Source organism: Gorilla gorilla, chromosome 11, assembly GCF_029281585.2.
Source record: "Gorilla gorilla gorilla isolate KB3781 chromosome 11, NHGRI_mGorGor1-v2.1_pri, whole genome shotgun sequence".
Lineage (NCBI taxonomy): Eukaryota > Metazoa > Chordata > Mammalia > Primates > Hominidae > Gorilla > Gorilla gorilla.
The window spans coordinates 7,226,587-7,370,765 of record NC_073235.2 but is presented as its reverse complement, the minus strand read 5'-3'; positions in this window follow the sequence as shown (position 1 = coordinate 7,370,765).

Genomic DNA, 144,179 nt, shown 5'->3' with positions numbered 1-144,179 from the left:
CGTTGATATATAGATAGCTGTGTAGATATTTCCAAGTTCATACAGATAACGGTGTAGATATTTCCATGTTCATACAGATAGCCTTGTAGATATTTCCATGTTCATACAGTTAGCGGTGTAGCTATTTCCATGTTCATACAGATGGCGGTGTAGATATTTACATGTTCATACAGATGGCGGTGTAGATATTTCCATGTTCGTACAGAAGGCGTTGTAGATATTTCCATGTTCATAGAGATGGCGGTGTAGATATTTCCATGTTTCTGCAGATAGCGGTATAGGTATTTCCATGTTTATACATATGGTGGTGTAGATATTTTCATGTTTACAGAGATGGCGGTCTAGATATTTCCATGTTTATAGAGATAGTAGTGTAGTTATTTCCAAGTTTAAAGAGACAGCGTTGTAGATATTTACATGTTTATAAAGATAGCGGTGAAGATATTTCCATGTTTATACAGATAGCGGTGTAGATATTTCCATGTTTATACAGATAGCGGTGTAGATATTTCCATGTTTATACAGATAGCAGTGTAGATATTTCCATGTTTATAGAGATAGTGGTGTAGATAATTTCAATTTTATACAGATAGCAGTGTAGATATTTCCAAGTTCATACAGATAGCGGTGTAGATATTTCCGCGTTTATAGAGATGGCGGTGTAGATATTTCCATGTTCATACAGATGGCGGTGTAGATATTTCCATGTTTACACAGATGGCGGGAGAGATATTTCCATGTTTACACAGATAGCGGTGTAGACATTTCCATGATTACACAGATAGCGGTGTGGATATTTCCATGTTTATGCAGATAGCGGTGTGGATATTTCCATGTTTATACAGATAGCGGTGCGGATATTTCCATGTTTATACAGATAGTTGGGCAGATATTTCCATGTTTATACAGGTAGCGTTGTAGATATTTCCATCTTAATACAGATGGCGGTGTAGATATGTCCATGTTCGTACTGATGGTGGTGTAGATATTTCCATGTTCATACAGATGGCTGTGTAGATATTTCGAAGTTTATAGAGATAGCGCTGTAGTTATTTCCATATTTTTAGGGAAATCTCCGTAGATATTTCCATGTATATGCAGATAGCTGTGTAGGTATTTCCATGATCATGCAGATAGCGGTGTAGATATTTCCATGTTCATCCAGATGCCGGTGTAGATATATCCATGTTCATACAGATGGCGGTGAAGATATTTCCATGTTCATACAGATGGCAGTGTAGATATTTCCATGTTCATACACATGGCGGTGTAGATATTTCCATGTTCGTAGAGATGGCTGTGTAGATATTTCCATGTTCATACAAATGGTGGTGTAGATATTTCCATGTTCATATAGATGGCGTTGTAGATATTTCCATGTTTGTACAGATAGCAGTGTAGTTATTTCCATGTTCATAGAGATAGCAGTGTAGATATTTCCATTGATATACAGATAGCTGTGTAGATATTTGCATGTTCATACAGATAGCGGTGTAGATATTTCCATGCTCATACAGATAGCGGTGTAGATATTTCCAGGGTCATACAGATAGCGGTGCAGATATTTCCATGTTCATAGAGATAGCGGTGTAGATATTTCCATGTTCATACAGATAGCGGTGTAGATATTTCCATGTTCATACAGATGGCGGTGTAGATATTTCCATGTTCATACAGATGGTGGTGTAGACATTTACATGTTCATACAGATGGCGGTGTAGATATTTCCATGTTCGTACGGATGGCAGTGTAGATATTTCCATGTACATACATGTGGCGGTGTAGTTATTTCCATGTTTATACAGATAGCAGTGTAGTTATTTCCATGTTTATAGAGATAGCAGTGTAGATATTTCCACTTATATACAGATAGCTGTGTAGATATTTGCAAGTTCATGCAGATAGCGGTGTAGATATTTCCATGTTCGTACAGATAGCGGTGTAGATATTTCCATGTTCATACAGATAGCAGTGTAGATATTTCCATGTTCATAGGGATAACGGTGTAGATATTTCCATGTTCATACACATAGCCTTGTAGATATTTCCATGTTCATACAGATAGCGGTGTAGATATTTCCATGTTCATAGAGATGGCGGTGTAGATATTTCCATGTTCATAGAGATGGCGGTGTAGATATTTCCATGTTCATAGAGATGGCGGTGTAGATATTTCATTGTTTGTACAGATAGCAGTGTAGTTATTTCCATTATTATAGAGATAGCAGTGTAGATATTTCCATTGATATACAGATAGCTGTGTAGATATTTGCATGTTCATACAGATAGCGGTGTAGATATTTCCATGCTCATACATATAGCTGTGTAGATATTTCCATGTTCATACAGATAGCGGTGCAGATATTTGCATGTTCATACAGATAGCGGTGTAGATATTTCCATGTTCATACATATAGCGGTGTAAATATTTCCATGTTCATACAGTTAGTGGTGTAGATATTTCCATGTTCATACAGATGGCGGTGTAGATATCTACATGTTCATACAGATGGCGGTGTAGATATTCAAATGTTCGCACGGATGGCAGTGTAGATATTTCCATGTTCATACAGGTGGCAGTGTAGATATTTCCATGTTTATACAGATAGCAACGTAGTTATTTCCATGTTTATAGAGATAGCAGTGCAGATATTTCCGTTGATATATAGATAGCTGTGTAGATATTTCCAAGTTCATACAGATAACGGTGTAGATATTTCCATGTTCATACAGATAGCCTTGTAGATGTTTCCATGTTCATACAGTTAGCGGTGTAGCTATTTCCATGTTCATACAGATGGCGGTGTAGATATTTACATGTTCATACAGATGGCGGTGTAGATATTTCCATGTTCGTACAGAAGGCGTTGTAGATATTTCCATGTTCATAGAGATGGCGGTGTAGATATTTCCATGTTTCTGCAGATAGCGGTATAGGTATTTCCATGTTTATACATATGGTGGTGTAGATATTTCCATGTTTACAGAGATGGCGGTCTAGATATTTCCATGTTTATAGAGATAGTAGTGTAGTTATTTCCAAGTTTAAAGAGACAGCGTTGTAGATATTTACATGTTTATAAAGATAGCGGTGAAGATATTTCCATGTTTATACAGATAGCGGTGTAGATATTTCCATGTTTATACAGATAGCAGTGTAGATATTTCCATGTTTATAGAGATAGTGGTGTAGATAATTTCAATTTTATACAGATAGCAGTGTAGATATTTCCAAGTTCATACAGATAGCGGTGTAGATATTTCCGCGTTTATAGAGATGGCGGTGTAGATATTTCCATGTTCATACAGATGGCGGTGTAGATATTTCCATGTTTACACAGATGGCGGGAGAGATATTTCCATGTTTACACAGATAGCGGTGTAGACATTTCCATGATTACACAGATAGCGGTGTGGATATTTCCATGTTTATGCAGATAGCGGTGTGGATATTTCCATGTTTATACAGATAGCGGTGCGGATATTTCCATGTTTATACAGATAGTTGGGCAGATATTTCCATGTTTATACAGGTAGCGTTGTAGATATTTCCATCTTAATACAGATGGCGGTGTAGATATGTCCATGTTCGTACTGATGGTGGTGTAGATATTTCCATGTTCATACAGATGGCTGTGTAGATATTTCGAAGTTTATAGAGATAGCGCTGTAGTTATTTCCATATTTTTAGGGAAATCTCCGTAGATATTTCCATGTATATGCAGATAGCTGTGTAGATATTTCCATGATCATGCAGATAGCGGTGTAGATATTTCCATGTTCATCCAGATGCCGGTGTAGATATATCCATCTTCATACAGATGGCGGTGAAGATATTTCCATGTTCATACAGATGGCGGTGTAGATATTTCCATGTTCATACACATGGCGGTGTAGATATTTCCATGTTCGTAGAGATGGCTGTGTAGATATTTCCATGTTCATACAAATGGTGGTGTAGATATTTCCATGTTCATATAGATGGCGTTGTAGATATTTCCATGTTTGTACAGATAGCAGTGTAGTTATTTCCATGTTCATAGAGATAGCAGTGTAGATATTTCCATTGATATACAGATAGCTGTGTAGATATTTGCATGTTCATACAGATAGCGGTGTAGATATTTCCATGCTCATACAGATAGCGGTGTAGATATTTCCAGGGTCATACAGATAGCGGTGCAGATATTTCCATGTTCATAGAGATAGCGGTGTAGATATTTCCATGTTCATACAGATAGCGGTGTAGATATTTCCATGTTCATACAGATGGCGGTGTAGATATTTCCATGTTCATACAGATGGTGGTGTAGACATTTACATGTTCATACAGATGGCGGTGTAGATATTTCCATGTTCGTACGGATGGCAGTGTAGATATTTCCATGTACATACATGTGGCGGTGTAGTTATTTCCATGTTTATACAGATAGCAGTGTAGTTATTTCCATGTTTATAGAGATAGCAGTGTAGATATTTCCACTTATATACAGATAGCTGTGTAGATATTTGCAAGTTCATGCAGATAGCGGTGTAGATATTTCCATATTCGTACAGATAGCGGTGTAGATATTTCCATGTTCATACAGATAGCAGTGTAGATATTTCCATGTTCATAGGGATAACGGTGTAGATATTTCCATGTTCATACACATAGCCTTGTAGATATTTCCATGTTCATACAGTTAGCGGTGTAGATATTTCCATGTTCATACAGATGGCGGTGTAGATATTTCCATGTTCATACAGATGGCGGTGTAGATATTTCCATGTTCATACAGATAACGGTGTAGATATTTCCATGTTCATACAGATAGCGGTGTAGATATTTCCATGTTCACACAGATAGCGGTGTAGATATTTCCATGTTCATACAGTTAGCGGTGTAGATATTTCCATGTTCATGCAGATAGCGGTGTAGATATTTCCATGTTCATCCTGATGCCGGTGTAGTTATATCCATGTTCATACAGATGGCGGTGAAGATATTTCCATGTTCATACAGATGGCGGTGTAGATATTTCCATGTTCATACACATGGCGGTGTAGATATTTCTATGTTCATACAGATGGCGGTGTAGATATTTCCGTGTTCATACAAATGGCGGTGTAGATATTTCCATGTTCATAGAGATGGTGGTGTAGATATTTCCATGTTTATACAGATAGCAATGTAGATATTTCCATGTTTATAGAGATAGCGGTGTAGATATTTCCGTTGATATACAGATAGCTGTGTAGATATTTGCATGTTCATACAGATAACGGTGTAGATATTTCCATGTTCATACAGATAGCGGTGTAGATATTTCCATGTTCATACAGACAGCAGTGTAGGTATTTCCATGTTTTACAGATAGCGGTGTAGATATTTCCATGTTCATACAGATAGCGGTGTAGATATTTCCATGTTTATAGAGATGGCGGTCTAGATATTTCCATGTTTATAGAGATATTGCTGTAGTTATTTCCAAGTTTATAGAGACAGCGTTGTAGATATTTCCATATTTATACAGATAGAAGTGTAGATATTTCCATGTTTATAGATATAGTTGTGTAGATAATTTCAATTTTATACAGATAGCAGTGTAGATATTTCCAAGTTCATACAGATAGCGGTGTAGATATTTCCACGTTTATAGAGATGGTGGTGTAGATATTTCCATGTTCATACAGATGGCGGTGTAGATATTTCCATGTTTTTAGAGATGGCGGTGTAGATATTTTCATGTTTACACAGATGGCGGTGTAGATATTTCCATGTTTACACAGATAGCGGTGTAGACATTTCCATGTTTACACAGATAGCGGTGTGGATATTTCCACGTTTATGCAGATACCGTTGTAGATATTTCCAAGTTTATACAGATATCGGTGCGGATATTTCCATGTTTATACAGATAGTTGGGCAGAGATTTCCATGTTTATACAGATAGAAGTGTAGATATTTCCATCTTAATACAGATGGCGGTGTAGATATGTCTATGTTCGTACAGATTGTGGTGTAGATATTTCCATGTTCATACAGATGGCGGTGCAGATATTTTGAAGTTTATACACATAGCGCTGTACTTATTTCCATATTTATAGAGAAATCTGTGTAGATATTTCCATGTATATGCAGATAGCTGTGTAGATATTTCCATGTTCATGCAGATAGCGGTGTAGATATTTCCACGTTCATCCAGATGCCGGTGTAGATATATCCATGTTCATACAGATGGCGGTGAAGATATTTCCATGTTCATACAGATGGCGGTGTAGATATATCCATGTTCATTCACATGGCAGTGTAGATATTTCCATGTTCATAGAGATGGCGGTGAAGATATTTCCAAGTTCATACGAATGGCGGTGTAGATATTTCCATGTTCATAGAGATGGCGGTGTAGATATTTCCATGTTTATACAGATAGCAGTGTAGTTATTTCCATGTTTATACTGACAGCAGTGTAGATATTTCAATTGATATACAGATAGCTGTGTAGATATTTGCATGTTCATGCAGATAGCGGATTAGATATTTCAATGTTAATACTGATAGCGGTGTAGATATTTCCATGTTCATACAGATAGCGGTGTAGATATTTCCATGTTCATACAGATGGCGGTGTAGATATTTCCATGTTCATACAGATGGCTGTGTAGATATTTACATGTTCATACAGATGGCGGTGTACATATTTCAATGTTTGTACGGATTGCAATGTAGATATTTCCATGTTCATACAGGTGGCGGTGTAGATATTCCCATGTTTTTACAGATAGCTGTGTAGATATTTCCATGTTTATAGAGATAGCAGTGTAGATATTTCCATTGATATACAGATAGCTGTGTAGATATTTCCATGTTCATACAGATAACGGTGTAGATATTTCCATGTTAATACAGATAGCGGTGTAGATATTTCCATGTTCACACAGGTAGTGGTGTAGATATTTCCATGTTCATACATTTAGCGGTGTAGATATTTCCATGTTTTGCAGATGGCGGTGTAGATACTTCCATGTTCATCCAGATCTCGGTGTAGATATATCCATGTTCATACAGATGGCGGTGAAGATATTTCCAAGTTCATACAGATGGCGGTGTAGATATTTCCATGTTCATACAAATGGCGGTGTAGATATTTCCATGTTCATACAGATGGCGGTGTAGATATTTCCGTGTTCATACAAATGGCAGTGTAGATATTTCCATGTTCATAGAGATGGCCGTGTACATATTTCCATGTTTATGCAGATAGCGGTATAGGTATTTCCATGTTTATACAGATGGTGGTGTAGATATTTCCATGTTTATAGAGATGGCGGTCTAGATATTTCCATGTTTATAGAGATAGTGGTGAAGTTATTTCCAAGTTTATAGAGACAGCGTTGTAGATATTTCCATGTTTATAAAGATAGTGGTGAAGATATTTGCATGTTTATACAGACAGCAGTGCAGATATTTCCATGTTTATAGAGGTAGTGGTGTAGATAATTTCAATTTTATACAGATAGCAGTGTAGATATTTCCAAGTTCATACAGATAGCGGTGTAGATATTTCCACCTTTATAGAGATGGCGGTGTAGATATTTCCATGTTCATACAGATGGCGGTGTAGATATTTCCATGTTCGTACAGGTGGCGGTGTAGATATTTCCATGCTTATACAGATAGAAGTGTGGTTATTTCCATGTTTATAGAGATAGCAATGTAGATATTTCCATTGGTATACATATAGCTGTGTAGATATTTGCATGCTCATACTGATAGCGGTATAGATATTTCCATGTTCGTGCAGATAGCGGTGTAGACATTTCCATGTTCATACAGATAGCGGTGTAGATATTTCCATGTTCATAGAGATAACGGTTTAGATATTTCCATGTTCATACAGATATCGGTGTAGATATTTCCATGTTCATACAGTTTGTGGTGTAGATATTTCCATGTTCATACAGATGGCGGTGTAGATATTTACATGTTCATACAGATAGCGGTGTAGATATTTCCATGTTCGTACAGATGGCGGTGTAGATATTTCCATGTTCATAGAGATGGCGGTATAGTTATTTCCAAGTTTATGCACATAGCGGTATCGATATTTCCATGTTTATACAGATGGTGGTGTAGATATTTCCATGTTTATAGAAATGGCGGTCTAGACATTTCCATGTTTATAGAGATAGTGGTGTAGTTATTTCCAAGTTTATAGAGACAGCGTTGTAGATATTTCCAAGTTTATAGAGACAGAATTGTAGATATTTCCATGTTTATGCCGATAACGGTATAGATATTTCCATGATTATACAGATGGTGGTGTAGATATTTCCATGTTTATAGAGATGGCGGTCTAGATATTTCCATGTTTACAGAGATAGTGGTGTAGTTATTTCCAAGTTTATAGAGACAGCGTTGTAGATATTTCCATGTTTATATAGATAGCGGTGAAGATATTTCCATGTTTATACAGATAGCGGTGTAGATATTTCCAAGTTTATACAGATAGCAGTGTAGATATTTCCATGTTTATAGAGATAGTGGAGTAGATAATTTCAATTTCATACAGAGAGCAGTGTAGATATTTCCAAGTTCATACAGATAGCGGTGTAGATATTTCCACATTTATAGAGATGGCTGTGTAGATATTTCCATGTTCATACAGAGGACGGTGTAGATATTTCCATGTTTATAGGGATGGCGGTGTAGATATTTTCATGTTTACAGAGATGGCGGTGTAGATATTTCCATGTTTACACAGATAGCGGTGTAGACATTTCCATGTTTACACAGATAGCGGTGTGGATATTTCCATGTTTATGCAGATAGCAGTGTAGATATTTCCATGTTTATACAGATAGCGGTGCGGATATTTCCATGTTTATTCAGGTAGCGGTGCGGATATTTCCATGTTTATACAGATAGTTGGGCAGATATTTCCATGTTTATGCAGGTAGCGGTGTAGATATTTCCATCTTAATACAGATGACGGTGTAGATATGTCCATGTTTGTACAGATGGCGGTGTAGATATTTCCATGTTCATACAGATGGCGGTGTAGATATTTCGAAGTTTATAGAGATAGGGCTGTAGTTATTTCCATATTTATGGAGAAATCTGTGTAGATATTTCCATGTATATTAAGATAGCTGTGTATATATTTCCATGTTCATGCAGATAGCAGTGTAGATATTTCCATGTTCATCCAGATGCTAGTGTACATATATCCATGTTTGTACAGATGGCGGTGAAGATATTTCCATGTTCATACAGATGGTGCTGTATATATTTCCATGTTCATACAGATGGTGGTGTAGATCTTTCCATGTTCATACAAATGGCGGTGTAGATAGTTCCATGTTCATAGAGATGGCGGTGTAGATATTTCCATGTTCATACAAATGGCGGTGTAGATATTTACATGTTCATACAGATGGCGGTGTAGATATTTCATGTTCGCACAGATGGCAGTGTACATATTTCCATGTTCATATAGGTGGCGGTGTAGATATTTCCATGTTTATACAGATAGCAGTGTAGTTATTTCCATGTTTATAGATTTAGCAGTGAAGCTATTTCCATTGATATACAGATAGCTGTGTACATATTTGCATGTTCATACAGATGGCGGTGTAGATATTTTGAAGTTTATAGAGATAGCGCTGTAGTTATTTCCATATTTATAGAGAAATCTGTGTAGATATTTCCATGTATATGCAGATAGGTGTGAAGATATTTCCATGTTCATGCAGATAGCGGTGTAGATATTTCCATCTTCATCCAGATGCCGGTGTAGATATATCCATGTTCATACAGATTGCGGTGAAGATATTTCCATGTTCATACAGATGGCGGTGTAGATATTTCCATGTTCATACACATGGCGGTGTAGATATTTCCATGTTCATACACATGGCGGTGTAGATATTTCCATGTTCATAGAAATGGCGGTGTAGATATTTCCGTGTTCATACAGATGGCAGTGTAGATATTTCCATGTGTATACACATAGCAGTGTAGTTATTTCCATGTTAATAGAGATAGCAGTGTAGATATTTCCATTGATATTCAGATATCTGTGTAGATATTTGCATGTTCATACAGATAGCGGTGTAGATATTTCCATGTTCATACTGATAGCGGTGTAGATATTTCCATGTTCATACTGTTAGCGGTGTAGATATTTCCATGTTCATACAGATGGCGGTGTAGATATTTCCATGTTCATACAGATGGCGGTGTAGATATTTACATGTTCATACAGATGGCGGTGTAGATATTTCCATGTTCGTACGGATGGCAGTGTAGATATTTCCATGTTCATACAGGTGGCGGTGTAGATATTCCCATGTTTTTACAGATAGCTGTGTAGTTATTTCCATGTTTCTACAGATAGCAGTATAGATATTTCCTTGTTTATAGAGATAGTGGTGTAGATAATTTCAATTTTATACAGATAGCAGTGTAGATATTTCCAAGTTCATACAGATAGCTGTGTAGATATTTCCACGTTTATAGAGATGGCGGTGTAGATATATCCATGTTCCTACAGATGGCGGTGTAGATATTTCCATGTTTTTAGAGATGGCGGTGTAGATATTTTCACGTTTACACAGATGGCGGTGGAGATATTTCCATGTTTACACTGATAGCGGTGTGGATATTTCCATGTTTATGCAGATAGCGGTGTAGATATTTCCATTTTAATACAGATTGCGGTGTAGATATGTCCATGTACGTACAGACGGCCGTGTAGATATTTCCATCTTCATACAGATGGCGGTGTAGATATTTCGAAGTTTATGGAGATAGCGCGGTAGTTATTTCCATATTTATAGAGAAATCTCTGTAGATATTTCCATGTATATGCAGATAGCTGTGTAGATACTTCCATGTTCATACAGATAGCGGTGCAGATATTTCCATCTTCATCCAGATGCCGGTGTAGATATATCCATGTTCATACAGATGGCGGTGAAGATATTTCCATGTTCATAGAGATGGCGGTGTAGATATTTCCATGTTCATACAAATGGCGTTGTAGATATTTCCATGTTCATAGAGATGGCGGTGTAGATATTTCATTGTTTGTACAGATAGCAGTGTAGTTATTTCCATGTTTATAGAGATAGCTGTGTAGATATTTCCATGTTCATACAGATAGCGGTGCAGATATTTCCATCTTCATCCAGATGCCGGTGTAGATATATCCATGTTCATACAGATTGCGGTGAAGATATTTCCATGTTCATACAGATGGCGGTGTAGATATTTCCATGTTCATACACATGACGGTGTAGATATTTCCATGTTCATACACATGGCGGTGTAGATATTTCCATGTTCATACAAGTGGCGGTGTAGATATTTCCGTGTTCATAGAGATGGCAGTGTAGATATTTCCATGTGTATACACATAGCAGTGTAGTTATTTCCATGTTAATAGAGATAGCAGTGTAGATATTTCCATTGATATTCAGATATCTGTGTAGATATTTGCATGTTCATACAGATAGCGGTGTAGATATTTCCATGTTCATACTGATAGCGGTGTAGATATTTCCATGTTCATACTGTTAGCGGTGTAGATATTTCCATGTTCATACAGATGGCGGTGTAGATATTTCCATGTTCATACAGATGGCGGTGTAGATATTTACATGTTCATACAGATGGCGGTGTAGATATTTCCATGTTCGTACGGATGGCAGTGTAGATATTTCCATGTTCATACAGGTGGCGGTGTAGATATTCCCATGTTTTTACAGATAGCTGTGTAGTTATTTCCATGTTTCTACAGATAGCAGTGTAGATATTTCCATGTTTATAGAGATAGTGGTGTAGATAATTTCAATTTTATGCAGATAGCAGTGTAGATATTTCCAAGTTCATACAGATAGCGGTGTAGATATTTCCACGTTTATAGAGATGGCGGTGTAGATATATCCATGTTCATACAGATGGCGGTGTAGATATTTCCATGTTTTTAGAGATGGCGGTGTAGATATTTTCACGTTTACACAGATGGCGGTGGAGATATTTTCATGTTTACACAGATAGCGGTGCAGACATTTCCATGTTTACCCTGATAGCGGTGTGGATATTTCCATGTTTATGCAGATAGCGGTGTAGATATTTCCATGGTTATACAGATAGCGGTGTATATATTTCCATTTTAATACAGATGGCGGTGTAGATATGTCCATGTACGTACAGACGGCCGTGCAGATATTTCCATCTTCATACAGATGGCGGTGTAGATATTTCGAAGTTTATGGAGATAGCGCGGTAGTTATTTCCATATTTATAGAGAAATCTCTGTAGATATTTCCATGTATATGCAGATAGCTGTGTAGATATTTCCATGTTCATACAGATAGCGGTGCAGATATTTCCATCTTCATCCAGATGCCGGTGTAGATATATCCATGTTCATACAGATGGCGGTGAAGATATTTCCATGTTCATAGAGATGGCGGTGTAGATATTTCCATGTTCATACAAATGGCGTTGTAGATATTTCCATGTTCATAGAGATGGCGGTGTAGATATTTCATTGTTTGTACAGATACCAGTGTAGTTATTTCCATGTTTATAGAGATAGCTGTGTAGATATTTCCATGTTCATACAGATAGCGGTGCTGATATTTCCATCTTCATCCAGATGCCGGTGTAGATATATCCATGTTCATACAGATGGCGGTGTAGATATTTCCATGTTCATAGAGATGGCGGTGTAGATATTTCCATGTTCATACAAATGGCGTTGTAGATATTTCCATGTTCATAGAGATGGCGGTGTAGATATTTCATTGTTTGTACAGATAGCAGTGTAGTTATTTCCATGTTTATAGAGATGGCGGTCTAGATATTTCCATGTTTACAGAGATAGTGATGTAGTTATTTCCAAGTTTATAGAGACAGCGTTGTAGATATTTCCATGTTTATACAGATAGCGGTGAAGATATTTCCATGTTTATACAGATAGCGGTGTAGATATTTCCAAGTTTATACAGATAGCAGTGTAGATATTTCCATGTTTATAGAGATAGTGGAGTAGATAATTTCAATTTCATACAGAGAGCAGTGTAGATATTTCCAAGTTCATACAGATAGCGGTGTAGATATTTCCACATTTATAGAGATGGCTGTGTAGATATTTCCATGTTCATACAGAGGACGGTGTAGATATTTCCATGTTTATAGGGATGGCGGTGTAGATATTTTCATGTTTACACAGATGGCGGTGTAGATATTTCCATGTTTACACAGATAGCGGTGTAGACATTTCCATGTTTAAACAGAGAGCGGTGTGGATATTTCCATGTTTATGCAGATAGCAGTGTAGATATTTCCATGTTTATACAGATAGCGGTGCGGATATTTCCATGTTTATTCAGGTAGCGGTGCGGATATTTCCATGTTTATACAAATAGTTGGGCAGATATTTCCATGTTTATGCAGATAGCGGTGTAGATATTTCCATCTTAATACAGATGGCGGTGTAGATATGTCCATGTTTGTACAGATGGCGGTGTAGATATTTCCATGTTCATACAGATGGCGGTGTAGATATTTCGAAGTTTATAGAGATAGCGCTGTAGTTATTTCCATATTTATGGAGAAATCTGTGTAGATATTTCCATGTATATTAAGATAGCTGTGTATATATTTCCATGTTCATGCAGATAGCAGTGTAGATATTTCCATGTTCATCCAGATGCTAGTGTACATATATCCATGTTCATACAGATGGCCGTGAAGATATTTCCATGTTCATACAGATGGTGGTGTATATATTTCCATGTTCATACAGATGGTGGTGTAGATCTTTCCATGTTCATACAAATGGCGGTGTAGATAGTTCCATGTTCATAGAGATGGCGGTGCAGATATTTCCATGTTCATACAAATGGCGGTGTAGATATTTACATGTTCATACAGATGGCGGTGTAGATATTTCATGTTCGCACAGATGGCAGTGTACATATTTCCATGTTCATACAGGTGGCGGTGTAGATATTTCCATGTTTATACAGATAGCAGTGTAGTTATTTCCTTGTTTATAGATTTAGCAGTGTAGCTATTTCCATTGATATACAGATAGCTGTGTAGATATTTGCATGTTCATACAGATGGCGGTGTAGATATTTCGAAGTTTATAGAGATAGCGCTGTAGTTATTTCCATATTTATAGAGAAATCTATGTAGATATTTCCATGTATATTCAGATAGCTGTGTAGATATTTCCATGTTCATGCAGATAGCAGTGTAGATATTTCCATGTTCATCCAGATGCTAGTGAACATATATCCATGTTCATACAGATGGCGGTGAAGATATTTCCATGTTCATACAGATGGTGGTGTATATATTTCCATGTTCATACAGATGGTGGTGTAGATCTTTCCATGTTCATACAAATGGCGGTGTAGATAGTTCCATGTTCATAGAGATGGCGGTGTAGATATTTCCATGTTCATACAAATGGCGGTGTAGATATTTCCATGTTCATAGAGATGGCGGGATAGATATTTCCATATTTATAGAGATAGCAGTGTAGTTATTTCCATGTTTATAGAGATAGCAGTGTAGATATTTCCATTGATATACAGATAGCTGTGTAGATATTTGCATGTTCATAGAGATAGCGGTGTAGATATTTCCATGTTCATAAAGATAGCGGTGTAGATATTTCCATGTTCATACAGATAGCGGTGTAGATATTTCCATGTTCATACAGATAACGGTGTGGATATTTCCTTGTTCATACAGTTAGCGGTATAGATATTTCCATGTTCATACAGATGGCGGTGTAGATATTTACATGTTCATATAGATGGCGGTGTAGATATTTCCATGTTCATACAGATAGCGGTGTAGATATTTCCATGTTCATACAGATAGCGGTCTAGATATTTCCATGTTCATACAGATAGCGGCGTAGATATTTCCATGTTCATACCAATAGCGGTGTAGACATTTCCATGTTCATACATTTAGCGGTGTACATATTTCCATGTTCATACAGATGGCGGTGAAGATATTCATATGTTCATACAGATGGCGGTGTAGATATTTCCATGTTCGTACGGATGGCAGTGTAGATATTTCCATGTTCATACAGGTGGCAGGGTAGATATTTCCATGTTTATACAGATAGCAGTTTAGTTATTTCCATGTTAATAGAGATAGTTGTGTAGATATTTCCATTGATATACAGATAGCTGTGTAGATATTTGCATGTTCATACAGATAGCGGTGTAGATATTTCCATGTTCGTACAGATAGCGTTGTAGATATTTCCATGTTCATTCAGATAGCCGTGTAGATATTTCCATGTTCATACAGATAACGGTGTAGATATTTCCATGTTCATACAGACAGCGGTGTAGATATTTCCATGTTCATACAGTTAGCGGTGTAGATATTTCCATGTTCATACAGATGGCGGTGTAGATATTTTCATGTTCATACAGATGGCCGTATAGATATTTCCATGTTCGTACAGATGGCGGTGTAGATGTTTCCATGTTCATAGAGATGGCGGTGTAGATATTTCCACGTTTATGCAGATAGCGGTATAGATATTTCCATGTTTATACAGATGGCGGTGTAGATATGTCCATGTTTATAGAGACGGCGGTCTAGATATTTCCATGTTTTCAGAGATAGGTGTGTAGTTATTTCCAAGTTTATAGAGACAGCGTTGTAGATATTTCCATGTTTATACAGATAGCGGTGAAGATATTTCCATGTTTATACAGATAGCGGTGTAGATATTTCCATGTTTATACAGATAGCAGTGTAGATATTTCCATGTTTATAGAGATAGTGGTGTAGATAATTTCAATTTTATACAGAGAGCAGTGTAGATATTTCCAAGTTCACACAGATGGCGGTGTAGATATTTCGATGTTTATAGGGATGGCAGTGTAGATATTTTCATGTTTACACAGATGGCAGTGTAGATATTTCCATGTTTACACAGATAGCGGTGTGGATATTTCCATGTTTATGCAGATAGCAGTGTAGATATTTCCATGTTTATACAGATAGCGGTGCGGATATTTCCATGTTTATACAGATAGTTGAACAGATATTTCCATGTTTATACAGATAGCGGTGTAGATATTTCCATCTTAATACAGATGGCGGTGTAGATATGTCCATGTTTGTACAGATGGCGGTGTAGATATTTCCATGTTCAAACAGATGGCGGTGTAGATATTTCGAAGTTTATAGAGATAGCGCTGTAGTTATTTCCATATTTATAGAGAAATCTCTGTAGATATTTCCAAGTATATTCAGATAGCTGTGTAGATATTTCCATGTTCATGCAGATAACGGTGTAGATATTTCCATGTTCATCCAGATGCCGGTGTACATATTTCCATGTTCATACAGATGGCGGTGAAGTTATTTCCATGTTAATACAGATGGTGGTGTAGATATTTCCATGTTCATACAAATGGCGGTGTAGATATTTCCATATTCATAGAGATGGCGGTGTAGATATTTCCATGTTCATACAAATGGCGGTGTAGATATTTCCATCTTCATAGAGATGGCGGTGTAGATATTTCCATATTTATACAGATAGCAGTGTAGTTATTTCCATGTTTATAGAGATAGCAGTGTAGATATTTCCATTGATATACAGATAGCTGTGTAGATATTTGCATGTTCATAGAGATAGCGGTGTAGATATTTCCATGTTCATACAGATAGCGGTGTAGATATTTCCATGTTCATACTGATAGCGGTGTAGATATTTCCATGTTCATACAGATAGCGGTGTAGATATTTCCATGTTCATACAGATAGCGGTGTAGATATTTCCATGTTCATACAGTTAGCGGTGTAGATATTTCCATGTTCATACAGATGGCGGTGTAGATATTTACATGTTCATACAGATGGCGGTGTAGATATATCCATGTTCATACAGATGGCGGTGTAGATATTTCCATGTTCATACAGATAGCGGTGTAGATATTTCCATCTTCATACAGATAGCGGTGTTGATATTTCCATGTTCTTACCGATAGTTGTGTAGATATTTCCATGTTCATACAGTTCGCGGTGTAGATATTTCCATGTTCTTACAGATGGCAGTGTAGATATTTACATGTTCATACAGATGGCGGTGTAGATATTTCCATGTTCGTACGGATGGCAGTGTAGATATTTCCAAGTTCATACAGGTGGCGGTGTAGATATTTCCATGTTTATACAGATAGCAGAGTAGTTATTTCCATGTTTATAGGGATGGCTGTTTAGATATTTGCATTGATATACAGATAGCTGTGTAGATATTTGCATGTTCATACAGAAAACGGGGTACATGTTTCCATATTCGTACAGATAGCCGTGTAGATATTTCCATGTTCATACAGATAGCGGTGTAGATATGTCCATGTTTGTACAGATGGCGGTGTAGATATTTCCATGTTCATACAGATGGCGGTGTAGATATTTCGAAGTTTATAGAGATAGCGCTGTAGTTATTTCCATATTTATGTAGAAATCTGTGTAGATATTTCCATGTATATTAAGATAGCTGTGTATATATTTCCATGTTCATGCAGATAGCAGTGTAGATATTTCCATGTTCATCCAGATGCTAGTGTACATATATCCATGTTCATACAGATGGCGGTGAAGATATTTCCATGTTCATACAGATGGTGGTGTATATATTTCCATGTTCATACAGATGGTGGTGTATATATTTCCATGTTCATACAGATGGTGGTGTAGATCTTTCCATGTTCATACAAATGGCGGTGTAGATAGTTCCATGTTCATAGAGATGGCGGTGTAGATATTTCCATGTTCATACAAATGGCGGTGTAGATATTTACATGTTCATACAGATGGCGGTGTAGATATTTCATGTTCGCACAGATGGCAGTGTACATATTTCCATGGTCATACAGGTGGCGGTGTAGATATTTCCATGTTTATACAGATAGCAGTGTAGTTATTTCCATGTTTATAGATTTAGCAGTGTAGCTATTTCCATTGATATACAGATAGCTGTGTAGATATTTGCATGTTCATACAGATGGCGGTGTAGATATTTCGAAGTTTATAGAGATAGCGCTGTAGTTATTTCCATATTTATAGAGAAATCTGTGTAGATATTTCCATGTATATTCAGATAGCTGTGTAGATATTTCCATGTTCATGCAGATAGCAGTGTAGATATTTCCATGTTCATCTAGATGCTAGTGAACATATATCCATGTTCATACAGATGGCGGTGAAGATATTTCCATCTTCATACAGATGGTGGTGTATATATTTCCATGTTCATACAGATGGTGGTGTAGATCTTTCCATGTTCATACAAATGGCGGTGTAGATAGTTCCATGTTCATAGAGACGGCGGTGTAGATATTTCCATGTTCATACAAATGGCGGTGTAGACATTTCCATGTTCATAGAGATGGCGGGATAGATATTTCCATATTTACAGAGATAGCAGTGTAGTTATTTCCATGTTTATAGAGATAGCAGTGTAGATATTTCCATTGATATACAGATAGCTGTGTAGATATTTGCATGTTCATAGAGATAGCGGTGTAGATATTTCCATGTTCATAAAGATAGCGGTGTAGATATTTCCATGTTCATACAGATAGCGGTGCAGATATTTCCATGTTCATACAGATAACGGTGTGGATATTTCCTTGTTCATACAGTTAGCGGTATAGATATTTCCATGTTCATAAAGATGGCGGTGTAGATATTTCCATGTTCATACAGATAGCGGCGTAGATATTTCCATGTTCATACCAATAGCGGTGTAGACATTTCCATGTTCATACATTTAGCGGTGTACATATTTCCATGTTCATACAGATGGCGGAGAAGATATTCATATGTTCATACAGATGGCGGTGTAGATATTTCAATGTTCGTACGGATAGCAGTGTAGATATTTCCATGTTCATACAGGTGGCAGGGTAGATATTTCCATGTTTATACAGATAGCAGTGTAGTTATTTCCATGTTAATAGAGATAGTTGTGTAGATATTTCCATTGATATACAGATAGCTGTGTAGATATTTGCATGTTCATACAGATAGCGGTGTAGATATTTCCATGTTCGTACAGATAGCGTTGTAGATATTTCCATGTTCATTCAGATAGCGGTGTAGATATTTCCATGTTCATACAGATAACGGTGTAGATATTTCCATGTTCATACAGACAGCGGTGTAGATATTTCCATGTTCATACAGTTAGCGGTGTAGATATTTCCATGTTCATACAGATGGCGGTGTAGATATTTTCATGTTCATACAGATGGCGGTATAGATATTTCCATGTTCGTACAGATGGCGGTGTAGATGTTTCCATGTTCATAGAGATGGCGGTGTAGATATTTCCACGTTTATGCAGATAGCGGTATAGATATTTCCATGTTTATACAGATGGCGGTGTAGATATGTCCATGTTTATAGAGATGGCAGTCTAGATATTTCCATGTTTTCAGAGATAGGTGTTTTGTTATTTCCAAGTTTATAGAGACAGCGTTGTAGATATTTCCATTTTTATACAGATAGCGGTGAAGATATTTCCATGTTTATACAGATAGCGGTGTAGATATTTCCATGTTTATACAGATAGCAGTGTAGATATTTCCATGTTTATAGAGATAGTGGTGTAGATAATTTCAATTTTATACAGAGAGCAGTGTAGATATTTCCAAGTTCACACAGATGGCGGTGTAGATATTTCGATGTTTATAGGGATGGCAGTGTAGATATTTTCATGTTTACACAGATGGCAGTGTAGATATTTCCATGTTTACACAGATAGCGGTGTGGATATTTCCATGTTTATTCAGATAGCAGTGTAGATATTTCCATGTTTATACAGATAGCGGTGCGGATATTTCCATGTTTATACAGATAGTTGAACAGATATTTCCATGTTTATACAGATAGCGGTGTAGATATTTCCATCTTAATACAGATGACGGTGTAGATATGTCCATGTTTGTACAGATGGCGGTGTAGATATTTCCATGTTCAAACAGATGGCGGTGTAGATATTTCGAAGTTTATAGAGATAGCGCTGTAGTTATTTCCATATTTATAGAGAAATCTCTGTAGATATTTCCAAGTATATTCAGATAGCTGTGTAGATATTTCCATGTTCATGCAGATAACGGTGTAGATATTTCCATGTTCATCCAGATGCCGGTGTACATATTTCCATGTTCATACAGATGGCGGTGAAGATATTTCCATGTTAATACAGATGGTGGTGTAGATATTTCCATGTTCATACAAATGGCGGTGTAGATATTTCCATATTCATAGAGATGGCGGTGTAGATATTTCCATGTTCATACAAATGGCGGTGTAGATATTTCCATCTTCATAGAGATGGCGGTGTAGATATTTCCATATTTATACAGATAGCAGTGTAGTTATTTCCATGTTTATAGAGATAGCAGTGTAGATATTTCCATTGATATACAGATAGCTGTGTAGATATTTGCATGTTCATACAGATAGCGGTGTAGATATTTCCATGTTCATACAGATAGCGGTGTAGATATTTCCATGTTCATACTGATAGCAGTGTAGATATTTCCATGTTCATACAGATAGCGGTGTAGATATTTCCATGTTCATACAGATAGCGGTGTAGATATTTCCATGTTCATACAGTTAGCGGTGTAGATATTTCCATGTTCATACAGATGGCGGTGTAGATATTTACATGTTCATACAGATGGCGGTGTAGATATATCCATGTTCATACAGATGGCGGTGTAGATATTTACATGTTCATACAGATAGCGGTGTAGATATTTCCATCTTCATACAGATAGCGGTGTAGATATTTCCTTTTTCTTACCGATAGTTGTGTAGATATTTCCATGTTCATACAGTTCGCGGTGTAGATATTTCCATGTTCTTACAGATGGCAGTGTAGATATTTACATGTTCATACAGATGGCGGTGTAGATATTTCCATGTTCGTACGGATGGCAGTGTAGATATTTCCAAGTTCATACAGGTGGCGGTGTAGATATTTCCATGTTTATACAGATAGCAGAGTAGTTATTTCCATGTTTATAGGGATAGCTGTGTAGATATTTGCATTGATATACAGATAGCTGTGTAGATATTTGCATGTTCATACAGAAAGCGGGGTAGATGTTTCCATATTCGTACAGATAGCCGTGTAGATATTTCCATGTTCATACAGATAGCGGTGTAGATATGTCCATGTTTGTACAGATGGCGGTGTAGATATTTCCATGTTCATACAGATGGCGGTGTAGATATTTCGAAGTTTATAGAGATAGCGCTGTAGTTATTTCCATATTTATGAAGAAATCTGTGTAGATATTTCCATGTATATTAAGATAGCTGTGTATATATTTCCATGTTCATGCAGATAGCAGTGTAGATATTTCCATGTTCATCCAGATGCTAGTGTACATATATCCATGTTCATACAGATGGCGGTGAAGATATTTCCATGTTCATACAGATGGTGGTGTATATATTTCCATGTTCATACAGATGGTGGTGTAGATCTTTCCATGTTCATACAAATGGCGGTGTAGATAGTTCCATGTTCATAGTGATGGCGGTGTAGATATTTCCATGTTCATACAAATGGTGGTGTAGATATTTACATGTTCATACAGATGGCGGTGTAGATATTTCATGTTCGCACAGATGGCAGTGTACATATTTCCATGTTCATACAGGTGGCGGTGTAGATATTTCCATGTTTATACAGATAGCAGTGTAGTTATTTCCATGTTTATAGATTTAGCAGTGTAGCTATTTCCATTGATATACAGATAGCTGTGTAGATATTTGCATGTTCATACAGATGGCGGTGTAGATATTTCGAAGTTTATAGAGATAGCGCTGTAGTTATTTCCATATTTATAGAGAAATCTGTGTAGATATTTCCATGTATATTCAGATAGCTGTGTAGATATTTCCATGTTCATGCAGATAGCAGTGTAGATATTTCCATGTTCATCCAGATGCTAGTGAACATATATCCATGTTCATACAGATGGCGGTGAAGATATTTCCATGTTCATACAGATGGTGGTGTATATATTTCCATGTTCATACAGATGGTGGTGTAGATCTTTCCATGTTCATACAAATGGCGGTGTAGATAGTTCCATGTTCATAGAGATGGCGGTGTAGATATTTCCATGTTCATACAAATGGCGGTGTAGATATTTCCATGTTCATAGAGATGGCGGGATAGATATTTCCATATTTATAGAGAGAGCAGTGTAGTTATTTCCATGTTTATAGAGATAGCAGTGTAGATATTTCCAAGTTCATACAGGTGGCGGTGTAGATATTTCCATGTTTATACAGATAGCAGAGTAGTTATTTCCATGATTATAGAGATAGCTGTGTAGATAATTGCATTGATATACAGATAGCTGTGTAGATATTTGCATGTTCATACAGAAAGCGGGGTAGATGTTTCCATATTCGTACAGATAGCCGTGTAGATATTTCCATGTTCATACAGATAGCGGTGTAGATATTTCCACGTTTATAGAGATGGCGGTGTAGATATTTCCATGTTCATACAGATGGCGGTGTAGATATTTCCATGTTTATAGGGATGGCGGTGTAGATATTTTCATGTTTACACAGAAGGCGGTGTAGATATTTCCATGTTTAAACAGATAGCAGTGTAGACATTTCCATGTTTACACAGATGGCGGTGTGGATATTTCCATGTTTATGCAAATAGCAGTGTAGGTATTTTCGTGTTTACACAGATAGCGGTGCGGATATTTCCAAGTTTATACAGATAGTTGGGCAGATATTTCCATGTTTATACAGATAGCGGTGTAGATATTTCCATCTTAATACAGATGGCGGTGTAGATATGTCCATGTTCAAACAGATGGCGGTGTAGATATTTCCATGTACATACAGATGGCGGTGAAGATATTTCGATGTTTATAGAGATAGCGCTGTAGTTATTTCCATACTTATAGAGAAATCTGTGTAGATATTTCCATGTATATTCAGATATTTGTGTAGATATTTCCATGTTCATGCAGATAGCGGTGTAGATATTTCCATGTTCATCCAGATGCCGGTGTACATATATCCATGTTCATACAGATTGCGATGAAGATATTTCCATGTTCATACAGATGGCGGTGTAGGTATTTCCATGTTCATACAAATGGCGGTGTAGTAACTTCCATGTTCATAGAGATGGCGGTGTAGATATTTCCAGGTTAATACAAATGGCGGTGTAGATATTTCCATGTTCATAGAGATGGCGGTGTAGATATTTCCATGTTTGAACAGATAGCAATGTAGGTATTTCCATGTTTATAGAGATACCAGTGTGGATATTTCCATTGATATACAGATAGCTTTGTAGATATTTGCATGTTCATACAGATAGCGGTGTAGATATTTCCATGTTCATACAGATAGCGGTGTAGATATTTCCATGTTCATACAGATAGAGGTGTGGATATTTCCATGTTCATACAGATAGCGGTGTAGATATTTCCATGTTCATACAGATAGCGGTGTAGATATTTCCATGTTCATACTCATAGCGGTGTAGATATTTCCATGTTCATACAGATAGCGGTGTAGATATTTCCATGTTCATACAGATAGCGGTGTAGATATTTCCATCTTCGTACAGATAGCGGTGTAGATATTTCCATATTCATACAGATAGCGGTGTAGGTATTTCCATGTTCATACAGATAACGGTGTAGATATTTCCATGTTCATACTGATAACGGTGTAGATATTTCCATGTTCATACAGTTAGCGGTGTAGATATATCCATGTTAATACAGATGGCGGTGTAGATATTTACATGTTCATACAGATGGCGGTATGGATATTTCCATGTTCGTACAGATGGCGGTGTAGGTATTTCCATGTTCATAGAGATGGCGGTGTAGATATTTCCATGTTTATGCAGATAGCGGTATAGATATTTCCATGTTTATACAGATGGTGGTGTAGATATTTCCATGTTTATAGAGATGGCGGTCTAGATATTTCCATGTTGACAGAGATAGTGGTGTAGTTATTTCCAAGTTTATAGAGACTGCGTTGTAGATATTTCCATGTTTATACAGATAGCGGTGAAGATATTTCCATGTTTATACAGATAGCGCTGTAGATATTTCCATGTTTATACAGATAGCAGTGTAGATATTTCCATGTTTATAGAGATAGTGGTGTAGATAATTTCAATTTTATACAGAGAGCAGTGTAGATATTTCCAAGTTAATACAGATAGCGGTGTAGATATTTCCACGTTTATAGAGATGGCGGTGTAGATATTTCCATGTTCATACAGATAGCGGTGTAGATATTTCCATGTTCATACAGTTAGCGTTGTAGATATTTCCATGTTCATACAGATGGCGGTGTAGATATTTACATGTTCATACAGATGGCGGTATAGATATTTCCATGTTCATACAGATGGTGGTGTAGATATTTCCATGTTCATAGAGATGGCGGTGTAGATACTTCCATGTTTATGCTGATAACGGTATAGATATTTCCATGTTTATAAAGATGGTGGTGTAGATATTTCCATGTTTATAGAGATGGCGGTCTAGATATTTCCATGTTTACAGAGATAGTGGTGTAGTTATTTCCAAGTTTATAGAGACAGCGTTATAGATATTTCCATGTTTATATAGATAGCAGTGAAGATATTTCCGTATTTATACAGATAGAGGTGTAGATATTTCCAAGTTTATACAGATATCAGTGTAGATATTTCCATGTTTATAGAGATAGTGGTGTAGATAATTTCAATTTCATACAGAGAGCAGTGTAGATATTTCCAAGTTCATACAGATAGCGGTGTAGATATTTCCACGTTTCTAGAGCTGGCTGTGTAGATATTTCCATGTTCATAGATATGGCGGTGTAGATATTTCCGTGTTCATACAAATGGCGGTGTAGATATTTCCATGTTCATAGAGATGGCGGTGTAGATATTTCATTGTTTGTACAGATAGCAGTGTAGTTATTTCCATGTTTATAGAGATAGCAGTGTAGATATTTCCATTGATATACAGATAGCTCTGTAGATATTTGCATGTTCATACAGATAGCGGTGTAGATATTTCCATGCTCATACAGATAGCGGTGTAGATATTTCCATGCTCATACAGATAGCGGTGTAGATATTTTCATGTTCATACAGTTAGCGGTGTAGATATTTCCATGTTCATACAAATGGCGTTGTAGATATTTACATGTTCATACAGATGGCGGTGTAGATATTTCATATTCGCACAGATGGCAGTGTAGATATTTCCATGTTCATACAGGTGGCGGTGTAGATATTTCCATGTTTATACAGATAGCAGTGTAGTTATTTCCATGTTTATAGATTTAGCAGTGTAGCTATTTCCATTGATATACAGATAGCTCTGTAGATATTTGCATGTTCATACAGATAGCGGTGTAGATATTTCCATGCTCATACAGATAGCGGTGTAGATATTTCCATGCTCATACAGATAGCGGTGTAGATATTTTCATATTCATACAGTTAGCGGTGTAGATATTTCCATGTTCATACAAATGGCAGTGTAGATATTTACATGTTCTTACAGATGGCGGTGTAGATATTTCATGTTCGCACTGATGGCAGTGTACATATTTCCATGTTCATACAGGTGGCGGTGTAGATATTTCCATGTTTATACAGATAGAAGTGTAGTTATTTCCATGTTTATAGATTTAGCAGTGTAGCTATTTCCATAGATATATTGATAGCTGTGTAGATATTTGCATGTTCATACAGATGGCGGTGTAGATATTTCAAAGTTTATAGAGATAGCGCTGTAGTTATTTCCATATTTATAGAGAAATCTGTGTAGATATTTCCATGTATATGCAGATAGGTGTGTAGATATTTCCATCTTCATGCAGATAGCGGTGTAGATATTTCCATCTTCATCCAGATGCCGGTGTAGATATATCCATGTTCATACAGATTGCAGTGAAGATATTTCCATGTTCATACAGATGGCGGTGTAGATATTTCCATGTTCATACACATGGCGGTGTAGATATTTCCATGTTCATAGAGATGGCGGTGTAGATATTTCCATGTTCATACAAATGGCGGTGTAGATATTTCCATGTTCATAGAGATGGCAGTGTAGATATTTCCATGTGTATACACATAGCAGTGTAGTTATTTCCATGTTTATAGAGATAGCAGTGTAGATATTTCCATTGATATTCAGATATCTGTGTAGATATTTGCATGTTCATACAGATAGCGGTGTAGATATTTCCATGTTCATACTGATAGCAGTGTAGATATTTCCATGTTCATACAGTTAGCGGTGTAGATATTTCCATGTTCATACAGATGGCGGTGTAGATATTTCCATGTTCATACAGATGGCGGTGTAGATATTTACATGTTCATACAGATGGCGGTGTAGATATTTCCATGTTCGTACGGATGGCAGTGTAGATATTTCCATGTTCATACAGGTGGCGGTGTAGATATTCCCATGTTTTTACAGATAGCTGTGTAGTTATTTCCATGTTTCTACAGATAGCAGTGTAGATATTTCCATGTTTATAGAGATAGTGGTGTAGATAATTTCAATTTTATACAGATAGCAGTGTAGATATTTCCAAGTTCATACAGATAGCGGTGTAGATATTTCCACGTTTATAGAGATGGCGGTGTAGATATATCCATGTTCATACAGATGGCGGTGTAGATATTTCCATGTTTTTAGAGATGGCGGTGTAGATATTTTCACGTTTACACAGATGGCGGTGGAGATATTTCCATGTTTACACAGATAGCGGTGCAGACATTTCAATGTTTACACAGATAGCGGTGTGGATATTTCCATGTTTATGCAGATAGCGGTGTAGATATTTCCATGTTTATACAGATAGCGGTGTAGATATTTCCATTTTAATACAGATGGCGGTGAAGATATGTCCATGTTCGTACAGATGGCCGTGTAGATATTTCCATGTTCATACGGATGGCGGTGTAGATATTTCGAAGTTTATGGAGATAGCGCGGTAGTTATTTCCATATTTATAGAGAAATCTCTGTAGATATTTCCATGTATATGCAGATAGCTGTGTAGATATTTCCATGTTCATACAGATAGCGGTGCAGATATTTCCATCTTCATCCAGATGCCGGTGTAGATATATCCATGTTCATGCAGATGGCAGTGAAGATATTTCCGTGTTCATACAGATGGCGGTGAAGATATTTCCATGTTCATAGAGATGGCGGTGCAGATATTTCCATGTTCATACAAATGGCGTTGTAGATATTTCCATGTTCATAGAGATGGCGGTGTAGATATTTCATTGTTTGTACAGATAGCAGTGTAGTTATTTCCATGTTTATAGAGATAGCAGTGTAGATATTTCCATTGATATACAGATAGCTGTGTAGATATTTGCATGTTCATACAGATAGCGGTGTAGATATTTCCATCCTCATACAGATAGCAGTGTGGATATTTCCATGTTCATACAGATAGCGGTGCAGATATTTCCATGTTCATACAGATAGCGGTGTAGTTATTTAAATGTTCGCACGGATGGCAGTGTAGATATTTCCATGTTCATACAGGTGGCGGTGTAGATATTTCCATGTTTATACAGATTGCAGTGTAGTTATTTCCATGTTTATAGAGATAGCAGTGTAGATATTTCCGTTGATATACAGATAGCTGTGTAGATATTTGCATGTTCATACAGATAGCGGTGTAGATATTTCCATGTTCGTACAGATAGCGGTGTAGATATTTCCACGTTTATAGAGATGGCAGTGCAGATATTTCCATGTTTATAGAGATAGTGGTGTAGATAATTTCAATTTTATACAGATAGCAGCGTAGATATTTCCAAGTTCATACAGATAGCGGTGTAGATATTTCCACGTTTATAGAGATGGCGGTGTAGATATTTCCATGTTCATACAGATGGCGGTGTAGATATTTCCATGTTTTTAGATATGGCGGTGTAGATATTTTCACGTTTACAGACATGGCGGTGGAGATATTTCCATGTTTACAAAGATAGCGGTGCAGACATTTCCATGTTTACACAGATAGCGGTGTGGATATTTCCATGTTTATGCAGATGGCGGTGTAGATATTTCCATGTTTATACAGATAGCGGTGCGGATATTTCCATGTTTATACAGATATTTGGGCAGATATTTCCATGTTTAAACAGATTGCGGTGTGGATATTTCCATCCTAATACAGATGGCGGTGTAGATATGTGCATGTTCGTACAGATGGCGGTGTAGATATTTCCATGTTCATACAGATGGCGGTGTAGATATTTCGAAGTTTGTAGAGATGGCGCTGTAGTTATTTCCATATTTATAGAGAAATCTGTGTAGATATTTCCATGTATATGCAGATAGCTATGTAGATATTTCCATGTTCATGCAGATAGCGGTGTAGATATTTCCATGTTCATCCAGATGCCGGTGTAGATATATCCATGTTCATACAGATGGCGGTGAAGGTATTTCCATGTTCATACAGATGGCGGTGTAGATATTTCCATGTTCATACACATGGCGGTGTAGATATTTCCATGTTCATACAGATAGCGATGTAGATATTTCCATGGTCATACAGTTAGCGGTTTAGATATTTCCATGTCAATAGAGATGGCCGTGTAGATATTTACATGTTCATACAGATGGCGGTGTACATATTTCCATGTTCGTACAGATGGCCGTGTAGATATTTCCATGTTCTTAGAGATGGCGGTGTAGATATTTCGAAGTTTATAGAGATAGCACTGTAGTTATTTCCATATTTATAGAGAAATCTGTGTAGATATTTCCATGTTCATCCAGATGGCTGTGTAGATATTTCCATGTTCATACACATGGCGGTGTAGATATTTCCATGTTCATAGAGATGGCGGTGTAGATATTTCCATGTTCATACAAATGGTTGTGTAGATATTTCCATGTTCATAGAGATGGCAGTGTAGATATTTCCATGTTTATACACATAGCAGTGTAGTTATTTCCATGTTTATAGAGATAGCAGTGTAGATAGTTCGATTGATATACAGATAGCTGTGTAGATATTTATATGTTCATACAGATGGCGGTGTAGATATTTCCATGTTCGTACAGGTGACGGTGTAGGTATTTCCATGTTTATACAGATAGCAGTGTAGTTATTTCCAAGTTTATAGAGATAGCATTGTAGATATTTCCATTGGTATACATATAGTTGTGTAGATATTTGCATGTTCATACTGATAGCGGTGTAGATATTTCCATGTTCGTACAGATAGCGGTGTAGATATTTCCATGTTCATACAGATAGCGGTGTAGATATTTCCATGTTCATACAGATAACGGTGTAGATATTTTCATGTTCATACACATAGCTGTGTAGATATTTCCATGTTCAAACAGTTAGCGGTGTAGATATTTCCATGTTCATACAGAGGGCGGTGTAGATATTTACATGTTCATGCAGATGGCGGTGTAGATATTTCCATGTTCGTACAGATGGCGGTGTAGATATTTCCATGTTCATAGAGATGGTGGTGTATATATTTCCATGTTTATGCAGATAGCGGTATAGATATTTCCATGTTTATACAGATGGTGTTGTAGATATTTCCATGTTTATAGAGATGGCGGTCTAGATATTTCCATGTTTATCGAGATAGTGGTGTAGTTATTTCCAAGTTCATAGGGACAGCATTGTAGATATTTCCATGTTTATACAGATAGCGGTGAAGATATTTCCATGTTTATACAGAGAGCGATGTAGATATTTCCATGTTTATACAGATAGCAGTGTAGATATTTCCATGTTTATAGAGATAGTGGTGTAGATAATTTCAATTTTATACATATATCTGTGTAGATATTTCCAAGTTCATACAGATAACGGTGTAGATATTTCCACGTTTATAGAGATGGCGGTGTAGATATTTCCATGTTCATACAGATAGCGGTGTAGATATTTCCATGTTTTTAGAGATGGCGGTGTAGATATTTTCACGTTTACACAGACGGCGGTGGAGATATTTCCATGTTTACACAGATAGCGGTGTAGACATTTCCATGTTTACACAGATAGCGGTGTGGATATTTCCATGTTTATGCAGATAGCGGTGTAGATATTTCCATGTTTATACAGATAGCGGTGCGGATATTTCCATGTTTCTACAGATAGTTGGGCAGATATTTCCATGCTTATACAGATAGCGGTGTAGATATTTCCATCTTAATACAGATGGCGGTGTAGAAATATCCATGTTCGTAAAGATGGCGGTGAAGATATTTCCATGTTCATACAGATGGCGGTGTAGATATTTCCATGTTCATACAAATGGCGGTGTAGATATTTCCATGTTCATACACATGGCGGTGTAGATATTTCCGTGCTGATACAAATGGCGGTGTAGATATTTCCATGTTCATAGAGATGGCGGTGTACATATTTCCATGTTTATGCAGATAGCGGTATAGGTATTTCCATGTTTATACAGATGGTGGTGTAGATATTTCCATGTTTATAGAGACGGCGGTCTAGATATTTCCATGTTTATAGAGATAGTGGTGTAGTTATTTCCAAGTTTATAGAGACAGCGTTGTAGATATTTCCATGTTTATAAAGATAGCGGTGAAGAAATTTCCATGTTTATACAGATAGCGATGTAGATATTTCCATGTTTATACAGACAGCAGTGTAGATATTTCCATGTTTATAGAGATAGTGGTGTAGATAATTTCAATTTTATACAGATAGCAGTGTAGATATTTCCATGTTCATAGAGATGGCGGTGTAGATATTTCCATGTTCATACAAATGGAGGTGTAGATATTTCCATGTTCATAGAGATGGCGGCGTAGGTATTTCCATGTTTATACAGATAGCAGTGTAGTTATTTCCATGTTTATAGAGATAGAAGTGTAGATATTTCCATTGATATACACATAGCTGTGTAGATATTTGCATGTTCATACTGATAGCGGTGTTGATATTTCCATCTTCGTACAGATAGCGGTGTAGATATTTCCATGTTGATACAGATAGCGGTGTAGATATTTCCATGTTCATACAGATAGCGGTGTAGATATTTCCATGTTCGTACAGATAGCGGTGTAGATATTTCCATGTTCGTACAGATAGCGGTGTAGATATTTCCATGTTCATACAGATAACGGTGTAGATATTTCCATGTTCATACAGATAGCGGTGTAGATATTTCCATGTTTATTCAGTTAGCGGTGTAGATATTTCCATGTTCTTACAGATGGCGGTGTAGATATTTACATGTTCATACAGATGGCGGTGTAGATATTTCCATGTTCATAGAGATGGCGGTGTAGATATTTCCATGTTTATGCAGATAGCGGTATAGATATTTCCATGTTTATAGAGATAGTGGTGAAGTTATTTCCAAGTTTATAGAGACAGCATTGTAGATATTTCCATGTTTATACAGATAGCGGTGAAGATATTTCCATGTTTATACAGATAGCGGTGTAGATATTTACATGTTTATACAGATAGCAGTGTAGATATTTCCATGTTTATTGAGATAGTGGTGTAGATAATTTCAATTTTATACAGATAGCTGTGTAGATATTTCCAAGTTCATACAGATACCGGTGTAGATATTTCCACGTTTATAGAGATGGCGGTGTATATATATCCATGTTCATACAGATCGCGGTGTAGATATTTCCATGTTTTTAGAGATGGCGGTGTAGATATTTTCATGTTAAAACAGATGGCGGTGGAGATATTTCCATGTTTACACAGATAGCGGTGCAGACATTTCCATGTTTACACAGATAGCGGTGTGGATATTTCCATGTTTATGCAGATAGCGGTGTAGATATTTCCATGTTTATACAGATAGCGGTGTAGATATTTCCATCTTAATACAGATGGCGGAGTAGATATGTCCATGTTCGTACAGATGGCGGTGTAGATATTTCCATGTTCATACAGATGGCGGTGTAGATATTTCGAAGTTTATAGACATAGCGCGTTAGTTATTTCCATATTTATAGAGAAATCTCTGTAGATATTTCCATGTATATGCAGATAGCTGTGTAGATATTTCCATGTTCATGCAGATAGCGGTTCAGATATTTCCATGTTCATCCAGATGCCGGTGTAGATATATCCATGTTCATACAGATGGCGGTGAAGATATTTCCGTGTTCATACAGATGGCGGTGTAGATATTTCCATGTTCATACACATGGCGGTGGAGATATTTCCATGTTCATAGAGATGGCGGTGTAGATATTTCCATGTTCATAGAGATGGCGGTGTAGATATTTCCATGTTCATAGAGATGGCGGTGTAGATATTTCATTGTTTGTACAGATAGCAGTGTAGTTATTTCCATTATTATAGAGATAGCAGTGTAGATATTTCCATTGATATACAGATAGCTGTGTAGATATTTGCATGTTCATACAGATAGCGGTGTAGATATTTCCATGCTCATACATATAGCGGTGTAGATATTTCCATGTTCATACAGATAGCGGTGCAGATATTTGCATGTTCATACAGATAGCGGTGTAGATATTTCCATTTTCATACATTTAGCGGTGTAAATATTTCCATGTTCATACAGTTAGTGGTGTAGATATTTCCATGTTCATACAGATGGCGGTGTAGATATCTACATGTTCATACAGATGGCGGTGTAGATATTCAAATGTTCGCACGGATGGCAGTGTAGATATTTCCATGTTCATACTGGTGGCAGTGTAGATATTTCCATGTTTATACAGATAGCAATGTAGTTATTTCCATGTTTATGGAAATAGCAGTGCAGATATTTCCGTTGATATATAGATAGCTGTGTAGATATTTCCAAGTTCATACAGATAACGGGGTAGATATTTCCATGTTCATACAGATAGCCTTGTAGATATTTCCATGTTCATACAGTTAGCGGTGTAGCTATTTCCATGTTCATACAGATGGCGGTGTAGATATTTACATGTTCATACAGATGGCGGTGTAGATATTTCCATGTTCCTACAGAAGGCATTGTAGATATTTCCATGTTCATAGAGATGGCGGTGTAGATATTTCCATGTTTCTGCAGATAGCGGTATAGGTATTTCCATGTTTATACATATGGTGGTGTAGATATTTCCATGTTTACAGAGATGGCGGTCTAGATATTTCCATGTTTATAGAGATAGTAGTGTAGTTATTTCCAAGTTTAAAGAGACAGCGTTGTAGATATTTACATGTTTATAAAGATAGCGGTGAAGATATTTCCATGTTTATACAGATAGCGGTGTAGATATTTCCATGTTTATACAGACAGCAGTGTAGATATTTCCATGTTTATAGAGATAGTGGTGTGGATAATTTCAATTTTATACAGATAGCAGTGTAGATATTTTCAAGTTCATACAGATAGCGGTGTAGATATTTCCACGTTTATAGAGATGGCGGAGTAGATATTTCCATGTTCATACAGATGGCGGTGTAGATATTTCCATGATTTTAGAGATGGCGGTGTAGATATTTTCACGTTTACAGAGATGGCGGTGGAGATATTTTCATGTTTACAAAGATAGCGGTGCAGACATTACCATGTTTACACAGATAGCGGTGTGGATATTTCCATGTTTATGCAGATGGCGGTGTAGATATTTCCATCTTAATACAGATGTCGGTGTAGATATGCCCATGTTCGTACAGATGGCGGTGTAGATATTTGCATGTTCATACAGATGGCGGTGTAGATATTTCGAAGTTTATAGAGATAGCGCTGTAGTTATTTCCATATTTATAGAGAAATCTGTGTAGATATTTCCATGTATATACAGATAGGTGTGTAGATATTTCCATGTTCATGCAGATAGCGGTGTAGGTATTTCCATGTTCATCCAGATACCGGTGTAGATATATCCATGATCATACAGATGGCGGTGAAGATATTTCCATGTTCATACAGATGGCGGTGTAGATATTTCCATGTTCATACACAGGGCGGTGTAGATATTTCCATGTTCATAGAGATGGCGGTGTAGATATTTCCATGTTCATACAAATGGCAGTGTAGATATTTCCGTGTTCATAGAGATGGCAGTGTAGATATTTCCATGTTTATACAGATAGCAGTGTAGTTATTTCCATGTTTATAGAGATAGCAGTGTAGATATTTCCATTGATATACAGATAGCTGTGTAGATATTTGCATGTTCATACAGATAGAGGTGTAGGTATTTCCATGTTCATACTGACAGCGGTGTAGATATTTCCAAGTTCATACAGTTAGCGGTGTAGATATTTCCATGTTCATACAGATGGCGGTGTAGATATTTCGATGTACATACAGATGGCGGTGTAGATATTTACATGTTCATACAGATGGCGGTGTAGATATTTAAATGTTAATACAGATAGCGGTGTAGATATTTCCATGTTCACACAGATAGCGGTGTAGATATTTCCATGTTCATACATTTAGCGGTGTAGATCTTTCCATGTTTTGCAGATAGCGGTGTAGATATTTCCATGTTCATCCAGATGTCGGTGTAGATATATCCATGTTCATACAGATGGCGGTGAAGATATTTCCAAGTTCATACAGATGGCGGTGTAGATATTTCCATGTTCATACAAATGGCGGTGTAGATATTTCCATGTTCATACAGATGGCGGTGTAGATATTTCCGTGTTCATACAAATGGCAGTGTAGATATTTCCATGTTCATAGAGATGGCGGTGTACATATTTCCATGTTTATGCAGATAGCGGTATAGTTATTTCCATGTTTATACAGATGGTGGTGTAGATATTTCCATGTTTATAGAGATGGCGGTCTAGATATTTCCATGTTTATAGAGATAGTGGTGAAGTTATTTCCAAGTTTATAGAGACAGCGTTGTGGATATTTCCATGTTTATAAAGATAGCGGTGAAGATATTTGCATGTTTATACAGACAGCAGTGTAGATATTTCCATGTTTATAGAGTTTGTGGTGTAGATAATTTCAATTTTATACAGATAGCAGTGTAGATATTTCCAAGTTCATACAGATAGCGGTGTAGATATTTCCACCTTTATAGAGATGGCGGTGTAGATATTTCCATGTTCATACAGATGGCGGTGTAGATATTTCCCTGTTCATACAGGTGGCGGTGTAGATATTTCCATGTTTATACAGATAAAAGTGTGGTTATTTCCATGTTTATAGAGATAGCAATGTAGATATTTCCATTGGTATACATATAGCTGTGTAGATATTTGCATGCTCATACTGATAGCGGTATAGATATTTCCATGTTCGTACAGATAGCAGTGTAGATATTTCCATGTTCATACAGATAGCGGTGTAGATATTTCCCTGTTTATACAGATAACGGTGTAGATATTTCCATGTTCATGCAGATAGCGGTGTAGATATTTCCATGTTCATACAGTTAGCGGTGTCGATATTTCCATGTTCATACAGATGGCGGTGTAGATATTTACATGTTCATACAGATGGCGGTGTAGATATTTCCATGTTCGTACAGATGGCGGTGTAGATATTTCCATGTTCATAGAGATGGCGGTATAGTTATTTCCAAGTTTATGCACATAGCGGTATAGATATTTCCATGTTTATACAGATGGTGGTGTAGATATTTCCATGTTTATAGAGATGGCGGTTTAGATATTTCCATGTTTATAGAGATAGTGCTGTAGTAATTTCCAAGTTTATAGAGACAGCATTGTAGATATTTCCATGTTTATACAGATAGCGGTGAAGATATTTCCATGTTTATACCGATAGCGGTGTAGATATTTCCATGTTTATACAGATAGCAGTGTAGATATTTCCATGTTTATAGAAATAGTGGTGTAATTTCAATTTTATACAGATAGCAGTGTAGATATTTCCAAGTTCATACAGATAGCGGTGTAGATATTTCCACGTTTATAGAGATGGCGGTGTAGATATTTCCATGTTCAAAGAGATGGCGGTGTAGATATTTCCATGTTTTTAGAGATGGCGGTGTAGATATTTTCGTGTTTACACAGATGGCGGTGGAGATATTTCCATGTTTACCCAGATAGCGGTGTAGACATTTCCATGTTTACACAGATAGCTGTGAGGATATTTCCATGTTTATGCAGATAGCGGTGTAGATATTTCCATGTTTATACAGATAGCGGTGCGGATATTTCCATGTTTATACAGATAGCAATGTAGATATTTCCATGTTTATAGAGATAGCGGTGTAGATATTTCCATTGATATACAGATAGCTGTGTAGATAATTGCATGTTCATACAGATAGCGGTGTAGATATTTCCATGTTCATACAGATAGCGGTGTAGATATTTCCATGTTCATACAGATAGCGGTGTAGATATTTCCATGTTTTACAGATAGCGGTGTAGATATTTCCATGTTCATACAGTTAGCGGTGTAGATATTTCCAAGTTCATACAGATGGCGGTGTAGATATTTACATGTTCACACAGATGGCGGTGTAGATATTTCCATGTTCGTACAGATACCGGTGTAGATATTTCCATGTTCATACAGATAGCGGTGTAGATATTTCCACGTTCATACAGATAACAGTGTAGATATTTCCATGTTGATACTGATAGCAGTGTAGATATATCCATGTTCATACAGTTAGCGGTGTAGATATTTCCATATTCATACAGATGGCGGTGTAGATATTTCCATGTTCATAGAGATGGCGGAGTAGGTATTTCCATGTTCGTACAGATGGCGGTGTAGATGTTTCCATGTTCATAGAGATGGCGGAGTAGTTATTTCCATGTTTATGCAGATAGCAGTATAGGTATTTCCATGTTTATACAGATGGTGGTGTAGATATTTCCATGTTTATAGAGATGGAAGTCTAGATATCTCCATGTTTATAGAGATAGTGGTGTAGTTATTTCCAAGTTTATAGAGACAGCATTGTAGATATTTCCATGTATATACAGATAGCGGTGAAGATATTTCCATGTTTATACAGATAGCTTTGGAGATATTTCCATGTTTATACAGATAGCAGTGTAGATATTTCCATGTTTATAGAGATAGTGGTGTAGATAATTTCAATTTTATATAGATAGCAGTGTAGATATTTCCAAGTTCATACAGATAGCGGTGTAGATATTTCCGCGTTTATAGAGATGGCGGTGTAGATGTTTCCATGTTCATACAGATGGCGGTGTAGATATTTCCATGTTTACACAGATGGCGGGAGATATATTTCCATGTTTACACAGATAGCGGTGTAGACATTTCCATGATTACACAGATAGCGGTGTGGATATTTCCATGTTTATGCAGATAGCGGTGTGGATATTTCCATGTTTATACAGATAGCGGTGCGGATATTTCCATGTTTATACAGATAGTTGGGCAGATATTTCCATGTTTATACAGATAGCGTTGTAGATATTTCCATCTTAATACAGATGGCGGTGTAGATATGTCCATGTTCGTACTGATGGTGGTGTAGATATTTCCATGTTCATACAGATGGCTGTGTAGATATTTCGAAGTTTATAGAGATAGCACTGTAGTTATTTCCATATTTTTAGGGAAATCTCCGTAGATATTTCCATGTATATGCAGATAGCTGTGTAGATATTTCCATGATCATGCAGATAGCGGTTTAGATATTTCCATGTTCATCCAGATGCCGGTGTAGATATATCCATGTTCATACAGATGGCGGTGAAGATATTTCCATGTTAATACACATGGCGGTGTAGATATTTCCATGTTCGTAGAGATGGCTGTGTAGATATTTCCATGTTCATACAAATGGTGGTGTAGATATTTCCATGTTCATATAGATGGCGGTGTAGATATTTCCATGTTTGTACAGATAGCAGTGTAGTTATTTCCATGTTCATAGAGATAGCAGTGTATATATTTCCATTGATAGACAGATAGCTGTGTAGATATTTGCATGTTCATACAGATAGCGGTGTAGATATTTCCATGCTCATACAGATAGCGGTGTAGATATTTCCAGGGTCATACAGATAGCGGTGCAGATATTTCCATGTTCATACAGATAGCGGTGTAGAAATTTCCATGTTCATACAGATAGCGGTGTAGATATTTCCATGTTCATACAGATGGCAGTGTAGATATTTCCATGTTCATACAGATGGTGGTGTAGATATTTACATGTTCATACAGATGGCGGTGTAGATATTCCCATGTTCGTACGGATGGCAGTGTAGATATTTCCATGTACATACATGTGGCGGTGTAGATATTTCCATGTTTATACAGATAGCAGTGTAGTTATTTCCATGTTTATAGAGATAGCAGTGTAGATATTTCCACTTATATACAGATAGCTGTGTAGATATTTGGAAGTTCATGCAGATAGCGGTGTAGATATTTCCATGTTCGTTCATATAGCGGTGTAGATATTTCCATGTTCATACAGATAGCAGTGTAGATATTTCCATGTTCATACAGATGGCGGTGTAGATATTTACATGTTCATACAGATGGCGGTGTAGATATTTCCATGTTCATACAGATAACGGTGTAGATATTTCCATGTTCATACAGATAGCGGTGTAGATATTTCCATGTTCACACAGATAGCGGTGTAGATATTTCCATGTTCATACAGTTAGCGGTGTAGATATTTCCATGTTCATGCAGATAGCGGTGTAGATATTTCCATGTTCCTCCTGATGCCGGTGTAGTTATATCCATGTTCATACAGATGGCGGTGAAGATATTTCCATGTTCATACATATGGCGGTGTAGATATTTCCATGTTCATACAAATGGCGGTGTAGATATTTCTATGTTCATACAGATGGCGGTGTAGATATTTCCGTGTTCATACAAATGGCGGTGTAGATATTTCCATGTTCATAGAGATGGCGGTGTAGATATTTCCATGTTTATACAGATAGCAATGTAGATATTTCCATGTTTATAGAGATAGCGGTGTAGATATTTCCATTGATATACAGATAGCTGTGTAGATATTTGCATGTTCATACAGATAACGGTGTAGATATTTCCATGTTCATACAGATTGCGGTGTAGATATTTCCATGTTCATACAGACAGCAGTGTAGGTATTTCCATGTTTTACAGAAAGCGGTGTAGATATTTCCATGTTCATACAGATAGCGGTGTAGATATTTCCATGTTTATAGAGATGGCGGTCTAGATATTTCCATGTTTATAGAGATAGTGGTGTAGTTATTTCCAAGTTTATAGAGACAGCGTTGTAGATATTTCCATATTTATACAGATAGCAGTGTAGATATTTCCATGTTTATAGAGATAGTTGTGTAGATAATTTCAATTTTATACAGATAGCAGTGTAGATATTTCCAAGTTCATACAGATAGCGGTGTAGATATTTCCACGTTTATAGAGATGGTGGTGTAGATATTTCCATGTTCATACAGATGGCGGTGTAGATATTTCCATGTTTTTAGAGATGGCGGTGTAGATATTTTCATGTTTACACAGATGGCGGTGTAGATATTTCCATGTTTACACAGATAGCGGTGTAGACATTTCCATGTTTACACAGATAGCGGTGTGGATATTTCCACATTTATGCAGATACCATTGTAGATATTTCCATGTTTATACAGATATCGGTGCGGATATTTCCATGTTTATACAGATAGTTGGGCAGAGATTTCCATGTTTATACAGATAGCAGTGTAGATATTTCCATCTTAATACAGATGGCGGTGTAGATATGTCTATGTTCGTACAGATGGTGGTGTAGATATTTCCATGTTCATACAGATGGCGGTGCAGATATTTTGAAGTTTATACAGATAGCGCTGTACTTATTTCCATATTTATAGAGAAATCTGTGTAGATATTTCCATGTATATGCAGATAGCTGTGTAGATATTTCCATGTTCATGCAGATAGCGGTGTAGATATTTCCACGTTCATCCAGATGCCGGTGTAGATATATCCGTGTTCATACAGATGGCGGTGAAGATATTTCCATGTTCATACAGATGGCGGTGTAGATATATCCATGTTCATTCACATGGCAGTTTAGATATTTCCATGTTCATAGAGATGGCGGTGAAGATATTTCCAAGTTCATACAAACGGCGGTGTAGATATTTCCATGTTCATAGAGATGGCGGTGTAGATATTTCCATGTTTATACAGATAGCAGTGTAGTTATTTCCATGTTTATACTGACAGCAGTGTAGATATTTCAATTGATATAAATACAGCTGTGTAAATATTTGCATGTTCATGCAGATAGCGGTGTAGATATTTCAATGTTAATACTGATAGCGGTGTAGATATTTCCATGTTCATACAGTTAGCGGTGTAGATATTTCCATGTTCATACAGATGGCGGTGTAGGTATTTCCATGTTCATACAGATGGCAGTGTAGATATTTCCATGTTCATACAGATGGCGGTGTAGATATTTCCATGTTTTTACAGATAGCTGTTTAGATATTTCCATGTTTATAGAGATAGCAGTGTAGATATTTCCATTGATATACAGATAGCTGTGTAGATATTTCCATGTTCATACAGATAACGGTGTAGATATTTCCATGTTAATACAGATAGCGGTGTAGATATTTCCATGTTCACACAGATAGCGGTGTAGATATTTCCATGTTCATACATTTAGCGGTGTAGATATTTCCATGTTTTGCAGATGGCGGTGTAGATATTTCCATGTTCATCCAGATGTCGGTGTAGATATATCCATGTTCATACAGATGGCGGTGAAAATATTTCCAAGTTCATACAGATGGCGGTGTAGATATTTCCATGTTCATACAAATGGCGGTGTAGATATTTCCATGTTCATACAGATGGCGGTGTAGATATTTCCGTGTTCATACAAATGGCAGTGTAGATATTTCCATGTTCATAGAGATGGCCGTGTACATATTTCCATGTTTATGCAGATAGCGGTATAGGTATTTCCATGTTTATACAGATGGTGGTGTAGATATTTCCATGTTTATAGAGATGGCGGTCTAGATATTTCCATGTTTATAGAGATAGTGGTGAAGTTATTTCCAAGTTTATAGAGACAGCGTTGTAGATATTTCCATGTTTATAAAGATAGCGGTGAAGATATTTGCATGTTTATAAAGACAGCAGTGCAGATATTTCCATGTTTATAGAGATAGTGGTGTAGATAATTTCAATTTTATACAGATAGCAGTGTAGATATTTCCAAGTTCATACAGATAGTGGTGTAGATATTTCCACCTTTATAGAGATGGCGGTGTAGATATTTCCATGTTCATACAGATGGCGGTGTAGATATTTCCATGTTCGTACAGGTGGCGGTGTAGATGTTTCCATGCTTATACAGATAGAAGTGTGGTTATTTCCATGTTTATAGAGATAGCAATGTAGATATTTCCATTGGTATACATATAGCTGTGTAGATATTTGCATGCTCATACTGATAGCGGTATAGATATTTCCATGTTCGTACAGATAGCGGTGTAGATATTTCCATGTTCATACAGATAGCGGTGTAGATATTTCCATGTTCATACAGATAACGGTGTAGATATTTCCATGTTCATACAGATAGCGGTGTAGATATTTCCATGTTCATACAGTTTGCGGTGTAGATATTTCTATGTTCATACAGATGGCGGTGTAGATATTTCCGTGTTCATACAAATGGCGGTGTAGATATTTCCATGTTCATAGAGATGGCGGTGTAGATATTTCCATGTTTATACAGATAGCAATGTAGATATTTCCATGTTTATAGAGATAGCGGTGTAGATATTTCCATTGATATACAGATAGCTGTGTAGATATTTGCATGTTCATACAGATAACGGTGTAGATATTTCCATGTTCATACAGATTGCGGTGTAGATATTTCCATGTTCATACAGACAGCAGTGTAGGTATTTCCATGTTTTACAGAAAGCGGTGTAGATATTTCCATGTTCATACAGATAGCGGTGTAGATATTTCCATGTTTATAGAGATGGCGGTCTAGATATTTCCATGTTTATAGAGATAGTGGTGTAGTTATTTCCAAGTTTATAGAGACAGCGTTGTAGATATTTCCATATTTATACAGATAGCAGTGTAGATATTTCCATGTTTATAGAGATAGTTGTGTAGATAATTTCAATTTTATACAGATAGCAGTGTAGATATTTCCAAGTTCATACAGATAGCGGTGTAGATATTTCCACGTTTATAGAGATGGTGGTGTAGATATTTCCATGTTCATACAGATGGCGGTGTAGATATTTCCATGTTTTTAGAGATGGCGGTGTAGATATTTTCATGTTTACACAGATGGCGGTGTAGATATTTCCATGTATACACAGATAGCGGTGTAGACATTTCCATGTTTACACAGATAGCGGTGTGGATATTTCCACGTTTATGCAGATACCATTGTAGATATTTCCATGTTTATACAGATATCGGTGCGGATATTTCCATGTTTATACAGATAGTTGGGCAGAGATTTCCATGTTTATACAGATAGCAGTGTAGATATTTCCATCTTAATACAGATGGCGGTGTAGATATGTCTATGTTCGTACAGATGGTGGTGTAGATATTTCCATGTTCATACAGATGGCGGTGCAGATATTTTGAAGTTTATACAGATAGCGCTGTACTTATTTCCATATTTATAGAGAAATCTGTGTAGATATTTCCATGTATATGCAGATAGCTGTGTAGATATTTCCATGTTCATGCAGATAGCGGTGTAGATATTTCCACGTTCATCCAGATGCCGGTGTAGATATATCCGTGTTCATACAGATGGCGGTGAAGATATTTCCATGTTCATACAGATGGCGGTGTAGATATATCCATGTTCATTCACATGGCAGTTTAGATATTTCCATGTTCATAGAGATGGCGGTGAAGATATTTCCAAGTTCATACAAATGGCGGTGTAGATATTTCCATGTTCATAGAGATGGCGGTGTAGATATTTCCATGTTTATACAGATAGCAGTGTAGTTATTTCCATGTTTATACTGACAGCAGTGTAGATATTTCAATTGATATAAAGATAGCTGTGTAAATATTTGCATGTTCATGCAGATAGCGGTGTAGATATTTCAATGTTAATACTGATAGCGGTGTAGTTATTTCCATGTTCATACAGATAGCGGTGTAGATATTTCCATGTTCATACAGATGGCGGTGTAGGTATTTCCATGTTCATACAGATGGCGGTGTAGATATTTACATGTTCATACAGATGGCGGTGTACATATTTCAATGTTTGTACTGATGGCAATGTAGATATTTCCATGTTCATACAGGTGGCGGTGTAGATATTCCCATGTTTTTACAGATAGCTGTTTAGATATTTCCATGTTTATAGAGATAGCAGTGTAGATATTTCCATTGATATACAGATAGCTGTGTAGATATTTCCATGTTCATACAGATAACGGTGTAGATATTTCCATGTTAATACAGATAGCGGTGTAGATATTTCCATGTTCACACAGATAGCGGTGTAGATATTTCCATGTTCATACATTTAGCGGTGTAGATATTTCCATGTTTTGCAGATGGCGGTGTAGATATTTCCATGTTCATCCAGATGTCGGTGTAGATATATCCATGTTCATACAGATGGCGGTGAAGATATTTCCAAGTTCATACAGATGGCGGTGTAGATATTTCCATGTTCATACAAATGGCGGTGTAGATATTTCCATGTTCATACAGATGGCGGTGTAGATATTTCCGTGTTCATACAAATGGCAGTGTAGATATTTCCATGTTCATAGAGATGGCCGTGTACATATTTCCATGTTTATGCAGATAGCGGTATAGGTATTTCCATGTTTATACAGATGGTGGTGTAGATATTTCCATGTTTATAGAGATGGCGGTCTAGATATTTCCATGTTTATAGAGATAGTGGTGAAGTTATTTCCAAGTTTATAGAGACAGCGTTGTAGATATTTCCATGTTTATAAAGATAGCGGTGAAGATATTTGCATGTTTATAAAGACAGCAGTGCAGATATTTCCATGTTTATAGAGATAGTGGTGTAGATAATTTCAATTTTATACAGATAGCAGTGTAGATATTTCCAAGTTCATACAGATAGTGGTGTAGATATTTCCACCTTTATAGAGATGGCGGTGTAGATATTTCCATGTTCATACAGATGGCGGTGTAGATATTTCCATGTTCGTACAGGTGGCGGTGTAGATATTTCCATGTTTATACAGATAGCAGTGTAGTTATTTCCAAGTTTATAGAGATAGCATTGTAGATATTTCCATTGGTATACATATAGCTGTGTAGATATTTGCATGTTCATACTGATAGCGGTGCAGATATTTCCATGTTCGTACAGATAGCGGTGTAGATATTTCCATGTTCATACAGATAGCGGTGTAGATATTTCCATGTTCATACAGATAACGGTGTAGATATTTCCATGTTCATACAGATAGCTGTGTAGATATTTCCATGTTCATACAGTTAGCGGTGTAGATATTTCCATGTTCATACAGAGGGCGCTGTAGATATTTACATGTTCATGCAGATGGCGGTGTAGATATTTCCATGTTCGTCCAGATGGCGGTGTAGATATTTCCATGTTCATAGAGATGGCGGTCTATATATTTCCATGTTAATGCAGATAGCGGTATAGATATTTCCATGTTTATACAGATGGTGTTGTAGATATTTCCATGTTTATAGAGATGGCGGTCTAGATATTTCCATGTTTATAGAGATAGTGGTGTAGTTATTTCCAAGTTTATAGAGACAGCATTGTAGATATTTCCATGTTTATACAGATAGCGGTGAAGATATTTCCATGTTTATACAGAGAGCGGTGTAGATATTTCCATGTTTATACAGATAGCAGTGTAGATATTTCCATGTTTATAGACATAGTGGTGTAGATAATTTCAATTTTATACAGATAGCTGTGTAGATATTTCCAAGTTTATAGAGATGGCGGTGTAGATATTTCCATGTTCATACAGATAGCGGTGTAGATATTTCCATGTTTTTAGAGATGGCGGTGTAGATATTTTCACGTTTACACAGATGGCGGTGGAGATATTTCCATGTTTACACAGATAGCGGTGTAGACATTTCCATGTTTACACAGATAGCGGTGTGGATATTTCCATGTTTATGCAGATAGCGGTGTAGATATTTCCATGTTTATACAGATAGCGGTGCGGATATTTCCATGTTTCTACAGATAGTTGGGCAGATATTTCCATGCTTATACAGATAGCGGTGTAGATATTTCCATCTTAATCCAGATGGCGGTGTAGATATATCCATGTTCGTACAGATGGCGGTGAAGATATTTCCATGTTCATACAGATGGCGGTGTAGATATTTCCATGTTCATACAAATGGAGGTGTAGATATTTCCATGTTCATACAGATGGCGGTGTAGATATTTCCGTGTTGATACAAATGGCGGTGTAGATATTTCCATGTTCATAGAGATGGCGGTGTACATATTTCCATGTTTATGCAGATAGCGGTATAGGTATTTCCAAGTTTATACAGATGGTGGTGTAGATATTTCCATGTTTATAGAGACGGCGGTCTAGATATTTCCATGTTTATAGAGATAGTGGTGTAGTTATTTCCAAGTTTATAGAGACAGCGTTGTAGATATTTCCATGTTTATAAAGATAGCGGTGAAGATATTTCCATGTTTATACAGATAGCGATGTAGATATTTCCATGTTTATACAGACAGCAGTGTCGATAGTTCCATGTTTATAGAGATAGTGGTGTAGATAATTTGAAGTTTATACAGATAGCAGTGTAGATATTTCCATGTTCATAGAGATGGCGGTGTAGATATTTCCATGTTCATACAAATGGAGGTGTAGATATTTCCATGTTCACAGAGTTGCGGTGTAGATATTTCCATGTTTATACAGATAGCAGTGTAGTTATTTCCATGTTCATACAGATAGCGGTGCAGATATTTCCATGTTCATACAGATAGTGGTGTAGATATTTCCATGTTCATACAGATAGCGGTGCAGATATTTCCATGTTCATACAATTAGCGGTGTAGATATTTCCATGTTCCTACAGATGGCGGTGTAGTTATTTACATGTTCATACAGATGGCGGTGTAGATATTTCCTTGTTTATACAGATAGCAGTGTAGTTATTTCCATGTTTATAGAGATAGCAGTGTAGATGTTTCCATTGATATACAGATAGCTTTGTAGATATTTGCATGTTCATACAGATAGCGGTGTAGATATTTCCATGTTGGTACAGATAGCGGTGTAGATATTTCCATGTTCATACAGATACCGGTGCAGGTATTTCCATGTTCATACACATAACGGTGTTGATATTTCCATGTTCATACAGATAGCGGTGTAGATATTTCCATGTTCATACAGTTAGTGGAGTAGATATTTCCATGTTCATACAGATGGCGGTGTAGATATTTACATGTTCATACAGATGGCAGTGTAGATATTTCCATGTTCGTACAGATGGCTGTGTAGATATTTCCATGTTCATAGAGATGGCGGTGTACATATTTCCATGTTTATGCCGATAGCGGTATAGATATTTCCATGTTTATACAGATGGTGGTGTAGTTATTTCCATGTTTATAGAGATGGCGGTCTAGATATTTCCATGTTTATAGAGATAGTGGTTTAGTTATTTCCAAGTTTATAGAGACAGCATTGTAGATATTTCCATGTTTATACAGATAGCGGTGAAGATATTTTCATGTTCATACAGATAGCGGTGTAGATATTTCCATGTTTATACAGATATCGGTGTAGATATTTCCATGTTTATAGAGAGAGTGGTGTAGATAATTCCAATTTTATACAGATAGCCGTGTAGATATTTGCAAGTTCATACAGATAGTGGTGTAGATATTTCCACGTTTATAGAGATGGCGGTGTAGTTATTTCCATGTTCATACAGATGGCAGTGTAGATATTTCCATGTTTATTGACATGGCGGTGTAGATATTTGCATGTTTGCAAAGATGGCGGTGTAGATATTTCCATGTTTACACAGATAGCGGTGTAGACATTTCCATGTTTCCACAGATAGCGGAGTGGATATTTCCATGTTTATGCAGATAGCGGTGTAGATATTTCCATGTTTATACAGATAGCGGTGCGGATATTTCCATGTTTATACAGATGGGCAGATATTTCCATGTTTATACAGATAGCGGTGTAGATATTTCCATCTTAATACAGATGGCGGTGTAGATATGTCCATGTTCGTACAGATGGCGGTGTAGATATTTCCATGTTCATACAGATGGCGGTGTAGATAGTTTGAAGTTTACAGAGCTAGCGCTGTAGTTATTTCCATTTTTATAGAGAAATCTGTGAAGATATTTCCAAGTATATGCAGATAGCTCTGTAGATATTTAAATGTTCAAGCAGATAGTGGTGTAGATATTTCCATGTTCATCCAGATGCCGGTGTAGATATATCCATGTTCATGCAGATGGCGGTGAAGATATATCCATGTTCACACAGATGGCGGAGAAAATATTTCCATGTTCATACAAATGGCGGTGTAGATATTTCCATGTTCATAGAGATGACGATGTAGATATTTCCATGTTCATACAAATGGCAGTGTAGATATTTCCATGTTCATACAGATGGCGGTGTAGATATTTCGAAGTTTATAGAGATAGCGCTGTAATTATTTCCATATTTATAGAGAAATCTGTGTAGATATTTCCATTTATATTCAGATAGCTGTGTAGATATTTCCATGTTCATGCAGATAGCTGTGTAGATATTTCCATGTTCATCCAGATACCGGTGTATACATATCCATGTTCATACAGATGGCGGTGAAGACATTTCCATGTTCATACAGATGGCGGTGTAGATATTTCCATGTTCATACAAATGGCGGTGTAGATATTTCCATGTTCATAGAGATGGCGGTGTAGATATTTCCATGTTTATACAGATAGCAGTGTAGTTATTTCCATGTTTATAGAGATAGCTGTGTAGATATTTCCATTGATATACATATAGCTGTGTAGATATTTGCATGTTCATACAGATAGCGGTGTAGATATTTCCATGTTCATACAGATAGCGGTGTAGATATTTCCATGTTCATACAGATAGCGGTGTAGATATTTCCATGTTCATACAGATAGCGGTGTAGATATTTCCATGTTCATACAGTTAGCGGTGTAGATATTTCCATGTTCATACAGATGGCGGTTTAGATATTTACATGTTCAGACAGATGGCAGTGTAGATATATCCATGTTTGTACGGATGGCAGTGTAGATATTTCCATGTTCATACAGGTGGCGGTGTAGATATTTCCATGTTTATACAGATAGCAGTGTAGTTATTTCCATGTTTATAGAGATAGCAGTGTAGATATTTCCATTGATATACAGATAGCTGTGTAGATATGTGCATGTTCATACAGATAGCGGTGTAGGTATTTCCATGTTCGTACACATAGCGGTGTAGATATTTCCATGTTGATACAGATAACGGTGTAGATATTTCCATGTTCATACAGATAGCGGTGTTGATATTTCCATGCTCATACAGTTAGCGGTGTAGATATTTCCATGTTCGTACAGATGGCGGTGTAGATATTTACATGTTCATACAGATGGCGGTGTAGATATTTCCATGCTCGTACAGATGGCGGTGTAGATATTTACCTGTTCATACAGATGGCGGGGTAGGTATTTCCATGTTTATGCAGATAGCGGTATAGTTATTTCCACGTTTATTCAGATGGTGGGGTAGGTATTTCCATGTTTATAGAGATGGCGGTCTAGATATTTCCATGTTTATAGAGATAGTGGTGTAGTTATTTCCAAGTTTATGGAGACAGCGTTGTAGATATTTCCATGTTTATACAGATAGCGGTGAAGATATTTCCATGTTTATACAGATAGCAGTGCAGATATTTCCATTTTATACAGATAACAGTGTAGATATTTCCATGTATATAGAGATAGTGGTGTAGATAATTTCAATTATTTACAGTTAGTTTGTAGACATTTGCATGTTCATACAGATAGCGGTGTAGATATTTCCATGTTCATACAGATAGCGGTGTAGATGTTTCCATGTTCATGCAGTTAGCGGTGTAGATATTTCCATGTTCCTACCAATAGCGGTGTAGATATTTCCATGTCCATACAGTTAGTGTTGTAGATATTTCCATGTTCATACAGATGGCGGTGTAGATATTTACATGTTCATACAGATGTCGGTGAAGATATTTCCATGTTCGTATGGATGGCAGTGTAGATATTTCCAAGTTCATGCAGGTGGCGGTGTAGATATTTCCATGTTTATACAGATAGTGATGTAGATATTTCCATATTTATAGAGAAATCTGTGTAGATATTTCCATGTATATGCAGATAGCTGTGTAGGTATTTCCATGTTCATGCAGATAGCGGTGTAGATATTTCCATGTTCATCCAGATGATAGTGTAGATATATCCATGCTCATACAGATGGCGGTGAAGATATTTCCATGTTCATACAGATGGCGGTGTAGATATTTCCATATTCATACAAATGGCGGTGTAGATATTTCCATGTTCATAGAGATGGCGGTGTAGATATTTCCATGTTCATACAAATTGCGGTGTAGATATTTCCATGTTCATAGAGATGGTGGTGTAGATATTTCCATGTTTATACAGATAGCAGTGTAGTTATTTCCATGTTTATAGAGATAGCAGTGTAGATATTTCCATTGATATACAGATAGCTTTGTAGTTATTTGCATGTTCATACAGATAGCGGTGTAGATATTTCCATGTTCATACAGATGGCGGTGTAGATATTTCCAAGTTCATACAGATAGTGGTGTAGATATTTCCATGTTCATACAGATAGCGGTGTAGATATTTCCATGTTCATACCAATAGCGGTGTAGATATTTCGATGTTCATACAGTTAGCGGTGTATATATTTCCACGTTCTAACACATAGCGGTGTAGATATTTCCATGTTGATACAGTTAGTGGAGTAGATATTTCCATGTTCATACAGATGGCGGTGTAGATATTTACATGTTCATACAGATGGCGGTGAAGATATTTCCATGTTCTTACAGATGGCGGTGTAGATATTTCCATGTTCATAGAGATGGCGGTGTACATATTTCCATGTTTATGCAGATAGCGGTATTGATATTTCCATGTTTATTCAGAAGGTGGTGTAGGTATTTCCATGTTTATAGAGATGGCGGTCTAGATATTTCCATGTTTATAGAGATAGTGGTGTAGTTATTTCCAAGCTTATAGACACAGCGTTGTAGGTATTTCCATGTTTGTACAGATAGCGGTGAAGATATTTCCATGTTTATACAGATAGCGGTGTAGATATTTCCATGTTTATACAGATAGCGGTGTAGAGATTTCCATGTTTATAGAGATAGTGGTGTAGATAATTCCAATTTTATACAGATAGCAGTGTAGATATTTCCAAGTTCATACAGATAGCGGTGTAGATATTTCCTCGTTTATAGATATGGCGGTGTAGATATTTTCATGTTCACACAGATGGCGGTGTAGTTATTTCCATGTTTATAGAGATTGCAGTGTAGATATTTCCATTGATATACCTATAGCTGTGTAGATATTTGCATGTTCATACAGATAGCGGTGTAGATATTTCCATATTAATACAGATAGCGGTGTAGATATTTCCATGTTCATACAGATAGCGGTGTAGATATTTCCATGTTCATACAGATAGCGGTGTAGATATTTCCATGTTCATACAGATAGCGGTGTAGATATTTCCATGTTCATACAGTTAGCGGTGTAGATATTTCCATGTTCATACAGATGGCGGTGTAGATATTTCCATGTTTATAGAGATGGCGGTGTAGATATTTCCATGTTTACACAGATGGCGGTGTAGATATTTCCATGTTTACACAGATAGCGGTGTAGACATTTCGATGTTTACACAGATAGCGGTGTGGATATTTCCATGCTTATGCAGATATCGGTGTAGATATTTCCATGTTTATACAGATAGCGGTGCAGATATTTCCATGTTTCTACAGATAGTTGGGCAGATATTTCCATGTTTATACAGATAGCGGTGTAGATATTTCCATCTTAATACAGATGGCGGTGTAGACATGTCCATGTACGTACAGATGGCGGTGTAGATGTTTCCATGTTCATACAGATGGCGGTGTAGATATTTCAAAGTTTATAGAGATAGCACTGTAGTTATTTCCATATATATAGAGAAATCTGTGTAGATATTTCCATGTATATGCAGATAGCTGTGTAGATATTTCCATGTTCATGCAGATAGCGGTGTAGATATTTCCATGTTCATCCAGATGCCAGTGTAGATATATCCATGCTCATACAAATGGCGGTGAAGATATTTCCATGGTCATACAGATGTCGGTGTAGATATTTCCATGTTCATACAAATGGCGGTGTAGATATTTCCATGTTCATAGAGATGGCGGTGTAGATATTTCCATGTTCAAGCAAATGGCGGTGTAGATATTTCCCTGTTCATAGAGATGGCGGTGTGGATATTTCCATGTTTATACAGATAGCAGTGCAGTTATTAACATGTTTATAGAGATAGCGGTGGATATTTCCATTGATATACAGATAGCTGTGTAGATATTTGCATGTTCATACAGATAGCGGTGTAGATATTTCCATGTTCATACAGATGGCGGTGTAGATATTTCCATGTTCATACAGATAGAGGTGTAGATATTTCCATGTTCATAAAGATAGCGGTGTAGATATTTCCATGTTCATACCAATAGTGGTGTAGATATTTCCATGTTCATACAGATGGCGCTGTAGATATTTCCATGTTCATACACATGGCGGTGTAGATATTAACATGTTCATACAGATGGCGGTGTAGATATTTCCATGTTCGTACGGATGGCAGTGTAGATATTTCCATGTTCATACAGGTGGCGGTGTAGATATTTCCATGTTTATACAGATAGCAGTGTAGTTATTTCCATGTTTATAGAGATAGCAGTGTAGATATTTCCATTGATATACAGATAGCTGTGAAGATATGTGCATGTTCATACAGATAGCGGTTTAGGTATTTCCATGTTCGTACAGATAGCGGTGTAGATATTTCCATGTTGATACAGATAACGGTGTAGATATTTCCATGTTCATACAGATAGCGGTGTTGATATTTCCATGTTCATACAGTTAGCGGTGTAGATATTTCCATGTTCGTACAGATGGCGGTGTAGATATTTACATGTTCATACAGATGGCGGTGTAGATATTTCCATGCTCGTACAGATGGCGGTGTAGATATTTACCTGTTCATACAGATGGCTGGGTAGGTATTTCCATGTTTATGCAGATAGCGGTATAGTTATTTCCATGTTTATACAGATGGTGTTGTAGGTATTTCCATGTTTATAGAGATGGCGGTCTAGATATTTCCATGTTTATAGAGATAGTGGTGTAGTTATTTCCAAGTTTATGGAGACAGGGTTGTAGATATTTCCATGTTTATACAGATAGCGGTGAAGATATTTCCATGTTTATGCAGATAGCAGTGCAGATATTTCCATTTTATACAGATAACAGTGTAGATATTTCCATGTATATAGAGATAGTGGTGTAGATAATTTCAATTATTTACAGTTAGTTTGTAGATATTTGCATGTTCATACAGATAGCGGTGTAGATATTTCCATGTTCATACAGATAGCGGTGTAGATGTTTCCAAGTTCATGCAGATAGCGGTGTAGATATTTCCATGTTCCTACCAATAGCGGTGTAGATATTTCCATGTCCATACAGTTAGTGTTGTAGATATTTCCATGTTCATACAGATGGCGGTGTAGATATTTACATGTTCATACAGATGGCGGTGTAGACATTTCCATGTTCGTATGGATGGCAGTGTAGTTATTTCCAAGTTCATGCAGGTGGCGGTGTAGATATTTCCATGTTTATACAGATAGTGATGTAGATATTTCCATATTTATAGAGAAATCTGTGTAGATATTTCCATGTATATGCAGATAGCTGTGTAGATATTTCCATGTTCATGCAGATAGCGGTGTAGATATTTCCATGTTCATCCAGATGATAGTGTAGATATATCCATGCTCATACAGATGGCGGTGAAGATATTTCCATGTTCATACATTTAGCGGTGTAGATATTTCCATGTTCATACAGATGGCAGTATAGATATTTCCTTGTTCGTACAGATGGCGGTGTAGATATTTCCATGTTCATAGAGAAGGCGGTGTAGATATTTCCATGTTTATGCAGATAGCCGTATAGATATTTCCATGTTTATACAGATGGTGGTTTAGATATTTCCATGTTTATAGAGATGGCGGTCTAGATATTTCAATGTTTACAGAGACTGTGGTGTAGTTATTTCCAAGTTTATAGAGACAGCATTGTAGATATTTCAATGTTTATACAGATAGCGGTGTAGATATTTCCATGTTTATACAGATAGCAGTGTAGATATTTCCATGTTTATAGAGATAGTGGTGTAGATAATTTCAATTTTATACAGATAGCAGTGTAGATATTTCCAAGTTCATACAGATAGCGGTGTAGATATTTCCACGTTTATAGAGATGGCGGTGTAGATATTTCCATGTTCATACAGATGGCGGTGTAGATATTTCCATGTTAATGGAGATGGCGTTGTTGATATTTTCATGTTTACACAGATGGCGGTGTAGATATTTCCATGTTTACACAGATAGCGGTGTAGACATTTCCATGTTTACACAGATCTCGGTGTGGATATTTCCATGTTTATGCAGATAGCGGTGTAGATATTTCCACATTTATACAGATAGCGGTGCGGATATTTCCATGTTTATACAGAAAGTTGGGCGGATATTTCCATGTTTATACAGATAGCGGTGTAGATATTTCCATCTTTATACACATGGCTTTGTAGATATATCCATGTTTGTACAGATGGCGGTGTAGATATTTCCATGTTCATACAGATGGCGGTGTAGATATTTCGAAGTTTATAGAGATAGCGCTGTGTTATTTCCATATTTATAGAGAAATCTCTGTAGATATTTCCATGTATATGCAGAAAGCTGTGTAGATATTTCCATGTTCATGCAGACAGCGGTGTAGATATTTCCATGTTCATCTAAATGCCGGTGTAGATATATCCATGTTCATGCAGATGGCGGTGAAGATATTTCCATGTTCATACAGATGGCGGTGTAGATATTTCCATGTTCATGCAGATAACGGTGTAGATATTTCCGTGTTCATACAAATGGCGGTGTAGATATTTCCATGTTCATAGAGGTGGCAGTGTAGATATTTCCATGTTTATACAGATAGCAGTGTAGTTATTTCCATGTTTATAGAGATAGCATTGTAGATATTTCCATTGATATACAGATAGCGGTGTAGATATTTCCATGTTCATACAGATAGCGGTGTAGATATTTCTATGTTCATACAGATAGCGGTGTAGATATTTCCATGTTCATACAGATAGCGGTGTAGATATTTCCATGTTCACACAGATAGCGGTGTAGATATTTCCATGTTCACACAGTTAGCGGTGTAGATATTTCCATGTTCATACAGATGGCGGTGTAGATATTTCCATGTTCATACAGATGGCGGTGTAGATATTTCCATGTTCATGCACATAGCGGTGTAGATATTTCCATGTTCATACAGTTAGCCGTGTAGATATTTCCATGTTCATACAGATGGCGGTGTAGATATTTACATGTTCATACACATGGCGGAGTAGATATTTCCATGTTCGTACAGATGGCGGTGTAGATATTTCCATGTTCGTACAGATGGCGGTGTAGATATTTCCATGTTCATGGAAATGGCGGTATAGATATTTCCATGTTTATGCAGACGGTGGTGTAGATATTTCCATGTTCATGCAGATAGCTGTGTAGATATTTCCATGTTCTTCCAGATACCGGTGTATACATATCCATGTTCATACAGATGGCGGTGAAGATATTTCCATGTTCATACAGATGGCGGTGTAGATATTTCCATGTTCATACAAATGGCGGTATAGATATTTCCATGTTCATCGAGATGGCGGTGTAGATATTTCCATGTTTATACAGATAGCAGTGTAGTTATTTCCATGTTTATAGAGATAGCAGTGTAGATATTTCCATTGATATACATATAGCTGTGTAGATATTTGCATGTTCATACAGATAGCGGTGTAGATATTTCCATGTTCATACAGATAGCGGTGTAGATATTTCCATGTTCATACAGATAGCGGTGTAGATATTTCCATGTTCATACAGATAGCGGTGTAGATATTTCCATGTTCATACAGATAGCGGTGTAGACATTTCCATGTTCATACAGTTAGCGGTGTAGATATTTCCATGTTCATACAGATGGCGGTGTAGATTTTTACATGTTCATACAGATGGCAGTGTAGATATATCCATGTTCGTACGGATGGCAGTGTAGATATTTCCATGTTCATACAGGTGGCGGTGTAGATATTTCCATTTTCATAGAGAAGGTGGTGTAGATATTTCCATGTTTATGCAGATAGCCGTATAGATATTTCCATGTTTATACAGATGGTGGTTTAGATATTTCCATGTTTATAGAGATGGCGGTCTAGATATTTCAATGTTTACAGAGACAGTGGTGTAGTTATTTCCAAGTTTATAGAGACAGCATTGTAGATATTTCCATGTTTATACAGATAGCGGTGAAGATATTTCCATATTTATACAGATAGCGGTGTAGATATTTCCATGTTTATACAGATAGCAGTGTAGATATTTCCATGTTGATAGAGATAGTGGTGTAGATAATTTCAATTTTATATAGATAGCAGTGTAGATATTTCCAAGTTCATACAGATAGCGGTGTAGATATTTCCGCGTTCATAGAGATGGCGGTGTAGATATTTCCATGTTCATACAGATGGCGGTGTAGATATTTCCATGTTTACACAGATGGCGGTAGATATATTTCCATGTTTACACAGATAGTGGTGTAGACATTTCCATGATTACACAGATAGCGGTGTGGATATTTCCATGTTTATGCAGATAGCGGTGTGGATATTTCCATGTTTATACAGATAGCGGTGCGGATATTTCCATGTTTATACAGATAGTTGGGCAGATATTTCCATGTTTATACAGATAGCGTTGTAGATATTTCCATCTTAATACAGATGGCGGTGTAGATATGTCCATGTTCGTACTGATGGTGGTGTAGATATTTCCATGTTCATACAGATGGCTGTGTAGATATTTCGAAGTTTATAGAGATAGCACTGTAGTTATTTCCATATTTTTAGGGAAATCTCCGTAGATATTTCCATGTATATGCAGATAGCTGTGTAGATATTTCCATGATCATGCAGATAGCGGTTTAGATATTTCCATGTTCATCCAGATGCCGGTGTAGATATATCCATGTTCATACAGATGGCGGTGAAGATATTTCCATGTTCATACAGATGGCGGTGTAGATACTTCCATGTTCATACACATGGCGGTGTAGATATTTCCATGTTCGTAGAGATGGCTGTGTAGATATTTCCATGTTCATACAAATGGTGGTGTAGATATTTCCATGTTCATATAGATGGCGGTGTAGATATTTCCATGTTTGTACAGATAGCAGTGTAGTTATTTCCATGTTCATAGAGATAGCAGTGTAGATATTTCCATTGATATACAGATAGCTGTGTAGATATTTGCATGTTCATACAGATAGCGGTGTAGATATTTCCATGCTCATACAGATAGCGGTGTAGATATTTCCAGGGTCATACAGATAGCGGTGCAGATATTTCCATGTTCATACAGATAGCGGTGTAGAAATTTCCATGTTCATACAGATAGCGGTGTAGATATTTCCATGTTCATACAGATGGCGGTGTAGATATTTCCATGTTCATACAGATGGTGGTGTAGATATTTACATGTTCATACAGATGGCGGTGTAGATATTTCCATGTTCGTACGGATGGCAGTGTAGATATTTCCATGTACATATATGTGGCGGTGTAGATATTTCCATGTTTATACAGATAGCAGTGTAGTTATTTCCATGTTTATAGAGATAGCAGTGTAGATATTTCCACTTATATACAGATAGCTGTGTAGATATTTGCAAGTTCATGCAGATAGCGGTGTAGATATTTCCATGTTCGTTCATATAGCGGTGTATATATTTCCATGTTCATACAGATAGCAGTGTAGATATTTCCATGTTCATACAGAAGGCGGTGTAGATATTTACATGTTCATACAGATGGCGGTGTAGATATTTCCATGTTCATACAGATAACGGTGTAGATATTTCCATGTTCATACAGATAGCGGTGTAGATATTTCCATGTTCACACAGATAGCGGTGTAGATATTTCCTTTTTCATACAGTTAGCGGTGTAGATATTTCCATTTTCATGCAGATAGCGGTGTAGATATTTCCATGTTCCTCCTGATGCCGGTGTAGTTATATCCATGTTCATACAGATGGCGGTGAAGATATTTCCATGTTCATACATATGGCGGTGTAGATATTTCCATGTTCATACAAATGGCGGTGTAGATATTTCTATGTTCATACAGATGGCGGTGTAGATATTTCCGTGTTCATACAGATGGCGGTGTAGATTTTTACATGTTCATACAGATGGCAGTGTAGATATATCCATGTTCATACAGATGGCAGTATAGATATTTCCTTGTTCGTACAGATGGCGGTGTAGATATTTCCATGTTCATAGAGAAGGCGGTGTAGATATTTCCATGTTTATGCAGATAGCCGTATAGATATTTCCATGTTTATACAGATGGTGGTTTAGATATTTCCATGTTTATAGAGATGGCGGTCTAGATATTTCAATGTTTACAGAGACTGTGGTGTAGTTATTTCCAAGTTTATAGAGACAGCATTGTAGATATTTCAATGTTTATACAGATAGCGGTGAAGATATTTCCATGTTTATACAGATAGCGGTGTAGATATTTCCATGTTTATACAGATAGCAGTGTAGATATTTCCATGTTTATAGAGATAGTGGTGTAGATAATTTCAATTTTATACAGATAGCAGTGTAGATATTTCCAAGTTCATACAGATAGCGGTGTAGATATTTCCACGTTTATAGAGATGGCGGTGTAGATATTTCCATGTTCATACAGATGGCGGTGTAGATATTTCCATGTTAATGGAGATGGCGTTGTTGATATTTTCATGTTTACACAGATGGCGGTGTAGATATTTCCATGTTTACACAGATAGCGGTGTAGACATTTCCATGTTTACACAGATCTCGGTGTGGATATTTCCATGTTTATGCAGATAGCGGTGTAGATATTTCCACATTTATAGAGATAGCGGTGCGGATATTTCCATGTTTATACAGAAAGTTGGGCGGATATTTCCATGTTTATACAGATAGCGGTGTAGATATTTCCATCTTTATACACATGGCTTTGTAGATATATCCATGTTTGTACAGATGGCGGTGTAGATATTTCCATGTTCATACAGATGGCGGTGTAGATATTTCGAAGTTTATAGAGATAGCGCTGTGTTATTTCCATATTTATAGAGAAATCTCTGTAGATATTTCCATGTATATGCAGAAAGCTGTGTAGATATTTCCATGTTCATGCAGACAGCGGTGTAGATATTTCCATGTTCATCTAAATGCCGGTGTAGATATATCCATGTTCATGCAGATGGCGGTGAAGATATTTCCATGTTCATACAGATGGCGGTGTAGATATTTCCATGTTCATGCAGATAACGGTGTAGATATTTCCGTGTTCATACAAATGGCGGTGTAGATATTTCCATGTTCATAGAGGTGGCAGTGTAGATATTTCCATGTTTATACAGATAGCAGTGTAGTTATTTCCATGTTTATAGAGATAGCATTGTAGATATTTCCATTGATATACAGATAGCGGTGTAGATATTTCCATGTTCATACAGATAGCGGTGTAGATATTTCTATGTTCATACAGATAGCGGTGTAGATATTTCCATGTTCATACAGATAGCGGTGTAGATATTTCCATGTTCACACAGATAGCGGTGTAGATATTTCCATGTTCACACAGTTAGCGGTGTAGATATTTCCATGTTCATACAGATGGCGGTGTAGATATTTCCATGTTCATACAGATGGCGGTGTAGATATTTCCATGTTCATGCACATAGCGGTGTAGATATTTCCATGTTCATACAGTTAGCCGTGTAGATATTTCCATGTTCATACAGATGGCGGTGTAGATATTTACATGTTCATACACATGGCGGAGTAGATATTTCCATGTTCGTACAGATGGCGGTGTAGATATTTCCATGTTCGTACAGATGGCGGTGTAGATATTTCCATGTTCATGGAAATGGCGGTATAGATATTTCCATGTTTATGCAGACGGTGGTGTAGATATTTCCATGTTCATGCAGATAGCTGTGTAGATATTTCCATGTTCTTCCAGATACCGGTGTATACATATCCATGTTCATACAGATGGCGGTGAAGATATTTCCATGTTCATACAGATGGCGGTGTAGATATTTCCATGTTCATACAAATGGCGGTATAGATATTTCCATGTTCATCGAGATGGCGGTGTAGATATTTCCATGTTTATACAGATAGCAGTGTAGTTATTTCCATGTTTATAGAGATAGCAGTGTAGATATTTCCATTGATATACATATAGCTGTGTAGATATTTGCATGTTCATACAGATAGCGGTGTAGATATTTCCATGTTCATACAGATAGCGGTGTAGATATTTCCATGTTCATACAGATAGCGGTGTAGATATTTCCATGTTCATACAGATAGCGGTTTAGATATTTCCATGTTCATACAGATAGCGGTGTAGATATTTCCATGTTCATACAGTTAGCGGTGTAGATATTTCCATGTTCATACAGATGGCGGTGTAGATTTTTACATGTTCATACAGATGGCAGTGTAGATATATCCATGTTCGTACGGATGGCAGTGTAGATATTTCCATGTTCATACAGGTGGCGGTGTAGATATTTCCATTTTCATAGAGAAGGCGGTGTAGATATTTCCATGTTTATGCAGATAGCCGTATAGATATTTCCATGTTTATACAGATGGTGGTTTAGATATTTCCATGTTTATAGAGATGGCGGTCTAGATATTTCAATGTTTACAGAGACAGTGGTGTAGTTATTTCCAAGTTTATAGAGACAGCATTGTAGATATTTCCATGTTTATACAGATAGCGGTGAAGATATTTCCATATTTATACAGATAGCGGTGTAGATATATCCATGTTTGTACGGATGGCAGTGTAGATATTTCCATGTTCATACAGGTGGCGGTGTAGATATTTCCATGTTTATACAGATAGCAGTGTAGTTATTTCCATGTTTATAGAGATAGCAGTGTAGATATTTCCACTTATATACAGATAGCTGTGTAGATATTTGCAAGTTCATGCAGATAGCGGTGTAGATATTTCCATGTTCGTTCATATAGCGGTGTATATATTTCCATGTTCATACAGATAGCAGTGTAGATATTTCCATGTTCATACAGATGGCGGTGTAGATATTTACATGTTCATACAGATGGCGGTGTAGATATTTCCATGTTCATACAGATAACGGTGTAGATATTTCCATGTTCATACAGATAGCGGTGTAGATATTTCCATGTTCACACAGATAGCGGTGTAGATATTTCCTTTTTCATACAGTTAGCGGTGTAGATATTTCCATGTTCATGCAGATAGCGGTGTAGATATTTCCATGTTCCTCCTGATGCCGGTGTAGTTATATCCATGTTCATACAGATGGCGGTGAAGATATTTCCATGTTCATACATATGGCGGTGTAGATATTTCCATGTTCATACAAATGGCGGTGTAGATATTTCTATGTTCATACAGATGGCGGTGTAGATATTTCCGTGTTCATACAAATGGCGGTGTAGATATTTCCATGTTCATAGAGATGGCGGTGTAGATATTTCCATGTTTATACAGATAGCAATGTAGATATTTCCATGTTTATAGAGATAGCGGTGTAGATATTTCCATTGATATACAGATAGCTGTGTAGATATTTGCATGTTCATACAGATAACGGTGTAGATATTTCCATGTTCATACAGATTGCGGTGTAGATATTTCCATGTTCATACAGACAGCAGTGTAGGTATTTCCATGTTTTACAGAAAGCGGTGTAGATATTTCCATGTTCATACAGATAGCGGTGTAGATATTTCCATGTTTATAGAGATGGCGGTCTAGATATTTCCATGTTTATAGAGATAGTGGTGTAGTTATTTCCAAGTTTATAGAGACAGCGTTGTAGATATTTCCATATTTATACAGATAGCAGTGTAGATATTTCCATGTTTATAGAGATAGTTGTGTAGATAATTTCAATTTTATACAGATAGCAGTGTAGATATTTCCAAGTTCATACAGATAGCGGTGTAGATATTTCCACGTTTATAGAGATGGTGGTGTAGATATTTCCATGTTCATACAGATGGCGGTGTAGATATTTCCATGTTTTTAGAGATGGCGGTGTAGATATTTTCATGTTTACACAGATGGCGGTGTAGATATTTCCATGTTTACACAGATAGCGGTGTAGACATTTCCATGTTTACACAGATAGCGGTGTGGATATTTCCACGTTTATGCAGATACCGTTGTAGATATTTCCATGTTTATACAGATATCGGTGCGGATATTTCCATGTTTATACAGATAGTTGGGCAGAGATTTCCATGTTTATACAGATAGCAGTGTAGATATTTCCATCTTAATACAGATGGCGGTATAGATATGTCTATGTTCGTACAGATGGTGGTGTAGATATTTCCATCTTCATACAGATGGCGGTGCAGATATTTTGAAGTTTATACAGATAGCGCTGTACTTATTTCCATATTTATAGAGAAATCTGTGTAGATATTTCCATGTATATGCAGATAGCTGTGTAGATATTTCCATGTTCATGCAGATAGCGGTGTAGATATTTCCACGTTCATCCAGATGCCGGTGTAGATATTTCCATGTTCATACAGATGGCGGTGTAGATATATCCATGTTCATTCACATGGCAGTTTAGATATTTCCATGTTCATAGAGATGGCGGTGAAGATATTTCCAAGTTCATACAAATGGCGGTGTAGATATTTCCATGTTCATAGAGATGGCGGTGTAGATATTTCCATGTTTATACAGATAGCAGTGTAGTTATTTCCATGTTTATACTGACAGCAGTGTAGATATTTCAATTGATATAAAGATAGCTGTGTAAATATTTGCATGTTCATGCAGATAGCGGTGTAGATATTTCAATGTTAATACAGATAGCGGTGTAGATATTTCCATGTTCATACAGTTAGCGGTGTAGATATTTCCATGATCATACAGATGGCGGTGTAGATATTTCCATGTTCATTCAGATGGCGGTGTAGATATTTACATGTTCATACAGATGGCGGTGTACATATTTCAATGTTTGTACTGATGGCAATGTAGATATTTCCATGTTCATACAGGTGGCGGTGTAGATATTCCCATGTTTTTACAGATAGCTGTTTAGATATTTCCATGTTTATAGAGATAGCAGTGTAGATATTTCCATTGATATACAGATAGCTGTGTAGATATTTCCATGTTCATACAGATAACGGTGTAGATATTTCCATGTTAATACAGATAGCGGTGTAGATATTTCCATGTTCACACAGATATCGGTGTAGATATTTCCATGTTCATACATTTAGCGGTGTAGATATTTCCATGTTTTGCAGATGGCGGTGTAGATATTTCCATGTTCATCCAGATGTCGGTGTAGATATATCCATGTTCATACAGATGGCGGTGAAGATATTTCCAAGTTCATACAGATGGCGGTGTAGATATTTCCATGTTCATACAAATGGCGGTGTAGATATTTCCATGTTCATACAGATGGCGGTGTAGTTATTTCCGTGTTCATACAAATGGCAGTGTAGATATTTCCATGTTCATAGAGATGGCCGTGTACATATTTCCATGTTTATGCAGATAGCGGTATAGGTATTTCCATGTTTATACAGATGGTGGTGTAGATATTTCCATGTTTATAGAGATGGCGGTCTAGATATTTCCATGTTTATAGAGATAGTGGTGAAGTTATTTCCAAGTTTATAGAGACAGCGTTGTAGATATTTCCATGTTTATAAAGATAGCGGTGAAGATATTTGCATGTTTATAAAGACAGCAGTGCAGATATTTCCATGTTTATAGAGATAGTGGTGTAGATAATTTCAATTTTATACAGATAGCAGTGTAGATATTTCCAAGTTCATACAGATAGTGGTGTAGATATTTCCACCTTTATAGAGATGGCGGTGTAGATATTTCCATGTTCATACAGATGGCGGTGTAGATATTTCCATGTTCGTACAGGTGGCGGTGTAGATATTTCCATGCTTATACAGATAGAAGTGTGGTTATTTCCATGTTTATAGAGATAGCAATGTAGATATTTCCATTGGTATACATATAGCTGTGTAGATATTTGCATGCTCATACTGATAGCGGTATAGATATTTCCATGTTCGTACAGATAGCCGTGTAGATATTTCCATGTTCATACAGATAGCGGTGTAGATATTTCCATGTTCATACAGATAACGGTGTAGATATTTCCATGTTCATACAGATAGCGGTGTAGATATTTCCATGTTCATACAGTTTGTGGTGTAGATATTTCCATGTTCATACAGATGGCGGTGTAGATATTTACATGTTCATACAGATGGCGGTGTAGATATTTCCATGTTCGTACAGATGGCGGTGTAGATATTTCCATGTTCATAGAGATGGCGGTATAGTTATTTCCAAGTTTATGCACATAGCGGTATAGATATTTCCATGTTTATACAGATGGTGGTGTAGATATTTCCATGTTTATAGAGATGGCGGTCTAGACATTTCCATGTTTATAGAGATAGTGGTGTAGTTATTTCCAAGTTTATAGAGACAGCGTTGTAGATATTTCCATGTTTATACAGATAGCGGTGAAGATATTTCCATGTTTATACAGATAGCGGTGTAGATATTTCCAAGTTTATACAGATAGCAGTGTAGATATTTCCATGTTTATAGAGATAGTGGAGTAGATAATTTCAATTTCATACAGAGAGCAGTGTAGATATTTCCAAGTTCATACAGATAGCGGTGTAGATATTTCCACATTTATAGAGATGGCTGTGTAGATATTTCCATGTTCATACAGAGGACGGTGTAGATATTTCCATGTTTATAGGGATGGCGGTGTAGATATTTTCATGTTTACAGAGATGGCGGTGTAGATATTTCCATGTTTACACAGATAGCGGTGTAGACATTTCCATGTTTACACAGATAGCGGTGTGGATATTTCCATGTTTATGCAGATAGCAGTGTAGATATTTCCATGTTTATACAGATAGCGGTGCGGATATTTCCATGTTTATTCAGGTAGCGGTGCGGATATTTCCATGTTTATGCAGATAGTTGGGCAGATATTTCCATGTTTATGCAGATAGCGGTGTAGATATTTCCATCTTAATACAGATGGTGGTGTAGATATGTCCATGTTTGTACAGATGGCGGTGTAGATATTTCCATGTTCATACAGATGGCGGTGTAGATATTTCGAAGTTTATAGAGATAGCGCTGTAGTTAATTCCATATTTATGGAGAAATCTGTGTAGATATTTCCATGTATATTAAGATAGCTGTGTATATATTTCCATGTTCATGCAGATAGCAGTGTAGATATTTCCATGTTCATCCAGATGCTAGTGTACATATATCCATGTTCATACAGATGGCGGTGAAGATATTTCCATGTTCATACAGATGGTGGTGTATATATTTCCATGTTCATACAGATGGTGGTGTAGATCTTTCCATGTTCATACAAATGGCGGTGTAGATAGTTCCATGTTCATAGAGATGGCGGTGTAGTTATTTCCATGTTCATACAAATGGCGGTGTAGATATTTACATGTTCATACAGATGGCGGTGTAGATATTTCATGTTCGCACAGATGGCAGTGTACATATTTCCATGTTCATACAGGTGGCGGTGTAGATATTTCCATGTTTATACAGATAGCAGTGTAGTTATTTCCATGTTTATAGATTTAGCAGTGTAGCTATTTCCATTGATATACAGATAGCTGTGTAGATATTTGCATGTTCATACAGATGGCGGTGTAGATATTTCGAAGTTTATAGAGATAGCGCTGTAGTTATTTCCATATTTATAGAGAAATCTGTGTAGATATTTCCATGTATATGCAGATAGGTGTGAAGATATTTCCATGTTCATGCAGATAGCGGTGTAGATATTTCCATCTTCATCCAGATGCCGGTGTAGATATATCCATGTTCATACAGATTGCGGTGAAGATATTTCCATGTTCATACAGATGGCGGTGTAGATATTTCCATGTTCATACACATGGCGGTGTAGATATTTCCATGTTCATACACATGGCGGTGTAGATATTTCCATGTTCATACAAATGGCGGTGTAGTTATTTCCGTGCTCATAGAGATGGCAGTGTAGATATTTCCATGTGAATACATATAGCAGTGTAGTTATTTCCAAGTTAATAGAGATAGCAGTGTAGATATTTCCATTGATATTCAGATATCTGTGTAGATATTTGCATGTTCATACAGATAGCGGTGTAGATATTTCCATGTTCATACTGATAGCGGTGTAGATATTTCCATGTTCATACTGTTAGCGGTGTAGATATTTCCATGTTCATACAGATGGCGGTGTAGATATTTCCATGTTCATACAGATGGCGGTGTAGATATTTACATGTTCATACAGATGGCGGTGTAGATATTTCCATGTTCGTACGGATGGCAGTGTAGATATTTCCATGTTCATACAGGTGGCGGTGTAGATATTCCCATGTTTTTACAGATAGCTGTGTAGTTATTTCCATGTTTCTACAGATAGCAGTGTAGATATTTCCATGTTTATAGAGATAGTGGTGTAGATAATTTTAATTTTATACAGATAGCAGTGTAGATATTTCCAAGTTCATACAGATAGCGGTGTAGATATTTCCACGTTTATAGAGATGGCGGTGTAGATATATCCATGTTCCTACAGATGGCGGTGTAGATATTTCCATGTTTTTAGAGATGGCGGTGTAGATATTCTCACGTTTACACAGATGGCGGTGGAGATATTTCCATGTTTACACAGATAGCGGTGCAGACATTTCCATGTTTACGCAGATAGCGGTGTGGATATTTCCATGTTTATGCAAATAGCGGTGTAGATATTTCCATGTTTATACAGATAGCGGTGTAGATATTTCCATTTTAATACAGATGGCGGTGTAGATATGTCCATGTACGTACAGATGGCCGTGTAGATATTTCCATCTTCATACAGATGGCGGTGTAGATATTTCGAAGTTTATGGAGACAGCGCGGTAGTTATTTCCATATTTATAGAGAAATCTCTGTAGATATTTCCATGTATATGCAGATAGCTGTGTAGATATTTCCATGTTCATACAGATAGCGGTGCAGATATTTCCATCTTCATCCAGATGCCGGTGTAGATATATCCATGTTCATACAGATGGCGGTGAAGATATTTCCATGTTCATAGAGATGGCGGTGTAGATATTTCCATGTTCATACAAATGGCGTTGTAGATATTTCCATATTCATAGAGATGGCGGTGTAGATATTTCATTGTTTGTACAGATAGCAGTGTAGTTATTTCCATGTTTATAGAGATAGCTGTGTAGATATTTCCATGTTCATACAGATAGCGGTGCAGATATTTCCATCTTCATCCAGATGCCGGTGTAGATATATCCATGTTCATACAGATGGCGGTGTAGATATTTCCATGTTCATAGAGATGGCGGTGTATATATTTCCATGTTCATTCAAATGGCGTTGTAGATATTTCCATGTTCATAGAGATGGCGGTGTAGATATTTCATAGTTTGTACAGATAGCAGTGTAGTTATTTCCATGTTTATAGAGGTAGCAGTGTAGATATTTCCATTGATATACAGATAGCTGTGTAGATATTTGCATGTTCATACAGATAGCGGTGTAGATATTTCCATCCTCATACAGATAGCGGTTTAGATATTTCCATGTTCATACAGATAGCGGTGCAGATATTTCCATGTTCATACAGATAGAAGTGTAGATATTTAAATGTTCGCACGGATGGCAGTGTAGATATTTCCATGTTCATACAGGTGGCGGTGTAGATATTTCCATGTTCATACAGATACCGGTGTAGATATTTCCATGTTCATACATATAGCGGTGTAGATATTTCCATGTTCATACAGATAGCGATGTAGATATTTCCATGGTCATACAGTTAGCGGTTTCGATATTTCCATGTCCATAGAGATGGCCGTGTAGATATTTACATGTTCATACAGATGGCGTTGTAGATATTTCCATGTTCGTACAGATGGCCGTGTAGATATTTCCATGTTCTTAGAGATGGCGGTGTAGATATTTCGAAGTTTATAGAGATAGCACTGTAGTTATTTCCATATTTATAGAGAAATCTTTGTAGATATTTCCATGTATATGCAGATAGCTGTGTAGATATTTCCATGTTCATGCAGATAGCGGTGTAGATATTTCCATGTTCATCCAGATGGCTTTGTAGATATTTCCATGTTCATACACAAGGCGGTGTAGATATTTCCATGTTCATAGAGATGGCGGTGTAGATATTTCCATGTTCCTACAAATGGTGGTGTAGATATTTCCGTGTTCATAGAGATGGCAGTGTAGATATTTCCATGTTTATACACATAGCAGTGTAGTTATTTCCATGTTTATAGAGATAGCAGTGTAGATATTTCGATTGATATACAGATAGCTGTGTGGATATTTATATGTTCATACAGATGGCGGTGTAGTTATTTCCATGTTCGTACAGGTGACGGTGTAGGTATTTCCAAGTTTATACAGATAGCAGTGTAGTTATTTCCAAGTTTATAGAGATAGCATTGTAGATATTTCCATTGGTATACATATAGCTGTGTAGATATTTGCATGTTCATACTGATAGCGGTGTAGATATTTCCATGTTCGTACAGATAGCGGTGTAGATATTTCCATGTTCATACAGATAGAGGTGTAGATATTTCCATGTTCATACAGATAACGGTGTAGATATTTCCATGTTCATACAGATAGCTGTGTAGATATTTCCATGTTCATACAGTTAGCGGTGTAGATATTTCCATGTTCATACAGAGGGCGCTGTAGATATTTACATGTTCATGCAGATGGCGGTGTAGATATTTCCATGTTCGTCCAGATGGCGGTGTAGATATTTCCATGTTCATAGAGATTTCGGTGTATATATTTCCATGTTTATGCAGATAGCGGTATAGATATTTCCATGTTTATACAGATGGTGTTGTAGATATTTCCATGTTTATAGAGATGGCGGTCTAGATATTTCCATGTTTATAGAGATAGTGGTGTAGTTATTTCCAAGTTTATAGAGACAGCATTGTAGATATTTCCATGTTTATACAGATAGCGGTGAAGATATTTCCATGTTTATACAGAGAGCGGTGTAGATATTTCCATGTTTATACAGATAGCAGTGTAGATATTTCCATGTTTATAGACATAGTGGTGTAGATAATTTCAATTTTATACAGATAGCTGTGTAGATATTTCCAAGTTCATACAGATAACGGTGTAGATATTTCCACGTTTATAGAGATGGCAGTGTAGATATTTCCATGTTCATACAGATAGCGGTGTAGATATATCCATGTTTTTAGAGATGGCGGTGTAGATATTTTCACGTTTACACAGATGGCGGTGGAGATATTTCCATGTTTACACAGATAGCGGTGTAGACATTTCCATGTTTACACAGATAGCGGTGTGGATATTTCCATGTTTATGCAGATAGCGGTGTAGATATTTCCATGTTTATACAGATAGCGGTGCGGATATTTCCATGTTTCTACAGATAGTTGGGCAGATATTTCCATGCTTATACAGATAGCGGTGTAGATATTTCCATCTTAATACAGATGGCTGTGTAGATATATCCATGTTCGTACTGATGACGGTGAAGATATTTCCAGGTTCATACAGATGGCGGTGTAGATATTTCCATTTTCATACAAATGGCGGTGTAGATATTTCCATGTTCATACAGATGGCGGTGTAGATATTTCCGTGTTGATACAAATGGCGGTGTAGATATTTCCATGTTCATAGAGATGGCGGTGTACATATTTCCATGTTTATGCAGATAGCGGTATAGGTATTTCCATGTTTATACAGATGGTGGTGTAGATATTTCCATGTTTATAGAGACGGCGGTCTAGATATTTCCATGTTTATAGAGATAGTGGTGTAGTTATTTCCAAGTTTATAGAGACAGCGTTGTAGATATTTACATGTTTATAAAGATAGCGGTGAAGATATTTCCATGTTTATACAGATAGCGGTGTAGATATTTCCATGTTTATACAGACAGCAGTGCAGATATTTCCATGTTTATAGAGATAGTGGTTTAGATAATTTCAATTTTATACAGATAGCAGCGTAGATATTTCCAAGTTCATACAGATAGCGGTGTAGATATTTCCACGTTTATAGACATGGCAGTGTAGATATTTCCATGTTCATACAGATGGCGGTGTAGATATTTCCATGTTTTTAGATATGGCGTTGTAGATATTTTCACGTTTACAGAGATGGCGGTGGAGATATTTCCATGTTTACAAAGATAGCGGTGCAGACATTTCCATGTTTACACAGATAGCGGTGTGGATATTTCCATGTTTATGCAGATAGCAGTGTAGATATTTCCATGTTTATACAGATAGCGGTGCGGATATTTCATGTTTATACAGATATTTGGGCAGATATTTCCATGTTTAAACAGATAGCGGTGTAGATATTTCCATCTTAATACAGATGGCGGTGTAGATATGTCCATGTTCGTACAGATGGCGGTGTAGATATTTCCATGTTCATACAGATGGCGGTGTAGATATTTCGAAGTTTATAGAGATAGCGCTGTAGTTATTTCCATATTTATAGAGAAATCTGTGTAGATATTTCCATGTATATGCAGATAGCTATGTAGATATTTCCATGTTCATGCAGATAGCGGTGTAGATATTTCCATGTTCATCCAGATGCCGGTGTAGATATATCCATGTTCATACAGATGGCGGTGAAGAGATTTCCATGTTCATACAGATGGCGGTGTAGATATTTCCATGTTCATACACATGGCGCTGTAGATAATTCCATGTTCATAGAGATGGCGGTGTAGATATTTCCATGTTCATACAAATGGCGGTGTAGATATTTCCATGTTCATAGAGATGGCGGTGTAGATATTTCCATGTTTATACAGATAGCAGTGTAGTTATTTCCATGTTTATAAAGATAGCAGTGTAGATATTTCCGTTGATATACAGATAGCTGTGTAGATATTTGCATGTTCATACAGATAGCGGTGTAGATATTTCCATGTTCGTACAGATAGCGGTGTAGATATTTCCATGTTCATACAGATAGCGGTGTAGATATTTCCATGTTCATACAGATAGCGGTGTAGATATTTCCATGTTCATACAGTTAGCGATGTAGATATTTCCATGGTCATACAGTTAGCGGTATAGATAATTCCATGTCCATAGAGATGGCCGTGTAGATATTTACATGTTCATACAGATGGTGGTGTAGATATTTCCATGTTTGTACTGATGGCCGTTTAGATATTTCCATGTTCTTAGAGATGGCGGTGTAGATATTTCGAAGTTTACAGAGATAGCACTGTAGTTATTTCCATATTTATAGAGAAATCTGTGTAGATATTTCCATGTATATGCAGATAGCTGTGTAGATATTTCCATGTTCATGCAGATAGCGGTGTAGATATTTCCATGTTCATCCAGATGGCTGTGTAGATATTTCCATGTTCATACACAAGGCGGTGTAGATATTTCCATGTTCATAGAGATGGCGGTGAAGATATTTCCATGTTCATACAAATGGTGGTGTAGATATTTCCGTGTTCATAGAGATGGCAGTGTAGATATTTCCATGTTTATACACATAGCAGTGTAGTTATTTCCATGTTTATAGAGATAGCAGTGTAGATATTTCGATTGATATACAGATAGCTGTGTGGATATTTATATGTTCATACAGATGGCTGTGTAGATATTTCCATGTTTGTACAGGTGACGGTGTAGGTATTTCCATGTTTATACAGATAGCAGTGTAGTTATTTCCAAGTTTATAGAGATAGCATTGTAGATATTTCCATTGGTATACATATAGCTGTGTAGATATTTGCATGTTCATACTGATAGCGGTGTAGATATTTCCATGTTCGTACAGATAGCGGTGTAGATATTTCCATGTTCATACAGATAGCGGTGTAGATATTTCCATGTTCATACAGATAACGGTGTAGATATTTCCATGTTCATACAGATAGCTGTGTAGATATTTCCATGTTCATACAGTTAGCGGTGTAGATATTTCCATGTTCATACAGAGGGCGCTGTAGATATTTACATGTTCATGCAGATGGCGGTGTAGATATTTCAATGTTCGTACAGATGGCGGTGTAGATATTTCCATGTTCATAGAGGTGGCGGTCTATATATTTCCATGTTTATGCAGATAGCGGTATAGATATTTCCATGTTTATACAGATGGTGTTGTAGATATTTCCATGTTTATAGAGATGGCGGTCTAGATATTTCCATGTTTATAGAGATAGTGGTGTAGTTATTTCCAAGTTTATAGAGACAGCATTGTAGATATTTCCATGTTTATACAGATAGCGGTGAAGATATTTCCATGTTTATACAGAGAGCGGTGTAGATATTTCCATGTTTATACAGATAGCAGTGTAGATATTTCCATGTTTATAGACATAGTGGTGTAGATAATTTCAATTTTATACAGATAGCTGTGTAGATATTTCCAAGTTTATAGAGATGGCGGTGTAGATATTTCCATGTTCATACAGATAGCGGTGTAGATATTTCCATGTTTTTAGAGATGGCGGTGTAGATATTTTCACGTTTACACAGATGGCGGTGGAGATATTTCCATGTTTACACAGATAGCGGTGTAGACATTTCCATGTTTACACAGATAGCGGTGTGGATATTTCCATGTTTATGCAGATAGCGGTGTAGATATTTCCATGTTTATACAGATAGCGGTGCGGATATTTCCATGTTTCTACAGATAGTTGGGCAGATATTTCCATGCTTATACAGATAGCGGTGTAGATATTTCCATCTTAATACAGATGGCGGTGTAGATATATCCATGTTCGTACAGATGGCGGTGAAGATATTTCCATGTTCATACAGATGGCGGTGTAGATATTTCCATGTTCATACAAAGGGAGGTGTAGATATTTCCATGTTCATACAGATGGCGGTGTAGATATTTCCGTGTTGATACAAATGGCGGTGTAGATATTTCCATGTTCATAGAGATGGCGGTGTACATATTTCCATGTTTATGCAGATAGCGGTATAGGTATTTCCATGTTTATACAGATGGTGGTGTAGATATTTAAATGTTTATAGAGACCGCGGTCTAGATATTTCCATGTTTATAGAGATAGTGGTGTAGTTATTTCCAAGTTTATAGAGACAGCGTTGTAGATATTTCCATGTTTATAAAGATAGCGGTGAAGATATTTCCATGTTTATACAGATAGCGATGTAGATATTTCCATGTTTATACAGACAGCAGTGTCGATAGTTCCATGTTTATAGAGATAGTGGTGTAGATAATTTCAAGTTTATACAGATAGCAGTGTAGATATTTCCATGTTCATAGAGATGGCGGTGTAGATATTTCCATGTTCATACAAATGGAGGTGTAGATATTTCCATGTTCACAGAGTTGCGGTGTAGATATTTCCATGTTTATACAGATAGCAGTGTAGTTATTTCCATGTTCATACAGATAGCGGTGCAGATATTTCCATGTTCATACAGATAGTGGTGTAGATATTTCCATGTTCATACAGATAGCGGTGCAGATATTTCCATGTTCATACAATTAGCGGTGTAGATATTTCCATGTTCCTACAGATGGCGGTGTAGTTATTTACATGTTCATACAGATGGCGGTGTAGATATTTCCTTGTTTATACAGATAGCAGTGTAGTTATTTCCATGTTTATAGAGATAGCAGTGTAGATGTTTCCATTGATATACAGATAGCTTTGTAGATATTTGCATGTTCGTACAGATAGCGGTGTAGATATTTCCATGTTGGTACAGATAGCGGTGTAGATATTTCCATGTTCATACAGATACCGGTGCAGGTATTTCCATGTTCATACACATAACGGTGTTGATATTTCCATGTTCATACAGATAGCGGTGTAGATATTTCCATGTTCATACAGTTAGTGGAGTAGGTATTTCCATGTTCATACAGATGGCGGTGTAGATATTTACATGTTCATACAGATGGCAGTGTAGATATTTCCATGTTCGTACAGATGGCTGTGTAGATATTTCCATGTTCATAGAGATGGCAGTGTACATATTTCCATGTTTATGCCGATAGCGGTATAGATATTTCCATGTTTATACAGATGGTGGTGTAGTTATTTCCATGTTTATAGAGATGGCGGTCTAGATATTTCCATGTTTATAGAGATAGTGGTGTAGTTATTTCCAAGTTTATAGAGACAGCGTTGTAGATATTTCCATGTTTATAAAGATAGCGGTGAAGATATTTGCATGTTTATAAAGACAGCAGTGCAGATATTTCCATGTTTATAGAGATAGTGGTGTAGATAATTTCAATTTTATACAGATAGCAGTGTAGATATTTCCAAGTTCATACAGATAGTGGTGTAGATATTTCCACCTTTATAGAGATGGCGGTGTAGATATTTCCATGTTCATACAGATGGCGGTGTAGATATTTCCATGTTCGTACAGGTGGCGGTGTAGATATTTCCATGCTTATACAGATAGAAGTGTGGTTATTTCCATGTTTATAGAGATAGCAATGTAGATATTTCCATTGGTATACATATAGCTGTGTAGATATTTGCATGCTCATACTGATAGCGGTATAGATATTTCCATGTTCGTACAGATAGCCGTGTAGATATTTCCATGTTCATACAGATAGCGGTGTAGATATTTCCATGTTCATACAGATAACGGTGTAGATATTTCCATGTTCATACAGATAGCGGTGTAGATATTTCCATGTTCATACAGTTTGTGGTGTAGATATTTCCATGTTCATACAGATGGCGGTGTAGATATTTACATGTTCATACAGATGGCGGTGTAGATATTTCCATGTTCGTACAGATGGCGGTGTAGATATTTCCATGTTCATAGAGATGGTGGTATAGTTATTTCCAAGTTTATGCACATAGCGGTATAGATATTTCCATGTTTATACAGATGGTGGTGTAGATATTTCCATGTTTATAGAGATGGCGGTCTAGACATTTCCATGTTTATAGAGATAGTGGTGTAGTTATTTCCAAGTTTATAGAGACAGCGTTGTAGATATTTCCAAGTTTATAGAGACAGCATTGTAGATATTTCCATGTTTATGCCGATAACGGTATAGGTATTTCCATGTTTATACAGATGGTGGTGTAGATATTTCCATGTTTATAGAGACGGCAGTCTAGATATTTCCATGTTTACAGAGATAGTGGTGTAGTTATTTCCAAGTTTATAGAGACAGCGTTGTAGATATTTCCATGTATATACAGATAGCGGTGAAGATATTTCCATGTTTATACAGATAGCGGTGTAGATATTTCCAAGTTTATACAGATAGCAGTGTAGATATTTCCATGTTTATAGAGATAGTGGAGTAGATAATTTCAATTTCATACAGAGAGCAGTGTAGATATTTCCAAGTTCATACAGATAGCGGTGTAGATATTTCCACATTTATAGAGATGGCTGTGTAGATATTTCCATGTTCATACAGAGGACGGTGTAGATATTTCCATGTTTATAGGGATGGCGGTGTAGATATTTTCATGTTTACAGAGATGGCGGTGTAGATATTTCCATGTTTACACAGATAGCGGTGTAGACATTTCCATGTTTACACAGATAGCGGTGTGGATATTTCCATGTTTATGCAGATAGCAGTGTAGATATTTCCATGTTTATACAGATAGCGGTGTGGATATTTCCATGTTTATTCAGGTAGCGGTGCGGATATTTCCATGTTTATGCAGATAGTTGGGCAGATATTTCCATGTTTATGCAGATAGCGGTGTAGATATTTCCATCTTAATACAGATGGTGGTGTAGATATGTCCAAGTTTGTACAGATGGCGGTGTAGATATTTCCATGTTCATACAGATGGCGGTGTAGATATTTCGAAGTTTATAGAGATAGCGCTGTAGTTAATTCCATATTTATGGAGAAATCTGTGTAGATATTTCCATGTATATTAAGATAGCTGTGTATATATTTCCATGTTCATGCAGATAGCAGTGTAGATATTTCCATGTTCATCCAGATGCTAGTGTACATATATCCATGTTCATACAGATGGCGGTGAAGATATTTCCATGTTCATACAGATGGTGGTGTATATATTTCCATGTTCATACAGATGGTGGTGTAGATCATTCCATGTTCATACAAATGGCGGTGTAGATAGTTCCATGTTCATAGAGATGGCGGTGTAGTTATTTCCATGTTCATACAAATGGCGGTGTAGATATTTACATGTTCATACAGATGGCGGTGTAGATATTTCATGTTCGCACAGATGGCAGTGTACATATTTCCATGTTCATACAGGTGGCGGTGTAGATATTTCCATGTTTATACAGATAGCAGTGTAGTTATTTCCATGTTTATAGATTTAGCAGTGTAGCTATTTCCATTGATATACAGATAGCTGTGTAGATATTTGCATGTTCATACAGATGGCGGTGTAGATATTTCGAAGTTTATAGAGATAGCGCTGTAGTTATTTCCATATTTATAGAGAAATCTGTGTAGATATTTCCATGTATATGCAGATAGGTGTTAAGATATTTCCATGTTCATGCAGATAGCGGTGTAGATATTTCCATCTTCATCCAGATGCCGGTGTAGATATATCCATGTTCATACAGATTGCGGTGAAGATATTTCCATGTTCATACAGATGGCGGTGTAGATATTTCCATGTTCATACACATGGCGGTGTAGATATTTCCATGTTCATACACATGGCGGTGTAGATATTTCCATGTTCATACAAATGGCGGTGTAGTTATTTCCGTGCTCATAGAGATGGCAGTGTAGATATTTCCATGTGAATACACATAGCAGTGTAGTTATTTCCAAGTTAATAGAGATAGCAGTGTAGATATTTCCATTGATATTCAGATATCTGTGTAGATATTTGCATGTTCATACAGATAGCGGTGTAGATATTTCCATGTTCATACTGATAGCGGTGTAGATATTTCCATGTTCATACTGTTAGCGGTGTAGATATTTCCATGTTCATACAGATGGCGGTGTAGATATTTCCATGTTCATACAGATGGCGGTGTAGATATTTACATGTTCATACAGATGGCGGTGTAGATATTTCCATGTTCGTACGGATGGCAGTGTAGATATTTCCATGTTCATACAGGTGGCGGTGTAGATATTCCCATGTTTTTACAGATAGCTGTGTAGTTATTTCCATGTTTCTACAGATAGCAGTGTAGATATTTCCATGTTTATAGAGATAGCGGTGTAGATAATTTTAATTTTATACAGATAGCAGTGTAGATATTTCCAAGTTCATACAGATAGCGGTGTAGATATTTCCACGTTTATAGAGATGGCGGTGTAGATATATCCATGTTCCTACAGATGGCGGTGTAGATATTTCCATGTTTTTAGAGATGGCGGTGTAGATATTTTCACGTTTACACAGATGGCGGTGGAGATATTTCCATGTTTACACAGATAGCGGTGCAGACATTTCCATGTTTACGCAGATAGCGGTGTGGATATTTCCATGTTTATGCAAATAGCGGTGTAGATATTTCCATGTTTATACAGATAGCGGTGTAGATATTTCCATTTTAATACAGATGGCGGTGTAGATATGTCCATGTACGTACAGATGGCCGTGTAGATATTTCCATCTTCATACAGATGGCGGTGTAGATATTTCGAAGTTTATGGAGATAGCGCGGTAGTTATTTCCATATTTATAGAGAAATCTCTGTAGATATTTCCATGTATATGCAGATAGCTGTGTAGATATTTCCATGTTCATACAGATAGCGGTGCAGATATTTCCATCTTCATCCAGATGCCGGTGTAGATATATCCATGTTCATACAGATGGCGGTGAAGATATTTCCATGTTCATAGAGATGGCGGTGTAGATATTTCCATGTTCATACAAATGGCGTTGTAGATATTTCCATGTTCATAGAGATGGCGGTGTAGATATTTCATTGTTTGTACAGATAGCAGTGTAGTTATTTCCATGTTTATAGAGATAGCTGTGTAGATATTTCCATGTTCATACAGATAGCGGTGCAGATATTTCCATCTTCATCCAGATGCCGGTGTAGATATATCCATGTTCATACAGATGGCGGTGTAGATATTTCCATGTTCATAGAGACGGCGGTGTATATATTTCCATGTTCATTCAAATGGCGTTGTAGATATTTCCATGTTCATAGAGATGGCGGTGTAGATATTTCATAGTTTGTACAGATAGCAGTGTAGTTATTTCCATGTTTATAGAGACTGCAGTGTAGATATTTCCATTGATATACAGATAGCTGTGTAGATATTTGCATGTTCATACAGATAGCGGTGTAGATATTTCCATCCTCATACAGATAGCGGTGTAGATATTTCCATGTTCATACAGATAGCGGTGCAGATATTTCCATGTTCATACAGATAGAAGTGTAGATATTTAAATGTTCGCACGGATGGCAGTGTAGATATTTCCATGTTCATACAGGTGGCGGCGTAGATATTTCCATGTTTATACAGATAGCAGTGTAGTTATTTCCATGTTTATAGAGATAGCAGTGTAGATATTTCCGTTGATATACAGATAGCTGTGTAGATATTTGCATGTTCATACAGATAGCGTTGTAGATATTTCCACGTTCGTACACATAGCGGTGTAGATATTTCCATGTTCATACAGATAGCGGTGTAGATATTTCCATGTTCATACAGATAGCCTTGTAGATATTTCCATGTTCATACAGTTAGCGGTGTAGCTATTTCCATGTTCATACACATGGCGGTGTAGTTATTTACATGTTCATACAGATGGCGGTGTAGATATTTCCATGTTCATAGAGATGGTGGTGTAGATATTTCCATGTTTCTGCAGATAGCGGTATAGGTATTTCCATGTTTATACAGATGGTGGTGTAGATATTTCCATGTTTATAGAGATGGCGGTCTAGATATTTCCATGTTTATAGAGATAGTTGTGTAGTTATTTCCAAGTTTATAGAGACAGCGTTGTAGATATTTACATGTTTATAAAGATAGCGGTGAAGAAATTTCCATGTTTATACAGATAGCGGTGTAGATATTTCCATGTTTATACAGACAGCAGTGCAGATATTTCCATGTTTATAGAGATAGTGGTGTAGATAATTTCAATTTTATACAGATAGCAGCGTAGATATTTCCAAGTTCATACAGATAGCGGTGTAGATATTTCCACGTTTATAGAGATGGCGGTGTAGATATTTCCATGTTCATACAGATGGCGGTGTAGATATTTCCATGTTTTTAGATATGGCGTTGTAGATATTTTCACGTTTACAGAGATGGCGGTGGAGATATTTCCATGTTTACAAAGATAGCGGTGCAGACATTTCCATGTTTACACAGATAGCGGTGTGGATATTTCCATGTTTATGCAGATAGCGGTGTAGATATTTCCATGTTTATACAGATAGCGGTGCGGATATTTCATGTTTATACAGATATTTGGGCAGATATTTCCATGTTTAAACAGATAGTGGTGTAGATATTTCTATCTTAATACAGATGGCGGTGTAGATATGTCCATGTTCGTACAGATGGCGGTGTAGATATTTCCATGTTCATACAGATGGCGGTGTAGATATTTCGAAGTTTATAGAGATAGCGCTGTAGTTATTTCCATATTTATAGAGAAATCTGTGTAGATATTTCCATGTATATGCAGATAGCTATGTAGATATTTCCATGTTCATGCAGATAGCGGTGTAGATATTTCCATGTTCATCCAGATGCCGGTGTAGATATATCCATGTTCATACAGATGGCGGTGAAGATATTTCCATGTTCATACAGATGGCGGTGTAGATATTTCCATGTTCATACAAATGGCGGTGTAGATATTTCCATGTTCATCGAGATGGTGGTGTAGATATTTCCATGTTTATACAGATAGCAGTGTAGTTATTTCCATGTTTATAGAGATAGCAGTGTAGATATTTCCATTGATATACATATAGCTGTGTAGATATTTGCATGTTCATACAGATAGCGGTGTAGATATTTCCATGTTCATACAGATAGCGGTGTAGATATTTCCATGTTCATACAGATAGCGGTGTAGATATTTCCATGTTCATACAGATAGCGGTGTAGATATTTCCATGTTCATACAGATAGCGGTGTAGATATTTCCATGTTCATACAGTTAGCGGTGTAGATATTTCCATGTTCATACAGATGGCGGTGTAGATTTTTACATGTTCATACAGATGGCAGTGTAGATATATCCATGTTCGTACGGATGGCAGTGTAGATATTTCCATGTTCATACAGGTGGCGGTGTACATATTTCCATTTTCATAGAGAAGGCGGTGTAGATATTTCCATGTTTATGCAGATAGCCGTATAGATATTTCCATGTTTATACAGATGGTGGTTTAGATATTTCCATGTTTATAGAGATGGCGGTCTAGATATTTCAATGTTTACAGACACAGTGGTGTAGTTATTTCCAAGTTTATAGAGACAGCCTTGTAGATATTTCCATGTTTATACAGATAGCGGTGAAGATATTTCCATATTTATACAGATAGCGGTGTAGATATTTCCATGTTTATACAGATAGCAGTGTAGATATTTCCATGTTGATAGAGATAGTGGTGTAGATAATTTCAATTTTATACAGATAGCAGTGTAGATATTTCCAAGTTCATACAGATAGCGGTGTAGATATTTCCACGTTTATAGAGATGGCGGTGTAGATATTTCCATGTTCATACAGATGGCGGTGTAGATATTTCCATGTTAATGGAGATGGCGTTGTTGATATTTTCATGTTTACACAGATGGCGGTGTAGATATTTCCATGTTTACACAGATAGCGGTGTAGACATTTCCATGTTTACACAGATCTCGGTGTGGATATTTCCATGTTTATGCAGATAGCGGTGTAGATATTTCCACATTTATACAGATAGCGGTGCGGATATTTCCATGTTTATACAGAAAGTTGGGCGGATATTTCCATGTTTATACAGATAGCGGTGTAGATATTTCCATCTTTATACACATGGCTTTGTAGATATATCCATGTTTGTACAGATGGCGGTGTAGATATTTCCATGTTCATACAGATGGCGGTGTAGATATTTCGAAGTTTATAGAGATAGCGCTGTGTTATTTCCATATTTATAGAGAAATCTCTGTAGATATTTCCATGTATATGCAGAAAGCTGTGTAGATATTTCCATGTTCATGCAGACAGCGGTGTAGATATTTCCATGTTCATCTAAATGCCGGTGTAGATATATCCATGTTCATGCAGATGGCGGTGAAGATATTTCCATGTTCATACAGATGGCGGTGTAGATATTTCCATGTTCATGCAGATAACGGTGTAGATATTTCCGTGTTCATACAAATGGCAGTGTAGATATTTCCATGTTCATAGAGGTGGCAGTGTAGATATTTCCATGTTTATACAGATAGCAGTGTAGTTATTTCCATGTTTATAGAGATAGCATTGTAGATATTTCCATTGATATACAGATAGCGGTGTAGATATTTGCATGTTCATACAGATAGCGGTGTAGATATTTCCATGTTCGTACAGATAGCGGTGTAGATATTTCCATGTTCATATAGATAGCGGTGTAGATATTTCCATGTTCATACAGATAGCGGTGTAGATATTTCCATGTTCACACAGATAGCGGTGTAGATATTTCCATGTTCACACAGTTTGCGGTGTAGATATTTCCATGTTCATACAGATGGCGGTGTAGATATTTCCATGTTCATACAGATGGCGGTGTAGATATTTCCATGTTCATGCAGATAGCGGTGTAGATATTTCCATGTTCATACAGTTAGCCGTGTAGATATTTCCATGTTCATACAGATGGCGGTGTAGATATTTACATGTTCATACACATGGCGGTGTAGATATTTCCATGTTCGTACAGATGGCGGTGTAGATATATCCATGTTCGTACAGATGGCGGTGTAGATATTTCCATGTTCATGGAAATGGCGGTATAGATATTTCCATGTTTATGCAGACGGTGCTGTAGATATTTCCATGTTCATGCAGATAGCTGTGTAGATATTTCCATGTTCTTCCAGATACCGGTGTATACATATCCATGTTCATACAGATGGCGGTGAAGATATTTCCATGTTCATACAGATGGCGGTGTAGATATTTCCATGTTCATACAAATGGCGGTATAGATATTTCCATGTTCATCGAGATGGCGGTGTAGATATTTCCATGTTTATACAGATAGCAGTGTAGTTATTTCCATGTTTATAGAGATAGCAGTGTAGATATTTCCATTGATATACATATAGCTGTGAAGATATTTGCATGTTCATACAGATAGCGGTGTAGATATTTCCATGTTCATACAGATAGCGGTGTAGATATTTCCATGTTCATACAGATAGCGGTGTAGATATTTCCATGTTCATACAGATAGCGGTGTAGATATTTCCATGTTCATACAGATAGCGGTGTAGATATTTCCATGTTCATACAGTTAGCGGTGTAGATATTTCCATGTTCATACAGATGGCGGTGTAGATTTTTACATGTTCATACAGATGGCAGTGTAGATATATCCATGTTCGTACGGATGGCAGTGTAGATATTTCCATGTTCATACAGGTGGCGGTGTAGATATTTCCATTTTCATAGAGAAGGCGGTGTAGATATTTCCATGTTTATGCAGATAGCCGTATAGATATTTCCATGTTTATACAGATGGTGGTTTAGATATTTCCATGTTTATAGAGATGGCGGTCTAGATATTTCAATGTTTACAGAGACAGTGGTGTAGTTATTTCCAAGTTTATAGAGACAGCATTGTAGATATTTCCATGTTTATACAGATAGCGGTGAAGATATTTCCATATTTATACAGATAGCGGTGTAGATATTTCCATGTTTATACAGATAGCAGTGTAGATATTTCCATGTTGATAGAGATAGTGGTGTAGATAATTTCAATTTTATACAGATAGCAGTGTAGATATTTCCAAGTTCATACAGATAGCGGTGTAGATATTTCCACGTTTATAGAGATGGCGGTGTAGATATTTCCATGTTCATACAGATGGCGGTGTAGATATTTCCATGTTAATGGAGATGGCGTTGTTGATATTTTCATGTTTACACAGATGGCGGTGTAGATATTTCCATGTTTACACAGATAGCGGTGTAGACATTTCCATGTTTACACAGATCTCGGTGTGGATATTTCCATGTTTATGCAGATAGTGGTGTAGATATTTCCACGTTTATACAGATAGCGGTGCGGATATTTCCATGTTTATACAGAAAGTTGGTCGGATATTTCCATGTTTATACAGATAGCGGTGTAGATATTGCCATCTTTATACACATGGCTTTGTAGATATATCCATGTTTGTACAGATGGCGGTGTAGATATTTCCATGTTCATACAGATGGCGGTGTAGATATTTCGAAGTTTATAGAGATAGCGCTGTAGTTATTTCCATATTTATAGAGAAATCTCTGTAGATATTTCCATGTGTATGCAGAAAGCTGTGTAGATATTTCCATGTTCATGCAGACAGCGGTGTAGATATTTCCATGTTCATCTAAATGCCGGTGTAGATATATCCATGTTCATGCAGATGGCGGTGAAGATATTTCCATGTTCATACAGATGGCGGTGTAGATATTTCCGTGTTCATACACATGGCGATGTAGATATTTCCATGTTCATAGAGATGGCAGTGTAGATATTTCCATGTTTATACAGATAGTAGTGTAGTTATTTCCATGTTTATAGAGATAGCATTGTAGATATTTCCATTGATATACAGATAGCGGTGTTGATATTTCCATGTTCATACAGATAGCGGTGTAGATATTTCCATGTTCACACAGATAGCGGTGTAGATATTTCCATGTTCACACAGATAGCGGTGTAGATATTTCCATGTTCACACAGCTGGCCGTGTAGATATTTCCATGTTCATACAGATGGCGGTGTAGATATTTACATGTTCATACACATGGCGGTGTAGATATTTCCATGTTCATACAGATGGCGGTGTAGATATTTCCATGTTCGTACACATGGCGGTGTAGATATTTCCATGTTCATGGAAATGGCGGTGTAGATATTTCCATGTTTATGCAGACAGCGGTATAGATATTTCCATGTTTATACAGACGGTGGTGTGGATATTTCCATGTTTATGGGGATGGCGGTGTAGATATTTTCATGTTTACACAGATTGGGGTGTAGATATTTCCATGTTTACACTGATAGCGGTGTAGGCATTTCCATGTTTACACAGATAGCGGTGTGGATATATCCATGTCTATGCAGATAGCAGTGTAGATATTTCCATGTTTATACAGATAGCGGTGCGGATATTTCCATGTTTATACATATAGTTGGACAGATATTTCCATGTTTATACAGATAGTGGTGTAGATATTTCCATCTTAATACAGATGGCGGTGTAGATATGTCCTTGTTTGTACAGATGGCGGTGTAGGTATTTCCATGTTCATACAGATGGCGGTGTAGATATTTCAAAGTTTATAGAGATAGCGCTGTAATTATTTCCATATTTATAGAGAAATCTGTGTAGATATTTCCATTTATATTCAGATAGCTGTGTAGATATTTCCATGTTCATGCAGATAGCTGTGTAGATATTTCCATGTTCATCCAGATACTGGTGTATACATATCCATGTTCATACAGATGGCGGTGAAGATATTTCCATGTTCATACAGATGGCGGTGTAGATATTTCCATGTTTATACAGATAGCAATGTAGATATTTCCATGTTTATAGAGATAGCGGTGTAGATATTTCCATTGTTATACAGATATCTGTGTAGATATTTGCATGTTCATACAGATAACGGTGTAGATATTTCCATGTTCATACAGATAGCGGTGTAGATATTTCCATGTTCATACAGTTAGCAGTGTTGATATTTCCATGTTCATACAGATGGCGGTGTAGATATTTACATGTTCATACAGATGGCAGTGTAGATATATCCATGTTCGTACGGATGGCAGTGTAGATATTTCCATGTTCATACAGGTGGCGGTGTAGATATTTCCATGTTTATACAGATAGCAGTGTAGTTATTTCCATGTTTATAGAGATAGCAGTGTAGATATTTCCATTGATATACAGATAGCTGTGTAGGTATGTGCATGTTCATACAGATAGCGGTGTAGGTATTTCCATGTTCGTACAGATAGTGGTGTAGATATTTCCATGTTGATACAGATAACGGTGTAGATATTTCCATGTTCATACAGATAGCGGTGTTGATATTTCCATGTTCATACAGTTAGCGGTGTAGATATTTCCATGTTCGTACAGATGGCGGTGTAGATATTTACATCTTCATACAGATGGCGGTGTACATATTTCCATGCTCGTACAGATGGCGGTGTAGATATTTACCTGTTCATACAGATGGCGGGGTAGGTATTTCCATGTTTATGCAGATGGTGGTGTAGGTATTTCCATGTTTATAGAGATGGCGGTCTAGATATTTCCATGTTTATAGAGATAGTGGTGTAGTTATTTCCAAGTTTATGGAGACAGCGTTGTAGATATTTCCATGTTTATACAGATAGAGGTGAAGATATTTCCATGTTTATACAGATAGCAGTGCAGATATTTCCATTTTATACAGATAACAGTGTAGATATTTCCATGTATATAGAGATAATGGTGTAGATAATTTCAATTTTTTACAGTTAGTTTGTAGATATTTGCATGTTCATACAGATAGCGGTGTAGATATTTCCATGTTCATACAGATAGCTGTGTAGATGTTTCCATGTTCATGCAGATAGCGGTGTAGATATTTCCATGTTCCTACCAATAGCGGTGTAGATATTTCCATGTCCAGTTAGTGTTGTAGATATTTACATGTTCATACAGATGGCGGTGTAGATATTTCCATGTTCGTACGGATGGCAGTGTAGATATTTCCAAGTTCATGCAGTTGGCGGTGTAGATATTTCCATGTTTATACAGATAGTGATGTAGATATTTCCATATTTATAGAGAAATCTGTGTAGATATTTCCATGTATATGCAGATAGCTGTGTAGATATTTCCATGTTCATGCAGATAGCGGTGTAGATATTTCCATGTTCATCCAGATGATAGTGTAGATATATCCATGCTCATACAGATGGCGGTGAAGATATTTCCATATTCATACAAATGGCGGTGTAGATATTTCCATATTCATACAAATGGCGGTGTAGATATTTCCATGTTCATAGAGATGGCGGTGTAGATATTTCCATGTTTATACAGATAGCAGTGTAGTTATTTCCATGTTTATAGAGATAGCAGTGTAGATATTTCCATTGATATACAGATAGCTGTGTAGCTATTTGCATGTTCATACAGATAGGGGTGTAGATATTTCCATGTTCATACAGATGGCGGTGTAGATATTTCCATGTTCATACAGATAGTGGTGTAGATATTTCCATGTTCATACAGATAGCGGTGTAGATATTTCCATGTTCATACCAATAGCGGTGTAGATATTTCGATGTTCATACAGTTAGCGGTGTAGATATTTCCACGTTCAAACAGATAGCGGTGTAGATATTTCCATGTTGATACAGTTAGTGGAGTAGATATTTCCATGTTCATACAGATGGCGGTGTAGATATTTCCATGTTCATAGAGATGGCGGTGTACATATTTCCATGTTTATGCAGATAGCGGTATAGATATTTCCATGTTTATTCAGATGGTGGTGTAGGTATTTCCATGTTTATAGAGATGGCGGTCTAGATATTTCCATGTTTATAGAGATAGTGGTGTAGTTATTTCCAAGCTTATAGACACAGCGTTGTAGATATTTCCATGTTTGTACAGATAGCGGTGAAGATATTTCCATGTTTATACAGATAGCGGTGTAGATATTTCCATGTTTATACAGATAGCGGTGTAGATATTTCCATGTTTATAGAGATAGTGGTGTAGATAATTCCAATTTTATACAGATAGCAGTGTAGATATTTCCAAGTTCATACAGATAGCGGTGTAGATATTTCCACGTTTATAGAGATGGCGGTGTAGATATTTTCATGTTTACACAGATGGCGGTGTAGATATTTCCATGTTTACACAGATAGCGGTGTAGACATTTCCAAGTTTACACAGATAGCGGTGTGGATATTTCCATGTTTATGCAGATAGCGGTGTAGATATTTCCATGTTTATACAGATAGCGGTGCGGATATTTCCATGTTTATACAGATGGGCAGATATTTCCATGTTTATACAGATAGCGGTGTAGATATTTCCATCTTAATACAGATGGCGGTGTTGATATATCCATGTTCCTAGAGATGGCGGTGTAGATATTTCCATGTTCATACAGATGGCGGTGTAGATATTTTGAAGTTTACAGAGATATCGTTGTAGTTATTTCCATATTTATAGAGAAATCTGTGTAGATATTTCCATGTATATGCAGATAGCTGTGTAGATATTTACATGTTCATGCAGATAGCGATGTAGATATTTCCATGTTCATCCAGATGCCGGTGTAGATATATCCATGTTCCTACAGATGGCGGTGAAGATATATCCATGTTCATACAGATGGCGGTGTAGATATTTCCATGTTCATACAAATGGCGGTGTAGATATTTCCATGTTCATAGAGATGGCAGTGTAGATATTTCCATGTTCATACAGATAGCGGTTTAGATATTTCCATGTTCATAGAGATGGCGGTGTAGCTATTTCCATGTTTATACAGATAGCAGTGTAGTTATTTCCATGTTTATAGAGATAGTGGTGTAGATAATTTCAATTTTATACAGATAGCTGAGTAGATATTTGCATGTTCATACAGATAGCGGTGTAGATATTTCCATGTTCATACAGATAGCGGGGTAGTTATTTCCATGTTTACACAGATAGCGGTGTAGACATTTCCATGTTTACGCAGATAGCAGTGTGGATATTTCCATGTTTATGCAGATAGCGGTGTAGATATTTCCATGTTTATACAGATAGCGGTGCGGATATTTCCATGTTTATACAGATATTTGGGCGGATATTTCCATGTTTATACAGATAGCGGTGTAGATATTTCCATCTTAATACAGATGGCGGTGTAGATATGTCCATGTTAGTACAGATGGCGGTGTAGATATTTCCATGTTCATACAGATCGCGGTGTAGATATTTCGAAGTTTATAGAGATAGCACTGTAGTTATTTCCATATTTATAGAGAAATCTGTGTAGATATTTCCATGTATATGCAGATAGCTCTGTAGATATTTCCATGTTCATGCAGATAGCGGTGTAGATATTTCCATGTTCATCCAGATTCCAGTGTAGATATATCCATGCTCATACAGATGGCGGTGAAGATATTTTCATGTTTATACAGATAACAGTGTATATATTTCCATGTTTATAGAGATAGTGGTGTAGATAATTTCAATTTTATACAGATTGCAGTGTAGATATTTCCAAGTTCATACAGATAGCGGTGTAGTTATTTCCACGTTTATAGAGATGGCCGTGTAGATATTTCCATGTTCATACAGACGTCGGTGTAGATATTTCCATGCTTATAGAGATGGCGGTGTAGATATTTTCATGTTTACACAGATGGCGGTGTAGATATTTCCATGTTTACACAGATAGCTTTGTAGACATTTCCATGTTTACACAGATAGCGGTGTGGATATTTCCGTGTTTATGCAGATAGCGGTGAAGATATTTCCATATTTATACAGATAGCGGTGCGGTTATTTCCATGTTTATACAGATATTTCCATGTTTATAGAGATAGCAGTGTAGATATTTCCATCTTAATACAGATGGCGGTGTAGAAATGTCCATGCTCGTACAGGTGGCGGTGTAGATATTTCCATGTTCATACAGATGGCGGTGTAGATATTTCGAAGTTTATACAGATAGCGCTGTAGTTATTTCCATATTTATAGAGAAATCTGTGTAGCTATTTCAATGTATATTCAGATAGCTGTGTAGATATTTCCATGTTCATGCAGATAGCGGTGAAGATATTTCCATGTTCATCCAGATGCCGGTGTACATATATCCATGTTCACACAGATGGTGGTGAAGATATTTCCATGTTCATACAGATGGCAGGGTAGATGTTTCCATGTTCATACAAATGGCGGTGTAGATATTTCCATGTTCATAGAGATGGCGGCGTAGATAATTCCACGTTCATACAAATGGCGGTGTAGATATTTCCATGTTTATAGAGATGGCGGTGTAGATATTTCCATGTTTATACAGATAGCAGTGTAGTTATTTCCATGTTTATAGAGATAGCAGTGTAGATATTTCCATTGATATACAGATAGGTGTGTAGATATTTGCATGTTCATACAGATAGCGTTGTAGATATTTCCATGTTCATAGAGATAGCGGTGTAGATATTTCTATGTTTATACAGATAGCGGTGTAGATATTTCCATGTTCATACAGGTTGCGGTGTAGATATTTCCATGTTCATACAGATAGCGGAGTAGATATTTCCATGTTCATACAGTTAGCGGTGTAGATATTTCCATGTTCATACAGATGGCGGTGTAGATATTTACATGTTCATACAGATGGCGGTGTAGATATTTACATGTTCATACAGATGGCGGTGTAGATATTTCCAAGTTTATACAGATAGCAGTGTAGTTATTTCCATGTTTATAGAGATAGCAGTGTAGATATTGACATTGATATACAGATAGCTGTGTAGATATTTGCATGTTCATACAGATAGCGGTGTAGATATTTCCATGTTCGTACAGATAGCAGTGTAGATATTTCCAATGATATACAGATAGCTGTGTAGATATTTCCATGTTCATACAGATAACGGTGTAGATATTTCCATGTTCATACAGATAGCGGTGAAGATATTTCCATGTTTATACAGATAGCGGTGTAGATATTTCCATGTTTATACAGATAGCAGTGTAGTTATTTCCATGTTTATAGAGATAGCAGTGTATATATTTCCATTAATATACAGATAGCGGTGTAGATATTTGCATGTTCATACAGATAGCGGTGTAGATATTTCCATGTTCATACAGATAGCGGTGTAGATATTTCCATGTTCATACAGATAGTGGTGTAGATATTTCCATGTTCATACAGATAGCAGTGTAGATATTTCCATGTTCATACAGATAGCAGTCTAGATATTTCCATGTTCATGCAGGTGGCGGTGTAGATATTTTCATGTTTATACAGATAACAGTGTATATATTTCCATATTTATAGAGATAGTGGTGTAGATAATTTCATTTTTATACAGATTGCAGTGTAGGTATTTCCAAGTTCATACAGATAGCGGTGTTGTTATTTCCACGTTTATAGAGATGGCGGTGTAGATATTTCCATGTTCACACAGACGTCGGTGTAGATATTTCCATGCTTATAGAGATGGCGGTGTAGATATTTTCATGTTTACACAGATGGCGGTGTAGATATTTCCATGTTTACACAGATAGCTTTGTAGACATATCCATGTTAACACAGATAGCGGTGTGAATATTTCCGTGTTAATGCAGATAGCGGTGTAGATATTTCCATATTTATACAGATAGCGGTGCGGTTATTTCCATGTTTATACAGATAGTTGTGCAGATATTTCCATGTTTATAGAGACAGCAGTGTAGATATTTCCATCTTAATACAGATGGCGGTGTAGAAATGTCCATGCTCGTACAGGTGGCGGTGTAGATATTTCCATGTTCATACAGATGGCGGTGTAGATATTTCGAAGTTTATAGAGATAGCGCTGTAGTTATTTCCATATTTATAGAGAAATCTGTGTAGCTATTTCAATGTATATTCAGATAGCTGTGTAGATATTTCCATGTTCATGCAGATAGCGGTGAAGATATTTCCATGTTCATGCAGATGACGGTGTACATATATCCATGTTCAGACAGATGGCGGTGAAGATATTTCCATGTTCATACAGATGGCAGTGTAGATATTTCCATGTTCATACAAATGGCGGAGTAGATATTTCCATGTTCATAGAGATGGCGGCGTAGATAATTCCACGTTCATACAAATGGCGGTTTAGATATTTCCATGTTTATAGAGATGGCGGTGTAGATATTTCCATGTTTATACAGATAGCAGTGTAGTTATTTCCATGTTTATAGAGATAGCAGTGTAGATATTTCCAATTATATACAGATAGGTGTGTAGATATTTGCATGTTCATACAGATAGCGGTGTAGATATTTCCATGTTCATAGAGATAGCGGTGTAGATATTTCTATGTTCATACAGATAGCGGTGTAGATATTTCCATGTTCATACAGGTTGCGGTGTAGATATTTCCATGTTCATACAGATAGCGGAGTAGATATTTCCATGTTCATACAGTTAGCGGTGTAGATATTTCCATGTTCATACAGATGGCGGTGTAGATATTTACATGTTCATACAGATGGCGGTGTAGATATTTACATGTTCATACAGATGGCGGTGTAGATATTTCCAAGTTTATACAGATAGCAGTGTAGTTATTTCCATGTTTATAGAGATAGCAGTGTAGATATTGACATTGATATACAGATAGCTGTGTAGATATTTGCATGTTCATACAGATAGCGGTGTAGATATTTCCATGTTCGTACAGATAGCAGTGTAGATATTTCCAATGATATACAGAGAGCTGTGTAGATATTTCCATGTTCATACAGATAACGGTGTAGATATTTCCATGTTCATACAGATAGCGGTGAAGATATTTCCATGTTTATACAGATAGCGGTGTAGATATTTCCATGTTTATACAGATAGCAGTGTAGATATTTGCATGTTTATAGAGATAGTGGTGTAGATAATTTCAATTTTATACCAAGAGCAGTGTAGATATTTCCAAGTTCATACAGATAGCGATGTAGATATTTCCACGTTTATAGAGATGGCGGTGTAGATATTTCCATGTTCATACAGATGGCGGTGTAGATATTTCCATGTTCATACAAATGGCGGTGTAGGTATTTCTATGTTCATAGAGATGGCGGTGTAGATATTTCCATGTTCATACAAATGGCGGTGTACATATTTCCATGTTCATAGAGATGGCGGTGTAGATATTTCCATGTTTATACAGATAGCAGTGTAGTAATTTCCATGTTTATAGAGATAGCAGTGTAGATATTTCCATTGATATACAGATAGCTGTGTAGATATTTGAATGTTCGTACAGATAGCGGTGTAGATATTTCCATGTTCATGCAGATAACGGTGTAGATAATTCCATGTTCATACAGTTAGCGGTGTAGATATTTCCATGTTCATACAGATGGCGGTGTAGATATTTCCATGTTTTTAGACATGGCGGTGTAGTTATTTCCATGTTTACACAAATGGCGGTGTAGATATTTCCATGTTTACACAGATAGCGGTGTAGACATTTCGATGTTTACACAGATAGCGGTGTGGATATTTCCATGTTTATGCAGATATCGGTGTAGATATTTCCAGGTTTATACAGATAGCGGTGCGGATATTTCCATGTTTGTACAGATAGTTGGGCAGATATTTCCATGTTTATACAGATAGCGGTGTAGATATTTCCATCTTAATACATATGGCGGTGTAGATATTTCCATGTTCATACAGATGGCGGTGGAGATATTTCAAAGTTTATAGAGATAGCACTGTAGTTATTCCCCTATATTTAGAGAAATCTGTGTAGATATTTCCATGTATATGCAGATAGCTGTGTAGATATTTCCATGTTCATGCAGATAGCGGTGTAGATATTTCCATGTTCATCCAGATGCCAGTGTAGATGTATCCATGCTCATACAGGTGGCGGTGAAGATATTTCCATGGTCATACAGATGGCGGTGTAGATATTTCCATGTTCATACAAATGGCGGTGTAGATATTTCCATGTTCATAGAGATGGCGGTGTAGATATTTCCATGTTCAAACAAATGGCGGTGTAGATATTTCCATGTTCATAGAGATGGTGGTGTGGATATTTCCATGTTTATACAGATAGCAGTGTAGTTATTAACATGTTTATAGAGATAGCGGTGTAGATATTTCCATTGATATACAGATAGCTGTGTAGATATTTGCATGTTCATACAGATAGCCGTGTAGATATTTCCATGTTCACACAGATGGCGGTGTAGATATTTCCATGTTCATACAGATAGCGGTGTAGATATTTCCATGTTCATACAGATAGCGGTGTAGATATTTCCATGTTCATACCAATAGCGGTGTAGATATTTCCATCTTCATACAGATGGCGGTGTAGATATTTCCATGTTCATACAGATGGCGGTGTAGATATTAACATGTTCATACAGATGGCGGTGTAGATATTTCCATGTTCGTACGGATGGCAGTGAAGACATTTCCATGTTCATGCAGGTGGCGGTGTAAATATTTCCATGTTTTTACAGATAGCAGTGTAGTTATTTCCATGTTTATAGAGATAGCAGTGTAGATATTTGCAATGATATACAGATAGCTGTGTAGATATTTGCATATTCATACAGATAGCGTTGTAGATATTTCCATGTTCGTACAGATAGCGGTGTAGATATTTCCATGTTCATACAGATAGCGGAGTAGATATTTCCATGTTCATACAGTTAGCGGTGTAGATATTTCCATGTTCATACAGATGGCGGTGTAGATATTTACATGTTCATACAGATGGCGGTGTAGATATTTACATGTTCATACAGATGGCGGTGTAGATATTTCCAAGTTTATACAGATAGCAGTGTAGTTATTTCCATGTTTATAGAGATAGCAGTGTAGATATTGACATTAATATACAGATAGCTGTGTAGATATTTGCATGTTCATACAGATAGCGGTGTAGATATTTCCATGTTCGTACAGATAGCAGTGTAGATATTTCCAATGATATACAGATAGCTGTGTAGATATTTCCATGTTCATACAGATAACGGTGTAGATATTTCCATGTTCATACAGATAGCGGTGAAGGTATTTCCATGTTTATACAGATAGCGGTGTAGATATTTCCATGTTTATACAGATAGCAGTGTAGTTATTTCCATGTTTATAGAGATAGCAGTGTATATATTTCCATTAATATACAGATAGCGGTGTAGATATTTGCATGTTCATACAGATAGCGGTGTAGATATTTCCATGTTCATACAGATAGCGGTGTAGATATTTCCATGTTCATACAGATAGTGGTGTAGATATTTCCATGTTCATACAGATAGCAGTGTAGATATTTCCATGTTCATACAGATAGCAGTCTAGATATTTCCATGTTCATGCAGGTGGCGGTGTAGATATTTTCATGTTTATACAGATAACAGTGTATATATTTCCATATTTATAGAGATAGTGGTGTAGATAATTTCATTTTTATACAGATTGCAGTGTAGGTATTTCCAAGTTCATACAGATAGCGGTGTTGTTATTTCCACGTTTATAGAGATGGCGGTGTAGATATTTCCATGTTCACACAGACGTCGGTGTAGATATTTCCATGCTTATAGAGATGGCGGTGTAGATATTTTCATGTTTACACAGATGGCGGTGTAGATATTTCCATGTTTACACAGATAGCTTTGTAGACATATCCATGTTAACACAGATAGCGGTGTGAATATTTCCGTGTTAATGCAGATAGCGGTGTAGATATTTCCATATTTATACAGATAGCGGTGCGGTTATTTCCATGTTTATACAGATAGTTGTGCAGATATTTCCATGTTTATAGAGACAGCAGTGTAGATATTTCCATCTTAATACAGATGGCGGTGTAGAAATGTCCATGCTCGTACAGGTGGCGGTGTAGATATTTCCATGTTCATACAGATGGCGGTGTAGATATTTCGAAGTTTATAGAGATAGCGCTGTAGTTATTTCCTTATTTATAGAGAAATCTGTGTAGCTATTTCAATGTATATTCAGATAGCTGTGTAGATATTTCCATGTTCATGCAGATAGCGGTGAAGATATTTCCATGTTCATGCAGATGACGGTGTACATATATCCATGTTCAGACAGATGGCGGTGAAGATATTTCCATGTTCATACAGATGGCAGTGTAGATATTTCCATGTTCATACAAATGGCGGAGTAGATATTTCCATGTTCATAGAGATGGCGGCGTAGATAATTCCACGTTCATACAAATGGCGGTTTAGATATTTCCATGTTTATAGAGATGGCGGTGTAGATATTTCCATGTTTATACAGATAGCAGTGTAGTTATTTCCATGTTTATAGAGATAGCAGTGTAGATATTTCCAATGATATACAGATAGGTGTGTAGATATTTGCATGTTCATACAGATAGCGGTGTAGATATTTCCATGTTCATAGAGATAGCGGTGTAGATATTTCTATGTTCATACAGATAGCGGTGTAGATATTTCCATGTTCATACAGGTTGCGGTGTAGATATTTCCATGTTCATACAGATAGCGGAGTAGATATTTCCATGTTCATACAGTTAGCGGTGTAGATATTTCCATGTTCATACAGATGGCGGTGTAGATATTTACATGTTCATACAGATGGCGGTGTAGATATTTACATGTTCATACAGATGGCGGTGTAGATATTTCCAAGTTTATACAGATAGCAGTGTAGTTATTTCCATGTTTATAGAGATAGCAGTGTAGATATTGACATTGATATACAGATAGCTGTGTAGATATTTGCATGTTCATACAGATAGCGGTGTAGATATTTCCATGTTCGTACAGATAGCAGTGTAGATATTTCCAATGATATACAGAGAGCTGTGTAGATATTTCCATGTTCATACAGATAACGGTGTAGATATTTCCATGTTCATACAGATAGCGGTGAAGATATTTCCATGTTTATACAGATAGCGGTGTAGATATTTCCATGTTTATACATATAGCAGTGTAGATATTTGCATGTTTATAGAGATAGTGGTGTAGATAATTTCAATTTTATACCAAGAGCAGTGTAGATATTTCCAAGTTCATACAGATAGCGATGTAGATATTTCCACGTTTATAGAGATGGCGGTGTAGATATTTCCATGTTCATACAGATGGCGGTGTAGATATTTCCATGTTCATACAAATGGCGGTGTAGGTATTTCTATGTTCATAGAGATGGCGGTGTAGATATTTCCATGTTCATACAAATGGCGGTGTACATATTTCCATGTTCATAGAGATGGCGGTGTAGATATTTCCATGTTTATACAGATAGCAGTGTAGTAATTTCCATGTTTATAGAGATAGCAGTGTAGATATTTCCATTGATATACAGATAGCTGTGTAGATATTTGAATGTTCGTACAGATAGCGGTGTAGATATTTCCATGTTCATGCAGATAACGGTGTAGATAATTCCATGTTCATACAGTTAGCGGTGTAGATATTTCCATGTTCATACAGATGGCGGTGTAGATATTTCCATGTTTTTAGAGATGGCGGTGTAGTTATTTCCATGTTTACACAAATGGCGGTGTAGATATTTCCATGTTTACACAGATAGCGGTGTAGACATTTCGATGTTTACACAGATAGCGGTGTGGATATTTCCATGTTTATGCAGATATCGGTGTAGATATTTCCAGGTTTATACAGATAGCGGTGCGGATATTTCCATGTTTGTACAGATAGTTGGGCAGATATTTCCATGTTTATACAGATAGCGGTGTAGATATTTCCATCTTAATACATATGGCGGAGTAGATATTTCCATGTTCATACAGATGGCGGTGGAGATATTTCAAAGTTTATAGAGATAGCACTGTAGTTATTCCCCTATATTTAGAGAAATCTGTTTAGATATTTCCATGTATATGCAGATAGCTGTGTAGATATTTCCATGTTCATGCAGATAGCGGTGTAGATATTTCCATGTTCATCCAGATGCCAGTGTAGATGTATCCATGCTCATACAGGTGGCGGTGAAGATATTTCCATGGTCATACAGATGGCGGTGTAGATATTTCCATGTTCATACAAATGGCGGTGTAGATATTTCCATGTTCATAGAGATGGCGGTGTAGATATTTCCATGTTCAAACAAATGGCGGTGTAGATATTTCCATGTTCATAGAGATGGTGGTGTGGATATTTCCATGTTTATACAGATAGCAGTGTAGTTATTAACATGTTTATAGAGATAGCGGTGTAGATATTTCCATTGATATACAGATAGCTGTGTAGATATTTGCATGTTCATACAGATAGCCGTGTAGATATTTCCATGTTCACACAGATGGCGGTGTAGATATTTCCATGTTCATACAGATAGCGGTGTAGATATTTCCATGTTCATACAGATAGCGGTGTAGATATTTCCATGTTCATACCAATAGCGGTGTAGATATTTCCATCTTCATACAGATGGCGGTGTAGATATTTCCATGTTCATACAGATGGCGGTGTAGATATTAACATGTTCATACAGATGGCGGTGTAGATATTTCCATGTTCGTACGGATGGCAGTGAAGACATTTCCATGTTCATGCAGGTGGCGGTGTAAATATTTCCATGTTTTTACAGATAGCAGTGTAGTTATTTCCATGTTTATAGAGATAGCAGTGTAGATATTTGCAATGATATACAGATAGCTGTGTAGATATTTGCATATTCATACAGATAGCGTTGTAGATATTTCCATGTTCGTACAGATAGCGGTGTAGATATTTCCATGTTCATACAGATAGCGGTGTAGGTATTTCCATGTTCATACAGATAACTTTGTAGATATTTCCATGTTCATGCAGATAGCGGTGAAGATATTTCCATGTTCATCCAGATGCCGGTGTACATATATCCATGTTCATACAGATGGCGGTGAAGATATTTCCATGTTCATACAGATGGCAGTGTAGATATTTCCATGTTCATACAAATGGCGGTGTAGATATTTCCATGTTCATAGAGATGGCGGCGTAGATAATTCCACGTTCATACAAATGGCGGTGTAGATATTTCCATGTTTATAGAGATGGCGGTGTAGATATTTCCATGTTTATACAGATAGCAGTGTAGTTATTTCCATGTTTATAGAGATAGCAGTGTAGATATTTCCATTGATATACAGATAGGTGTGTAGATATTTGCATGTTCATACAGATAGCAGTGTAGATATTTCCATGTTCATACAGATATCGGTGTAGATATTTCTATGTTCATACAGATAGCGGTGTAGATATTTCCATGTTCATACAGATTGCGGTGTAGATATTTCCATGTTCATACAGATAGCGGAGTAGATATTTCCATGTTCATACAGTTAGCGGTGTAGATGTTTCCATGTTCATACAGATGGCGGTGTAGATATTTACATGTTCATACAGATGACGGTGTAGATATTTACATGTTCGTACAGATGGCAGTGTTGATATCTCCATGTTCATACAGATGGCGGTGTAGATATTGACATTGATATACAGATAGCTTTGTAGATATTTGCATGTTCATACAGATAGCGGTGTAGATATTTCCATGTTCGTACAGATAGCAGTGTAGGTATTTCCATTGATATACAGATAGCTGTGTAGATATTTCCATGTTCATACAGATAACGGTGTAGATATTTCCATGTTCATACAGAAAACGGTGAAGATATTTCCATGTTTATACAGATAGCGGTGTAGATATTTCCATGTTTATACAGATAGCAGTGTAGATATTTCCATATTTATAGAGATAGTGGTGTAGATAATTTCAATTTTATACCGAGAGCAGTGTAGATATTTCCAAGTTCATACAGATAGCGATGTAGATATTTCCACGTTTATAGAGATGGCGGTGTAGATATTTCCATGTTCATACAGATGGCGGTGTAGATATTTCCATGTTCATACAAATGGCGGTGTAGATATTTCCATGTTCATAGAGATGGCGGTGTAGATATTTCCGTGTTCATACAAATGGCGGTGTAGATATTTCCATATTCATAGAGATGGCGGTGTAGATTTTTCCATGTTTATACAGATAGCAGTGTAGTAATTTCCATGTTTATAGAGATAGCAGTGTAGATATTTCCATTGATATACAGATAGCTGTGTAGATATTTGCATGTTCGTACAGATAGCGGTGTAGATATTTCCATGTTCATGCAGATAACGGTGTAGATATTTCCATGTTCATACAGTTAGCGGTGTAGATATTTCCATGTTCATACAGATGGCGGTGTGGATATTTCCATGTTTATAGAGATGGCGTTGTAGATATTTCCATGTTTACACAGATGGTGGTGTAGATATTTCCATGTTTACACAGATAGCGGTGTAGACATTTCGATGTTTACACAGATAGCGGTGTGGATATTTCCATGTTTATGCAGATATCGGTGTAGATATTTCCAAGTTTATACAGATAGCGGTGCGGATATTTCCATGTTTGTACAGATAGTTGGGCAGATATTTCCATGTTTATACAGATAGCGGTGTAGATATTTCCATCTTAATACAGATGGCGGTGTAGACATGTCCATGTACGTACAGATGGCGGTGAAGATATTTCCATGTTCATACAGATGGCGGTGTAGATATTTCAAAGTTTATAGAGATAGCACTGTAGTTATTTCCATATATATAGAGAAATCTGTGTAGATATTTCCATGTATATGCAGATAGCTGTGTAGATATTTCCATGTTCATGCAGATAGCGGTGTAGATATTTCCATGTTCATCCAGATGCCAGTGTAGATATATCCATGCTCATACAGATGGCGGTGAAGATATTTCCATGGTCATACAGATGGCGGTGTAGATATTTCCATGTTCATACAGATAGCGGTGTAGATATTTCTATGTTCATACAGATAGCGCTTTAGATATTTCCATGTTCATACAGATTGCGGTAGATATTTCCATGTTCATACAGATAGCGGAGTAGATATTTCCATGTTCATACAGTTAGCGGTGTAGATATTTCCATGTTCCTACAGATGGCGGTGTAGATATTTACATGTTCATACAGATGGCGGTGTAGATATTTACATGTTCGTACAGATGGCAGTGTTGATATCTCCATGTTCATACAGATGGCGGTGTAGATATTTCCATATTTATACAGATAGCAGTGTAGTTATTTCCATGTTTATAGAGATAGCAGTGTAGATATTGACATTGATATACAGATAGCTGTGTAGATATTTGCATGTTCATACAGATAGCGGTGTAGATATTTCCATGTTCGTACAGATAGCAGTGTAGGTATTTCCATTGATATACAGATAGCTGTGTAGATATTTCCATGTTCATACAGATAACGGTGTAGATATTTCCATGTTCATGCAGAAAACGGTGAAGTTATTTCCATGTTTATACAGATAGCGGTGTAGATATTTCCATGTTTATACAGATAGCAGTGTAGATATTTCCATGTTTATAGAGATAGTGGTGTAGATAATTTCAATTTTATACCGAGAGCAGTGTAGATATTTCCAAGTTCATACAGATAGCGATGTAGATATTTCCACGTTTATAGAGATGGCGGTGTAGATATTTCCATGTTCATACAGATGGCGGTGTAGATATTTCCATGTTCATACAAATGGCGGTGTAGATATTTCCATGTTCATAGAGATGGCGGTGTAGATATTTCCATGTTCATACAAATGGCGGTGTAGATATTTCCATGTTCATAGAGATGGCAGTGTAGATTTTTCCATGTTTATACAGATAGCAGTGTAGTAATTTCCATGTTTATAGAGATAGCAGTGTAGATTTTTCCATTGATATACAGATAGCTGTTTAGATATTTGCATATTCGTACAGATAGCGGTGTAGATATTTCCATGTTCATGCAGATAACGGTGTAGATATTTCCATGTTCATACAGTTAGCGATGTAGATATTTCCATGTTCATACAGATGGCGGTGTAGATATTTCCATGTTTATACAGATAGCAGTGTAGTTATTTCCATGTTTAATAAGATAGCAGTGTAGATATTGACTTTGATATACAGATAGCTGTGTAGATATTTGCATGTTCATACAGATAGCGGTGTAGATATTTCCATGTTCGTACAGATAGCAGTGTAGATATTTCCATTGATATACAGATCGCTGTGTAGATATTTCCATGTTCATACAGATAACGGTGTAGATATTTCCATGTTCATACAGATAGCGGTGAAGATATTTCCATGTTTATACAGATAGCGGTGTAGATATTTCCATGTTTATACAGATAGCAGTGTAGATATTTCCATGTTTATAGAGATAGTGGTGTAGATAATTTCAATTTTATACCGAGAGCAGTGTAGATATTTCCAAATTCATACAGATAGCGATGTAGATATTTCCACGTTTATAGAGATGGCGGTGTAGATATTTCCATGTTCATACAGATGGCTGTGTAGATATTTCCGTGTTCATACAAATGGCGGTGTAGATATTTCCATGTTCATAGAGATGGCGGTGTAGATATTTCCATGTTCATACAAATGGCGGTGTAGTTATTTCCATGTTCATAGAGATGGCGGTGTAGATATTTCCATGTTTATACAGATAGCAGTGTAGTAATTTCCATGTTTATAGAGATAGCAGTGTAGATATTTCCATTGATATACAGATAGCTGTATAGATATTTGCATGTTCGTACAGATAGCGGTGTAGATATTTCCATGTTCATGCAGATAACGGTGTAGATATTTCCATGTTCATAGAGTTAGCGGTGTAGATATTTCCATGTTCATACAGATGGCGGTGTAGATATTTCCATGTTTATAGAGATGGCGGTTTAGATATTTCCATGTTTACACAGATGGCGGTGTAGATATTTCCATGTTTACACAGATAGCGGTGTGGATATTTCCATGTTTATGCAGATATCGGTGTAGATATTTCCATGTTTATACAGAGAGCGGTGTAGGTATTTCCATCTTAATACAGATGGTGGTGTAGATATTTCCATGTTTATAGTGATGGTGGTGTAGATATTTCCACGTTCATACAGATGGCGGTGTAAATATTTCCATGTTTATAGGGATGGCGGTGTAGATATTTTCATGTTTAAACAGATGGCGGTGTAGATATTTCCATTTTTACACAGATAGCGGTGTAGACATTTCCATGTTTACACAGATATTGGTGCGGATATTTCCATGTTTATACAGATGGCGGTGCAGATATTTCGAAGTTTATAGAGACAGCGCTGTAGTTATTTCCATATTTATAGAGAAATCTGTGTAGATATTTCCGTGTATATTCAGATAGCTGTGTAGATATTTCCATGTTCATGCAGATAGCTGTGTAGATATTTCCATGTTCATCCAGATGCCGGTGTACATATATGCATGTTCATACAGACAGCGGTGTAGATATTTCCATGTTCATTCAGATAACGGTGTAGATATTTCCATGTTCATACAGATAGCAGTGTAGATATTTCCATGTTCATACAGTTAGCGGTGTAGATATTTCCATGTTCATACAGATGGCAGTGTAGATATTTACATGTTCATACAGATGGCGGTATAGATATTTCCATGTTCGTACAGATGGTGGTGTAGATATTTGCATGTTCATAGAAATGGCGGTGTAGATATTTCCATGTTTATGCAGATAGCGGTATAGATATTTCCATGTTTATGCAGATAACGGTATAGATATTTCCATGTTTAAAGAGATAGTGGTGTAGTTATTTCCAAGTTTATAGAGACAGCGTTGTAGATATTTCCATGTTTATACAGATAGCGGTGAAGGTATTTCCATGTTTATACAGATAGCGGTGTAGATATTTCCATGTTTATACAGATAGCAGTGTAGATATTTCCATGTTTATAGAGATAGTGTTGTAGATAATTTCCATTTCATACAGAGAGCAGTGTAGATATTTCCAAGTTCATACAGAGAGCGGTGTAGATATTTCCACGTTTATAGAGATGGCGGTGTAGATATTTCCATGTTCATACAGAGGACGGTGTAGATATTTCCATGTTTATAGGGATGGCGGTGTAGATATATTCATGTTTACACAGATGGCGGTGTAGATATTTCCATGTTTACACAGATAGCGGTGTAGACATTTCCATGTTTACACAGATAGCGGTTTGGATATTTCCATGTTTATGCAGATAGCAGTGTAGATATTTCCATGTTTATACAGATAGCGGTGCGGATATTTCCATGTTTATTCAGATAGCGGTGCAGATATTTCCATGTTTATACAGATAGTTGGGCAGATATTTCCATGTTTATACAGATAGCGGTGTAGATATTTCCATCTTAATACAGATGGCGGTGTAGATATGTCCATGATCGTATAGATGGCGGTGTAGATATTTCCATGTTCATACAGATGGCGGTGTAGATATTTCGAACTTTATAGAGATAGCGCTGTAGTTATTTCCATATTTATAGAGAAATCTGTGTAGATATTTCCATGTATATTCAGATAGCTGTGTAGATATTTCCATGTTCATGCAGATTACGGGGTAGATATTTCCATGTTCATCCAGATGCCGGTGTACATATATCCATGATCATACCAATGGCGGTGTAGATATTTCCATGTTCATATAGATGGCGGTGTAGATATTTCCATGTTTATACAGATAGCAGTGTAGTTATTTCCATGTTTATAGAGATAGCAGTGTAGATATTTCCATTGATATACAGATAGCTGTGTAGATATTTGCATGTTCATACAGATAGCGGTGTAGATATTTCCATGTTGATACAGATAGCGGTGTAGATATTTCCATGTTCATACAGATAGCGGTGTAGATATTTCCATCTTCATACAGATAGCGGTGTAGATATTTCCACGTTCATACAGATAGCGGTGTAGATATTTCCATGTTCATACAGTTAGCGGTGTAGATATTTCCATGTTTATAGAGATAGTGGTGTAGTTCTTTCCAAGTGTATAGAGACAGCTTTGTAGATATTTCCATGTTTATACAGATAGCAGTGAAGATATTTCCATGTTTATACACATAGCGGTGTAGATTTTTCCATGTTTATAGAGATTGTGCTGTAGATAATTTCAATTTTATACCGAGAGCAGTGTAGATATTTCCAAGTTCATACAGATAGCGGTGTAGATATTTCCACGTTTACAGAGATGGCGGTATAGATATTTCCATGTTCATACTGATGGCGGTGTAGATATTTCCATGTTTATAGAGATGGCGGTGTAGATATTTTCATGTTTACACAGATGGCGGTGTAGATATTTCCATGTTTACACAGATAGCGTTGTAGACATTTCCATGTTTACTCAGATAGCGGTGTGGATATTTCCATGTTTATGCAGATAGCAGTGTAGATATTTCCATGTTTATAAAGATAGAGGTGCGGATATTTCCATGTTTATACAGATAGTTGGGCAGATATTTCCATGTTTATACAGATAGCGGTGTAGATATTTCCATCTTAATACAGATGGCGGTGTAGATATGTCCATGTTCGTACAGATGGCGGTGTAGATATGTCCATGTTCATACAGATGGCGGTGTAGATATTTCGAAGTTTATAGAGACAGCGCTGTAGTTATTTCCATATTTATAGAGAAGTCTGTGTAGATATTTCCATGCATATGCAGACAGCTGTGTAGATATTTCCATGTTCATGCAGATAGCGGTGTAGATATTTCCATGTTCATAGAGTTAGCGGTGTAGTTATTTCCATGTTCATACAGAAGGCGGTGTAGATATTTACATGTTCATACAGATGGCGGTATAGGAATTTCCATGTTCGTACAGATGGCGGTGTAGATATTTCCATGTTCATAGAGATGGCGGTGTAGATATTTCCATGTTTATGCAGATAGCGGTATAGATATTTCCATGTTTATACAGATGGTGGTGTAGATATTTCCATGTTTATAGAGATGGCAGTCTAGATATTTCCATGTTTACAGGGATAGTGGTGTAGTTATTTCCAAGTTTATAGAGACAGCGTTGTAGGTATTTCCATGTTTATACAGATAGCGGTGAAGATATTTCCATGTTTATACAGATAGCGGTGTAGATATTTCCATGTTTATACAGATAGCAGTGTAGATATTTCCATGTTTATAGAGATAGTGGTGTAGATAATTTCAATTTTATACAGAGAGCAGTGTAGATATTTCCAAGTTCATACAGATAGCGGTGTAGATATTTCCACGTCTATAGAGATGGTGGTGCAGATATTTCCATGTTCATACAGAGGACGGTGTAGATATTTCCATGTTTATAGGGATGCCGGTGTAGATATTTTCATGTTTACACAGATGGCGGTGTAGAGATTTCCATGTTTACACAGATAGCGGTCTAGACATTTCCATGTTTACACAGATAGCGGTGTGGATATTTCCATGTTTATGCAGATAGCAGTGTAGATATTTCCATGTTTATACAGAGAGCGGTGCAGATATTTCCATGTTTATTCAGATAACGGTGCGGATATTTCCATGTTTATACAGATAGTTGGGCAGATGTTTCCATGTTTATACAGATAGCGGTTTAGATATTTCCATCTTAATACCGATGGCGGTGTAGATATGTCCATGTTTGTACAGATGGCTGTGTAGATATTTCCATGTTCATACAGATGGCGGTGTAGATATTTCGAAGTTTATAGAGATAGCGCTGTAGTTATTTCCATATTTCTTGAGAAATCTGTGTAGATATTTCCGTGTATATTCAGATAGCTGTGTAGATATTTCCATGTTCATGCAGATAGCGGTGTAGATATTTCCATGTTCATCCAGATGCCGGTGTACATATATCCATGTTCATTCAGATGGCGGTGAAGATATTTCCATGTTGATACACATGGTGGTCTAGATATTTCCATGTTCATACAAATGGCGGTGTAGATATTTCCATGTTCATAGAGATGGCGGTGTAGATATTTCCATGTTCATACAAATGGCAGTGTAGATATTTCAATGTTCATAGAGATGGCGGTGTAGATATTTCCATATTTATACAGATAGCAGTGTAGTTATTTCCATGTTTATAGGGATAGCAGTGTAGACATTTTCATTGATATACAGATAGCTGTGTAGATATTTGCATGTTCATACAGATAGCGGTGTAGATATTTCCATGTTCATACAGATAGCTGTGTAGATATTTCCATGTTCATGCAGATAGCGGTGTAGATATTTCCATGTTCATCCAGATGCCGGTGTACATATATCCATGTTCATTCAGATGGTGGTGAAGATATTTCCATGTTCATACACATGGTGGTCTAGATATTTCCATGTTCATACAAATGGCGGTGTAGATATTTCCATGTTCATAGAGATGGCGGTGTAGATATTTCCATGTTCATACAAATGGCGGTGTAGATATTTCCATGTTCATAGAGATGGCGGTGTAGATATTTCCATATTTATACAGATAGCAGTGTAGTTATTTCCATGTTTATAGGGATAGCAGTGTAGACATTTTCATTGATATACAGATAGCTGTGTAGATATTTGCATGTTCATACAGATAGCGGTCTAGATATTTCCATGTTCATACAGATAGAGGTGTAGATATTTCCATGTTCATAGAGATAGCGGTGTAGATATTTCCATGTTCATACAGATAGCGGTGTAGATATTTGCATGTTCATACAGATAGCGGTGTAGATATTTCCATGTTTATAGACATAGTGGGGTAGATAATTCCAATTTTATACAGATAGCAGTTTAGATATTTCCAAGTTCATACAGATAGCAGTGTAGATATTTCCACGTTTATGGAGATGGAGGTGTAGATATTTCCATGTTCATACAGATGGCGGTGTAGATATTTCCATGTTTATGCAGATAGCGGTATAGATATTTCCATGTTTATACAGATGGTGGTGTAGATATTTCCATGTTTATAGAGATGGCAGTCTAGATATTTCCATGTTTACAGGGATAGTGGTGTAGTTATTTCCAAGTTTATAGAGACAGCGTTGTAGATATTTCCATGTTTATACAGATAGCGGTGAAGATATTTCCATGTTTATACAGATAGCGGTGTAGATATTTCCATGTTTATACAGATAGCAGTGTAGATATTTCCATGTTTATAGAGATAGTGGTGTAGATAATTTCAATTTTATACAGAGAGCAGTGTAGATATTTCCAAGTTCATACAGATAGCGGTGTAGATATTTCCACGTCTATAGAGATGGTGGTGCAGATATTTCCATGTTCATACAGAGGACGGTGTAGATATTTCCATGTTTATAGGGATGGCGGTGTAGATATTTTCATGTTTACACAGATGGCGGTGTAGAGATTTCCATGTTTACACAGATAGCGGTGTAGACATTTCCATGTTTACACAGATAGCGGTGTGGATATTTCCATGTTTATGCAGATAGCAGTGTAGATATTTCCATGTTTATACAGAGAGCGGTGCAGATATTTCCATGTTTATTCAGATAGCGGTGCGGATATTTCCATGTTTATACAGATAGTTGGGCAGATATTTCCATGTTTATACAGATAGCGGTTTAGATATTTCCATCTTAATACCGATGGCGGTTTAGATATGTCCATGTTTGTACAGATGGCTGTGTAGATATTTCCATGTTCATACAGATGGCGGTGTAGATATTTCGAAGTTTATAGAGATAGCGCTGTAGTTATTTCCATATTTCTTGAGAAATCTGTGTAGATATTTCCGTGTATATTCAGATAGCCGTGTAGATATTTCCATGTTCATGCAGATAGCGGTGTAGATATTTCCATGTTCATCCAGATGCCGGTGTACATATATCCATGTTCATTCAGATGGTGGTGAAGATATTTCCATGTTCATACACATGGTGGTCTAGATATTTCCATGTTCATACAAATGGCGGTGTAGATATTTCAATGTTCATAGAGATGGCGGTGTAGATATTTCCATGTTCATACAAATGGCGGTGTAGATATTTCCATGTTCATAGAGATGGCGGTGTAGATATTTCCATATTTATACAGATAGCAGTGTAGTTATTTCCATGTTTATAGGGATAGCAGTGTAGACATTTTCATTGATATACAGATAGCTGTGTAGATATTTGCATGTTCATACAGATAGCGGTCTAGATATTTCCATGTTCATACAGATAGAGGTGTAGATATTTCCATGTTCATAGAGATAGCGGTGTAGATATTTCCATGTTCATACAGATAGCGGTGTAGATATTTGCATGTTCATACAGATAGCGGTGTAGATATTTCCATGTTTATAGACATAGTGGGGTAGATAATTCCAATTTTATACAGATAGCAGTGTAGATATTTCCAAGTTCATACAGATAGCAGTGTAGATATTTCCACGTTTATTGAGATGGAGGTGTAGATATTTCCATGTTCATACAGATGGCGGTGTAGATATTTCCATGTTTATAGAGATGGCGGTGTAGATATTTTCATGCTTACACAGATGGCAGTGTAGATATTTCCATGTTTACACAGATAGCGGTGTAGACATTTCCATGTTTACACAGATAGCGGTGTGGATATTTCCATGTTTATGCAGATAGCGGTGTAGATATTTCCATATTTATGCAGATAGCGGTGCGGTTATTTCCATGTTTATACAGATAGTCGTGCAGATATTTCCATGTTTATACAGATATCGGTGTAGATATTTCCATCTTAAAACAGATGGAGGTGTAGATATGTCCATGTTCGTACAGATGGCGGTGTAGATATTTCCATGTTCATGGCGGTGTAGATATTTCGAAGTTTATAGAGATAGCGCTGTAGTTATTTCCATATTTATAGAGAAATCTGTGTAGATATTTCCATGTATATGCAGATAGCTGTGTAGATATTTCCATGTTCATGTAGATAGCGGTGTAGATATTTCCATGTTCATCGAGATGCCGGTGTACATATATCCATGTTCATTCAGATGGCGGTGAAGATATTTCCATGTTCATACAGATGGTGGTGTAGGTATTTCCATGTTCATACAAATGGCGGTGTAGATATTTCCATGTTCATAGAGATGGCAGTGTAGATATTTCCAGGTTCATACAAATGGCGGTGTAGATATTTCCATGTTCATAGAGATGGCCGTGTAGATATTTCCATGTTTATACAGATAGCAGTGTAGTTATTTCCATGTATATAGAGATACCTGTGTGGATATTTCCATTGATATACAGATAGCTGTGTAGATATTTACATGTTCATACAGATAGCGGTGTAGATATTTCCATGTTCATACAGAAAGCGGTGTAGATATTTCCATGTTCATACAGGTAGCGGTGTAGATATTTCCATGTTCATAGAGACAGCGGTGTAGATATTTCCATGTTCATACAGTTAGCGGTGTAGATATTTCCATGTTCATACACATGGCGGTGTAGATATTTCCATGTTCATACAGATGGCGGTGTAGATATTTCCATGTTCATACAGATGGCGGTGTAGAGATTTCCATGTTCATACAGATAGCGGTGTAGATATTTCCATGTTCATACACATAGCGGTGTAGAGATTTTCATGTTCATACAGATAGCGGTGTAGATATTTCCATGTTCATATTAATAGCGGTCTAGATACTTCCAGGTTCATACCAATAGCGGTGTAGACATTTCCATGTTCATACAGTTAGCGGTGTAGATATTTCCATCTTCATACAGATGGCGGTGTAGATATTTCCATGTTCGTACGTATGGCAGTGTAGATATTTCCATGTTCATACAGGTGGCGGTGTAGATATTTCCATGTTTATACAGATAGCAGTGTAGTTATTTCCATGTTTATAGAGATAGCAGTGCAGATATTTCCATCAATATACAGATAGCTGCGTAGATATTTGCATGGTCATACAGATAGCGTTGTAGATATTTCCATGTTCGTACAGATAGCGGTGTAGATATTTCCATGTTCATACAGATAGCGGTGTAGATATTTCCATGTTCATACAGATAACGGTGTAGATATTTCCATGTTCATACAGATAGCAGTGTAGATATTTCCATGTTCATACAGTTAGCGGTGTAGATATTTCCATGTTCATACAGATGGCGGTGTAGATATTTACATGTTCATACAGATGGCGGTATGGATATTTCCATGTTCGTACAGATGGCGGTATAGATATTTCCATGTTCATAGAGATGGCGGTGTAGATATTTCCATGTTTATGCAGATAGCGGTATAGATATTTCCATGTTTTTACAAATGGTGGTGTAGATATTTCCATGTTTATAGAGATGGCGGTCTAGATATTTCCCTGTTTACAGAGATAGTGGTATAGTTATTTCCAAGTTTATAGAGACAGCGTTGTAGATATTTCCATGTTTTCACAGATAGCGGTGAAGATATTTCCATGTTCATACAGATAGCGGTGTAGATATTTCCATGTTCATACAGATAGCGGTGTAGATATTTCCATGTTCATACAGATAGCGGTGTAGATATTCCCACGTTCATACAGATAGCGGTGTAGATATTTCCATGTTCATACAGTTAGCGGTGTAGATATTTCCATGTTTATAGAGATAGTGGTGTAGTTATTTCCAAGTGTATAGAGACAGCTTTGTAGGTATTTCCATGTTTATACAGATATCGGTGAAGATAATTCCATGTTTATACACATAGCGGTGTAGATATTTCCATGTTTATAGAGATAGCGGTTTAGATATTTCCATGTTTATAGAGATAGTGGTGTAGATAATTTCAATTTTATACCGAGAGCAGTGTAGATATTTCCAAGTTCATACAGATAGCGGTGTAGATATTTCCACGTTTACAGAGATGGCGATATAGATATTTCCATGTTCATACTGATGGCGGTGTAGATATTTCCATGTTTACACAGATAGCGTTGTAGACATTTCCATGTTTACTCAGATAGCGGTGTGGATATTTCCATGTTTATGCAGATAGCAGTGTAGATATTTCCATGTCTATAATGATAGAGGTGCAGATATTTCCATGTTTATACAGATAGTTCGGCAGATATTTCCATGTTTATACAGATAGCGGTGTAGATATTTCCATCTTAATACAGATGGCGGTGTAGATATGTCCATGTTCGTACAGATGGCGGTGTAGATATGTCCATGTTCATAGAGATGGCGGTGTAGATATTTCGAAGTTTATAGAGACAGCGCTGTAGTTATTTCCATATTTATAGAGAAATCTGTGTAGATATTTCCATGCATATGAAGACAGCTGTGTAGATATTTCCATGTTCATGCAGATAGCGGTGTAGATATTTCCATGTTCATAGAGTTAGCGGTGTAGTTATTTCCATGTTCATACAGAAGGCGGTGTAGATATTTACATGTTCATACAGATGGCGGTATAGAAATTTCCATGTTCGTACAGATGGCGGTGTAGATATTTCCATGTTCATAGAGATGGCGGTGTAGATATTCCCATGTTTATGCAGATAGCGGTATAGATATTTCCATGTTTATACAGATGATGGTGTAGATATTTCCATGTTTATAGAGATGGCAGTCTAGATATTTCCATGTTTACAGGGATAGTGCTGTAGTTATTTCCAAGTTTATAGAGACAGCGTTGCAGGTATTTCCATGTTTATACAGATAGCGGTGAAGATATTTCCATGTTTATACAGATAGCGGTGTAGATATTTCCATGTTTATACAGATAGCAGTGTAGATATTTCCATGTTTATAGAGACAGTGGTGTAGATAATTTCAATTTTATACAGATAGCAGTGTAGATATTTCCAAGTTCATACAGATAGCGTTGTAGATATTTCCACGTTTATAGAGATGGTGGTGCAGATATTTCCATGTTCATACAGAGGACGGTGTAGATATTTCCATGTTTATAGGGATGGCGGTGTAGATATTTTCATGTTTACACAGATGGCGGTGTAGAGATTTCCATGTTAACACAGATAGCGGTGTAGACATTTCCATGTTTACACAGATAGCGGTGTGGATATTTCCATGTTTATGCAGATAGCAGTGTAGATATTTCCAAGTTTATACAGAGAGCGGTGCGGATATTTCCATGTTTATTCAGATAGCGGTGCGGATATTTCCATGTTTATACAGATAGTTGGGCAGATATTTCCATGTTTATACAGATAGCGGTTTAGATATTTCCATCTTAATACCGATGGCGGTGTAGATATGTCCATGTTTGTACAGATGGCGGTGTAGATATTTCCATGTTCATACAGATGGCGGTGTAGATATTTCGAAGTTTATAGAGAGAGCGCTGTAGTTATTTCCATATTTCTTGAGAAATCTGTGTAGATATTTCCGTGTATATTCAGATAGCTGTGTAGATATTTCCATGTTCATGCCGATAGCGGTGTAGATATTTCCATGTTCATCCAGATGCCGGTGTACATATATCCATGTTCATTCAGATGGCGGTGAAGATATTTCCATGTTGATACACATGGTGGTGTAGATATTTCCATGTTCATACAAATGGCGGTGTAGATATTTCCATGTTCATAGAGATGGCGGTGTACATATTTCCATGTTCATACAAATGGCAGTGTAGATATTTCCATGTTCATAGAGATGGCGGTGTAGATATTTCCATATTTATACAGATAGCAGTGTAGTTATTTCCATGTTTATAGGGATAGCAGTGTAGACATTTTCACTGATATACAGATAGCTGTGTAGATATTTCCATGTTCATACAGATAGCGGTCTAGATATTTCCATGTTCATACAGATAGCTGTGTAGATATTTCCATGTTCATGCAGATAGCGGTGTAGATATTTCCATGTTCATCCAGATGCCGGTGTACATATATCCATGTTCATTCAGATGGCGGTGAAGATATTTCCATGTTCATACACATGGTGGTCTAGATATTTCCATGTTCATACAAATGGCGGTGTAGATATTTCCATGTTCATAGAGATTGCGGTGTAGATATTTCCAAGTTCATACAAATGGCGGTGTAGATATTTCCATGTTCATAGAGATGGCGGTGTAGATATTTCCATATTTATACAGATAGCAGTGTAGTTATTTCCATGGTTATAGGGATAGCAGTGTAGACATTTTCATTGATATACAGATAGCTGTGTAGATATTTGCATGTTCATACAGATAGCGGTCTAGATATTTCCATGTTCATACAGATAGCGGTGTAGATATTTCCATGTTCATAGAGATAGCGGTGTAGATATTTCCATGTTCATACAGATAGCGGTGTAGATATTTGCATGTTCATACAGATAGCGGTGTAGATATTTCCATGTTTATAGACATAGTGGGGTAGATAATTCCAATTTTATACAGATAGCAGTGTAGATATTTCCAAGTTCATACAGATAGCAGTGTAGATATTTCCACGTTTATAGAGATGGAGGTGTAGATATTTCCATGTTCATACAGATGGCGGTGTAGATATTTCCATGTTTATAGAGATGGTGGTGTAGATATTTTCATGCTTACACAGATGGCAGTGTAGATATTTCCATGTTTACACAGATAGCGGTGTAGACATTTCCATGTTTACACAGATAGCGGTGTGGATATTTCCATGTTTATGCAGATAGCGGTGTAGATATTTCCATGTTTATGCAGATAGCGGTGCGGTTATTTCCATGTTTATACAGATAGTCGTGCAGATATTTCCATGTTTATACAGATATCGGTGTAGATATTACCATCTTAAAACAGATGGAGGTGTAGATATGTCCATGTTCGTACAGATGGCGGTGTAGATATTTCCATGTTCATGGCGGTGTAGATATTTCGAAGTTTATAGAGATAGCGCTGTAGATATTTCCATATTTATAGAGAAATCTGTGTATATATTTCCATGTATATGCAGATAGCTGTGTAGATATTTCCATGTTCATGCAGATAGCGGTGTAGATATTTCCATGTTCATCGAGATGCCGGTGTACATATATCCATGTTCATTCAGATGGCGGTGAAGATATTTCCATGTTCATACAGATGGTGGTGTAGGTATTTCCATGTTCATACAAATGGCGGTGTAGATATTTCCATGTTCATAGAGATGGCAGTGTAGATATTTCCAGGTTCATACAAATGGCGGTGTAGATATTTCCATGTTCATAGAGATGGCCGTGTAGATATTTCCATGTTTATACAGATAGCAGTGTAGTTATTTCCATGTATATAGAGATACCAGTGTGGATATTTCCATTGATATACAGATAGCTGTGTAGATATTTACATGTTCATACAGATAGCGGTGTAGATATTTCCATGTTCATACAGAAAGCGTTGTAGATATTTCCATGTTCATACAGATAGCGGTGTAGATATTTCCATGTTCATAGAGACAGCGGTGTAGATATTTCCATGTTCATACAGTTAGCGGTGTAGATATTTCCATGTTCATACACATGGCGGTGTAGATATTTCCATGTTCATACAGATGCCGGTGTAGCTATTTCCATGTTCATACAGATGGCGGTGTAGAGATTTCCATGTTCATACAGATAGCGGTGTAGATATTTCCATGTTCATACAGATAGCGGTGTAGAGATTTTCATGTTCATACAGATAGCGGTGTAGATATTTCCATGTTCATATTGATAGCGGTCTAGATACTTCCAGGTTCATACCAATAGCGGTGTAGACATTTCCATGTTCATACAATTAGCGGTGTAGATATTTCCATCTTCATACAGATGGCGGTGTAGATATTTCCATGTTCGTACGTATGGCAGTGTAGATATTTCCATGTTCATACAGGTGGAGGTGTAGCTATTTCCATGTTTATACAGATAGCAGTGTAGTTATTTCCATGTTTATAGAGATAGCAGTGCAGATATTGCCATCAATATACAGATAGCTGCGTAGATATTTGCATGGTCATACAGATAGCGGTGTAGATATTTCCATGTTTGTACAGATAGCGGTGTAGATATTTCCATGTTCATCCAGATGTCAGTGTAGATATATCCATGCTCATACAGGTGGCGGTGAAGATATTTTCATGGTCATACAGATGGCGGTGTAGATATTTCCATGTTCATACAAATGGCGGTGTAGATATTTCCATGTTCATAGAGATGGCGGTGTAGATATTTCCATGTTCAAACAAATGGCGGTGTAGATATTTCCATGTTCATAGAGATGGTGGTGTGGATATTTCCATGTTTATACAGATAGCAGTGTAGTTATTAACATGTTTATAGAGATAGCGGTGTAGATATTTCCATTGATATACAGATAGCTGTGTAGATATTTGCATGTTCATACAGATAGCCGTGTAGATATTTCCATGTTCACACAGATGGCGGTGTAGATATTTCCATGTTCATACAGATAGCGGTGTAGATATTTCCATGTTCATACAGATAGCGGTGTAGATATTTCCATGTTCATACCAATAGCGGTGTAGATATTTCCATCTTCATACAGATGGCGGTGTAGATATTTCCATGTTCATACAGATGGCGGTGTAGATATTAACATGTTCATACAGATGGCGGTGTAGATATTTCCATGTTCGTACGGATGTCAGTGAAGATATTTCCATGTTCATGCAGGTGGCGGTGTAAATATTTCCATGTTTATACAGATAGCAGTGTAGTTATTTCCATGTTTATAGAGATAGCAGTGTAGATATTTGCAATGATATACAGATAGCTGTGTAGATATTTGCATGTTCATACAGATAGCGTTGTAGATATTTCCATGTTCATACAGATAGCGGTGTAGATATTTCCATGTTCATACAGATAGCGGTGTAGGTATTTCCATGTTCATACAGATAACTTTGTAGATATTTCCATGTTCATGCAGATAGCGGTGAAGATATTTCCATGTTCATCCAGATGCCGGTGTACATATATCCATGTTCATACAGATGGCGGTGAAGATATTTCCATGTTCATACAGATGGCAGTGTAGATATTTCCATGTTCATACAAATGGCGGTGTGGATAATTCCACGTTCATACAAATGGCGGTGTAGATATTTCCATGTTTATAGAGATGGCGGTGTAGATATTTCCATGCTTATAGAGATAGCAGTGAAGTTATTTCCATGTTTATAGAGATAGCAGTGTAGATATTTCCATTGATATACAGATATGTGTGTAGATATTTGCATGTTCATACAGATAGCAGTGTAGATATTTCCATGTTCATACAGATAGCGGTGTAGATATTTCTATGTTCATACAGATAGCGGTGTAGATATTTCCATGTTCATACAGATTGCGGTGTAGATATTTCCATGTTCATACAGATAGCGGAGTAGATATTTCCATGTTCATACAGTTAGCGGTGTAGATATTTCCATGTTCATACAGATGGCGGTGTAGATATTTACATGTTCATACAGATGGCGGTGTAGATATTTACATGTTCGTACAGATGGCAGTGTTGATATCTCCATGTTCATACAGATGGCGGTGTAGATATTTCCATGTTTATACAGATAGCAGTGTAGTTATTTCCATGTTTATAGAGATAGCAGTGTAGATATTGACATTGATATACAGATAGCTGTGTAGATATTTGCATGTTCATACAGATAGCGGTGTAGATATTTCCATGTTCGTACAGATAGCAGTGTAGGTATTTCCATTGATATACAGATAGCTGTGTAGATATTTCCATGTTCATACAGATAACGGTGTAGATATTTCCATGTTCATACAGAAAACGGTGAAGATATTTCCATGTTTATACAGATAGCGGTGTAGATATTTCCATGTTTATACAGATAGCAGTGTAGATATTTCCATATTTATACAGATAGTGGTGTAGATAATTTCAATTTTATACCGAGAGCAGTGTAGATATTTCCAAGTTCATACAGATAGTGATGTAGATATTTCCACGTTTATAGAGATGGCGGTGTAGATATTTCCATGTTCATACAGATGGCGGTGTAGATATTTCCATGTTCATACAAATGGCGGTGTAGATATTTCCATGTTCATAGAGATGGCGGTGTAGATATTTCCATGTTCATACAAATGGCGGTGTAGATATTTCCATATTCATAGAGATGGCGGTGTAGATTTTTCCATGTTTATACAGATAGCAGTGTAGTAATTTCCATGTTTATAGAGATAGCAGTGTAGATATTTCCATTGATATACAGATAGCTGTGTAGATATTTGCATGTTCGTACAGATAGCGGTGTAGATATTTCCATGTTCATGCAGATAACGGTGTAGATATTTCCATGTTCATACAGTTAGCGGTGTAGATATTTCCATGTTCATACAGATGGCGGTGTAGATATTTCCATGTTTATAGAGATGGCGTTGTAGATATTTCCATGTTTACACAGATGGTGGTGTAGATATTTCCATGTTTACACAGATAGCGGTGTAGACATTTCGATGTTTACGCAGATAGCGGTGTGGATATTTCCATGTTTATGCAGATATCGGTGTAGATATTTCCATGTTTATACAGATAGCGGTGCGGATATTTCCATGTTTGTACAGATAGTTGGGCAGATATTTCCATGTTTATACAGATAGCGGTGTAGATATTTCCATCTTAATACAGATGGCGGTGTAGATATTTCAAAGTTTATAGAGATAGCGCTGTAGTTATTTCCATATTTATAGAGAAATCTGTGTAGATATTTCCATGTATATTCAGATAGCTGTGTAGATATTTCCATGTTCATGCAGATAGCGGTGCAGATATTTCCATGTTCATCCAGATGCCAGTGTAGATATATCCATGCTCATACAGATGGCGGTGAAGATATTTCCATGGTCATACAGATGGCGGTGTAGATATTTCCATGTTCATACAGATAGCGGTGTAGATATTTCTATGTTCATACAGATAGCGGTTTAGATATTTCCATGTTCATACAGATAGCGGAGTAGATATTTCCATGTTCATACTGTTAGCGGTGTAGATATTTCCATGTTCATACAGATGGCGGTGTAGATATTTACATGTTCATACAGATGGCGGTGTAGATATTTACATGTTCGTACAGATGGCAATGTTGATATCTCCATGTTCATACAGATGGCGGTGTAGATATTTCCATGTTTATACAGATAGCAGTGTAGTTATTTCCATGTTTATAGAGATAGCAGTGTAGATATTGACATTGATATACAGATAGCTGTGTAGATATTTGCATGTTCATACAGATAGCGGTGTAGATATTTCCATGTTCGTACAGATAGCAGTGTAGGTATTTCCATTGATATACAGATAGCTGTGTAGATGTTTCCATGTTCATACAGATAACGGTGTAGATATTTCCATGTTCATACAGAAAACGGTGAAGATATTTCCATGTTTATACAGATAGCGGTGTAGATATTTCCATGTTTATAAAGATAGCAGTGTAGATATTTCCATGTTTATAGAGATAGTGGTGTAGATAATTTCAATTTTATACCGAGAGCAGTGTAGATATTTCCAAGTTCATACAGATAGTGATGTAGATATTTCCACGTTTATAGAGATGGCAGTGTAGATATTTCCATGTTCATACAGATGGCGGTGTAGATATTTCCATGTTCATACAAATGGCGGTGTAGATATTTCCATGTTCATAGAGATGGCGGTGTAGATATTTCCATGTTCATACAAATGGCGGTGTAGATATTTCCATGTTCATAGAGATGGCGGTGTAGATTTTTCCATGTTTATACAGATAGCAGTGTAGTAATTTCCATGTTTATACAGATAGCAGTGTAGATATTTCCATTGATATACAGATAGCTGTGTAGATATTTGCATGTTCGTACAGATAGCGGTGTAGATATTTCCATGTTCATGCAGATAACGGTGTAGATATTTCCATGTTCATACAGTTAGCGGTGTAGATATTTCCATGTTCATACAGATGGCGGTGTAGATATTTCCATGTTTATAGAGATGGCGTTGTAGATATTTCCATGTTTACACAGATGGTGGTGTAGATATTTCCATGTTTACACAGATAGCGGTGTAGACATTTCGATGTTTACACAGATAGCGGTGTGGATATTTCCATGTTTATGCAGATATCGGTGTAGGTATTTCCGTGTTTATACAGATAGCGGTGCGGATATTTCCATGTTTGTACAGATAGTTGGGCAGATATTTCCATGTTTATACAGATAGCGGTGTAGATATTTCCATCTTAATACAGATGGCGGTGTAGACATGTCCATGTACGTAGAGATGGTGGTGAAGATATTTCCATGTTCATACAGATGGCGGTGTAGATATTTACATGTTCGTACAGATGGCAGTGTTGATATTTCCATGTTCATACAGATGGCGGTGTAGATATTTCCATGTTTATACAGATAGCAGTGTAGTTATTTCCATGTTTATAGAGATAGCAGTGTAGATATTGACATTGATATACAGATAGCTGTGTAGATATTTGCATGTTCATACAGATAGCGGTGTAGATATTTCCATGTTCGTACAGATAGCAGTGTAGATATTTCCATTGATATACAGATAGCTGTGTAGATATTTCCATGTTCATGCAGAGAGCGGTGTAGATATTTCCATGTTCATACAGTTAACGGTGTAGATATTTCCATGTTCATACAGATGGCGGTGTAGATATTTACATGTTCATACACATGGCGGTGTAGATATTTCCTTGTTCGTACGGATGGCAGTGTAGATATTTCCATGTTCATACAGGTGGCGGTGTAGATATTTCCATGTTTATACAGATAGCAGTGTAGTTATTTCCATGTTTATAGAGATAGCTGTGTAGATATTTCCATTGATATACAGATAGCTGTGTGGATATTTGCATGTTCATACAGATAGCGGTGTAGATACTTCCATTTATATACAGATAGCTGTTTAGATATTTCCATGTTCCTACAGATGGCGGTGTAGATATTTCCATGTTTACACAGATAGCGGTGTAGACATTTCGATGTTTACACAGATAGCGGTGTGGATATTTCCATGTTTTTGCAGATAGCAGTGTAGATATTTCCAAGTATATACAGAGAGTGGTGTGGATATTTCCATGTTTATACAGATAGTTGGGCAGATATTTCCATGTTTATACAGATAGCGGTGTAGATATTTCCATCTTAATACAGATGGCGTTGTAGATATGTCCATGTTCGTACAGATGGCGGTGTAGATATTTCCATGTTCATACAGATGGCGGTGAAGATACTTCGAAGTTTATAGAGATAACGCTGTAGTTATTTCCATATTTATAGAGAAATCCGTGTAGATATTTCCATGTATATTCAGATAGCTGTGTAGATATTTCCATGTTCATGCAGAGAGCGGTGTAGATATTTCCATGTTCATCCAGATGCCGGTGCACTTATATCCATGTTCATACAGATGGCAGTGAAGATATTTCCATGTTCATAAACATGGCGGTGTAGATATTTCCATGTTCATACAAATGGCTGTGTAGATATTTACATGTTCATAGTGATGGCAGTGTAGATATTTCCATGTTCATACAAATGGCGGTGTAGATATTTCCATGTTCATAGAGATTGCGGTGTATATATTTCCATGTTTATACTGATAGCAGTGTAGTTATTTCCATGTTTATAGAGATAGCAGTGTAGATATTTCCATTGATATATAGATAGCTGTCTAGATATTTGCATTTTCATACAGATAGCGGTCTAGATATTTCCATGTTCATACAGATAGCAGTGTAGGTATTTCCATGTTCATACAGATAGCGGTGTAGATATTTCCATGTTCCTACAGATGGCGGTGTAGATATTTCCATGTTTTTAGTGATGGCGGTCTAGGTATTTTAATGCTTACACAGATGGCGGTGTAGATATTTCCATGTTTACACAGGTAGCGGTGTAGACATTTCCATGTTTACACAGATGGCGGTGTGGGTATTTCCATGTTTATGCAGATAGCAGTGTAGATATTTCCATGTTTATACAGATAGCGGTGCGGATATTTCCATGTTTATACAGATAGTTGGGCAGATATTTCCATGTTTGTACAGATAGCAGTGTAGATATTTCCATCTTAATACAGATGACGGTGTAGATATGTCCATGTTCATACAGATGGCGGTGTAGATATTTCCATCTTAATACAGATGGCGGTGTAGATATTTCAAAGTTTATAGAGATAGCGCTGTAGATATTTCCACACTTATAGAGAAATCTGTGTAGATATTTCCATGTATATTCAGATAGCTGTGTAGATATCGATGTTCATGCAGATAACGGTGTATATATTTCCATGTTCATCCAGATGCCGGTGTACATATATCCATGTTCATACAGATGGCGATGAAGATATTTCCATGTTCATACAGATGGCGGTGTAGATATTTCCATGTTCATACAAATGGCGGTGTAGATATTTCCCTGTTCATAGAGAGGGCGGTGTAGATATTTCCATGTTCATACAAATAGCGGTGTAGATATTTCCATGTTCATAGAGATGGCGGTGTAGATATTTCCATGTTTATACAGATAGCAGTGTAGTTATTTCCATGTTTATAGAGATAGCAGTGTAGATATTTCCATTGATATACAGATAGCTGTGTAGATATTTGCATGTTCATTCACACAGCGGTGTGGATATTTCCATGTTCATACAGATAGCGGTGTAGATATTTCCATGTTCATACAGATAGCAGTGTAGATATTTCCATGTTCATACAGATAGCGGTGTAGATATTTCCATGTTCATACAAATAGCGGTGTAGATATTTCCATGTTCATACAGGTGGCGGTGTAGATATTTCCATGTTTATACAGATAGCGGTGAAGATATTTCCATGTTTATACAGATAGCGGTGTAGATATTTCCATGTTTATACAGATAGCAGTGTAGGTATTTCCATGTTTATAGAGATAGTGGTGTAGATAATTTCAATTTTATTCAGAGAGCAGTGTAGATATTTCCAAGTTCATAAAGATAGCGGTGTAGATATTTCCACGTTTATAGAGATGACGGTGTAGATATTTCCATGTTCATACAGATGGCGGTGTAGATATTTCCATGTTTATGCGGATGGCGGTGTAGATATTTTCATGTTTACACAGATGGTGGTGTAGATATTTCCATGTTTACACAGATAGCGGTGTAGACATTTCCATGTTTACACAGATAGCGGTGTGTATATTTCCATGTTTTTGCTAATAGAAGTGTAGGTATTTCCATGTTTATACAGATAGCGGTGCGGATATTTCCAGGTTTATACAGATAGTTGGGCAGATATTTCTATGTTTATACAGATAGCGGTGTAGATATTTCCATCTTAATGCAGATGGCAGTGTAGATATGTCCATGTTTGTACAGATGGCGGTTTAGATATTTCCATGTTCATACAGATGGCGGTGTAGATATTTCAAAGTTTATAGAGATAGCGCTGTAGTTATTTCCATATTTATAGAGAAATCTGTGTAGATATTTCCATGTATATTCAGATAGCTGTGTAGATATTTCCATGTTCATGCAGATAGCGGTGTAGATATTTCCATGTTCATCCAGATGCCAGTGCACATATATCCATGTTCATACATATGGGGGTGTAGATATTTCCATGTTCATACAGATGGCGGTGTAGATATTTCCATGTTCAAGCAAATGGCTGTGTAGATATTTACATGTTCATACAGATGGCGGTGTAGATATTTCCATGTTCGTTCGGATGGCAGTGTAGATATTTCCATGTTCATACAGGTGGAGGTGTAGATATTTCCATGTTTATACAGATAGCAGTGTAGTTTTTTCCGTGTTTATAGAGATAGCAGTGCAGATATTTCCATTGATAAACAGATAGCTGTGTAGATATTTGCATGTTCATACAGATAGCGGTATAGATATTTTCATGTTCATACAGATAGCGGTGTAGATATTTCCATGTTCATACAGATGGCGGTGTAGATATTTATATGTTCGTAGAAATGGCGGTGTAGATATTTCCATGTTTATGCAGATAGCGGTATAGATATTTCCGTGTTTATACAGATGGTGGTGTAGGTATTTCCATGTTTATAGAGATGGCGGTCTAGATATTTCCATGTTTATAGAGATAGTGGTGTAGATATTCCCAAGTTTATAGAGACAGCGTTGTAGATATTTTCATGTTTACACATATGGCGGTGTAGATATTTTCATGTTTACACAGATAGCTGTGTAGATTTTTCCATATTAACACAGATAGCGGTGTGGATATTTCCATGTTTATGCAGATAGCGGTATAGATATTTCCATGTTTATACAGATAGTGGTGCGGATATTTCCATTTTTATACAGATAGTGGTGCAGATATTTCCATGTTAATAAAGATAGTGGTGTAGATATTTCCAGCTTAATACAGATGGCTGTGTAGATATGTCCATGTTCGTACAGATGGCGGTGTAGATATGTCCATGTTCATACAGATGGCGGTGTAGATATTTATATGTTCGTAGAGATGGCGGTGTAGATATTTCCATGTTTATGCAGATAGCGGTATAGATATTTCCATGTTTATACAGATGGTGGTGTAGATATTTCCATGTTTATAGAGATGGCGGTCTAGATATTTCCATGTTTACAGAGATAGTGGTGTTGTTATTTCCAAGTTTATAGAGACAGCATTGTAGATATTTCCATGTTTATACAGATAGCGGTGAAGATATTTCCATGTTTATACAGATAGCGGTGTAGATATTTCCATGTTCATACAAATGGCGGTGTAGATATTTCCATGTTCATAGAGATGGCGGTGTAGATATTTCCATGTTCATACCAATGGCGGTGTAGATATTTCCATGTTCATATAGATGGCGGTGTAGGTATTTCCATGTTTATAGAGATAGCAGTGTAGTTATTTCCATGTTTATAGAGATAGCAATGTAGATATTTCCATTGATATACAGATAGCTGTGTAGATATTTGCATGTTCATACAGATAGCGGTGTAGATATTTCCATGTTTATACAGATAGCGGTGTAGATACTTCCATGTTCATACAGATAGCGGTGTAGATATTTCCATCTTAATACAGATGGTGGTGTAGATATTTCCATGTTCCTAGAGATGGCGGTGTAGATATTTCCATGTTCATACAGATGGTGGTGTAGACATTTCCATGTTTAGTCATATAGCATTGTAGATATTTACATGTTTATATAGATAGCGGTGTAGTTATTTCCATGTTTATACAGATAGCGGTGAAGATATGTCCATGTTTACACAGATAGCAGTGTGGATATTTCCATCTTTATATAGATAGCGGTGTAGATATTTCCATGTTTATACTGATAGCGGTGCAGATATTTCCATGTTTATACAGATAGCGGTGAAGATATTTCCATGTTTATTCAGGTAGTGATGTAGGTATTTCCAAGTTTATAGAGATAGCGGTGTAAATATTTCCATGTTTATACAGATAGAGGTGTAGATATTTCCATCCTAATACAGATGGCGTTGTAGATATTTCCTTGTTCATACAGATGGCGGTGCAGATATTCCCATGTTCGTACAGATGGCGGTGTAGATATTTCCATGTTTATAGCGATGGCGGTGTAGATATTTCCATGTTTATTCAGATAGCGGTGTAGATATTTCCATCTTTATACAGATAGCGGTGTAGATATTTCCACGTTTATACAGATGTCGGTGTAGATATTTCCATGTTTATAGAGATGGCGGTGTAGATATTTCTACGTTTATACAGGTGGCGGTGTAGATGCTTCCTTCTTTATATACATAGCGGTGTAGATATCTACATGTTCATACAGATGGCGGTTTAGATATTTCCATCTTTATAGAGATGGCGGTATAGGTATTTCCATGTTTATAGAGATGGCGGTGTAGATATTTTCATGTTCCTACAGATGGCGGTGTAGATATTTCCATGCTTATAGATATGGCGGTGTAGATATTTCCACGTTTATAGAGATAGTGGTGTAGTTATTTCCAAGTTTATACAGATAGCGGTGTAGATATTTCCATGTTTATACAGATAGCGGTGTAGTTATTTCCATGTTTATTCACAGAGCAGTGTAGATATTTACATGTTTGTAGAAATGGCGGTCTAGATATTTCGTTGTTCATACAGATAGCGGTGTAGATATTTCCATTCTTATAGATATAGCAGTGTAGATATTTCCATTTTTATACTAATAGCAGTGTGAATATTTCCAAGTTCATACAGACAGCGGTGTAGATATTTCCACCTTTATAGATATGGCGGTGTAGATATTTCCATTTTCATACGGTTGGCAGTGTAGATATTTGCACGTTTATACAGATGGCGGTGTAGATATTTCCATGTTTATACAGATGGCGGTGTAAGTATTTCCATGTTTACACAGATAGCGGTGTAGGTATTTCCATGTTTACACAGAAAGCGGTTTAGACATTTCCATCTTTACACAGATAGCGTTGTAAATATTTACATGTTCACAGAGATAGCGGTGTAGTTATTTCCATGTTTATACAGAGAGCGGTGAAGATATTTCCATGTTTACACAGCTAGCGGTGCGGATATTTCCATGTTTATGCAAATAGCAGTGTAGTTATTTCCATGTTTATAGAGATAGCAGTGTAGATATTTCCATTGATATACAGATAGCAGTGTAGATATTTCCATGTTCATTCAGATAGCGGTGTAGATATTTCCATGTTCATACAGATAACGGTGTAGATATTTCCATGTTCATACAGATAGCGGTGTAGATATTTCCATGTTCATACTGTTAGTGGTGAAGATATTTCCATGTTCATACAGATGGCGGTGTAGATATTTACATGTTCATACAGATGGTGGTGCAGTTATTTCCATGTTCATACAGATAGCGGTGTAGATATTTCCATGTTCATACAAATGGCGGTGTAGATATATCCATGTTCATAGAGATGGCGGTGTAGATATTTCCATGCTCATACAAATGGCGGTGTAGATATTTCCATGTTCATAGAGATGGTGGTGTAGATCTTTCCATGTTTATACAGATAGCAGTGTAGTTATTTCCATGTTTATAGAGATAGCAGAGTAGATATTTCCATTGATATACAGATAGCGGTGTAGATATTTCCATGTTCATACAGATAGCGGTGTAGATATTTCCACGTTCATACAGTTAGCGGTGTAGATATTTCCATGTTCATACAGATGGCAGTGTAGATATTTACAAGTTCATACGGATGGCGGTGTAGATATTTCCATGTTCATAGAGATGGCGGTGTAGATATTTCCATGTTCGTACAGATGGCGGTGTAGTTATTTCCATGTTCATACCAATAGCGGTGTAGATATTTCCATGTTCATACAGTTAGCGGTGTAGATATTTCCATGTTCATACAGATGGCGGTGTAGATATTTAGATGTTCATACAGATGGCGGTGTAGATATTTCCATGTTCGTACGGATGGCAGTGTAGATATTTCCATGTTCATACAGTTGGCGGTGTAGATATTTCCATGTTTATACAGATAGCAGTGTAGATATTTCCATGTTTATAGAGATAGCAGTGTGGATATTTCCAATGATATACAGATAGCTTTGTAGGTATTTGCATGTCTATACAGATAGCGGTGTAGATATTTCCATGTTCGTACAGATAGCGATTTAGATATTTCCATGTTCATACAGATAGCGGTGTAGATATTTTCATGTTCATAGAGATGGCGGTGTAGATATTTCCATGTTCATACAGTTAGCGGTGTAGATATTTCCATGTTCATACAGATGGCGGTGCAGATATTTATATGTTCGTACAGATGGCGGTGTAGATATTTCCCTGTTCGTACAGATGGCGGTGTAGATATTTCCATGTTCATAGAGATGGCGGTGTAGATATTTCCATGTTTATGCAGATAGCGGTATAGATATTTCCATGTTTATACAGATGGTGGTGTAGATATTTCCATGTTTATAGAGACGGCGGTCTAGATATTTCCATGTTTACAGAGATAGTGGTGTAGTTATTTCCAAGTTTATAGAGACAGCGTTGTAGATATTTCCATGTTTATACAGATAGCGGTGAAGATATTTCCATGTTTATACAGATAGCGGTGTAGATATTTCCATGTTTATACAGATAGCAGTGTAGATATTTCCATGTTTATAGAGATAGTGGTGTAGATAATTTCAATTTATACCGAGAGCAGTGTAGATAATTCCAAGTTCATACAGATAGCGGTGTAGATATTTCCACGTTTATAGAGATGGCGGTGTAGATATTTCCATGTTCATGCAGATGGCGGTGTAGATATTTCCATGTTCATACAAATGGCGGTGTAGATATTTCCATGTTCATACACATGGCGGTTTAGATATTTCCATGTTCATGGAGATAGTGGTGTAGATATTTCCATGTTTATACAGATAGCAGTGTAGTTATTTCCATGTTTATAGAGATAGCAGTGTAGATATTTCCATTGATATACAGATAGCTGTGTAGATATTTGCATGTTCATACAGATAGCGGTGTAGATATTTCCATGTTTATACAGATAGCGGTGTAGATATTTCCATGTTCATACAGATAGCAGTGTAGATATTTCCATGTTCATACAGTTAGCTGTGTAGATATTTCCATGTTCTTACAGATGGCAGTGTAGATATTTACATGTTCATACAGATGGCGGTATAGATATTTCCATGTTCATACAGATGGTGGTGTAGATATTTCCATGTTCATACAGATAGCGGTGTAGATATTTCCATGTTCATAAAGATAGTGGTGTAGATATTTCCATGTTTATAGAGATAGCGGTATAGATATTTCCATTTTTATACAGATAGCGGTGCAGATATTTCCATGTATATTCAGATAGCGGTGTAGATATTTCCATGTTTATACAGATGGCAGTGTAGATATTTCCATGTTTATAGAGATGTCGGAGTAGATATTTCCATGTTCCTACAGAGGGCGGTGTAGGTATTTCCATGTTCATACAGATGGCGGTGAAGATATTTGCATGTTCATACAGATGTATGTGTACATATTTCCATGATAATACAGATGGTGGTGTAGATATTTCCATGTTCATACAGATTTCGCGGTAGATATTTCCAAGTTCATACAGATGGCGGTGTAGATATTTCCATGTTCATACAGATGGCGGTGTAGATATTTCAATGTTTATAGAGATTGCGGTGAAGATATTTCCATGTTTATACAGATGGCCGTGTAGATATTCCCATTTTTATTCAGATGGCAGTGTAAATATTTCCATTTTATACAGATAGCGGTGTAGATATTTCCATGTTCATACAGATTGCGGTGAAGATATTTCCATCTTTATAGAGATAGCGGTGTAGATATTTCCATGTTCATACAGATAGCGGTTTAGATATTTCCATGTTTATAGAGATGGCGGTGTAGATATTTCCATGTTTATACAGATGGCGGAGTAGATATTTCCATGTTTATAGAGATGGTGGTGTAGATATTTCCATGTTTATACAGATGGCGGTGCAGATATTTCCCTGTTTATAGAGATAACGGTGTAGATATTTCCATGTTTATGAACATAGCGGTGTAAATATTTCCATGTTTATAGAGACAGCGGTGTAGACATTTCCATGTTAATGGAGATAGCATTCTAGATATTTCCATGTTTCTACAGATAGCAGTGTAGATATTTCAATGTTCATACAGATAGTAGTGTAGATATCTCCATGTTTATAGAGATAGCGGTGTAGACACTTAGCTGTTTTACAGATAGCAGTGTTGATATTTCCAAGTTTATACAGATAGCGGTGTAGATATTTCCATGTTTATACAGATAGCGGTGTAGATATTTCCATGTTTATACAGATAGCGTTGTACATATTTCCATGTTTATACAGATAGCCGTGTAGATATTTCCATGTTTATACAGATAGCGTTGTAGATATTTCCATGCTTATACACTTAGCGGTGTAGATATTTCCATGTTTATACAGATAGCGGTGTAGATATTTCCATGTTTATGCAGATAGCGGTATAGGTATTTCCATCTTTATAGTGACGGCGCTGTGGATATTTCCATGTTCAAACAGATGGCGGTGTAGAAATTTCCATGTTTACACAGATAGCGGTGTAGACATTTCCATGTTTACACAGATACCGTTGTAGGTATTTCCATGTTTATAGAGATAGCGTTGTAGATATTTCCATGTTTATACAGATAGCTGTGAAGATATTTCCACGCTTATAAAGATAGCGGTGTAGATATTTCCATGTTCATACTGACAGCTGTTTAGATATTTTTATGTTTATACAGATAGCGGTGTAGATATTTCCATGTTTTTACAGATAGCCTTGTAGATATTTCCATGTTTATACAGATGGCGGTGTACGTATTTCCATGTTTATGGAGATGGCGTTCTAGATATTTTCATGTTTATGAAGATAGCGGTGTAGGTATTTCCATGTTTAGAGAGATAGAGGAGTTGATATTTCCATGTTCATTCAGATAGCGCTGTAGATATTTCCATGTTCATACAGATAGCGGTGTAGATATTTCCACATTCATACAGATAGCGTTGAAGATACTTCCATGTTCATTCAGATGGCGGAGTAGTTATTTCCATGTTTATAGAGATAGCGTTGTTGATGCCTCCATGTTTATACAGAAGGCGCTTTAGATATTTTCATGTTCATGCAGATAGCGGTGTAGGTGTTTCCATGTTTAAAGAGATGGTGGTGTAGATATTTTCTTGTTTATAGAGATAGCGGTGAAGATATTTCCATGTTCATAGAGATCGCGGTGTAGATATTTCCATGTTTATACAGATAGCAGTGTAGGTATTTCCATGTTCATACAGATAGCGGTGTAGATATTTGCATCTTTATGCAGGTGGCAGTGTAGATATTTAAATGTTCATACAGATGGCGGTGTAGATATTTCCATGATTATAGAGAGGGCGGTGTTGATGTTTCCATGTTTATACAGATGGCGGTGTAGATATTTCCATGTTTATACAGATGGCGGTGTAGATATTTCCATGTTTATAGAGATGGCGGTGTAGATATTTCCATGTTTATACAGATGGCCGTGTAGATATTTCCATGTTCATACAGATGACGGTGTAGATATTTCCATTTTTACACAGATGGCAGTGGAGATATTTAAATGTTTATAGAGATGGCAGTGTAGATATTTCCATGTTTCTACAGATGGCGGTGTAGATATTTCCATGTTTATAGAGATAGCGGTGTAGATATCTAGATGTTTATACATACAGCGGTGTAGATTTTTCCATGTTCTTACAGTAGGGGTGTAGATATTTCTATGTATATACAGATAGCGGTGTGGATATTTCCATGTTTTTACAGATGTCAGTGTAGATATTTCCATGTTTATAGAGATCGCGGTGTAGCTATTTCCTTGTTTATACAGAAAGCGGTGTGGATATTTGCATGTTTATACAGATAGCGGTGTAGATATTTCCAAGTTCATACAGATAGCGGTGTAGATATTTCCATGTTCATCCAGATGGCGGTGTAGATATTTCCATGGTCATACAGATGGCGGTGTAGATATTTCCATGTTTACAGAGAAAGCGGTGTAGATATTTTCATCTTGATACACATAGCGGTGCAGATATTTCCAAGTTCATAGAGATAGCGGTGTAGATATTTCCATGTTTATACAGATGGCCATGTAGATATTTCCATGTTCATACAGATGTCGGTGTAGCTATTTCCATGTTTACACAGATGGCAGTGTAGATATTTCCATGTATACACAGATAGCGTTGTAGATATTTCTATGTTTATAGAGATAGCGGTGTAGATATTTCCATGTTTATACAGATGGCGGTGTGCATATTTCCATCTTTATAGAGATGGCGTTGGAGATATTTCCATGTTCATACAGAGGGGCGTATAGATATTTCCGTGTTTATAAAGATGGCAGTGTAGATATTTCCGTTTTTAGAGAGATGGCGGTTTAGATATTTTCATGTTTATAGAGATAGCCGTTTAGATACTTCCATGTTTATACAGATGGCGCTGTAGATATTTTCATGTTCATACAGATAGCAGTGTAGATATTTCCATGTTTATAGAGATGGCAGTGTAGATATTTACTTGTTTATACAGATAGCGGTGTAGATATTTCCATGTTAACAGAGGAAGCGGTGTAGATATTTCCATGATTTCGCAGATAGCGGCGTAGATATTTAAATTTTTATACAGATAGTGGTGTAGATATTTCCATGTCCATTCTGATTGCGGTGTAGATATTTATTTCCATCTTTATACAGATGGTGGTGTAGATATTTCCATGTTGATACACATAGCGTTGCAGATATTTCCATGTTTATAGAGATAGCCGTGTAGATATTTCCATTTTTCTACAGAGAGCGGTATAGATATTTCCATGTTTATACAGATGGTGGTGTAGATATTTCCATGTTTATAGAAATGGCGGTCTAGATATTTCCATGTTTATAGAGATAGTGGTGTAGATATTTCCCAGTTGATAGAGATATCGGTGTAGGTATTTCCATGTTTATACAGATAGCGGTGTAGATATTTCCATGTTTATACAGATAGCGGTGTAGATATTTCCATTTTTATGCAGATAGCAGTGTAGATATTTCCATGTACATACAGAGAGCGGTGTAGATATTTCCACATTTATAGAGATGGCAGTGTAGATATTTCCATGTTCATACAGATGGCGATGTAGATATTTCCATGTTTATAGATATGGCGGTGTAGATATTTCATGTTTATACTGATGTCGGTGTAGATATTTCCATGTTTATAGAGATGGCGGTTTAGATATTTCCATGTTTACACAGATAGCGGTGTAGATATTTCCATGTTTACACAGATAGCGCTGTAGGCATTTCCATGTTTACACAGATAGCGTTGTAGTTATTCGCATGTTTATAGAGATAGTGGTGTAGTTATTTCCATGTTTATACAGATAGCGGTGAAGAGATTTCCATGTTGACACAGATAGCGGTGTGGATATTTATGTGTTTATACAGATAGCGGTGTAGATATTTCCATGTTTATACTGATAGCGGTGCAGATATTTCCATGTTTATACAGATAGCGGTGCAGATATTTCCAAGTTTATACAGATAGCGGTGTAGATATTTCCATGTTTATACAGATAGCGCTGTAGACATTTCCATGTTTATAGAGATAGCGGTGTAGATATTTCCATGTTTATACAGATAGCGGTGTAGATATTTCCATGTTTATACAGATAGTGGTGTAGATATTTACATGTTTATAGAGATGGCGGTCTATATATTTACTCGTTTACACAGATAGCGTTGTAGATATTTCCATGTTTATAGAGATAGCAGTGTAGATATTTCCAATTTTATACAGATAGCAATGTAGATATTTCCATGTTCATGCAGATAGCGGTGTAGATATTTCCACGTTTATAGAGATGGCGGTGTAGATATTTCCGTGTTTATACAGAGAGCGGTGCAGATATTTCCATCTTAATACAGATGGCACTGTAGATATTTCCATGTTCCTACAGATGGTGGTGTAGATATTTCGAAGTTTATAGCGATAGCAGTGTAGTTATTTCCATGTTTATAGGGAAAGCTGTGTAGATATTTAAATGTATATGCAGATTGCTCTGCAGATATTTCCATGTTAATTCAGATAGCGGTGTAGATATTTCCATGTTCACCCAGATGCCGGTGTAGATATATGCATGTTCATACAGATGGCGGTGAAGATATTTCCATGTTCATACAGATTGTGGTGTAGTTACTTCCATGTTCATACATATCACGGTGTAGATATTTCCATGTTCACAGAGATGGAGGTGTAGATATTTCTATGTTCATACAAGTGGCGGTGTAGTGATTTCCATGTTCATAGAGATGGTAGTGTAGATATTTCCATGTTTATACAGATAGAAGTGTAGTTATTGCCATGTTTATAGAGATAGCAGTATATATATTTCCATTGATATACAGATAGCTGTGTAGATATTTCCATGTTCATACAGATAGCGGTGTAGATATTTCCATGGTGATACAGATGGCGTTGTAGATATTTCCATGCTTATAGAGATGGCGGTCTAGATATTTCCAAGTTTATAGAGATAGTGGTGTAGTTATTTCCAAGTTTATAGAGATAGCAGTGTAGATATTTCCATGTTTATACAGATAGCGGTGTAGTTATTTCCATGTTTTTACAGATAGCGTTGTAGATATTTCCATGTTTATAGAGATGGCGGTCAAGATATTTCCTTGTTTATACAGATAGAGGTGTAGATATTTCCATGTTTATAGAGATAGCGGTGTAGATATTTCCATTTTTATACAGATAGCAATGTACATATTTCCATGTTCATACAGATAGCGGTGTAGATATTTCCATGTTCATACAGATAGCGGTGTAGACATTTCCATGCTGATACAGATGGTGGTGTAGATATTTCCATGTTTATAGAGATGGCGGTCTAGATATTTCCACGTTTATAGAGATAGTGGTGTTGTTATTTCCAACTTTATAGAGATAGCAGTGTAGCTATTTCCATTTTTATACAGATAGCGGTGTAGATATTTCCATGTTTATACAGATAGCTGTGCCGATATTTCCATGTTTATACAGATAGCAGTGTAGATATTTTATGTTTACGCAGATAGCGGTGTTGATATTTCCATGTTTATACTGATTGTGGTGTAGATATTTCAATGTTTATAGAGATAGGGGTGTAGATATTTCCATGTTAATCCAGATTGTGGTGTACATGCTTCCATGTTCATACAGATGGCGCTGAAGATAATTCCGTGTTCATACAGATGGCAGTGTGGATGTTTCCATGTTCATACAAATGGCGGTGTAGTTATTTCCATGTTCATAGAGATGTCAGTGTAGATATTTCCATATTTATAGAGATAGCGGTGTAGTTATTTCCATGTTCATAGCGATAGCAGTGTAGATATTTCCATGTATATACAGATAGCTGTGTAGATATTTCCATGTTCATTCAGATGGCGGTGTAGGTATTTCCATGCTTATAGAGATGGCGGTGTAGATATTTTCATGTTTACACAGATAGCGGTGTAGACATTTCCATGTTTACACAGATAGCGGTGTGGATATTTCCATGTTTATGCAGATAGCAGTGTAGATATTTCCATGTTCATCAAGATGCCGGTGTAGATATTTGCATGTTCATACAGATAGCGGTGTAGATATTTCCATGTTCATACAGATGGCGGTGTAGATATTTCCATGTTCATACAGAGAGCGGTGTACATATTTCCATGTTGATACAGATGGCGGTGTAGATATTTCCATGTTCATACAGATAGCGGTGTAGGTATTTCCCTGTTCTTACAGTTAGCGGTGTACATATTTCCATGTTCTTACAGATGGCGGTGTAGATATTACCATGTTCATACAGATAGCGGGGTAGGTATTTCCATGTTCTTACAGTTAGCGGTGTACATATTTCCATGTTCTTACAGATGGCGGTGTAGATATTTCCATGTTCGTACAGATGGCAGTGTAGATATTTCCATGTTCATACAGGTGGCGGTGTAGATATTTACATGTTTATACAGATAGCAGTGTAGTTATTTCCAAGTTTATAGAGATAGCAGTGTAGATATTTCCATTGACATACAGATAGCTGAGTAGATATTTGCATGTTCGTACAGATAGCGGTGTAGATACTTCCATGTTCATACAGATAGCGGTGTAGATATTTCCATGTTTATACAGATAGTGGTGCGGATATTTCCATGTTTATACAGATAGTTGGGCAGATATTTCCATGTTTATACAGATAGCGGTGTAGATATTTCCATCTTAATACAGATGGCGGTGTAGATATGTCCATGTTCGTACAGATGGCGTTGTACATATTTCCATGTTCCTACAGATGGCGGTGTAGATATTTTGAAGTTTATAGAGATAGCGCTGTAGTTATTTCCACATTTATTGAGAAATCTGTATAGATATTTCCATGTATATGCAGATAGCTGTGTAGATAATTCCATTATCATGCAGATAGCGGTGAAGTTGTTTCCATGTTTATACAGATAGCGGTGTAGACATTTTCATGTTTATACAGATATCAGTGTAGATATTTCCATGTTTATAGAGATAGTGGTGTAGATAATTTCAATTTTATACAAATAGCAGTGTAGATATTTCCAACTTCATACAGATAGCGGTGTAGATATTTCCACGTTTATAGAGATGGCGGTGCAGATATTTCCATGTTCATACAGATGGCGGTGTAGATATTTCCATGTTTATAGAGATGGCGCTGTAGATATTTCCATGTTTACACAGATGGCGGTGTAGTTATTTCCCTGTTTACACAGATAGCGGTGTTGACATTTCCATGTTTACACAGATAGCGGTGTGGATATTTCCATGTTTATAGAGATAGCGGTGTAGATATTTCCATGTTTATACAGATAGCGGTGCTGATATTTCTATGTTTATACAGATAGCGGTGTAGATATTTCCATCTTAATGCAGATGGCGGTGTAGATATGTCCATGTTCGTACATATGGCGGTGTAGATATTTCCATGTTCATACAGATGGCGGTGTAGATATATCGAAGTTTATAGAGATAGCGCTGTAGTTATTTCCATATTTATAGAGAAATCTGTGGAGTTATTTCCATGTATATGCAGATAGCTGTGTAGATTTTCCATGTTCATGCAGATAGCGGTGTAGATATTTCCATGTTCATCCAGATGCCGGTGTAGATATATCCATGCTCATACAGATGGTGGTGAAGATATTTCCATGTTCATAGAGATGGCGGTGTAGATATTTCCATGTTCATACAAATGGCGGTGTAGATATTTCCATGTTCTTAGAGATGGCGGTGTAGATATTTCCATGTTTATACAGATAGTAGTGTAGTTATTTCCATGTTTATAGAGATAATAGTGTAGATATTTCCATTGATATACAGATAGCTGTGTAGATATTTGCATGTGCATACAGATAGCGGTGTAGATATTTCCATGTTCAAACAGAGGGCGGTGTAGATATTTCCATGTTCATACAGATAGCGGTGAAGGTATTTCCATGTTCATACAGATAGCGCTGTAGATATTTCCATGTTCATACAGATAGCGGTGTAGATATTTCCATGTTCATACAATTAGCTGTGTAGATATTTCCATGTTCATACAGATGGCGGTGTAGATATTTACATGTTCATACAGATGGCGTTGTAGATATTTCCATGTTCGTGCGGATGGCAGTGTAGATATTTCCATGTTCATACAGGCGGCGGTTTAGATATTTCCATGTTTATACAGATAGCAGTGTAGTTATTTCCATGTTTATAGAGATAGCAGTGTAGATATTTCCATTGATATACAGATAGCTGTGTAGATATTTGCATGCTCGTACAGATAGCGGTGTAGATATTTCCATGTTCATACAGAGAGCGGTGTAGATATTTCCATGTTCATACAGATAGCGGTGTAGTTATTTCCATGTTCATACAGATATCGGTGTAGATATTTCCATGTTCATTCAGATAGCGTTGTAGATATTTCCATGCCCATACAGTCAGCGGTGTAGATATTTCCATGTTCATACAGATGGCATTGTAGATATTTACATGTTCATACAGATGGCGGTGTAGATATTTCCATGTTCGTACGGATGGCAGTGTAGATATTTCCATGCTCATACAGGTGGCGGTGTAGATATTTCCATGTTTATACAGATAGCAGTGTAGTTATTTCCGTGTTTATAGAGATAGCAGTGCAGATATTTCCATTGATAAACAGATAGCTGTGTAGATATTTGCATGTTCATACAGATAGCGGTATAGATATTTCCATGTTCATACAGATAGCGGTGTAGATATTTCCATGTTCATACAGATGGCGGTGTAGATATTTACAGGTTCGTAGAGATGGCGGTGTAGATATTTCCATGTTTATGCAGATAGCGGTATAGATATTTCCATGTTTATACAGATGGTGGTGTAGATATTTCCATGTTAATAGAGATGGCGGTCTAGATATTTCCATGTTTATAGAGATAGTGGTGTAGTTATTTCCAAGTTTATAGAGACAGCGTTGTAGATATTTTCATGTTTACAAAGGTGGCGGTGTAGATATTTTCATGTTTACACAGATAGCGGTGTAGATATTGCCATGTTAACACAGATAGCGGTGTGGACATTTCCATGTTTACACAGATAGCGGTGTGGATATTTCCATGTTTATGTAGATAGCGGTCTAGATATTTCCATGTTTATACAGATAGCGGTGCGGATATTTCCATGTTTATACAGATAGTGGTGCAGATATTTCCATGTTTATAAAGATAGCGGGGTAGATATTTCCAGCTTAATACAGATGGCTGTGTAGATATGTCCATGTTCGTACAGATGGCGGTGTAGATATGTCCATGTTCATACAGATGGCGGTGTAGATATTTGGAAGTTTATAGAGAGAGCGCTGTTGTCATTTCCATATTTATAGAGAAATCTGTGTAGATATTTCCATGTATATGCAGATAGCTGTGTAGATATTTCCATGTTCATGCAGATAGCGGTGTAGATATTTCCATGTTCATTAGGATGCCGGTGTAGATATTTGCATGTTCATACAGATAGCGGTGTAGATATTTCCATGTTCATACAGATAGCAGTGAAGATATTTCCATGTTCATACAGATAGCAGTGTAGATATTTCTAAGTTCATACAGATCGCGGTGTACATATTTCCACGTTTATAGAGATGGCGGTGTAGATATTTCCATGTTCATTCAGATGGCGGTGTAGGTATTTCCATGCTTATAGAGATGGCGGTGTAGATATTTTCATGTTTACACAGATAGCGGTGTAGACATTTCCATGTTTACACAGATAGCGGTGTGGATATTTCCATGTTTATGCAGATAGCGGTGTAGATATTTCCATGTTTATACAGATAGCGGTTGGAATATTTCCATGTTTGTACAGATAGTGGTGCAGATATTTCCATGCTTATACAGATAGCGGTGTAGATATTTCCATCTTAATACAGATGGCGGTGTAGATATGTCCATGTTCGTACAGATGGCGGTGTAGATATTTCCATGTTCATACTGATGGCGGTGTAGGTATTTCGAAGTTTATAGAGATAACGCTGTAGTTATTTCCATATTTATAGAGAAATCTGTGTAGATATTTCCATGTATATGCAGATTGCTGTGTAGATATTTCCATGTTCATGCAGATAGCGGTATAGATATTTCCATGTTCATCCAGATGCCAGTGTAGATATTTGCATGTTCATACAGATAGCGGTGTAGATATTTCCATGTTCATACAGATAGCGGTGTAGATATTTCCATGTTCATACAGAGAGCGGTGTACATATTTCCATGTTGATACAGATAGCGGTGTAGATATTTCCATGTTCATACAGATAGCGGTGTAGGTATTTCCCTGTTCTTACAGTTAGCGGTGTACATATTTCCATGTTCTTACAGATGGCGGTGTAGATATTTCCATGTTCATACAGATAGCGGGGTAGGTATTTCCATGTTCTTACAGTTAGCGGTGTACATATTTCCATGTTCTTACAGATGGCGGTGTAGATATTTCCTTGTTCGTACAGATGGCAGTGTAGATATTTCCATGTTCATACAGGTGGCGGTGTAGATATTTCCATGTTTATACAGATAGCAGTGTAGTTATTTCCAAGTTTATAGAGATAGCAGTGTAGATATTTCCATTGATATACAGATAGCTGAGTAGATATTTGCATGTTCGTACAGATAGCGGTGTAGATACTTCCATGTTCATACAGATAGCGGTGTAGATATTTCCATGTTTATACAGATAGTGGTGCGGATATTTCCATGTTTATACAGATAGTTGGGCAGATATTTCCATGTTTATACAGATAGCGGTGTAGATATTTCCATCTTAATACAGATGGCGGTGTAGATATGTCCATGTTCGTACAGATGGCGTTGTACATATTTCCATGTTCATACAGATGGCGGTGTAGATATTTTGAAGTTTATAGAGATAGCGCTGTAGTTATTTCCACATTTATTGAGAAATCTGTATAGATATTTCCATGTATATGCAGATATCTGTGTAGATAATTCCATTATCATGCAGATAGCGGTGTAGATATTTCCATGTTCATCCAGATGCCGGTGTAGATATATCCATGTTCATACAGATGGGGGTGAAGATATTTCCATGTTCATACAGATGGCGGTGTAGATATTTCCATGTTCAGACAAATGGCGGTGTAGATATTTCCATGTTCATAGAGATGGCGGTGTAGATATTTCCATGTTCATACAGTTAGCCGTGTAGATATTTCCATGTTCATACAGAGGGCGGTGTAGATATTTCCATGTTCGTATGGATGGCAGTGTAGATATTTCCATGTTCATTCAGGTGGCGGTGTAGATATTTCCATGTTTATACAGATAGCAGTGTAGTTATTTCCATGTTTATAGAGATAGCAGTGTAGATATTTCCATTGATATACAGATAGCTGTGTAGATATTTGCATGTTCGTTCAGATAGCGGTGTAGATATTTCCATGTTCATACAGAGAGCGGTGTAGATATTTCCATGTTCATACAGATAGCGGTGTAGTTATTTCCATATTCATACAGAAAGCGGTGTAGATATTTCCATGTTCATACAGATGGCATTGTAGATATTTACATGTTCATACAGATGGCGGTGTAGATACTTCCATGTTCGTACGGATGGCAGTGTAGATATTTCCATGTTCATACAGATGGCGGTGTAGATATTTACAGGTTCGTAGAGATGGCGGTGTAGATATTTCCATGTTTATGCAGATAATGGTATAGATATTTCCATGTTTATACAGATGGTGGTGTAGATATTTCCATGTTTATAGAGATGGCGGTCTAGATATTTCCATGTTTATAGAGATAGTGGTGTAGTTATTTCCAAGTTTATAGAGACAGCGTTGTAGATATTTTCATGTTTACACCGATGGCGGTGTAGATATTTTCATGTTTACACAGATAGCGGTGTAGATATTGCCATGTTAACACAGATAGCGGTGTGGACATTTCCATGTTTACACAGATAGCGGTGTGGATATTTCCATGTTTATGTAGATAGCGGTCTAGTTATTTCCATGTTTATACAGATAGCGGTGCGGATATTTCCATGTTTATACAGATAGTGGTGCATATATTTCCATGTTTATAAAGATAGCGGTGTAGATATTTCCAGCTTAATACAGATGGCTGTGTAGATATGTCCATGTTCGTACAGATGGCGGTGTAGATATGTCCATGTTCATACAGATGGCGGTGTAGATATTTCGAAGTTTATAGAGAGAGCGCTGTAGTCATTTCCATATTTATAGAGAAATCTGTGTAGATATTTCCATGTATATGCAGATAGCTGTGTAGATATTTCCATGTTCATGCAGATAGCGGTGTAGATATTTCCATGTTCATCCAGATGCCGCTGTAGATATTTGCATGTTCATACAGATAGCGGTGTAGATATTTCCATGTTCATACAGATAGCAGTGTAGATATTTCCATGTTCATACAGATAGCAGTGTAGATATTTCCATGTTCATACAGATAGCGGTGTAGATAATTCCAATTATATACAGATAGCAGTGTAGATATTTCTAAGTTCATACAGATAGCGGTGTACATATTTCCACGTTTATAGAGATGGCGGTGTAGATATTTCCATGTTCATTCAGATGGCGGTGTAGATATTTCCATGCTTATAGAGATGGCGGTGTAGATATTTTCATGTTTACACAGATAGCGGCGTAGACATTTCAATGTTTACACAGATAGCGGTGTGGATATTTCCATGTTTATGCAGATATCGGTGTAGATATTTCCATGTTTATACAGATAGCGGTGCGGATATTTCCATGTTTGTACAGATAGTGGTGCAGATATTTCCATGCTTATACAGATAGCGGTGTAGATATTTCCATCTTAATACAGATGGCGGTGTAGATATGTCCATGTTCGTACAGATGGCGGTGTAGATATTTCCATGTTCATACTGATGGTGGTGTAGGTATTTCGAAGTTTATAGAGATAACGCTGTAGTTATTTCCATATTTATAGAGAAATCTGTGTAGATATTTCCATGTATAAGCAGATAGCTGTGTAGTTATTTCCATGTTCATGCAGATAGCGGTATAGATATTTCCATGTTCATCCAGATGCCGGTGTAGATATTTGCATGTTCATACAGATAGCGGTGTAGATATTTCCATGTTCATACAGATAGCGGTGTAGATATTTCCATGTTCATACAGAGAGCGGTGTAGATATTTCCATGTTCACACAGATAGCGGTGTAGATATTTCCATGTTCATACAGATAGCGGTGTAGGTATTTCCATGTTCTTACAGTTAGCGGTGTACATATTTCCATGTTCTTACAGATGGCGGTGTAGATATTTCCATGTTCACACGGATGGCAGTGTAGATATTTCCATGTTCATACAGGTGGCGGTGTAGATATTTCTATGTTTATACAGATAGCAGTGTAGTTATTTCCAAGTTTATAGAGATAGCAGTGTAGGTATTTCCATTGATATACAGATAGCTGAGTAGGTATTTGCATGTTCATACAGATAGCGGTGTAGATACTTCCAAGTTCATACAGATAGCGGTGTAGATATTTCAATGTTTATACAGATAGTGGTGCGGATATTTCCATGTTTGTACAGATAGTTGGGCAGATATTTCCATGTTTATACAGATAGCGGTGTAGATATTTCCATCTTAAAACAGATGGCGGTGTAGATATGTCCATGTTCGTACAGATGGCGTTGTACATATTTCCACGTTCATACAGATGGCGGTGTAGATATTTTGAAGTTTATAGAGATAGCGCTGTAGTTATTTCCATATTTATTGAGAAATCTGTGTAGATATTTCCATGTATATGCAGATAGCTGTGTAGATATTTCCATTATCATGCAGATAGCGGTGTAGATATTTCCATGTTCATCCAGATGCCGGTGTAGGTATATCCATGTTCATACAGATGGGGGTGAAGATATTTCCATGTTAATAAAGATGGCGATGTAGATATTTCCATGTTCATACAAATGGCGGTGTAGATATTTCCATGTTCATAGAGATGGCGGTGTAGATATTTCCATGTTCATACAGTTAGCCGTGTAGATATTTCCATGTTCATACAGAGGGCGGTGTAGATATTTCCATGTTCGTATGGATGGCAGTGTAGATATTTCCATGTTCATTCAGGTGGCGGTGTAGATATTTCCATGTTTATACAGATAGCAGTGTAGTTATTTCCATGTTTATAGAGATAGCAGTGTAGATATTTCCATTGATATACAGATAGCTGTGTAGATATTTGTATGTTCGTACAGATAGCGGTGTAGATATTTCCATGTTCATACAGAGAGCGGTGTAGATATTTCCATGTTCATACAGATAGCGGTGTAGTTATTTCCATGTTCATACAGATAGCGGTGTAGATATTTCCATGTTCAAACAGATATCGTTGTAGATATTTCCATGCTCATACAGTCAGCGGTGTAGATATTTCCATGTTCATACAGATGGCATTGTAGATATTTCCATGTTCATACAGATGGCGGTGTAGATATTTCCATGTTCGTACGGATGGCAGTGTAGATATTTCCATGTTCATACAGGTGGCGGTGTAGATATTTCCATGTTTATACAGATAGCAGTGTAGTTATTTCCGTGTTTATAGAGATAGCAGTGCAGATATTTCCATTGATAAACAGATAGCTGTGTAGATATTTGCATGTTCATACAGATAGCGGTATAGATATTTCCATGTTCATACAGATAGCGGTGTAGATATTTCCATGTTCATACAGATGGCGGTGTAGATATTTACAGGTTCGTAGAGATGGCAGTGTAGATATTTCCATGTTTATGCAGATAGCGGTATAGATATTTCCATGGTTATACAGATGGTGGTGTAGATATTTCCATGTTTATAGAGATGGCGGTCTAGATATTTCCATGTTTATAGAGATAGTGGTGTAGTTATTTCCAAGTTTATAGAGACAGCATTGTAGATATTTTCATGTTTACACAGATGGCGGTGTAGATATTTTCATGTTTACACAGATAGCGGTGTAGATAATGCCATGTTAACACAGATAGCAGTGTGAACATTTCCATGTTTACACAGATAGCGGTGTGGATATTTCCATGTTTATGTAGATAGCGCTATATATATTTCCATGTTTATACAGATAGCGGTGCGGATATTTCCATGTTTATACAGATAGTGGTGCAGATATTTCCATGTTTATAAAGATAGCAGTGTAGATATTTCCAGCTTGATACAGATGGCTGTGTAGATATGTCCATGTTCGTACAGATGGCGGTGTAGATATTTCCATGTTCATACACATGGCGGTGTAGATATTTCGAAGTTTATAGAGAGAGCGCTGTAGTCATTTCCATATTTATAGGGAAATCTGTGTAGATATTTCCATGTATATGCAGATAGCTGTGTAGCTATTTCCATGTTCATGCAGATAGCGGTGTAGATATTTCCATGTTCATCCAGATGCCGGTGTAGATACTTGCATGTTCATACAGATAGCGGTGTAGATAATTCCAATTATATACAGATAGCAGTGTAGATATTTCTAGGTTCATACAGATAGCGGTGTACATATTTCCACGTTTATAGACATGGCGGTGTAGATATTTCCATGTTCATTCAAATGGCGGTGTAGATATTTCCATGCTTATAGAGATGGCGGTGTAGATATTTCATGTTTACACAGATAGTGGTGTAGATATTTCCATGTTCATACAGATAGCGGTGTAGATATTTCCATGTTCATACAGAGAGCGGTGTAGATATTTCCATGTTCATACAGATAGCGGTGTAGATATTTCCATGTTCATACAGATAGCAGTGTAGGTATTTCCATGTTCTTACAGTTAGCGGTGTACATATTTCCATGTTCTTACAGATGGCGATGTAAATATTTCCATGTTCATACAGATGGCAGTGCAGATATTTACATGTTCATACAGGTGGCGGTGTAGATATTTCCATGTTTATACAGATAGCAGTGTAGTTATTTCCAAGTTTATAGAGATAGCAGTGTAGATATTTCCATTGATATACAGATAGCTGAGTAGATATTTGCATGTTCATACAGATAGCGGTGTAGATACTTCCATGTTCATACAGATAGTGGTGTAGATATTTCCATGTTTATACAGATAGTGGTGCGGATATTTCCATGTTTATACAGATAGTGGTGCAGATATTTCCATGTTTATACAGATAGCGGTGTAGATACTTCCATCTTAATTCAGATGGCGGTGTAGATATGTCCATGTTCGTACAGATGGCGGTGTAGATATTTCGAAGTTTATAGAGAGAGCGCTGTAGTCATTACCATATTTATAGAGAAATCTGTGTAGATATTTCCATGTATATGCAGATATCTGTGTAGATATTTCCATTATCATGCAGATAGCGGTGTAGATATTTCCATGTTCATCCACATGCCGGTGTAGATATATCCATGTTCATACAGATGGGGGTGAAGATATTTCCATGTTCATACAGATGGCGGTGTAGATATTTCCATGTTCATACAAATGGCGGTGTAGATATTTCCATGTTCATAGAGATGGCGGTGTAGATATTTCCATGTTCATACAGTTAGCCGTGTAGATATTTCCATGTTCATACAGAGGGCGGTGTAGATATTTCCATG